The sequence below is a fragment of the Podarcis erhardii genome (genome assembly GCF_964252035.2).
Source record: "Podarcis erhardii genome assembly, chromosome: Z".
Lineage (NCBI taxonomy): Eukaryota > Metazoa > Chordata > Lepidosauria > Squamata > Lacertidae > Podarcis > Podarcis erhardii.
In genome coordinates, this window is record NC_138504.1 from 203,339 (window position 1) to 343,295 (window position 139,957).

The window sequence follows — 139,957 nt, forward strand, 5'->3', positions numbered from 1 at the left end:
TCGGTAAGTTCTGGAACAGAAATAACATTCTCGGGAGAACGTTCATCTTAATTAAAGCTATCCTACCCCAGAATGACAATCTCAGCTTCCCCCACCTCTCCAAGTCCTTTTTTATCTCTTTCCATACCTGCTCATAGTTATTCTTAAATAGGTCTATATTTTTCAGGGTTATCCATATTCCTAGATATTTTACCTTTTTGGCCACTTCTATTTCTGTTTGTTGTTGTAATTCCTCGATTGCCTTCGAATCTAAATTCTTCACCATTATTTTAGTCTTCCTTTTGTTTAACTTAAAACCAGCCACCTTACCAAATTGTTCCAGTTCTTCCAGTATCTCTTTTATTGAGTTCAGCGGGTCTTCTGTTGTTATTACTAAATCGTCTGCGAATGCTTTAACTTTATATTCATTTTGACCGATTCTAATCCCTTTTATTTTCTTATTTTGTCTTATTGAGTTCAGGAGTACTTCCAGTACTATTATAAATAGCAACGGGGAGAGTGGGCAGCCTTGTCTTGTACCCTTCTCTACCGTTATTTCTTCTGACACCACGTTGCTTATAATTAATTTGGCCTTTTGCTCCGTATAGATTGCCTTTATTCCGTTGAAGAAGTTCATACCAACCTCCATATATTCTAGCTGTTTTAGTAAAAAGTCCCAAACTATATTATCGAATGCTTTCTCTGCATCCACGAACATCATTATGGCTTGCTTATCATACCTGGCAGACAAGTATTCTATGGAATTTATTATATTTCTAATATTATCTCTCATTTGCCTGCCAGGCAGAAAGCCCGCCTGGTCTCCATGGATATATTCTGACCATATGTTTTTAACTCTACTTGCCAGTATTCCTGCGAAAATTTTATAATCAACGTTTAACAGCGAGATCGGCCTGTAGTTCTTAACTTGCGACAGATCTGAGTCTTGTTTTGGGATTAAAGTAATGAAGGCATCCTTCCAAGTATCTGGTATTTTTTTTTCTTTCAAAATATTATTATTATTTTTTTTTTTTTTATTAAGGATTTTCTTGTTTTACAGAAGGGTAGTGCCTCGTATTTTTTTTTTTTCTTCTTCTTCTTCCATGTAACGTTTTTACAAATCCGTTTCATTTGTTGAGGCATTAGGGGGAGAAGAAAACAGAAATAAAAAAGAAAGGGGGGTGGGGAGAGGGGGGGATGGATGGGGGTGGGGTCGGGTGGCGGTGTTTCTATTATGTTTAATGTATGTAGAGTTTGGTGTCAGCGTTGCTTGTGTTGTTCACTTGTGTTCCTTTGGTGGTGAGAGAGGTTGGGGTTGGCTTAGGGTGTGATTGTTTGCTTGTGATTGGCTGTGGTGATCTTTGTTTTCGTGTGTGAGTGAGGTGGGTGGGTGTTTTGGATCAGGTTAGCCATATTGATTTGTATGCTGTTGGTGGATTATTGTCATTGTCCTGTTGGGCTGTGTATGTGATAAAGGGGAGCCATACCGGGGTGAAGGCGTCTTCTTCTGTTTGTCCCCGTGTCAGTTTCAGTTTATTAGTTAATTTTTCTAGTAGGGCTGTTTCCCATACTATTTGGTACCATTGGTCCATGCTTACTCCTGACAGGTCTCTCCAGTGTCTGGTTATGATGCTTCTGGCTGCTGAGAGCAGGTGGGTTATGAGTTCTTTGTGGTGTAAATGGGCATTGTTGTCTTGGAAGATGTTTAGTAGGGCCAATTCTGGGGTGATGTCTATTACTTGCTTAGTTATTTTACATATTTCTCGTATGGCTGTTGTCCAGAATAGTTGAATTTTGGGACACTCCCACCACATGTGGAGGTATGTGCCTGAGGAGGTGCACCCTCTCCAGCATTTTGGTGAGGTTCCTGGGTGTATTAGCGCTAGTTTCCTTGGTGTTAGGTACCACCTGTAGGTGAGTTTCAGTGTGAGTTCTTTTCTTTTTGTTGATATGGATTTAAAGGGGGGTTTAGACCACATTCTGGTCCATTGAGTGGGGTTAATCTCATAGCCTATGTCATTCTCCCATTGTTTTTTGATTGTGTCTAGGGGATTTGCGGGATTTTGGAGTAGTATTTTGTATATTGCGGATACCGTCCCTTTACCGTTTCCCTTTGTTGTTAGGAGGAGGTTTTCGAAGGCTGTCAGGGGCCTAGTTGCTGCTGATTTTACTGTTGGGTTGTTTAAGAAGGCATGTAGTTGGTGTTGTGTTAACCAGGTCATTTGGGTGTCTTCTAGTTTGTCTTGTATTTCTTGTGTTGACAAGGGTTTGTTATTTTTATAAAAGTCTATTAGGCGATATAAGCCTTTGGTTCGCCAGGTTTTTATCTGGAGGTTTTGTGCTGCATGGTGGAATAATGGGTGGTACGCCAGGGGGATTAGTGGGGATGGGGTTGGGGAGAGTTTGCCTATTTGTGTTTTCCATGCTTTGAGCATGGTCTGTGTGTACCTGTTAAGTGTTGTGGGAATTTTCTTTAGTTTGTTTGGGAGGAGTGGGTATGTTGTGGTGCAGGTGTTTTCAATTGTGTCCCTCTCTAGGTGTACCCATTGTTTTGTCTCATCTTCTAGTATATATGGGATTATATGGCGTATTTGGTTGGCATTGTAATATGCTTCTATGTTGGGGATTCCCCATCCTCCTTCTGAGGTGGGGAGGTGCAGGTATTTGGGGCTTATTCTTGGTTTTTTATGTGAGAAGATGAAGGAGTGTAGTTTTCTCTGCCAACTGCGAAGTTGTGTTGAGGGGATCCAGATTGGGAGGGTTTGGAATAGGTAAGTTAGTTTTGGGAGTGTGATCATTTTGATCATGGCTATTTTGTCTGAGAGAGTGAAATTCGTGTTATTCCATCTCTTTAGGTCTTTGTTAATTTGTCGCCACAGGGGCTTGTAGTTGTGGAGGTACAGTTTATTGAGGTTTCTGGTTATTTGTACCCCTAGGTATCTGAACTTGGTGTGGCAAAGTTTTATTTTGGTGACCTTCGTGAGTTCTTTTTGGGTGTGAGGAGGGGTGTTGAAGCACATAGCTTCTGACTTTGTAAAATTTACCTGTAGGCCCGACACCATTGCAAATGTGTTGAGTTCTCTGATTAGGGAGGTTGCTGTGCTTATGGGGTCTGGTGTTGTGACCATTAGGTCATCTGCAAAGAGCCCTAATTTATAGGTTCTGCCTTTTATTTCCACTCCCTTGATGTCTGTGGCTGCTCGGATGCGGATTGCTAAGGGTTCCAGAGCCAGGATAAATAAGAAGGGAGACAGTGGGCATCCTTGTTTTGTGCCTCTTTGGATAGCTATAGTATTAGAATCCATATTGTTAGTTCTGCATTTTGCTGAGGCTTGGGAGTATATTTGTTTGAGGATTTGTAGGAAGTTGGGGCCAAATTTCATGTTAGTTAGTACTGCTAATATGTATTTCCACTCCAAGCAATCAAAGGCTTTGAGGATGTCTAGGGACATGATTGTCAATGGGAGTTTCGTTGCCTTGCTGTGTTCGATCAGGTTCAGTAGTTTCCTGATGGGGTCTGTTATATTGCGGCCAGGGACAAAGCCAGTCTGGTCTGGGGCTATTAACTTGTGTAGGAAGATTTTTAGGCGGTTGGCCAAGATTGATGTGAATATCTTGTAGTCTTGGTTTATTAATGAGATTGGGCGGTATGATTCTACTTTGAGGCTGTCTTTTAGTGGTTTTGGGATGGAGACTATTTTGGAGTGGGTCCAGGTTTTGGGGATGGGGGCCCCTTTTATGATGTCGTTGAATAGGCGGGTCATGTAGGGCATCAAGGGTTCTTTGAATTTCCTATAGAATTCTGCTGTGAAGCCATCTGGGCCTGGGGCTTTGTGTGGTTTCAGGTTTTTGAGGACCGCATCTATTTCCTCTGGGGTGATAGGGCTGTCCATGAATTCCTGTTCCTCATCAGTTAGGGTAGGCATGGTCAGTCCTGCTAGAAATGTTCTGATTTCCTTCTCTGGTGGGTTATGGGAGGTGTATAGGTTGGCGTAGAATTCTGCAAATTCTGAGGTTATTTCTTCGGGGGAGAATGTTATGTTGCCGTCTTTTTTGGTGATGCAGTGTATTCTTGTTTTGAGTGCTTTTTTCCTACATCTATTTGCTAGTAATCTGGAGTTTTTCCCTCCATATTCGTAGAAACGTTGTTTAGAGTATAGAATGTTGATCATTGTTTTGTTAATTTCTAGGGAGTCTAGTTCTCTCCTTTTTTGTTCTATAAGTTTGAGGAGTTTTTTAGATCCTGTTTGTTTGTAGCGTGATGAGAGGGCTGTGATGTCTTGTTCTATTTTGCAAATTTTTGAGGAGGTTTGTTTTTTAAGGAATGTTTTCTCTTTTATGCAAGCTCCTCTGGTGACCGCTTTCATTGCGTCCCATAGGAGGGGGGTTGTTATATTGTTTACATCATTTTCCTTGAAGTAGTTTTGGAGGGTTTTTGTGAGACTCTCTCTAATTTGTTTGTTTGTAGTTAGGATGGGACTGAAGGACCATGATGGGGTGGTTTGTGTTCCTTCTCCTATTTTAACGATGACTTCTACTGGGGCGTGATCTGTGATTTTAATGTTACCTATGTTTGTTGATTCCACTGAGGGGATCAGACCCTGTGTGAGTAAAATGCTGTCCAGTCTGGACACTGTATCATGGCGTCCTGATTGGAATGTATGGCTGATGTCTCCCGGGTTTTGCTCACCCCAAATGTCGTAGAGACCCCTGTTTTTTAGCATTTTTAGTAACTTGTAAGAGTTCCTAGTTGTTGGGGGTTTCCTTCGGAGGAAGGTTGCCCATGGGGTTGTGGGGTGGATATCTTTCAGGGATAAACCTTTCATATTTAGATTGAGGTCCCCTCCTAGGATTGCTTCCCCTTCAGAGAAGGAGAGGAATTTGTTTAGTGTCTTCTGGAAGAATTCTAATTGTTTGGTGTTTGGGGCATATATGGAGCCGATTGTCAGTTTGATTTTGCCATCTAGTGTCCCTTTAGCGAAAATGAATCTGCCTTTTTTGTCCTTGAGGACTGTTGTGGCAGTGAAGTTCAGGTCTCTACTGAGTATTATGGCTACACCACGAGCTTTCCCTGAGCCTTGTGCGACCCACTGTTGACTGAAGCGGGGGTCGCTCAGGAGTTTGCTGCCTTTGGGTGGGTTGTGTATTTCTTGTAGGAAGGTGATGTGTGGTTTCATGGTGTTTATGTATGAGGTGATGCGTTTTCTTTTGATGGGGTTTCCCAGCCCCCTCACATTTAATGTAATTGCTTTTAGGTTAGCCATCTTGCTTATCTTTTATGTGGGGCGATTCCCTGCCAACCCGTTCGGGTTGTCTTGTGTCTCTCTCTTCGTGTTGTTTAAAGAACCAGTGGGGTTGCGCTGACCTAGGGTGTGGTGGGTGGGGGGCTAGTGGGAGTAGAGTGAGATTTGGGTTAAAGTTTCAAAATATTATTCATTACTTCTCTCAGTGGTGCCAGTACAGTATTTTCCATTTCTTTATAGTAACTTGCCGTGAAGCCATCTGGGCCCGGGGCTTTCCCTCTTTTTAAATCTTTAATTGCTGATTTTATTTCTTCTGTCTCTATTGGGGTGTTTAATTGCTCTTTTTTCTCTATTGGAATCTTCTGAACCTGCTTATCTTTCAAGAATCTTTCTATTTTTCTCTGGTTAAATCTCTCTCTATTTTTGTATAATCCTCTATAATAATCCAGAAAACCTTTCCTTATTTCCTTGGGGTTAGTTATTTCTTCTCCGTTCGCTACAGTTTTATTTATTGTGCTTTGTTCCTTTCTTTTCTTGGTTTGCCATGCCAAAAGCTTCCCTGACTTGTTCGCAAACTCAAACGTTCTTTGTCTTAGTTTTTTTATGTTCCATTCTACTTCCCTATTTATTATTGTTGCATACTGGGCTTGCAGTACTTTAATATTTTCTTTTATTCTCTTATTATTAGGTTTTTTAACTAATTTCCCCTCCAGGTCCGTTATCTGTCTCAGAATATCCTTTTTCCCTTTATCTCTTCCTTTATTTTTAATGGCATTCTGCTGAATAAAAAAGCCCCGCATCACTGCCTTACCCGCATCCCACACCACCTTAGTTTTGGTGCCTTTATTCATATTATCCTTAAAGAATTCTTTCATCCTTTTCTGCGCTTTTTCAACTATATCTTGGTCATCTAAGAGATAATCCTTCAGTCTCCATCTAAAAGTACCTTCTTCCAGACCTTTCAGTTCCATCTTTATTGGGTTGTGATCAGATATTGTTTTGGCCTGAATCTCTACCCGTATAATTCTTGGTGTTAATTCGTTCGAGACCCAGATCTGATCTATTCGGGACAGTGATTGGTTAGGCTCAGAGTGGTACGTAAATTGCTTTTCCAGCGGATGTCTAAGTCTCCAGGCATCTATTAGGTTACAGTTTTTAACCAATGAGAAAAAGGTTCTGGGCAGCTTCCCTTCCTTACCCCCCCCCCATCTCTGAGTCTGTCCATTTCTAGTGAGACCACCCCATTCATATCCCCGAGTATAATCATTTTTTGATCTACATATTCAGCTAGCTTTTCTTCCAAGGTTTTATAAAACTCAGATTTATTATCGTTTGGAGCGTATAGTCCTACTATAATTAAGTTTTGTCCATGCCATTTAATTTGTACCATCATTATCCTTCCGTTTTCATCTTTAAAGATTTGCTGGGCCTCAATTTGTTTTTTAACATAAATAACCACACCTCTTTTTTTGACTTTATCAGATGATATGAACTCATTTCCCAGTGTTTTATTTATCAGAATTCTTTTATGTCTTCTTGCTATATGGGTCTCCTGTAAGCAAATAATGTCTACACTTTCTTTTTTTCAAGATTTGTTGGATTTTGTTCCTTTTTTTCCTCTCGTTTATCCCATTAATGTTCCAACTCCAAATCTTTAATACCATGGTGATTGAACCTACCTATATTACTTCTTTTCTTATGTTTCAGCTAATTCTTCTTCCTCCTGTTCTTCTTCTTCTCTTCTTGACCCTTCTGCTACCTCCTCTATCTCTTCCTCAGCACCCCCTGCTGCCTCTCCTATTTTGTCTTCTTCTTTTTCTAGTCTCAGTTCTTTATATTTTCTTAGGAATTTGCTAGTTTCTTCTGGTTTAACCAATCTATGCCTCTTGTTTCTATACATGAATGAGATGCCCTCCGGATACTCCCATTTAAATTCTATATTATTTTTCTTCAACGTCTGTGCCAATGCTTTATACGGCTCTCTACGTTTCAGAATTCTAATTGGTAAATCTTTGAAAATTATTATATAATTCCCATTAATGCACAGTCTTTTTTCTCTATTTCTTTGCAAAATCATATTTCTCATTTCCTTTTCTTTAAATATAATCAGGCAATCTCCTACAATTTTTTTAGCTCTGGTTGTTTTTATTTTTAATCTGAATGCCGTTTGGACTGATTTTGCCATCTCTTCTATTGGTATTTCCATCCATTGGGCTAATTCTACAATCAAATTCTCTTTTTTTAAAAAAATAATTTTTATTAATTTTCACAAACAAAAACACACACAAAAAAAACATACACAAACAACACATGACTTCCCCATACCTCCCCTTCACTGCACACTTGTTTCCAATTTTTTAGCAATCCTTCATTCCATTTTTATATTTAACTTCCCTCAGGTTTTCTTAACTTAAACATTTACAGCTGTAATTCTCTGTTTCTTATCCCTTGACATTTTATCAGTCTGAAATTTTACAACAGTTCTTAAGATATATTTTGAATTTTTCCCAGTCCTCTTCCACTGTCTCTCTCCTCTGATCACGGATTCTGCCGGTCATCTCTGCCAGTCCCATAAATTCAGTCACCTTCGTCTGCCATTCTTCCAGAGTAGGTAATTCTTGCATCTTCCAATACTTTGCCAAAAGGATTCTTGCTGCTGTAGTTGCATACATAAAAAATGTCCTATCTTTCTTTGGTACCAATTGGCCGACCATGCCCAAGAGAAAAGCCTCCGGTTTCTTTGCAAATGTCCACTTAAGGATTTTCTTAATTTCATTATAGATCATTTCCCAGTAGGCCTTAATCTTTGGGCAGGTCCACCAAAGGTGGTAGAAGGTTCCTTCACATTCGTTACATTTCCAGCATTTATTATTGGGCAAATGGTATATCTTTGCAAGCTTGACTGGGGTCATGTACCACCTATAGATCATTTTCATTATGTTTTCTTTCAAGGCACTACATGCCGTAAATTTAAGGCCTGTGGTCCATAACTGTTCCCAGTCAGCGAACATAATATCATGACCTAAGTCTTGTGCCCATTTGATCATAGCTGATTTAACCGTTTCATCCTGTGTATTCCATTTCAGCAACAAGTTATACATTTTAGACAGATTCTTAGTATTGGTCTCTAACAATTCTGTTTCCAATTTTGACCTCTCCTTCTGAAATCCTAGTTTCCTATCCTGCTTAAAAGTCTCATTTATCTGATAATAATGTAACCAGTCTCGAACCTTGGATTTTAGTTTCTCAAAGCTCTGTAATTTAACCTTTTCACCATCATATTCTATAATTTCACAATATTTTGGCCAATTAGAGTCCATGTTAAGTTTTTCCATTGGTGACAACCATCTGGGTGTTTTACTTTCCAACAAATCCTTATATCGATTCCAAACATTATACAAAGCTTTCCTGACAATATGATTTTTAAAGCCTTTATAAACCTTTGCCTTGTCATACCATAAATATGCATGCCAGCCAAAATTATTATCATACCCTTCCAGGTCTAGAATGTCTGTATCCTCAAGAAGTAGCCATTGCTTCAACCAGCAGAAAGCTGCTGCTTCATAGTAAAGTCTTAAGTCCGGCAGAGCAAAACCCCCCCTATCTTTTGCATCAGTCAAAATCTTAAATTTTATTCTGGGCTTTTTGCCCTGCCAGACAAATTTGGATATATCTTTCTGCCACTTCTTGAAACAGTCCATCCTATCCAGAATTTGTAATGTCTGAAATAAAAACAACAATCTCGGCAATACATTCATCTTGATAACAGCAATTCGGCCTAACAAGGAGAGTCTCAACCTAGACCATATGTCAAGATCTTTCTTAACTTCCAACCAACATTTCTCATAATTATCTTTAAATAAATTCACATTCTTAGATGTTAAATTCACCCCCAGATATTTCACTTTTTTTGTTATTTCCAAACCAGTTTCCCTTTGGAAACTATCTTTTTCCCCCATCGTTAAGTTTTTTTCCAGCACCTTTGTCTTCTGTTTATTTAATTTAAAACCTGCCACTTGACCAAATATTTCAATTATTTCTAAAACTCTTTTTGTACTGGCTTCTGGCCTTTGCAGAGTCAAAACCAGGTCATCTGCAAATGCTCTTAACTTATAATGTTTAGCTCCGAGCTGTATTCCTTCAACCAGCTGGTCCCTTCTAATCATATTCAATAACACCTCCAGGACCGATATAAACAATAGAGGGGATAATGGGCATCCCTGTCGTGTCCCTTTTTCTATTGGGATCTCATCCATAACTACACCATTCACGATTAATTTAGCTTTTTGCTCAGAGTATATTGCACCTATACCGTTTTCAAAGTTTTGGCCTACCCCCATCCCTTGGAGATTCCTCTTCATAAAGCTCCAAGAAATATTGTCAAAGGCTTTCTCCGCATCCACAAAAATCAAAACTGCTTTTCTATTTATGTCAGTCTCCAATAGTTCCAAAATGTCTATAATGTTCCTCACATTGTCTGACATATGTCTCCCTGGGAGAAAGCCTGTTTGGTCCTTATGAATCTCCTCTAGCAACACTTTTTAAAATCTTTTTGCTAAAATGTCTGCAAAAATTTTATAATCCACATTTAAGAGTGATATAGGGTGGTAGTTCTTAACGTGATGTTTCTCAGTTTCTGTCTTCGGTATAAGTGAGATGAATGCTTCTTTCCACGATTCGGGAGCCTTTTTCCCCTCCAAGATTTGGTTACAAACTTCTTTCAATGGTTGTATTAGCCATTCCTTCATTGCTTTATAGTATCTCGCAGTCAGCCCGTCTGGTCCTGGTGATTTTCCCAATTGCATATCCTGGATGGCACCCTCTATTTCCTGGTTCGTGATTTTCTCATTTAAAATCCTTTTGTTTTTTCCCGAAATCTTTGACAGTCCATATTTTTTAATAAATTCTTCTATCTCTTGTTCATTTTTTGGCCCTTGTGCATACAGTTTCTTAAAAAAACTTTGAAAGCAATTACTAATTTCATTTGGTTTATTAATAGATTTTCCATCTACCTCGAGAGATGTCACAGTATTCAACTTTTGTCTCTTTTTCAATTGCCATGACAGCAGTTTCCCACATTTATCTGCTGATTCAAAAGTCTTTTGCCTCATTTGTTTTATTTTCCATTCTATTTCTTGGTTCATCAGTTCCATATATTGGGTCTGATAATACTTTATTTCTCTTAAAATCTCCTGAGATTTAGGTTTTGATCTCAGTTTCTTCTCTCCTTCTTTCATTTGTTTCCAAATTTTTTCCTTCTTCTCATTCTGTTGTTTCCTCTTTATAGAATTCTGCTGGATTAGAAAACCACGCATCACGGCCTTGCTTGCATCCCATATTATTCTTCTTTCCACATCTGTTCTTAGGTTTATCTCGAAGTAGTCTTTCAGTGTCTTTTGGGCCTTTTTATAAATTGCTTCATCTCTAAATAGGGTGTCATTCATTCTCCATCTGAAGGTTCCAGCTGTTGTCAATTTCATTTCCATCTTTACTGCATTGTGGTCAGAGCAAGTTTTTGGGCAGATTTCTGTTTTTTTAACCATTGGTGCCAGATTGCTAGAAATCCATATTTGGTCAATCCTGGTCCATGTCATTTTTGCTTCAGAGAAAAAGGTCCCCTCTCTTTCCAGAGGGTTCCTTGTTCTCCAAATGTCAATCAAGTCCATAGTGTCAGTCAGTTCGAAAAAAGTCTTTGGTAGTCTCCCATCCTTGGAAATTACTTGTCTTTGCGCTTTATCCATGTTTGTGGAGACAACTCCGTTCATGTCACCCATCATTATGATTTTAAAGTCCATAAAGTCCATTAAGGTCTCATGCAACTTCTTGAAGAACTCAGCCTTCCCCTCATTAGGTGCATAAATTCCTACAATCAAAATTTTTTCTCCTTGGGCTTGAATTTCCACTGCCAGAAATCTTCCTTGTTTATCCTTAAAAATCATTTTTGGTTCCAATTTTTCCTTAACATAAATCACCACCCCTCTTTTCTTAACTTTATCTGAAGAAATAAATTCCAGTCCTAATCTCTTATTTGTCAGAAGTTTTCTATGTATCCTGGCAATATGAGTTTCTTGCAAACATATTATGTCTAAATATTCTTTCTTTAATATATGAAACACTTGAGCCCTTTTTCGGGGATGGTTAAGACCATTGCAGTTCCAACTCAGAAGTTGCAGAGACATTTTTGTTACTGGGTATCTTTTCCACCGACTGCTCCAAGTTCTTGTTCCTGATCGGTCGGTGCTGGATTCAATCCAAATGATAAGTTTGCAATATCCGGTATTTCCCTCTCACTCACAGTTCCTTTCTGAAAGTCCTCAAAGTTTCTCTCCAAAAAGTGTTCTTTATCTTGAATTGTTTTTATTTTGATTTTCTTCCCTTTAAAATTAAAGGACAACCCTTGTGGGAACTCCCACCTGAATGGAGTGTTGTTTTGTTTCAATATATCCACTAAATCTTTGAATTGGGTCCTCACCTCCAAAAAATATTTAGGAATATCTTTAAAAATCTGTATTTGGGAGTTTTTAATAATCAAAGCCTTCTGGAAATGTAGGTTCAATATTTTGTCTCTTTCTTCCTTGGATCTCAATGTGATTAAACAATCCCTCGGTTTCTTGCCTTGCTTCCTGCCAATCCGGAAAGCTGTAGTTATTACAAATTCATCTTCTTCTCCTTCTAGCTCATCAGTCCAAAATTCTTGAAACTTGTCTGTGAGAAATTCCCCAAGATTGTCCTCTTCCTCCTCTGGTACCAATCTCAGTTTCAGATTCTTACCTTTCCTCTCCAATTCCATAAGGGCCAAAGTTGCATCATGTTCGTGTACCTTCTTTGCAATAGGCGCAAATTTTCCCTTAGTTTCCTCGGCAGTGCTCTTGGCGATCTCAGCTATTTTCCTTGTTTCCGTACTTTCTTGAATTAAACGATTTATAGAATCTGTATTAGATGATATTGTCGTTGTGTTCAAGTCCAGTCTTGTTGTCAATTCTGTCAGTTTCTTAGAGTTCTCTGTAGATTGCTTAGTAAGTGCTTCTAAAGATTGATTTATTCTGAGCAGTGCCTGTGTCATAGAATCCATTGATGCTGTTGTTACTTTTTCCTGTGCAGCTGCTGCTCCTGATATGGAGCTTCTTTTTTGAGCCTGCTTTTGAGCCTGTTTTGTTTTGCTTCTTGTTGATATTTCATCCAGTGGAGTGCTCATAACTCAAGGTCGTTCACACAGGAAGATTGCAAGTGGAAAATCCCACTTTCTTTACCTCAATGCAACTGTCTCTCTTTTAGTCCTCTAGAGGGAGAAATTGTATCCAGGCAGGAGTAACAAAGAAGCAGGGAAGCAAATAGCGATACAAAGTCCCAAAAAACTAAAGTCCAACCCAAAGCCCTACTTTGTTGCAATTTGAAGTATTGCAGATTCTGTCCACTAAAGTCCCGTTATTATATTTCAAATAAAGTCTTACTTTGTATCCACAGTCCCTTTTTTTTTTTTGACAGTTCACTTCCAGGCGCTCACCGCTCAGGCAGCCTGGCCAGAGGTATCGGCAGCGGAGAGTTTCCCGTTCACAACTTTCTTCTTCTAGCGGGTTAAATTAAGTCAATTTTCTTCCCCCCTTCTCCCGCTCAGTGGGGGGAGGTCCCTTTCAATGTCAGGTTTAACAGAATTTAAGAAGCGTTGCTTTAAATACAGCTTGCTCTTTTCATTGCTCAGTCAATCGTGCAGTTCCGGGAGGCTGACTTCCTTAATTTTTGCCTTTCCCGTTTTCAGCCAAATCTTCTTAATTTAAAAGTCCCGTTCACTTTATTTTGCAGTTCTTACTCACGGGTATTGTTGCCAATCGGTAGTTTCAGGAAGGAATCGACGCTCTCCGTCAATGGCGACGCGGCTTCACTCCGTGAGCTGGGTTGCGATCCTCAGCACCGCGCTCACACCCGATGCCGCTCCAGAGCCTTTAAAAAGGCTCTTTCGCGATACCGGGGGGCGCAAAGGTGCCCACCGAATCTCCTTGTTCACAGGCTTCAGCGCCTGTGATTTTAGGGGTCCCCCGCTCGCCGTAGCGGGTCAGACCCGAACTCACGGAGCAGTCCTGCTTCGGAGCTCGAAGCAAGGACCGCCATTAAACGCTGGCGCCGACCGGAAGTCCCTACAATCAAATTCTCTTTAATGTTTTCTTCTTGTCTTTCTGGCACTGCTCTAAGTCTTAAGTTAGTCTCCCTTAATCTTAATTCATTCAAGGCAATTATGTCTTTCAAGTCTTCTTGCGCTTTACTTAGTTCTAATAGCTCTACTTTGGTCCTCTTCTCCTCACGTCTTACCTCCTTCAATTCTATTCTCATCTTTTTCAACCCCTCTTCTGTTGCCTGAGTTCTCCTAAATACTTCCTTTATTTGACCTTTTAATTCATTGACTGTTTCGTCCATCTTTTGATCCATTTTCCCTAACTTATTGTCTACTTGTTCTAGTTTTACTTCTAAATTTTTTCACTTTGTTTGATTTCCGCAAACATTCTTAGTATGTCTGCTTTGAAGTCTTGTTCTTGCTTCGATCCCTTTCTTTCAGAAGACGTCCCCCCCTCCCCCCTCTTTGCTGTGTTCGACATTCTCACCAGGGTACAATTACAAAATCCACGCACTGCACACTATCCAATATCCTGACAGGAAACACACACCCTAAATTTACACCGACCCCAAATAATAACACTATAACCAATATAGTCCACTAATATTTCCAGTAGGTCAGCAGCCTTCTTGCACCTCTTCTTGCCTCTATTCAGGCTATTCCAGGTATTAGTTCAGTCTTCTTCCTCCTCCCAATCCAGAAAGGAGAAAAAAAGACTTAAAGTAGTCATAAAAAACACTGGTATCAAGGTAAAGTCTGTCTGTTAAATATTAGGTGTGATCCTGTTAGTTGAACATCATATGAGGGTGCAGGTGGATCACCATAGCCTCAAAAGTCACAAAAATAGATAAGGTCTGTAAAGGGGAAGGAAAGAGGAACAAAAGGTGAAACCAGTTGCAGTGTTGTATTCACTCCACTAGATGTCGTCTGTTCTAATAACCCCATCTCGAGTCTAAAATCTCCGTGGCTTCGTTAAGTGGCACCGCCCTCTGGGACCCCCCCCCCTTGTTGGCGATTTGCTGGGTGGGTCTGGTGCATTCCCTGGCGCCTGAAACCTGTGGGGTTCCTTGTAGGGTGTGAGCACTGATCTATGAAAGACCGGGTGCATTCTGGATCCCTCCGGGAGTGTCAACCTGAAGGCCACTGGATTTATCTGTGCCTCGACTTGGTAAGGCCCTAGCTGCTTGTGTCCGAGCTTTTTCTTAGCTAACGATCTGGCCAGCAATGCCTGGGCTGCTAACCAGACCCAGTCCCCCACCTGTATGTCTTCCCCAATTCTCCTGTGTCTGTCTGCCTGAATTTTGTATGCGTGTTTTGCTAGCTCCAATTGCCTTTGGAGTTGTTCGTGGACCTCCTGTAACTCCACTGCCAAGGCCTCTGCTCCCTGTGGCTCCCCCTCCCCCACTCTCTCTAATCCCAGGAAGGTTCTGGGATGCCGCCCATTGTTGGCGAAGAACGGTGTCACCCCCGTGGACACGTGCTTCGTGTTGTTGTAGGCAAACTCGGCCAGTGGTAGGTAGTCCACCCAGGTCGAGGGCTGTTGATTCGCGTAGCATCTCAGGTACTGCTGCATGATGGCGTTGACCCTCTCCGCTTGTCCGTTGGTCTGTGGGTGTCTTGCCGACGCTAGGTTGATCTTGACGTTCAGGATGCCCATCAGCTTCTGCCAGAAGCTCGAGATGAACTGGTGCCCCCGGTCGGACAGGATAGACCGCGGTAGGCCGTGCACCTTGAACACGTGGTCTATGAACAGTTTGGCGGTCTGTTCCGCTGTGGCCACCTTCGCGCAAGGAATGAAGTGCGCCATCTTGGTGAACATGTCTACGACCACGAGTACTGCTGTTTTGCCCCGCGAGCTGGGCAGATCTGTGACAAAGTCCAGGGCCACCCTCTCCCACGGTTCGAGCGGTGTCTGTAGCGGTTCCAGCAGTCCCGCCGGCAGTCTGTGTACTGGCTTGGCCCTTTGGCATGTGTCGCACTTAGTGACGTAATCCACGACTTCTCCCCTCATCTTGGGCCACCAAAAGTCTCTGGCTACTAATTCCACCGTCTTGTCTTTGCCGAAGTGCCCGGCGCTGGGCGCGTCGTGTAACTGTTGCAGTACTTTCGCGCGGAGGTCGTCTCCCGGCACGTAGAGGGCCCCTTTGCGGATGAGCAGTCCGTCGCCTATCTGGAACTCGTCGTCCTTCGCTGTGCCGCTTCGCACCTCCTCCATCTTGGATCGTGCGAAGGAATCTGTCTGCAGTGCGCGACGTACCGCGTCCAGGTCCACGGTGGCTGAAGCGCATGCCCATGCTTTCGGTGCGAAAATGTGTTTGGCCGCCACCGGTGCCGCTTCCCCGAGATACTGCGGCTTCCTTGATAGCGCATCCGCCATGATGTTGTTGTCTCCTGGGATGTATTCTATCCTGAAGTCGAAATCCGCAAAGAACTCCGCCCAGCGGATGTGTCTCTGGTTCAGGAACCGCGCCGTGCGCCAGTACTCCAGGTTCTTATGGTCCGTGCGAACCTGCACTGTGTGTTTGGCTCCGATGAGGAAGTGCCGCCACGCCTTGAAGGCTGCATGGATGGCCAGCAACTCCCTGTCCCAGATGGTGTAGTTCTGCTCCGACTTGCTGAGTTTCCTGGAGTAGAAGGCACACGGCCTCCAGTCCCCTTGCGGGTCTTGCTGCAACAGGACCGCCCCCACGGCTCGGTCCGAGGCATCTGTTTCAACCCTCATTGGTCGGCTGGGGTTGACGCGCAGCAGCTGTTCTTCGGACATGAAGAGACGCTTGAGTCTCTGAAAAGACCGCTCCGCCTGCTCCGTCCAGATGAACTTCTTTTTCTTGGAGCTGAGGGTGTCTGTGATGGCCGCCGTCTCCATCGCGAATCCCCTGATGAACTTGCGATAGAAGTTGGCGAAACCGACGAACTTCTGGACCTCCTTCCTATTGCGTGGGCTCTTCCAGTCCAACACCGAGCGGACCTTGGCGCTGTCCATGGCGAGTCCCTTGTCAGACAGCTTGTAGCCCAGGAAATCCACCTCCGTCATGTCAAACTGGCACTTCTCCAGCTTGGCGTAAAGTCTGTGCTCCTGTAGTCTCTGCAGAACTTCCTTGACGTCCCTCTCGTGAGCCTCCTGCGATTCTGAGAAGATCAGGATGTCGTCCAGGAAGCAGACGCACTTCTTGTAGAGGAGTCCCGCTAACACGTGATGCATGAAGGCTTGGAAACAGTGTGAGCCATTTTGTAAGCCAAACGGCATAACTCTATATTCATAGGTGCCTAGGGGCGTAAACATGGTCGTCTTCCACTCGTCGCCCTCCCGCATGCGTATAAGGTTGTACGCCCCTCGTAGATCCAACTTGGTGAAGATGCGTCCCTTCCTCACCATCGCGAGCAGGTCGTCGATCTTGGGCATGGGGAATGCCGTGGGCTTGGTCCTCGAATTTATGACCCTGTAATCCACTACAAGCCTCTTTTGGGGCGTGTCTTTTTTCTTCACGAAAAACACAGGACTGCCCCCCACTGCTTTTGATTCTTGGATGAATCCTCGCTTCAAGTTGTGATCTATGAACTCCCTGAGCTCTTGCAGTTTATCCTCAGACATGGAATACAGTTTCCCCGTCGGCAGCGTCGCCCCCGGCAGGAGGTCAATCTTGCAGTCGTAGGGCCTGTGGGGAGGTAGCTTGTCCGCTTCCTTCTCGCAGAAGACCTCCAAAAACGCCTTGTACTTGTTGGGTACTGCTTGCAGCATGCCCAAGTGTAGCTGTGGTTCATCCTCTTGCCCCTCACCGTCCTGGTTAGGCAGGATGCAGTGTTCTGTGCAGTAGGAGGAGCAGAAGGTCAATTGACGCTGGTACCATGCTAATGCCGGGCTGTGCCTGTGCAGCCAACTCATGCCCAAAACTATGGGCGTGTCCGACAGGTGGGTGACGTTGAAGCTGATGACTTCGTGGTGATTTCCGATTTGCATCACCATTGGCGGTGTTTGCTGCACCACTTTTTTTTTTAATAAATATTTATTAAAGTTTTTAAATATAAATGCACAAATAATAAACAATCTTACTTCTGTCACAAACATAGTTTCATCACTTCTTTGGACTCCCTCGCGTCTCCCGCTCCCATTTACATCGTTAAAAGTTTTTTCCAAACAAATTATCAACTTGTTTACAATCTCATATCCACTCATTCAAATATAATCTAGCAATTCTTCCAAAAATTTTTATATTTTCTCTAATCTCACTTATCATCAAATTTAAATCTAATTTAGTGGTGGCCAATTTTTTGTAATCTAGCATCCTTCTTAACATTCAACCAAATTACAATGTTTTTGTAGATTCATCTTAAATTTCTTCCAGTCTTCCTCCATCTTCTCTTCTCCCAGGTCTCGGATTCTGCCAGTCATCTCGGCCAGTTTGCTGCACCACTTGTCCTCCCAACAGCTCTCTGCCGTCTACCGTGACGACGTTCAGGGGCATTGTGGCTGGTAGGAGCGCTATGCGATGTTGCTTGATAAAGTCCACTACTACAAAGTCTGCATTACTGCCACAGTCAATGGTAATAGGGACTTCCATGGTGAGCCCATTGGGTAGCTGGAGAGATGCGGTGAGCTGCACCACTGGTTTGGGCGGGAGGGGGTCTGTGGGCTGTAAGATCCCTGGGGACTGCTTCACTGACTCGTCTGGCTGGGCCCCAGTGCCTCTGTCTCCAGCCAGACTCCGTCGTTTCCCTGCAGTTGTTCCCCCTGCTGAACCGCTTCCTTTACTGTTACTGAGGCTGCAGTGTGCTTGTGGATCCTCTGGGGACACTCTTTCGCCATGTGCTGAGCACTGTCGCAGATGTAACACTTCCTGTTCCCTCTAGGAGCCTTCGTCTTGACTGCTCCTGGTGTTTGGGCTCTGGTTGCTGTCTGAGCCCTGGCACCACCTATCTCCATCGGCTCTTCTCACCCCCCCAGTGGGGGCGTGGACTGGGCGCACGCTGTTTCTCTGGGAAAGAAAGGAGGTGATCTAGCTGGCGTGCGTCCCCAACGTCCTTCATCCTTGCTCCAAGGACGTTCTTCCAGACGCACCCCTATCGCCAGCGCTCTCTGGACGACTTCCTTAGTGTTCTGGGGTCTCTCCCCCCTTGCAATTTCATCTTTCACAGCCCCATTCAGCCCCTCCCAGAACAGGTCCCGGACGGCAGCTGAGTTCTTTTCCCATCCCAGCGCATTAACCAACGCAAAAAAGCGGGAGTGATATTGTCGCACAGTGGCTTTGCCCTGTTTCAGTCCATGAGATGATGACGTTTCTTTGTCCTGATTTATGATTAATAAATCCATAGTTGTAGTATGCTTCCACAAGCCTCACACCTATTCTGTGTGCACAGTTCACTCGGCTGATATAGTGTGCCCTGGCTTTGAAGCCTGGGTCGCTGATTTACATTGGAGCAGAGGCAGATGGGTCTTCGCAGCAGGATGGCTGGAAGGAGACGACCCAGCTGGGGCTACCCAGCTGGCCTTGCGACCCTCTGCATGCCAACAACTACAACTAACTTAAAGGAATGCTATTTCTCTTTCTTCTTTCTGAAGCACTTTCCAAAGATGGTGGGTGAGTGGGTGAGTATATATTGGGAAGGGACCCCAAGGGTCATCTAGTCCAACCTGCTACTGAAGGAGGTGAGGATAGGTGACCCCACCTAGGCCCGAAGTCACCCCAGGCCTCAAGACTTCACACCAGGCCTCAAAACCAAATTTTCCCTTTCTCTCTTCTAAAAATCCACAGCTTCAGCTTTTCTCTGCTCTTCTCTGCTTTCCCACAAGATGCTGCTGCATAGGCAAAATGTTATTTTTATCAGTACGAGAGAGCTTCAAGAAGCTAATGAATAGACTCTATCAATGCCAAGAATAAGCAGGCCTGGGAACTGAGTCTTATCTCATCCAGTCGCAACACATCTTGGACATGCTGAAACGCAAGGCTCCTCAACCCCCTTGGCTTCTCATTCCCCTTTCCTGGGAAGGGCGCCAAGAGTCCCAAGAGTCCCAAGACAGGAGCTTTCTGTCCATGCTCAGGGAAACTCATGAGGCAAGACTCCTGAGGAGGGGGAGAAGGGGGAGGGAACTGGAGGGGAATCTTTGCTCTGTGCAAATAGCTGTGAACTTGTGCTAAGCTTGTGAGTTATTACGCTTGCTCCTTCTACCAAGGAGTAATAAAGGTAGTAATAAAGCTGTTTCTCTGTGTTGTGTATTGAGTCAAAGGATTTTATATCTGCATTAGTATTTGCATTAGGGTAAAGTAACTGCCTTTTGGTTCCAGAGGGTACAGCTACTATTGAGACTGTGATTGCCTGATATTGTTCCCTCCAAAATGTATCCTTTCTAGTTTGTTCCCTGTCCCTATAAATGTAGCTCTCCCCTCCTCAGTCTTCAGTCTTGTTGCTTTAATAAAGAAGTGTTACTAGAGAACTGTCTCCAGCATATTATGTCAAAAGAGCTGAAATCACAAACCCCACGTCACTACAACTGGCGACGAAGGTGGGATCCGGAATGCTGAGGAGCGGTTAAACGCAGCCCTGCCTCAGAGTCCGGATTGTAGCTAAGAACAAGACTCACTGGCCAGCTGAGAAGACGACCCTGCCCACAGGACAATGGAGAGTCCAAGGGTATTGGAGCCCTTCCAGCCATCAGAGCCCCACACGTGGGAAGACTACGTCGAACGCTTCGAGTTCTTCGCAGTGGCTCAAGGGATCACCGATGCCAGCAAAAGAAGGGCCACATTCCTGAGCTACTGTGGGCCTGAGACCTTCAAGCTGGCCAAGGCATTGCTTGCCCCAGCGAAGCTAAGTGAGACATCTCTCAAAGATATTCTTGCCTGCCTAACAAGCCATTTAGCGCCTACTGAGACCAAGATGGCACGGCGGATGGACTTTCATAAGAGGCAGCAGCGTGCTGGGGAGTCTGTATCTGCATTTCTAGCTGAACTGCGGAAGCTCGCTCAGCACTGCGACTTCCAAGATCTGGAAGAGACTCTCCTGGATCGGTTTGTCGGTGGTCTGAGCAGCAAGAAAGCCAGAAGACGCATCGTGGCTAAAGAAGAGGTTACCCTTGCTTCAGCCTTGAAGGAGGCCACCGCCACGGAGAATTATGAAAGAGAGGAGCTTGATGCCAGTCGCAGGGTCCCTAAGCCACAGATAGAGGTTGCGCATGCCATGGACGAGCTAGAGGCTACTCCGAGCCAGAGCCCAGTCCGTGGGGTCGAGTCAGTGCGTCAGGCCTGCACAGTGCACAAAGATCACCGAGGCAGGTGCCCTGGTTGTGGCGGAAACCATGAGCGGAAGAGTTGTCGTTTCCGGGATGCTATGTGCCGGACGTGCGGAAAGACAGGTCACATCGCCAGGGTCTGTAGATCGGCGGCGTTGGGAGCGACAGGAGCACCTAGACTGGAGCATCGCAGATCGGCCACAGCGAACCATGTTCTAAAGGACTGCCACTACGTAACAGAGATCAACGGGAGGGTCGTGCAGTTTCCAGCGCAAGGCAAGGCACACGTCAAGGTGAAGATTGAGGGTCAGCTGTGCGACATGGAGGTGGACTCCGGATCAGGATTCACTATCGTGTCGGACCAGACCGCGAGGACATTCTTCCCCAGGGGTAAGTTGCCCCCTCTGGAGCCCTTCCCGGCAACTTTGCAGTCATACTCAGCAGGCCGCATCCATGTCATGGGAATGTGTGCCGTGAGAGTACAGTTCCGGGACAAACAGGCGGTACTCAAACTGGTGATGGTGAAGGGCAGTCGCCCCAGTCTCCTGGGCACTGACTGGTTTCCCGCCCTGGGACTGAGTATATCAGGGCTTAATTCAATCCAAACCTGCCCTGAGATGAGCGAAGCATTATGCAAAGAATTTGCTGGTCTCTTTAATGGAAAACTGGGTTGTTATAAAGGGCCCCCAGTTGACTTCGAATTGGACCCTGGGGTGGCCCCAATCCGACTCAAACCAAGGCGAGTGCCATTTGCACTGCAACCCAAGATCGAAGCAGAGCTGGATAAATTGGTCAAGCAGGGAGTTCTCTCACCCGTGGACTCCGCTAAGTGGGAGACTCCAATCGTCACGCCCCTTAAAGCAAATGGGGAAGTCAGGATCTGTGCTGATTACAAATGTACTATCAATAAGGCACTCAGGGGAAACTCATACCCCATTCCTGTCGTATCACATCTGTTGGCTAAACTGGCTGGGGGCAAGGTGTTCGCCAAACTTGACCTGGCACAAGCTTACCAACAGCTGCCAGTAACCCCACAATCAGCGGAAGCACAGACTATTGTCACACATAAAGGGGCATTCAGAGTTAACAGATTACAATTTGGAGTTTGTGTGGCCCCAGGGATTTTTCAAGGGCTCATGGGACGCCTGTTAAGAGGTCTGCTGGGGGTCTTGCCATTTTTTGATGACGTTTTGATTGCTGGAAAAGACCCACAGGAACTGGTTGCGCGTGTCCGTGCAGTGTTGCTCAAGTTCAAGGAGGTGGGGTTGCAACTAAAAAAGGAAAAATGCAGTTTTGGGGTGCCAACTGTGGAATTCTTGGGGTTTAAAATTGATGCATCAGGCATCCACCCCACAGATGCTAAGGTTAAGGCCATCATCGAGGCACCACGACCACAGAACAAGACGGAGTTGCAGTCATTCCTGGGACTTATTAACTTTTATCATTCGTTCTTACCCCAGAAAGCTTCGGTAGCTGAACCATTACATAGACTGTTGCAGAAAAAGAATGTGTGGCGATGGGGGCAGGAGCAGCAGAAGGCTTTTGACTCCTTGCGAGGAATGCTGAGTAGCAAGAGCGTCCTTGCTCATTATGATGAATCGAAGCCGCTGGTCCTGGCATGTGATGCCTCTCAATACGACCTGGGGGCGGTGCTGAGTCATAGGGAACCGGATGGGTCGGAAAAGCCCATCTCTTTCTATTCCCGTACGTTGTCGTCCACGGAGCGCAACTATGCTCAAATTGACAAAGAGGCGCTTGCAATTGTGGCAGGAATCAAAAAGTTCCATGATTATGTGTACGGTCGTGATTTCTCCACTGAAACGGACCACAAACCACTGTTGGGGTTGTTCAACCCGAACAAACAAACGCCACAAATTCTCTCCCCCAGAATGTTGCGTTGGTCTATATTCCTGAACGGGTTCCAATACACCTTGACCCATGTGCCGGGGAAGCGGCTGTGCCACGCTGATGCGCTGAGTCGATTGCCCCTTCCGGGATAGCGCGAACGGGTAATGGCGGACTCCCTCTGAGCTCCGGAGGGAGTCGGCTCCGCTAAGGACGGGTCTTGCCGTGCCGGCGACACGGGGACCCTTAGAAACCGCAGGCGCGGAAGCCTGCGGACATGGTGACTCGGTGGGCACCTTAAGCGCCCTCCCTGACCCGCGAAGAGCCTTTTTAAAGGCTACGGAGTGGACCGGAGAGTGGCGTGGTGCTGAGAGTCGATCGCTGCCTTGGCGGAGCGAAGCCGCGAGCCATGACCGGAGAGCGCTGTCTTTCTTCTTAAAATTTGGACTGAAAATGTAACCCGTGAGTAAAAGGAAATTTCGGCACTAAAAGTTTCTTATTTACGAATTCGAGTATGATCGGGGGGACGTGTTAAAAAGGAAGTCCGCACTCCCCCTCCCCACCAAAAGATTTAAAGCAAAGAGATAGCACCAGGTCGGAAAGACTTTGGTGCTTAAACGGAGAACTTTCACAAACTGAATTAAGAAGTAATTTGAGCAGGAGTGGAAGAAAGAGGAATTCCGGGGGTTTTGCTTTTTAAGTTGACCCCCCCAGACCCGGGTAGCGCCCAGTGTGGGAGCCCGAGAAACAGAATAAGGAGTTTGACAGCTGTCAAAAAGAGCTGTCAAACGACTAGCCGAAACGTGGAACTGTGTTATAACTGCTTTTCTGGATTAAATGCTACATTGAAACTGAATTGATTGAACTGATTGGAAACAAAATAATTCTTAACAACAAAGTAACTGACTGTTGGGTGAGATTCATGATGGAGATCCCTCTGGAGGGAACTGATGACATTGCAATGGCTGCTGAAGGAAAATTACTGGCAGAGATACAAAAAATGTTTTGTCTGGTGGGAACCTTGCAAAAACAGAACACAATTATGACTGAACAGTTGATGACCTTCAGTTTTAAACTTAACGACTCTGTCAATGGAACTAAACAAGTGGAAAAAAAATTTGCAGCTGCAGAAGGAGAGATAATCCTATGGGGGGAAGGAGAAAAAGAAAGAGTTCAACAAGAATGCAAACAGAAACCTGTAACTTTTGGGAATCAAAGAAACAAGGAGGATGACTATGGGATTGCAGATCTGCAGGGCCAGAGGAAGAGAGAAGCCCCTGGAATAATCAGAATATTGAATCAACAAAGAATGAACAAGTTCAATGGGGACTTCTTTCTGGGGCTGGACTTTGGGAGATTTGTTGTCTTTGGTCAAAAACTGTCTTTGTTTGATTTGGAAGAAAGAAAATATGAGGAGCTGCTGACAGAACTTCATGGAGAAGGGAAGACCAACAAAGAGGACTATAAACAAAATCGGCGGAGAGAGGCTAACTGGGGCCTGAAGGCCTCGGATGTCAGAAATCCAGGCTAAAACTGTTGTTTATCTATTTGGGTAGGGGCAAAGCGGGGGCAGGGGGGAGGGGAATTTGGGGTGGTAAAAACCTGGGATTTGGAACTGAAATATTATGATTTTAGATTTAATATTAAAAAAAAAAAAGAAAAAAAAAAAAAGGATGAATTTGTGGGAGAGAAATTACGCCGACCTTGGAGAATAGATCCAATATGGGAAAGGGAACATGTAAAATTATGATAAGTTAAAAAGGGGGAAAAGATAAATTGGAAGGAAAGAATTGAATAATTTTTAAGAGACCTAATAAATAATTTGCTGAGCTATGTAGTGAAAATGGAAGGTGGGCAGGGGAGTGCGGGGAAGTCATTGAAAGAAGGAGATGAAAATTTGGTTGTGTTTTGTTTTGTTTTGTGTTTGTTTTACTTTTGTTTTGATTTTTTTTTATGTAAGTTTGTTTTGTCTTTAAAATTGAAAATTGAATAAAAATTATTTTAAAAAAAAAAAAAAGAGAAACAGGGTTCTTGAGACACTTCACATGGGACACCCGGGAATGGTCAGGATGAAGTCGCTAGCCCGATGTTATGTGTGGTGGCCTGGAATGGACCAGAACATAGAACAATGGGTACGAACATGCAAGGCATGCCAAGAGGTGCGGCCAGAAGTGACCAGAGCACCAGTTCACTGGTGGGAGCAGTCCAGATCTCCCTGGAGCCGGCGGCACTTAGATTTTGCTGGGCCATTCCAGGGGAAGGTCTTTTTGGTTATCGTCGATGCATATTCCAAATGGTTAGAAGTGGCGATGGTCCCTAGCATGGCATCAGCTGCCGTAATCAAGGTGTTGAGGCAGCTGTTTGCAACCCACGGGTTACCTGAGACCATTGTATCAGATAATGGGGCAGCTTTTGTATCCCAAGAATTCAGGGCATTGTTGGCTGATAACTTCATAAGAGGGGTCACATCCGCGCCCTTTCACCCATCCTCCAATGGGCAGGCGGAGCGCATGGTAAGAACAGCCAAAGAATCCATTGCGCGCTTAATGGAGGGTAACTGGTCAGCTCGCATCGCGCGAATGTTATTTTTGCAGCATGCGACGCCGTGTACTGCGACGGGCAAGTCGCCAGCTGAGCTGCTCTTGGGTAGAAGATTGGTAACGGTGTTGGATTATGTCCACCCGGATAAAATGCCAAACCGTAATTCAAGAGCAAACCCCCAGGCTGAGACTGACACAACAAGGTATTTCGCCCCTGAAGATCTGGTCTGGGTGAGGAACTATTCACGAGGTTCGCGGTGGGTGGCTGGTGTGGTCACCCGGGCTAGTGGACCTGTGTCCTATTATGTGACCTTGGAAAATGGGCAAGTTTGGAAGAGACATATAGATCAGCTGAGGCGCCGGGCGCTCAGCAGGGAAGAGTCTGATCATTCATCCCTGGCTAACGACGCAGAGCTGCAAGACCAGAGTGAAAATGGCCCAGAGGTGCAATCACCAGGGGCTTCAGCAAATGAACCAGGGTCTGCTAGTCCTCAGGATGACGAGGTACAGGTAGGGGACCCTGAGATGTCTGGGACTCCTTCTGTTCCTGACGAAACCCCTATAGCAGCCCCCCTACCACAGGTGACACCCAATCCAGAACTGGCAACACCTGTTGTCAGGAGATCAAGTAGAAGTTGTAGGACCCCACAGTACCTGAGAGATTACGTCTGCTGTGCTCACTAGGGGGGGAGGGGTGTTGTGTATTGAGTCAAAGGATTTTATATCTGCATTATTATTGTCTGTATTTGCATTAGGGTAAAGTAACTGCCTTTTGGTTCCAGAGGGTACAGCTACTATTGGTTCATTTAAGCTGCTGTATTTGGATCCTCTGTCTTATTGGTTGCCTTCAAAAGGCAGGACTGTGATTGCCTGATATTGTTCCCTCCAAAATGTATCCTTTCTAGTTTGTTCCCTGTCCCTATAAATGTAGCTCTCCCCTCCTCAGTCTTCAGTCTTGTTGCTTTAATAAAGAAGTGTTACTAGAGAACTGTCTCCAGCATATTATGTCAAAAGAGCTGAAATCACAAACCCCACGTCACTACACTCTGGATCAACCCTTGAGTGTCTGCTTGACTCCCACTTCCCTGTCCCGGGCGCAATGTTCTTCCCACCCAAAGGCAAAGCCTGAAAAGGCTACACTACAAGGCAGGAATTTGCAGGTGTCCCTTACGGGGATCAACCCCACAACCTTTGTGTCTACAGCACAGCTAGATGCTGCACTCTTAAATGGCACTTTGAAGGCTATTTAGGTATGGCTGAGGGATCCACACTTCTCCTGCAGCTGCAAGTTAAGTTATGCTATGAAGCACCCCTTGCCATCCCCTTTTGCTGACTGAGAGCAGAGGAAGTGCTGCCTGAAGTTCTCAGGGTGACTGCACAAATGCTAACAACATTTATACCTCCAGGCAAAGGAAAAAACATGAGCCTACTCTGAAGGCTCATAAATGTAGAAAGTGCTTTTCTTTAGAGCACCTCTCTTAACATTGCAAGCTGCTGCAAGTGTCCAAAACTGGTGAGAAGTTGCTGGTTTGTACATATTAATTATTCCTAAACAATTAGGGAGCAATCTCATCATAGGGGGAGAAAGGAAAAAGAAAAAGGGGGAGGGAATCAAACTGATTCTGAGCCAAAGGCCAGGCGGAACAACTCTGTCTTACAGGCCCTGCGGAAAGAAATCAGATCCTGCAGGGCCCTGGTCTCATGAGGCAGAGCTTTCCACCAAGCCGGAGCCAGAGTTGAAAAGGCCCTGGCTCTGACTGAAGCCAATCTAACTTCCTTAGGGCCCGGGACCACTAGGGTGTTGCTATTTATGGACCTTAAGGTCCTCCGTGGGACATACAGTACCGGGAGAGGCGGTCCCGTAGGTACGAGGGTCCTAGGCCGTGAAGGGCTTTAAAGGTCAAAAGCAGCACCTTAAATCTGACCCTGTACTCCACCGGGAGCCAGTGCAGCTGGAAAAGCACTGGGTGAATATGCTCCTATGGCAGAGACCCCGTGAGGAGCCTCGCTGCAGCATTCTGCACCCGCTGGCAGAATTTTAGTGCAGTCCACTACAGCAGGGGCTGATCCCCATTGATTCTTGTGGTGTTCAATTCAGAGTATCTGTTAAAAAAATCAAACAGAAAGTAATGGAGGGTTGCCATTAAGGCTGGGAGGAGGGGGCAAACTGATTCTTGTAGACCCAAACTGGATTTTTGGATGCTCCATTAGACAAATCAGCCAGCTCACTGCCTATCTAATTCACCGGGCATTCAATTATTTGTTTGCAAATTAATTATCTTTTTAAATTTATGCCTTTTCCAAAACATTTATCTTAAGATGTAACCACTTTTGGATGCTAATTAATCTCTGCTTGGATTATGTGGATAAATCGATAGGTGAAAGAATCGGTGTCTTAATTACCTGGTTAAAGCAACGGTTCAGCTGAAGAAATTAAGTTTTCAGCACATTGCTTTGTCACCTTTAGATAGCCTAACAAGAAAAAGAAAAAGGAGACAAACCTCATTAACGGGGGGTGCCAACTTGGGGCGCATCGGGGTAATCACCAACCGCGAGAGGCACCCCGGTTCCTTTGACGTGGTCCACGTCAAGGACACCAATGGCAACAGCTTCGCCACCAGACTCTCCAACATCTTCGTCATTGGCAAGGTGGGCATTGGCCATATTATTTCCATTTTTGAAATTATTTTAATTCATTCTCTCCTCTGCATTTTTTTATTAAAAAATTATATTTCCATTTTAAAATATTCTTACTTTTATTATTCTCCTGTTGTTTTTATTTTTCAAGGATTTGTTTCCACAGCTATTCCAAATAAATCACCACCCAATTGATTCAGTTCAGTGCCATATCTGTTCTTGCATGTAATTCTTTTTTGTTTGTTTTTTAGCAAGTATACTGTAATTCAAGGATATTTGTGAGGCATGACCTGATATTAAGGGGAGGAATGTGATGCGACACAAAGGAGAACCAACTTCATCAAACTAAAAAAAACCCTTCCAGTAGCACCTTAGAGACCAACTAAGTTACTTTTTTTAATTTTGTTTTGAATATGGCAGACCAACACGGCTACCTACCTGTAACTACGATTTCATCAAGTTCGGGGTTCTCCTGAGCACGTTAAGAGTGCACTGAGCTGGAGTCCCTTTGGGGCGTGAAATTTGGATTTGGTTTAAATTGCACTCAGTTTGTTTCAATGAGAGTGCAGGTTGAAAAAGATTGGGCTAATCAATCTAATAATAATAATAATAAGTGCCTCTTATCGCTCTTTCCACGGCAACAAGCCGTGGATCTCGCTGCCTCGCGGGAAAGGCATCCGCCTCACTATCGCCGAAGAGCAAGACAAGCGGCTGGCGGCCAAACAGAGCAGCGGATGAAGACGTGTGCGGAGGAAAGCAGAATTATTTTTCGCCAATAAAAGCATCTTGCAATGTGGCTCTGGGGCTCCTCTTCTCTTGAGTGGCTTTATTCTTATTTCCGCCTGGAAACATTTTGGGCCGGTTCCTACTTGGCCCTTGGAAAAATAATTTCAATTATTATTACAATAACGGTTACAGTTATTACAATAACGGTGGCAGGTATTATTACAAAAATAATTGCATACAATAATGATTGTCATTATTAGCGCAATAATGATCGCCGTTAGTACTACAATGATGGTTGCCATTATTGCAATAATTTCAGTTATTATTACAATAACTATTGCAGTTATTGCAACAACGAATGCAGTTATTATTGCAATAATGATTGCAGCTATTATTCGCAAATAACGGTTGCAGTTTTTACAGTAACAAATGTAATTATTTGTTGTTGTTTAGTCATGTCCGACTCTTTGTGACCCCATGGACTAGAGCACGGCAGGCACTCCTGTCTTCCACTGCCTCCCGCAGTTTGGTCAAAATGCAGTTATTAGCAGCCAACAAAAAGGCCTTTTGAGTCACAGGGAAGGGTGCTGAATATCAAGTGACAGCTCCGGGGGTGGCCCTTAAAGAGAGAGGAATATCAAGTGACAGCCGCCGATGCCTTTTGGAGGGACTCCTTGCTCTGATCTAAATCCGAACCCGAGACCGAAATATAAGTGGCAGGCTAAATATAAGTGGCATTTCCAGGGCATTTCTCCTGACTAGCTGACTCTGCCTATTCTATGCTGCAGTTCCTGCATTTCAGTGGGTTGGGATAGATGAACCTTGGGTCCTATCTCTGCCATCATGGTGGGTTATTGCTTTCTTACTGTTAAGAAGGAAGGAATAAGAAAGCCGTACAATACTAAGAAGAAGAAAGGAGCAGTAAGAAGAAAGCATTATTATTATTATTATTGCTTTTTTCTTAATAATAATAAAAGGAATAATAATAATGCTTTCTTATTGCTCCTTCTCAGTGTTGTTGTTGTTGTTGTTGTTTAGTCGTGTCCGACTCTTCGTGACCCCATGGACCAGAGCACGCCAGGCACTCCTGTCTTCCACTGCCTCCCGCAGTTTGGTCAGACTCATGTTTGTAGCTTCGAGAACAGTGTCCAACCATCTCGTCCTCTGTCGTCCCCTTCTCCTTGTGCCCTCCATCTTTCCCAACATCAGGGTCTTTTCCAGGGAGTCTTCTCTTCTCATGAGGTAGCCAAAGTATTGGAGCCTCAGCTTCACGATCTGTCCTTCCAGTGAGCACTCAGGGCTGATTTCCTTAAGAATGGATACGTTTGATCTTCTTGCAGTCCATGGGACTCTCAAGAGTCTCCTCCAGCACCATAATTCAAAAGCATCAATTCTTCGGCGATCAGCCTTCTTGATGGTCCAGCTCTCACTTCCATACATCACTACTGGGAAAACCATGGCTTTAACTATACGGACCTTCTTAGTACTGCTTTCTTATTGCTTCCTTCTTAACAATAAGAAAGCAATAATAAGAAAAAAGCAGTAATAATAAAGCAATAAGTGTTATTGCTTATTAAGAAAGCAATAATAGGAAGAAAATGTGAAGGGCTCTTAAAGCCCTCCATGGCCTAGGACCCTCGTACCTACGGGACCGCCTCTCCTGGTATGCCCCACGGAGGACCTTAAGGTCCATATATAGCAACACCCTAGAGGTCCTGGGCCCTAAGGAAGTCAGATTAGCCTCAACCAGAGCCAGGGCCTTCTCAACACTGGCTCCAGCCTGGTGGAATGCTCTGTCTCTTGAGAGCAGGGCCCTGCGGGATCTGATCTCTTTCCACAGGGCCTGTAAGACAGAGTTGTTCCGCCTGGCCTTTGGCTCAGAATCAGTTTGATTCCCTCCCCCTTTTTCTTTTTCCTTTCTCCCCCTATGATGAGATTGCTCCCTAATTGTTTTAATAAATTGTATTTTCATCAACTTGTTTTTATTATTGGTTGTTAGCCTCCCTGAACCCGGTCTTGGCTGGGGAGGGTGGGGTATAAATAAAAATTTATTAGTAGTAGTAGTATCAGTAAGAAGGAAAGAATAAAAAGAAAACAAAGCAGCAAAAAGAAAATTGCTTATTAAGAAGAAAGCAATACTAATAATAAATCAACTTAAGAAATAATAAAAAGAGGAAGAAAGCGTTATTATGATTGTTTTCTTATAATTATTAGGAAGAAAGCAATAATAACAAATAAAAACTAGTAAGAAAACACGAAGGAGTAGACGCAGTTCCTTCTCTGCCCGCAAGGGGGAACGCTTTTCCCAAAACGCTCCAGGCCAAACCGCTCAGTATAATAGGAGCTATCCGGAGACGCCGGGTGCAGGTCCTGGCAGGGCGCTAGTCCACACTCCGATGACCTTTGCGAGGCGGGGCGGAGGTGAGGATTCGGCGCAGAAGCCCCGCTTCTTCTGGTGGAGCGGCTCCCGGGGATCAGTCTGAGCCCCGCTTTTTTTTTTTTTTGGTAAGGGTTTCGGTCTCTTGGGGTACCGCGCTGCCAGGGTCGGCAAGAGGCGGTTTAACCCCTTTTCTGCCGGGCAGCGTCGTATAGAGCGGGTGGATCGGGAGTTCGGTGTCTGCAGAGGAGGGGTTAAGTAGGAGGGGCCAGGAGAGGTTGGTTACGTTGGCGCACCAGCTGGGCTCCAGAGCAGCTCGAGAGTCATGCGGAGCAGGAGCAATTCTGGGGTCCGCTTGGACGGCTATGCCCGCCTCGTTCAGAAAACGATCCTCGGGCACCAGGTCAGGCAGGCGGAGGTTCAACGGATGGAGCGGAGCGTAGGGTTTGGGGTGTAGGCGGGCAGGTGGGAGTTCAACAGGTGGTGCAGCGAACAGAGCTTTTTTGCATTGAATGCAGGCGTGGAAATGTTCGGCCTGAAAGCCAGCGGAAGTTCAACAGGTGGGTGGGTTTCTTGCAGGGAGGCAGGCGGGAATTCAATAGGCGGAGCAGTGGTTGGCTTTTTTGCAGGCAAGAAGGAGTTCAACAGGTAGAGCAGCGGACGGATCTTTTTTGTATGGCGGGCAGGCATAGAAATAGGCAGGCGTAAGTTCAACAGGTGGGTGGGGCTTTGGGGCAAGTGGGAGTTAAACAGGCGGTGCGGCGAACGGGGCTTTTTTTGCATTGAATGCAGGCATGGAAATGTTCGTGGTGCAGGCCGGAAGTTCAGCAGGTGGGTGGGTTTTTTGCAGGCAGGCGGGAGCCCAACAGATGAAGCGGTGGGTGGGGGTTGGAATGGAAATGTCCAGAACGCAGGCAGGCTGAAGTTCAACAGGTGGACCTATGGGTGAGGTTTTTTGCAGTGCATGAAGCCATGGAAATGTTCTGCATGGAGGCAGGCAGAAATTCAACAGGCGGAGCAGCAGATGGGGCATTTTCTAGGACAAGTAGGCAGGCGGGAGTTACAGGTAGAGCAGCGGATGAGGGATTTTTCAGGGTGTGCAGGCAGGTGGGAGTTCAACAGGTGCAGCAACAGATGAGGCTTTTTCAAGTATGGGCAGGCATGGGAATGTTCAGCACACAGGCAGGCAGAAGTTCAAGAGCTGGAGCGGCAGATGGGGCATTTTCTAGGGTGAGTAGGCAGACGGGAGTTAAACAGGTTTAGCAGTGGATGGGTTTTTTTGCTGGGCGTAAATATATAGAAATGTTCAGCACATATGCAGGTGGAAGTTTAACAGGTGAAGTGGCATATGAGGGCTTTTTCAGGGTCTGCACACAGACGGGAGTTCAACAGGTGGAGTGGCAGACAGGGCTTTTTGCATTGTGTGAGGTCATCCGGTGGAGCAGCGGATGGGGCCTTTTTGCAGGGTGGGAAGACTTTGGAAATGTTCAGCATGCAGGCAGGCGGATGTTCAACAGGCAGAGCAGTGGGTGACAGGTATGGAAATGTTCAGCGTGCAGGCAGATGGGAGTTTGACAGGTGGAGCAGCAGTCTAGGGCTTTTTGCAGTGCATGAAGCCATGGAAATGTTCAGCAGTCAGACAGAAGTTCAGCGGGTGGAGCTGCGGATGAGGCATTTTCAAGGATGAGTAAGCAGGCAGGATTTACAAGTGGAGAGGTGGATGAGGGAAATTTCAGGTTGTGCAGGCAGATGGGAGTTCAACAGGTGGAGCGACAGATGAGGCTTTTTGCAGGGCTTACAGGCATGGAAATGTTCGGCACGTTCAACAGGCGGAGTGGCAAGGACGGGCTTTTTGCAGGATGGGAAGGCATGGGAATGTTCAGCACCTAGGCAGGCAAAAGTTTAACAGGTGGAGCACCGAACAGCCTTTTGCATTGTGTGAAGGCATGGAAATGTTCAGCAGGCAGGCAGGCAGGAGTTCAAGACAGTGGCTTTTTGTACGACGGGCAGGCATGGAAATGTCCGGCACCCAAGCAGTTGAAGTTCAACAGGCGGAGCAGTAGGGTTTTTTTTTAAGGGTTTGAAGGCATGGAAATGTCTGGTAGGCAGGCAGATATTCAACAGGTGGAGCGCCTGAGGGGGCTTTTTACAGGGTGTGCAAGCAGGCAGGTGTTCAACAGGCCCATCTCTCTGCAGAACCCCGTGACAGGCCTGCTGCCAGCCAGCGCTGACCACCCGGATGCCTGGGTCCGCGACAATGTCTACAGCGTCCTGGCAGTTTGGGCGCTGGGATTGGCTTACCGCAAGAATGCTGACCGCGATGAGGACAAGGCCAAGGCGTATGAGCTGGAGCAGGTAACTAGGGCAAAGTTGGAAAATAATATAAAATAAAATAGGGAGGGAAAGGCTTTAAAAGAAAAGAAAAATACAATACAATAAGATAGAACACAATAACAAAGTGAAAATGAAAATGAAATGAAATTAAAATAATATTATCCAAGGCGCTGAGCATATTGCTAGGCTGCCACCCCTCTGGCCTGAAGGCTTCCTGGCGGGTAAAGAACTCGCACCCACAACCCAAAAACCCATTCCCCAAAAGACTGGCTTTTCCCTCCCCCCCATCCGACCCTGGGGTGGGGAAGCACCCTTCTTGGGATTCCTCTTTTGGGTCCTCCTTGCTGGCAATACATCTCCCTATCTCGCGCTGTAACCTGAGAGCCGCAGCGCCTCTCAGCCGGGGCAGCTGTTTTCTGCCTGTCCTGACATGACCCCGGGGCGGGGGTGGGGGCGAGATCGAAACCCGATTCCTAGGCCGAATGCCTGAAATGCCAAGTCGAAAAGCAGAGCGGAAAAAACTGAAATACAGACAAACAAACTCTATTGGCTGCGGATCTCCAGGTCGGCAATTCGAACCCCTGGCTTCGGGCCTGGGTTGGAGGAGCTTTGGGGTTGTCCGTCTCGAGTTCGAGTTTTGAGTTTACAGCGGCGTTTTTCTTCTCCCCGCAGAGCGTGGTCAAGCTGATGCGAGGCCTGCTGCAGTGCATGATGAGACAGGTAGGGGGTCAGGCTTGATGACCGCTAGGTGTACCTTCCCATGTTTTTGCAACATTTCCCGGATCTGATATTCGGGGTCCGGCTAAATGACCACTGGGGTATCCCATCCCTCAATTCCCTGCCATTTTATGGACCACACAGGGAGGTTTTTCCAGCATTTCCCAGAGCTGATATTTGGGGTCAGGTTAGATGTCCCATTTTTCTTCCAGGTGGACAAAGTGGAGGCCTTTAAATATACCCAGAGCCCCCGCGATGCTCTGCACGCCAAATTCGCACCCGGAACCTGCGCCACCGTCGTCGGTGATGACCAGTGGGGTCACTTGCAACTGGACGCCACCTCCTTGTACCTCCTAATGCTGGCCCAGATGACGGCATCAGGTGAGATATTTTATTTTATTTTATTTTATTGTTTTATTTTATTTAATTTATTTATTTATTTATTTAATTCTTTTATTCTTTTATTTTATTCTGTTATTATTATTCTGTTATTATTATTCTGTTGTTGTTATTAATGTATTATTATTATTGTTTTGTTTATATTTTATGTTATTCTATTATTATTTTTTATTATTCTGTTTTTATTATTGTTTTTTATTATGTTATATATATTTATATATATATAGTATACTATATGGGTGTGTGTGTGTGTGTGTATATATATATATATATATATATATATATATATGTCAGAGCCACCCGAGGTCCCAGCTCACAAGAGACCAAAGTCCAGTCCAAGTTATGTACAAAAGGATTTATTGAAGATCATTGTAGCCATTACATCCCAACTCCGTGGCTCCGCATCTGTTATCCTTAGATGTTAGAAGTCCCCTCTGAGTCCGTCCCTCCCCTGCACCAATTTAAGAGGCTTGTACTGCTCCACCTTTTCCTCTCTTTCCTTTTCCGCAGGGTCTTCCTGCCCCCCTGTCTTCCCTCTTTCCGGGACTCCCCAGAGGCTGAGTCTTCTCCCGCCTGCTCCCCCCTCCTTCGTGCTTTGGCACCAGGCTCCTCCTCAGAGCTCTCCTCATTTCCGCGCGCCTCTATATTTGAACTTGGCGCGCGTACGTTGCCTCTGACCTTCCTTTCTACAGTTACGCTACTCTCGGTACTACACTCCTCCCTTTCAGGCAGGACGTCTTGCTCCGAACTCCTCCCCCTTCCTCCTTCCTGTTCTGCTCTTTCTGACACACTGGTAACTCCCCCTCTATTGCCCCTTGGCCTGACCAGGGGGGCTCCCTTCTGGGAATCCTCTGATTCGCTAGACGGACTTTGGGACAACCTCGGGTCGTTGTCGTCCTCTTCCTCGTCGCCCTCGCTCTCTGTCTCCTCTCTCCCTAAAACCCTGACATCCATCCCCCCCTCGAAGCCCCCCCTTCCCCCCTCCCGCTCATCGGGTGCAGGTTGTGGAAGCTGCAGCTCTTCGGAGGCGGACGCAGGATACAGATTCTGCACCTCCATCTCCTCTGTTTGCAGTTCGTTGTACGAGTGTTCGAATTCGGGTTCTTGACCCAAGGTGTTCTCTTCTCCCTCCTCCATTGGTACCTGGTCCGGTGCTGCCTGCCAAGGTCCCGTCAGCCATTTCCTGCGCCAGTCCTCCTCTGGTTGCTCGTCCCACCAATAAGAGGGTTCTGTGTCCACCCCCGAACACGATCCCCTGGGCGAGTTGGAGTCCGGCGCCCTTTCTTCGGCTGAAGAAAAGCCGTGGAAAGTGCTGCCTGAACATGTGGGCGTAAAGAGCCAGTCATCAAAGTACTCGGCTGGCATGGGTCTATGAGGGAAAAGGGCATGGAACTCGTCTTTTAAAAGAGGTTCGTCTAAGGCGTAGCCCGGCACCCAACCATTGGCACTGACTGGGGCACCCTCTCTGACTAGAAAATATTCTACTCCCTCTTGCCCCCATCTCGAGTCCAGGATCTCTGTGACCTCGTTGAGTGGTTCGGCCCTAGGCGCCCTCTCCCTCTCCTGTGACTTAGTGTGTTGTTGCGGGACTGTGTCAGACTCCTGAAACCTGTGCGGTGCCTTGTAGGGAGTGAGCACCGATCTATGAAAGACCGGGTGCACTCTGGAACCTTCGGGGAGGGCTAGTCGAAAGGCTACAGGGTTGATTTTAGCCTCCACCTGGTACGGCCCTAACTGCCTGTGCCCTAGCTTCTTCTTGGCCAACGACTTGGCTGGCATCGCTTGGGCCGCTAACCACACCCAGTCCCCCACCTGGATCTCCTCTCCCTCTCTCCTGTTTTTGTCAGCCTGCACCTTATATGCTTGCTTGGCCAGCTCCAAATGTCTCCGCAACTCTTCGTGCACCTCCTGCAGCTCCGCTGCAAACTGGTCGGCTCCTTGCGGCACCCCCTCTTCCGGTGCCACGAACCCCGGGAAGGTTCTGGGATGACGACCGTTGTTCGCGAAGAAAGGCGTCACCCCCGTGGACGCGTGCTTCGTGTTGTTATAGGCAAACTCTGCCATCGGCAGGTAGTCCACCCAAGCTGCTGGTCGCTGGTTGGCGTAACATCTCAGGTACTGCTGCATGATCGCGTTGACCCTCTCAGCTTGGCCGTTGGTTTGTGGGTGTCTCGCCGACGTAAGGTTGATCTTGACGTTCAGGATACCTAAAAGCTTCTGCCAAAAATTGGAAACAAACTGGCGCCCCCTGTCGGACAGGATGGACTGCGGCAGCCCATGCACCTTGAACACGTGATCGATGAAGAGTTTGGCAGTCTGTTCCGCCGTCGCCACCTTTGCGCATGGAATGAAGTGCGCCATCTTGCTGAACAGGTCCACAACCACCAGTACCGCCGTCTTCCCCCTGGAGCTGGGCAGGTCAGTAACGAAGTCCAGAGCTACCCTCTCCCACGGTTGCTGTGGCGTTTCCAGCGGTTCCAACAGCCCCGCTGGCTTCTGGTGTACTGGCTTGAACCTCTGACAAGTGTCACACCTGGCGACGTAATCCGCTACCTCTCCACGCATCCGGGGCCACCAAAAGTCTCTTGCCACCAGTTCTATTGTCTTCTCCTTACCGAAGTGGCCCGCACTGGGGGCGTCGTGCAACTGCTGCAGAACCTTTGCGCGAAGCTCGTCGCTTGGCACGTAGAGGGCACCTTTGCGAGTTAGCAGCCCGTCGCGTAGTTGGAACTCTTCGCCACTCTGCACACCTCTGCGCAATTCCTCCATCTTGGACTGTGCGAACTGATCCACTTGCAACGCGCGTCGCACCGCGTCCAGATCTACTGTGGCGGCAGCGCACGACCACGCCTGCGGTGTGAAAATGTGCTTGGCTGCTACAGGCGCCGCTTCATCGAGATATTGCGGTTTCCTGGATAGCGCATCGGCTATAACGTTGGAATCTCCTGGGATGTACTCTATCCGAAAGTCGAAATCCGCGAAGAATTCCGCCCAGCGCATGTGCCTCTGGCTTTGGAGCTTCGCCGTGCGCCAATACTCTAGGTTCTTATGATCCGTGCGGACCTGTACTGTGTGCTTGGCTCCTATGAGGAAGTGTCGCCACGCTTTGAAAGCTGCGTGAATGGCTAACAGCTCCCTGTCCCATATGGTGTAGTTTTGCTCCGCTTTGCTGAGCTTTCTGGAGTAAAAGGCACCGGGTCTCCAGTTGCCATGTGGATCTTCTTGCAGGAGTACGGCTCCAACCGCTCTGTCTGACGCGTCGGTCTCTACTCGCATGGGCTTGCCTGGATTCACGTGCAGCAGCTGCTCCTCGGAGGCGAAAAGGCTTTTAAGCTTCCGAAAAGAGCGCTCTGCCTGTTCCGTCCACACGAACCTCTTCTTCTTGGAACTCAGAGTGTCCGTGATCGCTGCCGTCTCCTTTGCAAAACCTCTGATGAATTTGCGGTAGAAGTTGGCGAAGCCGATGAATCTCTGGACTTCCTTCCGATTGCGGGGGCTCTTCCAGTCCAACACCGCGCGGACCTTGGCGCTGTCCATGGCCAGCCCCTTGTCAGACAGCTTGTAGCCTAGGAAATCCACCTCCGTCACATCAAACTGCCACTTCTCTAACTTGGCGTAGAGCCTGTTCTCCCGTAGTCTTTGCAGGACTTCCTTTACGTCCTTCTCATGGGCCTCCTCCGTTTCCGAAAAGATCAGGATGTCGTCGAGGAAACACACGCATTTCTTGTAGAGAAGTCCCGCTAGCACGTGATGCATAAAGGCTTGGAAGACGTGGGATCCATTTTGGAGACCAAATGGCATAACTCTGTATTCATACGTGCCCAGAGGCGTGAACATGGCAGGTCTTCCACTCATCGCCCTCCCGGATGCGTATGAGGTTATACGCTCCACGCAGATCCAATTTGGTGAAGATCTTCCCCTTCCTTACGGTTGCCAGGAGATCATCTATCTTGGGCATAGGGAAGGCCTTGGGCTTGGTCATACTGTTTATGAATCTATAGTCCACAATAAGTCTTTTTTGGGGCGTGTCCTTCTTCTTTACAAAGAAAACAGGACTGCCCCCCACTGCTTTCGATTCCCGGATGAATCCGCGCTGCAAATTGTGCTCTATGAACTCCCTGAGCTCTTGCATCTCGTCCTCAGACATGGAATACAGCTTTGCAGTCGGCAACTGCGCCCCTGGCACCAGGTCGATGGCACAATCATAGGGTCTGTGGGGCGGCAACTGGTCAGCTTCCTTCTCGCAGAAAACCTCCAGGAACCCTTCGTACTTGCTAGGTACTGCCTGCACCATGCCCAGTCGCAGCTGCTGCTCAGCCCCCTCCTCCTGGCACGACTGGATGCAGTTTTGAGCACAGTACGATGAGCAAAAGGTGATCTGGCGTTGGTACCACGCTACAGCAGGACTGTGTCTCTCCAGCCAACTCATGCCCAATACTATAGGCGTGTCAGACAGGTGGGTGACATTGAAGCTAATGACTTCCCGGTGATCTCCAATCCGCATCACCATGGGAGGCGTCTGTTGCACCACTTGCCCTCCAAGCAATTTCCTGCCATCCACCGTGACTACGTTCAGAGGAGTTGTGGCTGGCAGAAGCGCTATGCGATGCTGCTTGACAAATTGCATCCCCACAAAATCGGCGTTGCTCCCGGAATCGATCGTGAGGGGCACTTCTATGGTGGTCCCATTTGGCAACTGCAGTGTTGCGGTGAGCTGCACTGCTGGCTTGGGTGGTAAAGGGTCTGTAGGTTGCAAAAATGCTGAGGACTGTTCTACAGATCTGCCTGGCTGAGCCCCAGCATTTGTGCTTCCAGCCAGGCATTGCCGTTTCCCTGAGGCTCCTCTTCTTGGGTCACTTCTGCTGCTACCGTTGCTAAAGCTGCAGTGTGCTTCTGGAGCCTCTGGGGACACTCTTTCGCCATGTGCAGTGCACTGTCGCAGATGTAACACTTCCTGGTCCCTCTAGGAGGCTTCGCCTTTACTGCACCGGAAGCCGGGGCTCTGGCTGTCGCTTGAGCCTTAGCACCACCAAGTTCCATCGGCTCCTCCCCCTGCTTGCCCAGCGGCGCGGGATGTGACTGACTGAACTCCCTGGGGATGAAAGAAGGCGTCCTCGCTGGTGGACGTACCTGCCGTTCTTCCTCATTGTGCCAAAGACGTCCCTCGTGCCTTATCCCAATCGATAAAGCCCTCTGCACAAGTTCCTCCAGGGTCTGAGGTCTGTCTCCCCTGGCAAGTTCATCCTTAATGGGACCGCTGAGACCCTCCCAGAACAAATCCCTCACAGGTGTGCAGCCTTTCTCCCAGCGTAGCGCAGTCAGTAAAGCAAAAAATCTGGAATGGTACTGACGCACAGTGGCTTTGCCTTGCCGCAATCCAAAAATCTCCCTGCGTGCAAGATCCAAATCTACAGTTGACTGGAAGCAGGCATCCATCGCCTTAATGAATTCATCCGCATCGCGGCGGGCAGAGCCATCTTCACGCCACAAATTGCGCAACCAGTCTCTGGCCGGCCCATGCAAGTGAGAAACAATAAACCCCACTTTCTCCTCCTCATCTTTAAAGTCATGACGAAGCAAGTGCAATGCATACAAAACGTCTGCTCTGAAACTGGGATAATGCTTCAGGTTCCCATCGAAGTGGGTGACTAGGCTGCCCCCCCTCCTTCCAAGTCCAATTCCCTCTGATCTGGACCCTGGGAGCCCTTCCCTGCTTGCACGCTCCCACCTTGTTTGCAGGTCTTGGCAGTGCTTCTCCATTTCGTCATGCTTCTTCTGAGACGCAAGGACTGCAGCTGTGAGTTCGGACACTGTATTCCGCAGCGCTGTCAGCTGATCCTCCGCACTCATGGCCGTTACCGTTTGTGAGCTTTGCAAAAAAAAAAATTTGCGTTCTGTGGAGGGGACTTACTGTCAGAGCCACCCGAGGTCCCAGCTCACAAGAGACCAAAGTCCAGTCCAAGTTATGTACAAAAGGATTTATTGAAGATCATTGTAGCCATTACATCCCAACTCCGTGGCTCCGCATCTGTTATCCTTAGATGTTAGAAGTCCCCTCTGAGTCCGTCCCTCCCCTGCACCAATTTAAGAGGCTTGTACTGCTCCACCTTTTCCTCTCTTTCCTTTTCCGCAGGGTCTTCCTGCCCCCCTGTCTTCCCTCTTTCCGGGACTCCCCAGAGGCTGAGTCTTCTCCCGCCTGCTCCCCCCTCCTTCGTGCTTTGGCACCAGGCTCCTCCTCAGAGCTCTCCTCATTTCCGCGCGCCTCTATATTTGAACTTGGCGCGCGTACGTTGCCTCTGACCTTCCTTTCTACAGTTACGCTACTCTCGGTACTACACTCCTCCCTTTCAGGCAGGACGTCTTGCTCCGAACTCCTCCCCCTTCCTCCTTCCTGTTCTGCTCTTTCTGACACACTGGTAACTCCCCCTCTATTGCCCCTTGGCCTGACCAGGGGGGCTCCCTTCTGGGAATCCTCTGATTCGCTAGACGGACTTTGGGACAACCTCGGGTCGTTGTCGTCCTCTTCCTCGTCGCCCTCGCTCTCTGTCTCCTCTCTCCCTAAAACCCTGACAATATATATATATATATATTCATTCTTTTTTTTTATTCTATTATTACCTTTCTTTTTGCAGGGCTGCATATCGTCCACAGCCTGGATGAAGTCAACTTCGTGCAAAACCTGGTTTTCTACATAGAAGCAGCGTATAAAACGGCGGTGGGTTGGGGTGGGTGGCACCAAGTGCAGCCCCTGAGAAAAATAATCACAATAAAAATAGAAACTGATAAGAACCCATTATGATAAGAACCGTTCAGAATAACAAACCCATAATAGGAATCTGTAAAAATAACAACCCCTAATACTAACCCATAAAAAACATAACAACCATGATAATATTAAGCTGTAAAAATAATCCTTAATAAAAATAATAATCCATAAAAATAACCCATAATAACAACCCATAATAAAAATTATAAATAATAATTACCCATTAGAATAAAAGCCCCTAAGAACAACCTATTAGCATAATAAACCATAGTAGGAATCCATGAAAGTAATAACCTTTAATACTAACACATAATAATAATAATCAGCCATAAGAACGACCCATAAAAATAAATCATAATAAAAATAATAGACCCTTAATCTGAGCCCGTGATCATAATAACTCCTAATAATAGCAAGAAAAATAACCCCTAATAAAAATTGTAACCCCTAATAAGAATAATATAAGAATAATACCTCATAAGAATAATAACCCATATTAGTAATCCATAAAAATAATAACCCCTAGTACTAATCCATAATAAAGATAACCCATAATAACCCATGATAATAATAAGCCATAAGAATAACCCATAAAATAACCAATAAAATAATAAAAATAACCCATAAAATAATAACCCCTAATAATAGCAATAATAATTGCCCCTAATAAGAATAATAACCCCACAGAATAAGAAACCCCAAAGAATCACACCTAAGAAGAAGAACCCCTAATAAAAATAATAAAAGCTTGATCCGAACCCATGATTGTAATAAGTCCCTAATAATAGCAATAATAATATCCCCTAAGAAAAACAGTCACTCCTAATAAACCACAATAATAATAACCCCTATGAGTAACACACCTAAGAAGAATAAACCCACTAAAAAATAAAAAATTATAGGAACCCATGATCGTAATACAGTGGTACCTCAGGTTAAGAACTTAATTCGTTCTGGAGGTCCGTTCTTAACCTGAAACTGTTCTTAACCTGAAGCACCACTTTAGCTAATGGGGCCTCCCGCTGCCGCCACTGTGCGATTTCTGTTCTCATCCTGAAGCAAAATTCTTAACCTGAGGTACTATTTCTGGGTTAGCGGAGTCTGTAACCTGAAGCGTCTGTAACCCGAGGTACCACTGTAACTCCTAATAATATCAATAATAATAACCCCTAATAAAAATAGTCAACCAAATAAGAATAACAAACCCCTAAGAATAACAAACACCCCTCAGAAGAATTCCTCATAAAAATAATAAGCCCATAATCCGAACTCAGGATCATAATAGCTGCTAGTAATAGCAATAATAAAAACAGTAGCCCCTAATACCCCCAATAATAATAATAACCCATGTTTTTTGTGGGGCAGGATTTCGGGATCTGGGAACGTGGCGACAAGACTAACCGGGGCATCACGGAGCTCAACGCCAGCTCAGTCGGCATGGCCAAGGTGAGGGGCACGGGGCGAGGCGGGATCAGGTGCCCACTCAGGGGTGCCTAAGCATGGGTGCTCATCCATGGGTGCTCTTTCTCCCTCTGCAGGCGGCCCTCGAGGCCTTGGACGAGCTGGACCTCTTTGGGGCCAACGGAAGCCCCCAATCAGTGATCCATGTGTTGTCGGACGAGGTGCAGCACTGCCTGGTACAGACCTGGGTTCGGCAGGGGGTCGAGTTACCGAAATACTTTAATTTCTGAAAATTTTGAAAATTTACAATTTAGAAAATTCCCAAAATTAAAATCCAGAGGGTTCTAGGTAGCCTCATCCTCAGGATGTTTGTTTTGAACGCAGAGTTTGGAGGGCCACCTGTCCCGGATGCCCGAGACTTTAAAAATTGAAAATTGAAATTGAATAGAAATGGAATTTTTTTTTTTTAAATAATATTTATTAAGGGTTTTTTAATTACAACACAAAAAACAAAGCATACAAAAATATCACATTTTATAACATATTTTCTTATCCTCTTTGGACTTCCTCACATCTCCCGCTCCTACATTCCAAAATTATAAAAAACATTAGTCCAGCAATTTATCACCTTGTCCCCACCTTAGAATCTAGTTTTCCAATGTTATATCTTAAATTTTAGATATATTCATTTCACTCTTTAAAACATTTAGCTTAGCCTAATCATTATCTAAAAAATTGATTTTTCCATGAATTTAACTTATCTTCATAATTCACTTCATCTAATTCGATGGTGCCTAATTGTTTTTGATCAAGCATCCTCCTTAACATTCATACAGTTTACAATATTTTTGCAAATAGTCCTTAAATTTCTTCCAGTCTTCTTCCACCGTCTCCTCTCCCAGGTCTCGGATTCTGCCAGTCATCTCGGCCAGTTCCATGTAGTCTATCAGTTGCATCTGCCATTCTTCCAGGGTGGGTAGATCTTGGGTTTTCCAGTGCTTGGCAACGAGTATCCTTGCTGCTGCTGTTGCATACATAAAAAATGTTTGATCCTTCTTTAACACCCCTTGGCCAACAATACCCAAAAGGAAGGCCTCTGGTTTCTTAAGGAAGGTATACTTAAATACCTTTTTCAGTTCATTATATATCATTTCCCAGAAAGCCTTCACCTTGGGGCAAGTCCACCAAAGGTGAAAGAACGTTCCTTCATTTTCCTTACACTTCCAACACTTATTATCAGACAAGTGGTATATTTTTGCAAGTTTGACTGGGGTCATGTACCATCTATATATCATTTTCATTACATTTTCTTTCAGAGCATTGCATGCAGTGAAATTCAGCCCAGTAGTCCACAACTTTTCCCAGTCCTCAAACATGATATTATACCCAATGTCCTGTGCCCACTTTATCATAGCCGATTTAACCGTTTCATCTTGTGTGTTCCATTTTAACAGCAAGTTATACATTCTTGAAAGTACCTTCGTCTTAGGCTCTAACAGTTTGGTTTCTAGCTTCGATTTTTCCACCTGGAATCCTAACTTTCTATCAAGTTTAAAAACTTCTTTAATCTGAGCATAGTGTAACCAATCCCGCACTTTGTATTTCATCTTCTCCTGACTCTGCAATTTCCAGTTATCTCCATCTTTTTGAAGCTGCTTTTAGACTTAATTTATTTATTGGATTTACCTTCTACTTGGACTGTGTTAATCTTCTTCTTTGGGAACTACAAATTGTGACCGAGAAGCCCAGGTACTTGGGCTGCCTGAACAGCAGAACTGTCAGTTTGCAGATTTGGCTATTGTGTATTTGGACTTGCAACATTCAGAGCATTTTTAGACTTGCTACTTTGAAATACCAGTTGACACTTGTCAGAAACAATGTTATGCTGTTAACACCAACTCTGCTAAATACTAGCTACTGAAGGTCTTTGGACATTATATTTGACTTTATTGATCTTATTTGATTTGACTTCTTCTCTCAAGTCATTCCAAGCTCCCTCTAGAGGATTTTGGACTTACAGCAGTGACACTACTTTACTTTCTCTTTCCTTTCCTCCTATTTGACTGTTTGCTCTTGGGCTGCTGTATTCTCATGGGAACTACCCAGCTTGACCTTGACTCCTAGATAAAATTGGAATGAGCGGCACAAGAAAAAGGGGAGCAAGAACTAGACAAACAACTTTAACCTCAGCCTTACAGACACGTAGATCATCTGTACCTACCCTGCCGGCAGCAGGGGAGGAAGAAATTGTGTCTACTCTGCCGTTGGCAGGGGAAGAAGAAACTGAGCAGTTACAGTCGGAAGATATGGCCTCAGGAGCAACTGCTTCAACTTTAGAGAAAATCTATGAAAAATTGGAGTCTTTGGATAAAAGAGTAGAATCTTTGGACAAGAAAGCGGATGAACAAACAGCCAAAATTGATCAAAATACAGCTTGTCTAAACAAAATAACTGGACAGGTGACACAGAACGTACAAGCAATTGGGCAGTTAACTGAGGCCACTGAAGAGAATCGTAAATTGGCCGAGGCTACTAGCCAAAAAGTTGAAAATTTAGAACAAGAGGTAAAACCATTTTGTAAACAAGTTGGAGAGCAACAGATGTATTTGTCTGTGATAGAACTGCGGAACCGGGAAAACAATTTAAGGTTAAGGTCAATACCAGAAGCTGAAGAAGGAAATTTAGTTGAGTTCCTGACCAAAGAATTTTCCAAGTTCTGGCCTATACAGGAAGAAAAGGACTTTAAAATTGTATCGGCTTTCAGACTTGGAAGATTTGCAAAGAAAGATAAGCCCAGAGACTGTTTGATAACTTTGAGATGGAAGGAGGAAAGGGACAAGATTTTGGGTTTACACTACGGAAAGTCACTGGACATTTTGGACAGAAGAGCTGAAATTTACAAAGATATCCCGAAACAACTGCTGGACCTTAGATCCGCCTATCTTGAATTGGTCAGATTGTTAAGGAGCAACTGAATCATTTTCAGGTGGGAATTTCCTCAGGGATTATCCTTCACCTTCAGAGGGAAGAAAGTCAAGATTAAAACACTTGAAGACAGAGATAAATTTCTGATTGCCTACGGAGAGGACCTTCAGAAAGGAATCGAAACACCTTTGGGGCCTGGAGCATCGGCTGTACCTTCTTCCTTGGAACCTGAAGATCTAGAGAAAAAGATACCACCCCTTGAGAAATAACAGATTTGTTCAGGATGTCTCTGCAACTGCTGAGCTGGAATATTAATGGGTGCAATTCTCCGGAAAAAAGGAGGAAGCTATTTTATATATTGAAAAAAGAACAATTGGACATTATTTGTTTGCAAGAAACACATGTGACAAGGCTCCATAAAAAAGTGCTAATAAATAAAAGATTAGGCCAAGAATTTATTTCTTCGGACCGAGTGAAGAAAAGAGGAGTGGTGATCTATGCAAAGGAGAGCCTATCACCTAAATTTTTATTCAAAGATGAGCAAGGAAGAATTTTGGCAATTGAGATACAATACCAAGGAGAGAAATTTTTGATATTAGGAATCTACGCACCAAATGAAGGGAAATCGGAATTTTATAAGAAGTTGCATGAGAGTGTCCTGGACTATCTGGACTATGACAACATCATTATGATGGGAGATATGAATGGTGTGGTATCTACCAACATGGATAAGTCACAAAATCAAAATCTTACAAAAGATGGCAGACTACCAAAGACTTTTTTTGAACTGACTGACAATATGGACTTGATTGACATTTGGAGGACAAAGAACCCCTTGGGAAGAGAAGGAACATTCTTTTCTGAAGCCCAACTGACATGGACGAGAATCGACCAAATATGGATATCTAGAGGTCTGGCACCTAAGATTGGAAAGGTGGAAATCTGCCCAAAGACCTGCTCCGACCATAATGCCGTAAAGATGAATATGACACTACTACCAACCGGCTCCTTTAGATGGAAGATGAATGACAATTTGTTTAGAGATCAGGAGATTACCAAGAAAGCCCAAAAAGCTCTGAAGGATTATTTTGAGATAAATTTGAATACTACAGTGGAAAAAAGAATCATCTGGGATGCAAGTAAGGCAGTGATGAGGGGGTTCTTGATACAACAGAATGCTGTAAAGAAAAGGACACAAAATGAGAAAAAAGATAAGATTTTGGAGAAAATTAAAGAATTTGAGAAGAAGTTAAGATCTAATCCGAAGTCACAGCCGATTCTGAGAGAAATTAAACTCTATCAAGCACAATATTCTAAATTGATAAGCCAGGAAATAGAGTGGAAAGTTAAACTAATGAAACAAAGAACATTTGAATCGGCGAATAAATGTGGGAAACTGCTAGCATGGCAGTTGAAGAAGAGACAAAAACTAAATACAGTTACAAACTTAGAGATTGAAGGAAGAAACATTCAGAACCCTGTGGATATTAGAAAGTGCTTCCAGAGATATTTCAAAAAACTATATACTCAAGGGCCGCAAGATGAGGCTGAGATAAAACAATTTTTGAAAAAGAATGGACTATCAAAATTGTCACAAGAAAATAGAGTAATCCTGAACTCTAAAATAACACGACAAGAGATTGAACAAGCCATTCAGAACATGCAATTGGGCAAATCTCCAGGGCCAGATGGGCTCACCTCCAAGTACTATAAGATATTGAAAGACTATTTGATACAACCATTGTTGGAAGTTAGCAATGAAATTTTGGAGGGGAAGAAGGCGCCGGAATCGTGGAAAGAAGCTTTTATCACATTGATACCAAAATCGGAAACTGAAAAGACTCAACTTAAGAACTACCGCCCCATCTCTCTTCTAAATGTGGATTACAAAATATTTGCAGATATTTTAGCAAGTAGATTTAAAAAAGTTTTGAATCAGGTAATTCATAAAGATCAGGCAGGCTTTCTCCCAGGCAGACATTTGTTTGCTAATACAAGGAACATAATTGATATTTTGGAACTTTTGCAAACAAATATCAATACAAAAGCAGTCTTAATTTTTATAGATGCGGAGAAGGCCTTTGATAATATTTCTTGGAAATTTATGAAGGGAAATTTGGAAGGGATGGGGGTGGGACGGAGTTTTGGGAATGGGATTGATGCAATTTATTCAGAACAAAAGGCTAAACTGATAGTCAACAATGTGATTACAGAAGAGTTCAAAATTGAAAAAGGAACACGACAAGGCTGCCCGATTTCCCCATTGTTAGTTATTTCTGTCCTGGAGGTGCTCTTGAACATGATCAGAGGGGACCGGTTGGTGGAAGGTATTCAGGTCGGAGCGAAGCAATATAAACTTAAAGCGTTTGCAGATGACCTAGTTCTGACCCTACAGGAGCCAGAATCTAGTATGAAAAAAGGATTACAACTGATTCAGGAGTTTGGTCGGGTAGCGGGATTTAAGTTAAACAAGCAGAAAACCAAGGTATTGGGGAAAAATTTGACAGTTACAGAGTTAGAAATGGAAATTTTAAATGGACATTGAAACTTTACAATTTTAAATTAACAAGGAAAATGGAACAATTAACAAAAAAATGACATCAAACAAAATTATTAACATTAAAATTTTAAATTAACATTTAAAACTTAAAATTAACATTTAAAATTTAAAATAAAGAAAAAGTAAATTAAAATTTAAAATTAACATTAAAAAATTTAAATTTAAAACTAACATGGGAACTTTGAAATTGAAAACATTAAAAATTTTAAATTAACATTAAAAGTTAAAAATTTTAAACTCACTTTCACAATTTGAAATTAGCCTTGAAATTTGGTGGCCCTCGGGTCTCTTCCGGCTCTATGATTGCATCCTGCTTTCCTGGTCTCCCTTTTCTTGAGGGGGTTAGACCAGATGACCCTTCTAGGATGGTGCTCTATGATTCGTCTGCCTCTCCCCGCAGTCCATCCTCCATTCAATGCTGCCGAGGGCGTCGGCTTCCAAGGAGATTGACGCCAGCCTCCTGTCCATCATCTCGTACCCAGCCTTTGCTGTCGAGGACGCTGAGGTGGTGGAGAAAACCAAGCGGGAAATCATCGACAAGCTGCAGGCAAAAAAATTTTCTTTAAAAATTAATCATTTTCTCATTTCTTTTTTAAAAAGTCACATTGGGAAAAATCAGTAAAAATTATTTGTAAAGCAGTTTCCCCTTCCTCCTCTTCCAAAGGGTCGCTACGGTTGTTGCCGGTTCCTCCGCGATGGCTACCGGACTCCCAAAGAGGTGAGTTTTGTTCTGTTCTGTTCTGTTTTGTTATTTTATATGTTTTTCAATTTCAATTTTGCTTGTTTGTTTTTAGTTTTTTTTTATTTGTTCATTTCATTTTTATATTTATTTATTTTAACTTATTTATTTTCTTATTTTCCCAGGACCCCCAACGCCTCTACTACGAACCCTCCGAGCTGAAGCTTTTCGAGAGTATCGAGTGCGAGTGGCCACTCTTTTGGACCTACCTGCTGATTGACGGAATCTTTCGCGGCAATGACGAGCAGGTTGGGGGGGGCTTTGATGACCCAGGTTGGGTTCAGGGTTCAAATTCTGATTCCCTGATTGATGCATGTCTGTCCAAAGGTCCGGGAGTACCGGGAAGCCCTGGAAGGCATCCTCATCAAGGGGAAGGACGGGATCCGCTTGATCCCAGAACTCTACAGCGTCCCATCGGACAAGGTGAGTGGTTTTATTTGGGGGGAGGGGTCTGCCGTCTGGGTTCCCATTTCTAGAACCCGCAACCTTCTCTCCCTGCAGGTCGACGAGGAATGCCAAAACCCTCACACAGTGGACCGGGTTCCGATGGGGAAGCTGCCGTTGATGTGGGGCCAGTCCTTGTACATCTTGGGGTGCCTCCTTTCCGAGGTGAGCACCCTTGGGTGCCCAGGGTCCCAGGTTCAGGGTCCTGCTCCGGAATCAAACCCGTTTCCCCCCTCCTTAGGGCTTCCTGGCACCGGGCGAAATTGATCCTCTCAACCGGCGCTTCTCGACTGTCCCCAAGCCAGACGTGGTGGTCCAAGGTAAGCCCATTCTGGGGGGGGGGGTTTAAAAATAAAATAAATTTATTTAATAATTTTTTTGATACAAACATCAACCACAAAAGACACATACAACAAAAACCATAATAACAATAATAACACAGTTTGACAATTCAGATTTGGATACATTGATATACCTATGACCACCTTTTTAACAATATTTTCCCACCTCTCCTCCCCCTACTTCCCACCACTATCCACCTTACCGCTTTAATATTCCTTCCCGATTTATCCATTCTTAATTTGCGCCGACATGCAATTCGTTCGTATGTAGCTAGTCTGTCCATATTATCAATCCATGTGCTCAATGGAATCTTTTTGCGGCTCATCCAATTCATCAAAACAAGTTGTTTTGCTTCTAATATAGCACGGTACATCCATTTTTTTTGACCCCTTGAAATCTCCCACATTTCTGGAATATAATTTAGAATTAAATTCAGTTCCCCTAAATAACAATTTCTTTTTATTACTCTTGCTATAAATATCCTCACCTCGCACCAAAATGATCTTATCATTGGGCAATTAATCAACATATGTACTAAGTTCGCATTTTTACTCCCACATCTCCAGCAGTTGTCTGCACTTGTTATTTTCTTCTGGTATAGTTTTGCGGGAGTCCAGTGGACTCTGAATATTACTATTTTCTGCTGAATAAGTCTTAGTCTTAGATCCATGGAGACTATTTCTGTTGACTTGACTCCCATATATCATTTGTTATCTGTACCCCCAACTCTTCACTCCATTTTTGTATATCGTATTCTAAATCATATTTCTTCCTATTGAGTAGGGTTTTATATAGTGCAAGTGTAGAGCTTTTTGTTTTTGTTGCACAAATTGAATCTTGTAGCAGCATGGGTGTTTCTGATGCTGCTATAGCCAAACTGCCTTTCCAACATATGTTTCAATTGGATGTATTGCCATGGTGTTTCACTGGTTAATCCATACTTTACTTGCAGTCTTATATTCCACAAATCTGTAATTTTCATCAATTACCGTATCTTTCACCCTATAGGACGCACCCTATAGGACGCACTCCAAAAATGAAGGGGAAATCTGGGTGCGTCCTATGGGGTGAATGCAGGCTTTGTCTAAAGCTTGGAGAGCGAGAGGGGTCGGTGCGCACTGAACCCTCTCACTCTCCAGGCTTCAGGAAGACATCCGCAGCCTAGGCAGCCCTGCGGGAGTTCCCCGCAGGGCTCCCCACGCTGCGGATAGCACCCTGAAGCAGAGCGCCCCTCGCACCGGGCAGACATCCGCAGTGTGGGGAGCCCTGCAGGAGTTCCCCGTGGGCTCCCCACGCTGCGGATAGCAGCCTGCCGCCCGGCGTGAGCGGCGCCCTGAGGCAGAGCACCCCTCGCGCCAGGCAGACATCCGCACCGTGGGGAGCCCTGCAGGAGTTCCCCACAGGGCTCCCCACACTGCGGATAGCAGCCTGCTGCCCGGCGGGCAAGGCGCACTGAAGCAGAGCGCCCCACGTGCCGGGCAGGCATCGGCCAGCCCCACAAGCTCGGGGGACAGCAGGGAGGCGCAGCGCTGCCATCCTGCTGTTCCTCGACCTGGTTCGGTTTCCCCGACCTGGTTTTGGGGGGGGGGAAATAAAGGGAATTTTTCCCCCTTTATTTCCCCCTCCCAAAAAAAAACTAGGTGCGTCCTATGGGACGAAAAATACGGTAATTGATTCAATGTCAAAATACCTTTTTTCATCCAATTTTGCCAAATTATTACTTGATTTCCAATTTTTAATTTTGGGCTGGCACATATTGTTAATTTCTCATGTTGATAGGGGTCATCCTTATTATTTTTATTTATATTCATCCAAATTTTTATTGGTGCTTTAATAGTCTCCAGGATAATAGGATATTTCATAAAATTGGAGCCGAGTTTAGTCCGGGAGGCTTTGACGACCCATGTTGGGCCAGACTTGGGTTTGGGGTTTGAATTCTGATTCCTTGATTGATGCCTGTTTCGGGGTTTTCTGGGACCGGAGCGGCTCCAGATTAACTCCGGTTTCCCCGCAGTTTGCATCTTGGCCGAGACGGAGGGGATCCAATCGGCTTTGAGGAAGGAGGGGATTGAGGCGGAGACGGTTTCCAGCGTCTGTCCGATCCGGGTGCAACCGGCGAGGATCCTCAGCCATATCTACGCCCGATTAGGTGATGTGGAAAGGGAGCCCAGGTCATTTAGTCTGACCCCAAAAAATTACAAATTGGAGGAACAGTGGAGAAAAGGCATTTGAGTGGGATTATGGGAAATAAAATAAAAATAAAATGAGCAAGATAGAATTGGAAGAGGAGAAAGGGACCCTTGGGTCATTTAGTCTGACCCCAAAACATGTGCAATAATTGATTCCGTTTAGAAATAAAGGGGAGGAATGGCAGAGAAAAGGTATTCGAGTGGGATTATGGAAAATAAACATAAAATGAGCAGGATAGAATCAGAAGAGATGTGGGACACCTTTAAGGCAACATCTAAGGTGTGGGTTCGAAACCCGATAACATTTCCTGGAATGACATTTTAGGGAAGTTTTAAACAACTGATGCTTTGTTGTTGTTTAGTTGTTTAGTCATGTCCGACTCTTCGTGACCCCATGGACCAGAGCACGCCATGCACTCCTGTCTTCCACTGCCTTCCGCTGATGTTTTAATGTATTTCTATTTTCTTTTGTTGGAGTGGCTAGGGAAACCCAGCCAGATGGGCAGGGAGTAAATAATATAATATTATTATTATTATTATTATTATTATTATTATTATTATTATTATTTCTCCACAGGCCGTAACCAGCACATGACCCTCAGTGGGCGCCCCTTCCGCCACATGGGCGTTCTGGGCACCTCCAAGTTCTATGATATCCGGAGCACCATCTTTGCCTTCACGCCACAGGTGGGAAGTTCCCTGGCTGTCATCCAGTCCAACCCCCTTCAGATTTCTCCCCCCCCCCCGCCCCACAAATTTGGTGAATCAGGAGAATGCCACCAATTAGTTTATCCTCTTGACAAAACATCCCCAATTTGATCATAGCTGTTATTTCCCCCTCTGGGGGGAAAGCACCGTTTTCCATTCTCCTCTTTCATGGATACAACGATCAAAAAAATGTTTCAATATATCCCCCCTTCCCCTCCCCCCCTTGTTTACCCACCTCTCCCTCCCTCCTCACAGTTCCTCGACCAGCAGCAATTCTTCCTGGCGCTCGATAACAAAATGATCGTCGAAATGCTCCGGACGGATCTCTCTTACCTGTGCAGCCGCTGGAGGATGACAGGGCGTCCCACCATCACCTTCCCCGTCTCGCACATGATGCTTGGTGTGTCCGATGTGTTTTAAATTTAAAATAAATTTGTAAAAAAATAAATAAATTGAAATTTCAGAAATTTCAATTGAATTTCAGAAATTAAATTTTGGAATTTTCAACTAAATTTCAATTAAATTTCTGACATTTAAAACCCTTTTGAAATTTCAGAAAGTTCAATTAAATTGCCTGAATTTTAACAAATCATCTTTTGTGCACGTTTCCCTTTTAACAATTTTTAACAACTTTGCTTCAACTTTCATACATATTGCCCTTAACAGCTCAAATTGGATCTTTATTAAAAGTCAGAAGTTTTGGCTTCCTGTTTCCGGCGGTGGGAAATGGCAGATTCCCACACGATTGGACTCCAGCCGTTCCGATAATTCAGGGCTGATATGGGGGTAATTAGCCATGGCAGCCTCCCCAGGGCAAGGGAGGACTGTCTCGATGACCCGCGGTTTGCCCCACGGCAGGGGCATTGGGCCACGGAGCAAGAGACGGACTGACACTCCTGTGATGCCACCCCATAGCCGGAGGCATCTGTTTGGGAAAATAAAAAGATTTGAAAACCAAACAGACACGCTCTGAAATGATGAAGCTGTAAAAAGCCTGCAGTATGTACAGTCTCTGGTGTAAAAGATTGAAGTTCAAAGAGATCCTCATGATGTTTGGGATCTGGAGGGGCTTGGTATGTTTTTTCTTCTTCTTCTAACATTAACAATTTGTTTTGCATGCCAAGCCTCATTAAGAACCTAAATCGCTCTTCAAAAAGTGAGTACAGATGGACTTTTATATGTAATTGGGACCTATTCGCAGCCACTTTTCTTTTAAGATTTGAAATGCCCGTTAAAGACGAAAACAAAGAACAAAATGGCGTCTACCCACTACGCACTTATGGAATATCTGAAATACCTCCCTGATTAAGAGAAACAGGAGCTAACTGATAGTTGGTCATAAAGACTGGAAACAATATTATATATACAACTGTTTGCAAAAAGAAGTTTTTTATTATGAGCAAGAGAAAGGGCTAAATGGATGTCTGGCAGCCCCCCTCTAGGGCCAGGAGGGGGGATTGGGTGGATTCCAAAGGCCAATTGTTAACTGTCTGATATATGGCTACATTGCAAACAGTCTGCTTAAGAATAAATCAACAAGGAGTTTTAGAAGGAGGTTTCTCTCTGTTTCTTTGATAACACCTGGACAGGAAAGATTAACAATTTGGGAGCTGCCAAAATAACAATTCTCAAAGAGTCTGGAATGGATGCAATTAAATGAAGCAGTGCGATGAAAAACAAAAACAGCTGAAAGAGTATAATATACGGACAAATCTGCACTCCATAGAAAAAAAAGTGTCTGTTTTCTGACATGAATGAGGATCACAGAGCCAGAGACAAAACGTGGAGGATAAAATCGCGATATGGAATTATGAAAACCACTGATGATGATGAGAGGCAGGACTATGATGTGGAAAACGCTTCAGAATTCAGACCGTGAGAAGCCAAAACAAAAAATTATTACAATTTGGAAGACAATTGGAAAATTTTTCTTTTAGTTTTTTTGGTTTTTGGGATTTGATTTGATATGTTAATTGGATGCTCTTATTGGAAAATTAATAAACGCTTAAAAAAAAAAGTTAGAAGTTTTAAGAAATTCACTTCAACTTTGATACGTATTTCCCTTAACAGCTTGACTTTAATTCATATTACATTTCAGAAATTTTAACAAATCAACGCATCTTTCCCTTAATCTTTTGACTTCCATATTTTTTGAAATTTCAATTTCAGGAATTTATTAAATGTTATAAATCTTAACAAATTCAACTTTAGTCCGCATTTCCCTTAACAGTTTGTCTTGAATTTTTATGACATTTCAGAAATGTTAACAAATCAATGCGCATTTCTCTTAACTTTTGGACCTACTTTTTTTTAACGTTTCAGGAATTGAAATTTCAAAAATTTATTAAATATCATACTTTTTAACAAATTAACTTGAACTTTCCTTCAACTTTCTCTCAACCTGTTGACTTCCTTTAAAAAATATAATTCAGAAATTCCACTGAATTTCAGGGATTGATTTGACTTGAATTTTCATGGCTGCCCTTTTACGGTGCTTATTTCAATCTCGTTCTTCTCTCTTCTATTCTGATGGCTGCCTTTTCCCATCCTAACTTCTCTCTCCTTCCCTTTCTTCCCTTTTCATTCCTTTCTTCCGCCTGGCCAGATGACAGTGGTGATGGCATCCACCCGGCCGTTTTGGCCATGCTGCGGAAATTGCAGGATGGATATTTCGGAGGAGCGAGGTGAGGATTGCAGGAATCGTTTAATGCTGTCAGATGGGAGGCATCAAAATAGTTAAATTATCATTGTCATTATCATTATCATTATCAGCCCAACAGAAGAATCTGGCTCTGGGTTGATTTATCTATGGGAAGCTTTTGCCAGGATTTCATTCTTAGGATGGTCGATTTCGGAGGGATCCCTCGGGGGTCACCTATAATTCTCTGATCCTTGCAGGATCCAGACCGGTCGCCTGTTGGACTTCCTCACCACCTCGTGCCACTCCCACCTGAGTTTCATGGATGCTGGGCCGGATGGTAAGCCCTTGGTGTGTTCCCATGCCGCAGCTTTTTTGAAGCCATCCTGGCTTGTGATTCGAACCCGGAACGATCAGAGGGTATTGGTGGCTTGAATCCGGAACATACCCTCCGGACGTCCCTCTTCGCAATCGCTCGCTCGGACTGGAGACGAACCTTATCGTTCTGATCACAGCCTTAAAAGCATCCCAGTCGGAGTGCTGTCCCATGTCATCGGAGAAAAGCCAGAGGGGATAGAATAGGACAGTGTTTCCCAACCTTTTTTGGGCAAAGGCACACTTGTTTCATGAAAAAAATCTCGAGGCACACCACCATTAGAAAATGTTTAAAAAATTAACTCTGTGCCTATATTGACTATATATAAAGTAACTCTCTTTAATAGGAATCAAATAAACACAAAGAAAGTATTTTATAATTACTTTATTATGAAATAGTAAGTACCGTATTTTTCGTCCCATAGGACGCTCCGTCCCATAGGACGCACCTACTTTTTTGAGGGGGGAAATAAAGGAAAAAAATTTTTCCTTTATTTCCCCCCAAAAAAACCAGGTCGGGGAACAGTGGGATGGCGGTGCTGCGCCTCCCCGCTGTCCCCCGAGCTTGTGGGGCTGGCCCATGTCTGCCTGGCGTGAGGGGCGCTCTGCTTCAGGGCGCCCCGCGCGTCCGGCGGCAGGCTACAGTCCGCAGCATGGGAAACCCTCTGTTTCAGGGGGCCCCATGCGCCCCCCGGGTGCGCAAGGCTTGCCAACACGAGCGCGGAGCACGGGGCGTCCTCCGAAGGGCGCCCCGTGCTCCGCGCTGCCAGCTGCCGCCCGCAAGCCTTGCGCTCCCGGGGGGAGATCCCCCGGGTGCGCAAGGCTGGCCAACACCAGCGCGGAGCACGGGGCGTCCTCTGGAGGGCGCCCCGTGCTCCGCGCTGCAGGCTGCTGCCCGCAAGCCTTGCGCTCCCGGGGGGAGATCCCCCGGTGCGCAAGACTTGCCAACACCAGCGCGGAGCACGGGGTGGCCTCCGAAGGGTGCCCTGTGCTCTGCGCTGCCAGCTGACGCCCGCAAGCCTTGCGCTCCCGGGGGGAGATCCCCCGGGTGCGCAAGGATTGCGGACACCTGCGTGGAGCACGGGGCGTCCTCTGGAGGGCGCCCCGTGCTCCGCGCTGCAGGCTGCTGCCCGCAAGCCTTGCGCTCCTGGGGGGAGATCCCCCGGGTGCGCAAGGCTGGCCGACACCAGCGCGGAGCACGGGGCGTCCTCCGAAGGGCGCCCCGTGCTCCGCGCTGCCAGCTGACGCCCGCAAGCCTTGCGCTCTCGGGGGGAGGTCCCCCGGGTGCGCAGGGCTGGCCTACAACAGCGCGGAGCACGGGGCGATGGGATGTGGGAGGGAGCTTGCTCCCCGCCCCGCGTGTGCTCGCCGCCGCCGCCCCGCCTCTCGCCGCCCGACTCGCCCGCCTCCCTCCCACGGCACACCAGGCAACGTCTCGCGGCACACTAGTGTGCCGTGGAACACCGGTTGGGAAACACTGGAATAGGACATCCCCATTTTTGGCAAAGGGTTCAAATCCAGACCTTCTGGGCTACACAGAAGCTGCCTTAAAGGTGTCCCAGATCCCATTGCAGAGATGTCAGAAGGGATGGTAGGACGTCCCCTCTTTTCACAGAGAAACATCACCCCTCTCTTCCAGCGGACATCTGCGACGAGGTGGCCCAATACCTGGACCATCTCCTCCACCAGGCGGCTCCCAAGGCCCACCTCCCGCCCGTGGCTCAGAAAGCCGGCTTGCACCGCTTCCGGGCGGCGGTGCGCACCACCCAGGACTTGGTGTCTCTGCGGTCGAAGGCGAAAGAGCTCCACGTGGAGAGTAAGTATGGCCTCCCAGAAGCGGGTCAGACTGGATGACCTCTGGGTTCCAGCCCAACCGTTCCACCTTCTCCTTGCAGACGTCGACATGTACATCCCTTCCAGCCTCTTCCAGGAGTCACGCCACTCAGTCCACCTTCTGGGGTCGCCGCCAGATGGCAAGGTGAGTAGCCAGTTCTGATTGGGTTTGGGGGCGGGAAAAGCCATGCAAGAGGGAGAGCTTTTCAATTCTGCAGAAAACACTCATTTCTCAAAGCCAACCCGTAGAAGGTAAAAACCCCTTTTCCCCTCTCTTTCTTTAAAGCCACATAAGAGGGAGGGCTTTCCCCTCCTGCCCGAACCTCCCATTTCTTGAAGCCCATTGGGAGCGAGGCTTTTCCCTCTCAATGCCAAACTCCCATTTCTCAAAGCCAAGCCAGAGGGAAGGTTTCTTTCTTTCCCTTTTTTTAAAGCTACATAAGAGGGAGGGCATTTTCCCATTCCATTTTGAGACCCCTCGTAGTGGGTTTTGCTGGGTGACATTTGGGGTGCCTCCTCACTCAACCAGCCTCCCTCTCTGCCCCCAGACGTCTTTTCCCGCCGAGGTGGACCTCCCAAAAGATGCCGATGGGAACGTGGACTGCCGGTCATTGGTGGATCAGCTCCGGGCTTGCGCCACCCTGCAGGATCAGGCCAACTGCCTATCCATATTGTACAGCCTCAAGTAGGAACTAAAGTTTTCTTCCATTGGCGTTTCCTTCATGAGAACTTCGGGCCTCGGTGAATTGATTAAATCTGTATATCGCCCTGCATTGCGGGGAGTTAGACTGGATGACCCCGGGTCCTTTCCCTGGGATTTAAGAGCACTTGCACAGGATCCCTTCTCTCTTCCCTCCTTCCTTATTTTATGTTATTGTTTTCCATAATCTTTCCCATAATCCCACTCAAATGCTATTTCTCTGCCATTATTGGCTTTTAAGATGGTGTTGGACTGGATGACCTTCTGGGGTCCCCTTCCGACTTGGACACTTCCTTTTAGGGGTCCTGATTGGGAGACGGAGCTATATGGTGAGGCGGGAGCCACCGTGGGTGACCTCCTCATGGAGCTGTATTCGAAAGCTGGCACCGCTCGGCAGTGGGGCTTGATCCGCTACATTTCCGGTGTCCTGAGAAAGAAGGCGGAAGCTTTGGATGAGGTTGGGATATTTTGAAAAAATATTAAAATTTTGAAGAAAAAATAGGGTTCTGGGCAGCCTCCTTTTGGGAAGAGTTCAAGGGGGTCAATGTAGATGAGAAGGTACCCTTCTCTCTCCCCAGGCCTGTACCAGCCTCCTGTCACACCAGAAGCACCTCACCGTGGGTCTCCCCCCGGAGCCTCGCGAACGGACCATCTCGGCGTGAGTTTTTGGGGTCGCCACTCGATTCTGGCACTGGGCCATCCCAACGGGGAAGGCAATCGGGGGGCAATACCAACCGGGGAGATAATCGGGGGCAAAATGAGGGTATCTGGACCTCCAGAAGGGGTCAAACCCATGTCTCTTGCACCAGGGGCACGTTGGCCTTAGTCCCAGTATCCTTACTGGAAGCTGGAGGATGGGCTCAGTTTTAATCTAGTTAATCAATCAATCAATTAATTAATTTGATTTTCTTGCATTCTCGTTGTACAAAAGTCATCTCTGCTTTCAGAGACTTAATTTAATTTAATTTAATTTAACTTAAAGCTTTTTAATTTGCTGGTACAGGCCAACTGAAAATGGGCCATGACAGGTAGAATACTAAAGGTATGAATTTATTGTTATTACTGATTGAATTTTTCAGTTTAATATTAATTTTAAATTATAAATTATTGTCAGTTTTTTCATTTTCATTTTAATTGATTTAAATTTAATGCTAATTTTGTTTTAAAATTTAAAATTATTTTTAGACTTAAATTACTAATAAAATTTCTAAATTTAAGTACAATCCAAATTCAATTTGCTTAAAATTTTGAAATTTTAATAATAATAATAATAATAATAATAATAATAATAATAATAATAATAATTTTTATTTATACCCCGCCCTCCCCAGCCAAGGCCGGGCTCAGAGCGGCTTACAAGCAATAATAAAAACAAGTTGAATGATTACAACTTAAAAACAAAATGATTATTATTGAATGTTTACATTTACATTTAACTTGAATTTAAATTCTAAATTTAAATTTTCAAATTAAAGTGGTTAGGTATTAAATATTTAAATTCAATTTCAGATTTAAATTAAATGTAAGCTTAAATTTTTTGACTTACCATAATGCCTTATTTTTAAAATTTAAATATTTACTTTCCATAAATTTAAATCATTTAAATTAAATTAATTTTTTTAGATTCGCCAATTTAAGTTCAGATTTAAATTAAATGTAAGCTTAAAATTTTTAACTTAGTATTATCACTTTTTTAAATTATTCTTAATTTCCGTAAATCTAAATTATTTAAATTAAAATTATAATCCTTATAAATTTGTCATCGAAATGTTGTGTAAAAATACAAAACGGTAGAGCTGGCGACTCTCGATCCCAGTGTCCTGGATTCAATTTTCATGTCTGGTGAGACATTATTGCCTTCATCGGGGTCAGACTAGATGACTCTCGGCTTCCCAACTCAGCTGTTTTTCCCTGCCAGCCCCCTTCCGTATGAGGAGCTTACGCGCCTGATTGAGGATGCCAGTGAAGGGAACCTTAGCGTCTGCATCTTGACCCAGGTGAGTGCTGGGTGCTGGGGAGAACAGTGGCGGGGACCCCGTTTTCCAGGAACTCTGGGCACCCGGCTTTCCCGGGAACAGTGGTTTGTTCCCTGGAAATTTGCTCCCTGGGAACCATAGTCCTCCAGGAGTCGTAGTTCATTCCCTGGAGATTTACTCTCCAGGAACCGTAATCCTCTGGGAGTCGTAGTTTCTCCCTCTCTTCTGGTTCCAGGAAATTATGGTTTACCTGGCCATGTACATCCGGACACAGCCAGCCCTCTTTACCGAAATGTTCCGCCTCCGCATTGGGCTCATCATCCAGGTGATGGCGACCGAGCTGGCGCAGTCGCTGTCGTGCTCAGGTAGGCAGGAGCCTAATCACAAGGCCACCAATTCCATAAAATAGGCGAAATTGTCCCATATAATAGGAGAAATACGGTATTTTTCTCATATAATGGATATACGGCATTGTGCCGTATAATAGGAGAAATACAGTATACCCCTCCCTCACATAATAGCAGATATAGGGGATTGCTCCATATAATAGGAGAAATACTGTATTTTCCCCATATAATAGCAGATATATGGCATTGTCTTTCTCTTTCTTTCTCTGCTTCTTTCTCTTCTTCCTCCCTTTCCTTCTTTTTCTTTCTTTCTCTTTTTTCTTTCTTTATATTCATTCCTTCTTTCTGCTTTCTCTTCTTCCTTTCTCTTTCTGCTCTTTCTGCCTTTCCATTTTCCTTCTTCCTCTGCTTTGTCTTCTTCCTTCCTTCCTCTCCTCTCATTCCTTCCTTTCCCTTCTTTCCTTCCTTCCTCTACTTTCTCTTCTTTCTCTTCTTTATCTCTTTCTTTCTCTTTTTTCTCTTTTTTATGTTTTTTCTTTCTCTGCATTCTCCTTTCTTCCTTTCTCATTCTTCCTTTCTCTGCTTTTTATTTATTCCTCTCTTCTTTCATTCTTCTTTCTCTTCCTTCTTCCTTTCTCTTCATTCTTCATTCTTTGTTCTTTCTTCTTCCTACCTTTCTCTGCATTTTCTTGCTGCTTTCTCTTCTTTCTTTCTCTTCTTCCTTTCTCTGCTTTCTCTTCTTTATTTTCTTTCATTCTCTGCTTCTTCTGCCTTCCTTTCCCTCTTCCCTTCTTTCTTCCTTTCCTCTCTCCCTCCCTATCTCCCAGCCGACGAAGCCACGCAGACCTTGTTGAACCTCAGCCCATCAGACGTCAAAAGCCTCCTGCACCACATTCTGAGCGGAAAGGAATTTGGCGTTGAGCGCAGCGGTCAGTCCTTGCAGGGTCAGACTAGATTCCTCTGGGGGCTCCCTTCCACCCCGATCCAGCACTGAGAACCCTGCTGTCTCCCTGCAGTGCGTACCGCTGACTCGGCACCAGGTGTCTCCATCCGCGAAATGGCTGGCGCCACCAAAACAGAGCGTGCCGGAATTGCCCAGCTCCGGAGCGAAATCCAGCAGGGGGGTGATTGGCGGCCCACCAAGGAGGCGCGTCAAGGCGGGTGGCGACGGCGACGGCGTCTCGACGGCGCCCTCAACCGGGTGCCAGTGGGCTTCTATCCGAAGGTGTGGAAGGTCCTGCAGAAGGTGAGTGCCAAATCTGGTGTGACTCCAGAACAGGATTGAATCTCCCAGATTTAAGTTTTATGCGGCCAAATATGGAGTGAATGTGAATCTCCTGCGTTTGGATCTGAAGTGTGCAAGGTCGAATCTGGTGTGTGTGCAAATCTGAGCATGACTCCGGAGCAGGCACACATCTGAGTATGAATCCAAAGTGTGCCAGGCCGAATCTGGAGTGAATGCGGATCTCCTGAATTTGGATCCTAAGTGCATGAGGCTGAATCTGGTGCATGCGCTAGTCTCTTTGAGTCTGAATCTAGAGCAAGCACAAATCTGAGTGTGACTCTGGAGCAGGTCCTGGGTGCAAATTTGTCAAGAGGGTGACTCCATTTCCACTCTTTTCTTCCTAGTGCCACGGTCTATCCATCGGTGGCTTTGTCCTCCCGTCTTCTGCCACCCAAGAGGTAATGGCAACTCGGTTTCCCTACTGGCACATAATAATAATACTAATGATGATGATGATGATAGAAAGATGGAAACAGGGAGAGGCAGAGAAATTGAAAGACAGATAAAGAGAGAGAGGGAGAGAATGAGGGAAAGATGGAGACATAGAGATGGAGAGATTGAAAGAGAGAGAAAGAAAGATGGAAAGATTGAGAGAGGTTGAAAGAGAGTGAGAAAGAAAGAAAGAAAGAAAGAAAGAAAGAGAGAGAGAGATAAGAGATAAGAGGGAGAGAAAGAGGGAGACAGATGGTGATGTAGAGAGAGAGAGACATCAAGAGAGAGATGGAGAGATTGAAACAGTTTAAAAAAGAGGGATCAAAACAGAGATGAAAAGAGCAAGAACGAGAGAGAGGAGAGTCTCCCCTGGTTTCTTTACCGTTTCCCGCTGGACACGGGTTCAAATCCTGATGCCCATTTTCCATTTTTGACAGATGACACCGGGTGAGATCAAGTTTGCCGTTGGCGTCGAGTCGGCGCTGAACAAGATCCCGCAGCCAGAATACCGGCAGCTCTGCGTGGAAACCATCTGGGTGTTGACCCTGTTGGCTGAGGTTGACTTTGATGGAGCCAGGAGGCTTGTCAGCATCGATGACATCATCAAGATGGCAGATGAAGCGTTCCGCCAGGAGCAGGTGAGGGTGGGCACCCTTGGGTGGGGCAGTTGATTGATCACCCAAGCCCCACAGCACCATTCCCAGGGAAACAGAGCAGCGTTGCTTGCAAAATTGGTGTTAGTAGTGGGATCGCGGTGCCAAACGGCAACATCTCACCCGTATTTTTGGCCGATTGTCTTTATTGATATTTTGCACCTGTTTGGGATGATTTATTGATCGATCACCCAGTCCCACAGCATAGTTCCTGGGGAAATGGAGCAGCTAAGCTGGTGACATTGGTGTCAAAAATGAAATAATGGTTTTCTGCTCTGTGGCCTTGACTCTTGTCTTCTCTTTCCTTTTTTTCACCAAATGCAGAAAGTCCTGGGTGCGGATGACGCCATGCTGGAGAGGGACCCCGCCACAGGCATCTGCACCTTGCTCTATGACAGCGCCCCCAGCGGGCGCTTTGGCACCATGACTTACCTGTCCAAAGTGGCCATCACCTACCTGCAGGAGTTCCTTCCCGAAGCCGGCTGCAGCATGCAGTAGCCAAGAACGAACAAATCTCTCAATAGTCTTTCTATCTTGCCTTTGCCTTGCAAATTATATGCAAATTAGGTTTCCCAACACAATTAAAGGGACTTTTTTATTCAGGGAGGGAAGATTTTTCAAGGCTGTGTGGCGTTGGAAGGCTTGAAATTATGAAAAGTATGGTTTTAATTGTTGAATTTTAAAAATCATTTACCCGGTAATCATTTCAATGATTTTTAAATTTAACAATCATTTAATCATTTCAGTTATCAATTTAAAAATGATATAATCATTTCAGTGTTTGTTAAATTTAAAAATTATGTAATCATTTCTATAATTTTAAAAATTAAAGATTATTTAATAATTTTAATAATTTTAATAAATGCATGGATTTTTCATTTTTTTAATTATATCAATCCTTTAATTATTCAAAATATTTAATCATTTTAATAATTCTTAAACATAATAATTTAAATAATTATTAAAAATCAAAAATACCATGCGCCAAGGAAGATGATGGAAGGCCCCAAATAAAATGTATTCCTTTCCTTTTGGTTTTGAAATGATTTTAATAACTTCTATAAAATGTCCTTTTTATGTTGGAAATAATGATTTTGTAGATTGAAAGTCTCCAATAAATGCCTTAATTCCGTTTTCCGATCTGAAATTATTTTGGTTTTGAAACAATTTTGGCAATCAAAAGTTTCCCAACAAATGCCTTAATTTTGTTTTCTGATTTGAAATGATTTTGGTTTTGAAATGATTTTGGCGATCAAAAGTCTCCAATAAAATGCCTTAATTTCGTTTTTCGATTTGAAATGATTTTGCTTTCAAAACGATTTGGGGGAATGAAATCCTACTATGAAATGCTACTAAATTTGTTGCCTATTTAGATATCTTGTAGCCATTTCCTGTCCACATCTCCGAGTTTGAATCCTCTCCACAGCCTCTTCGTTTCTCTGCTCTTCAATGGAAAGTTTATTCACTTATTCGTAATTTAATAATAATAATAATAATAATTTATTATTTATACCCCGCCCATCTGGCTGGGTTTCCCCAGCCACTCTGGGCGGCTTCCAAAAGAATATTTAAATACTATAATACATCAAACATAAAAAGCTTCCCGAAACAGGCCTGGTAGTTGTTGTTCTCTTTAATATCTGGTGGGAGGGTGTTCCACAGGGAAGGCGCCACTACCGAGAAGGCCCTCTGCCTGGTTCCCTGTAACTTGGCTTCTCGCAGTGAGGAACCGCCAGAAGGCCCTCAGTGCTGGACCTCAGTGTCCGGGTAGAACGATGGGGGTGGAGACGCTCCTTAATGATATTGCCCAATAGTGCCCAAAATTTCCTGCTTGGCAGGGGGTTGGACTCGATGGCCCTTGTGGTCTCTTCCAACTCTATGATTCTATGATTCTATGATTCTCATACAAATCACAATTTTCTCCCCCCCACCCAAAAAACCCCACACACTTCCCCTCCTGTTTTCATTTTAGAAGTGAAAAAGTTTGTTGCTTGGAGCTGATTGTAAATATGGGTAGATAGAAAGATGCAAATCAATATAAATTATATAGCTCATTTAGAGATACATTATGATATATTATACATATGATATAAAAGTATACACACACACACACACACACACACACACACACACACACACACACATACTTGGTGGTCTCAGGGCGGTTCATGGAAAATAATTATAAATAATTATAAATATAAATGGTAAGTAAAAATAATATATATAGAAATATTAGATAATGATATATACATCTATATTTCTCTGCATAGTGGTTGCATTTCTTCTGCCAATATATATATATATATATATATATATATAACCATAAACAAGATAAATATATGATATATTACGCAACACATCATTATATTATTTATATATATCTAATAATATATTGAATATAAATATATATATCAATAATATAAGGATATATCAGTAATATGTCTAAGCATGTGTGTATATCATATAAATATAAATGAGATCTAATTAATATCTATATATTATAGATGATGTTTTATTATAATAAAACATAGCCCCGCAGCCCCATTTTTGAAAGGAAAGAAACGGACACCGGTTGTTGTTTTTCTTCCAAGGCCGTATATTTAAAGTGAAATTCTCCCGATTTTATAAGGGAAAAAAAAAGACGAGAAAGATTCCCAACCGACGGATATCGAACAGTTTCCAAAATGTGTTTTTTTAAGGTTCATGTACATTGCTTAGGAGGGGGAAAGGAACTCTGCACACGCTCAGGAGCACTTTCCCCAAATCCCTCCCAGAACAACAAGGGGGGAAAACCCAAAATGTGAGAACGGAGAGATCCCATTGGTTGGTCGGTCGCTAGGTAGAAAACTGTAAACTCGGTTCAAGTCGGTTCCGGAAAAGTCCGTCCACCGGAACCTGTAATGGCAGAAGCAACGGAAGGGAAGTGGCCGGTGGGAAGGAAGCCCAGCCGGTCCAAGGAGGAGGAGGAAGAGAAAGTACTGGAAGTTGGGAGGCGTGGCTTGTTCCTCGTTTCCCGTTACTCGAAACGGTGGGTTCTCCATGGCTGGTTTGGGGACAGGAAGTGGCTGCAAGGGGACAGGAAGTGGGGAGGGAAGGAGAGGGGAAGGGACAGAAAGGCGCTGTGAGGGAACAGGAAGGAACTTTTAAGAGAACAGGAAGGGACTGAGAGAGAATAAGCAGGGACTGTGAGAGAACAGGAAGTCCCTGAGGGAACAGGAAGTGGCTGTGAGGGAGAAATGAAAGGGACTTTAAGGGAACAGGAAGGGACTCAGAGAGAATAAGAAGGGACTGGGAGAGAACAGGAAGGGACTGTGAAGGAGATGAAAGGGACTATGAGGAAACAGGAAGTCCCTGAGAGGGAACAGAAGTGGCTGTGAGAGAACAGGAAGGTACTCTGAGGGAGAGTAAAGGGGACTGTGGGGGAACTGGAAGTGCCTGAGAGCAAAGAGGAAGTGAATTGAAGGGAACAGGAAGGGACAGGGGTAAAACCGGAAGGGGCTGTTCGAAAACAGGAAGGGGTGGTGAGAGAACAGGAGGGGCCTGTAAGGGAACAGGAAGTGCCTGAGAGTGTACAGGAAGTGACTCTTAAGGGAAAAGAAAGGGACTGTGAGGGGACAGAACAAATGGGAAGCGGAGACAAGGCAAGGCTGGGGTAGGAGTGGGGGCAGAACCTGAACCCGGCGCCTGGAGCTCTCCCTGTTGGACGTCAGTTGACATAGTACAACCAGTAGAGAAGGTTGAAGAAGCCGAAGGTGATGGGGAATAGAACCCGGGACCACTTGTCAATGGTGCTGACGTCGGCCAGGTCGGGGATCTTCAGCTTCAGCTTGGAGGACCTCCGGCGCAGGCGGCAGTTGGCCCGGGCGGTGCGGCAGGCGGGTGCCTTCCGGGAGTGTAGGGCGGTGCCTGAAGATTCGAACCCGCGCAGGCCACAGGGGCGCGGGTCTGGCGAGGGCGACGTGGAGAAGAGTGGGCAGTTGCTGTCGGAGACGCCGGCTAGGAGGAGGTTGCCGTATGGGTCGGGCTGGAAGGAGAGAAGGGAGCTCAGGGTCATCTATCCCAACCCACGGGGATCTCGGCCTCAAATACAGGACCCTGAGGTTCACCCATCCCCACCCACTTTTTAGGCAGGAATCTCGCACCTGAGTCCGGGGCTCCAGGCGCCGGGCGCGTCTCTTCTGCTGGCGAGGCCCTCGCCCAAAGAAAATGTAGTTCACCAGGGCATATTCCAGCAGTGCAAGGAAGACAAAGACGAAGCAGCCCATCAGGTAGACATCAATCGCCTTGACGTATGGGATCTTGGGCAGCGTCTCCCGGAGGTGGGTGTTGATGGTCGTCATGGTGAGGACGGTCGTCACCCCTGGGTGCCGCGGCGGGTGGGAGAAGAAACAGGGTTAGTTGGGTGGCCGAGAATTATAGCGCAGGGAAGGCACCATAATTCAAACCTCCATCACGATCAACAATCGAAATATTTTTGTAATATCCAAAGATAGGACTGATATATTGAAATCAAACGTTTTCATACTCTGTAATCAATCGATGTCATGATTGAAGACGGATATATAGAAACGCCTAATGAAATCAAACCTTTTAATACTGGAAGTCAAGCGATATCGTGACTGAAGATGAATATATAAAAACATCCATGGAAATCCAATGATTTCATATTGAATCTGGATTCCATATGACCTTAATGGGTTGGAGAACTGGGCACCACTTCACCAAATGGGATCAAGGTCAGGTCCTGCCTTTAAGGAAAATCAGATGGACCAATAGAAGGATGGTGGACCCAATATGTGGATGGTGGAGTCCAACCCAATATGTTTCAAGAGAGACAAAGGTCAGGTTCTGCCTTTAGGGAGAATCGCATGGACCCTTGGTAGCAGGACCCCGGAGCAAGATCTCAGGATCTCCTCACCTAGGGCCACCCGGGCGGCTGAAGCATCGTAGTTGATCCAGAAGGAGACCCAGGAGAGGATGGTGATGAGGATGGAGGGCATATAGGTCTGCAGGATGAAGTAGCCGATGTTCCTCTTGATGCGGAAGCTGAGCGACAGGCGGAGGTAGGAGCCTGTTGGAGAGAGAGGAGATGGTCAAGCCGGACGGGACCCCAGGATCCAGATGAATCGGTGAGGACATCTCTAGTATCTTCAGCAAAGGGTGGACTGGAGGACCGTGGTCTCCCACCCTGTGTCTGACAACCCCAGGATTTCAGGCAGGGGGTTAGACTAGATGACCCGACAGGGCAACCCACCAGTGGTGAAGACCACCTCACGGGTGACCAGCTTCTGCTCGATGATGGTGAACTGGGGCAATTCCAAGACCTCCATCCCCGTCACGGCCGAAGAGTTTCCTTGCCAGAAGAAGACAATGTCGTCAACAGTGTAGCCATCTGGGAGGAAAGAAAATAAGAAATAATGAGAATGATTCCTGGTTGAAAACTATTCCTGCCTTAAAATTAATCCTGGGTTAAAATTAATTCCCAGATTAGAATTATTCCTGTTTTAAAGTTATTCCCATTTTAAAATTATTCCCGTCTTAAAATTAATCCTGGGTTAAAATTAATCCTGGTGGGAAAGTATTCCTGTTTTAACATTATTCCTGGATTAACATTATTCCCCAATTAAAATCCTCCTGGTTTAAAATTAACCCTGGTTTAAAATTATTCCTGGATAATACTTTTCTTTGATGAATAAGGAATAATTTTATTTTATTCCTGCCTTAAAATTATTCCTGGTTTAAAATAAACCTGGTTTAAAATTATTCCTGCTTTAAAGTTAAATTCATTTTAATTATCCCTTGATTAACAAGGAATTATTTTATTTTAATTTATTTTATACTTATTCCTGTTTCAAATTAATCCTGGCTTAAAATTATTCCTGGATAATACTTTTCTTTGATGAACAAGGAATAATTTTATTTTATTCCTGCCTTAAAATTATTCCTGGTTTAAAATAAACCTGGTTTAAAATTATTCCTGCTTTAAAGTTAAATTCATTTTAATTATCCCTTGATTAACAAGGAATTATTTTATTTTAATTTATTTTATACTTATTCCTGTTTCAAATTAATCCTGGCTTAAAATTATTCCTGCCTTAAAATTATTCCTTGATTTTTCCTGGATAATACTTTTAATTATTCCTTGATTAACAAGCAATAATTGAATTTAATTGAATGGAATGATACGCACAGCTCTCAATTTCCAGGGTGCAATTCTGCTGATCCAGGGGGTATCTCCGGAGATCCATCATACAGGCGGCGGTTGTCGTGATCCTGCAGAAAGAGAGAGAGAGAGGATTCCCAGGATCCATTATGGGGATCCCTGATTGACGGATGCGGGGAATGCTATATATTGATTTTGGGGGGATTTTCCAACCCCTTTTTGGATGATATTCCTGGTCCAATGTCTGAACTCGCAAATATTTCTCTAATTTTGCCTACTGATAAGTATTAATTGATAAGTATTAATTGGATGGTTAATTTTATGGACTATTAATGTGTATTAATTGATAAGTATAAATAGGTAAGTATTTATCGGATGGCTAATTTTTATGGACTATCAAAATGTATTGAAATTGATAATATTTAACCGTGATCACTATGCAAGGATGAAAGCCGTCATTAATCATGATCCATCCAGTAATCATGACCTGTCCATTAATAATGGACAGTAATCATGATCCGTCCATTAATAATGACCCGTCCATTAATCGCCCCGCCCTGTTATGATCAACACGCACAATAAAAAACTGATTAGCACCCAGTTTGCGGTGATCACTAGGCGAGAACGAAACCACCCATTAATTGACCGTATTTGCAATAACGAACTGGCAGGAGCGAATCAGTTCTTGATTATTGGTGATTAATATCATTAATATCTGCCCACCTCAGGCCGTAGAGGACAGTGCCATCTGGGTGCAAGCGGATCATGCGGTTCTTGACGGTGACCCCATGCAGGAAGGACTTTTTGTCATTAAGAAAGTAGGTGTCTGGGAGCCAGAGTTGGTCGGCGACTCGGTTGTCGAGTGTCAGGTTGAACGGCAGATCGCCGTAGGCAAGCCGCTTGTCCCGCCAGCTCTGCTGGAAGTACATGGTTATGGTATAGTCCTGGCAGAGGAGAAAAGAAAGAGAGAGATGGGGGAAATTGGAGGAGAGGAGGATAGGAGGAAAGAAGGAAGAAAGGAGGATAGGATAGCAGGAAAGAAGGATAGAAGAGGAAAAAGAAAGAAGGGTAGAAGGAAAGAAGGACAGAAGGAAATCCATCTTTTCCAGCAGGATTCGAATCTGGATCCAGTGGAAGTTCGTCCAACTTACCATGTTGACTTCAGAAATCTGGTCAATGCTCGAGATGTGGATGCTCATCCCCACCACCACAGGATTCCCTGAAATAGTAACAATAACAATAACAAAACAACACCAAAGCAACAGATATATTATGTTATATTATTATATTATATCATATTATATTATATTACAATAATAGATTATTATATTAAAATGAAGTAATAAAATTATTAATTGCTAATGAAACTCATAATTGGTTAATTTATTGACTTGTGATAAAATGTTAAAGATGATCACATGATGAAACCATAAAATCAAATCCTCAATGGGAAGATGAGATAATAAAAGGAAATAATAAAATAGTCATAAAAAATAACCCCATAAAATTAAGAAATTACATTATAAACAATAAATCATAACTTTAGATAATAAATAATAAATAAAGGCTAAAAGTCAATAAGGAATAACAGCAAATCGAACAATAGATTATAAGAAAATGATAAAAGAGATAATAAAAGGGGATAAGAAATAATCATTTATTAATTTATGCCCTAACTTATTATTTATGATTAATTATCTAATTTATTATCGATTAGATTTATGCTCTTTTAGGCGGCGTTGCCTTACCTCCAAAATAAAACTGAACCATAGATTAATAATAAAATAATAAAAGTGGATAATAGGTAATCATTTATTTATTTATGACCCAGCGTATTATTGATTACCTGATTTATTATCGATTGGATTCATGCTCTAACCTTTAGGCCACGCTGCCTTACCTCCAAAATCGGGCCGCAGGCGGACATCATAGCCTTTGAGGAGCTTGTCCACAATGTCCTTGACCACCGATATGTTGCCAGTGGAGGGGCTGCAAAACAGGAGAAGACCATGGTTGGTCCTCAAAGCAGTTGAGATAAAATATTGGGGGGTCCCCATTGAGCCCCACCCCATATGGCACCCTATACATTTGTGGGTCCTTTGTATATTGGGGTGCCCAGCTGGTTTAAAACATGGAGGGTCCCACATGGCATCATTTAAACCTGCCCCCGAATCTATTATATTGGGGTTCCCAGCTGGAATGAAATTTTGGGAGAAGATAATGGGAGCCCCAATAAACTTGGCGGGGCCCATAATATATTCTATTGGGGTGTCTAGCTGGAATAAAATATTGTGGGGTTCATATAGATTTGGGGCGTTTGAGATATTGGGCATCATGCTTCATGCACTCACGGCCTCCTTTAAACTTGCCCCCCTGAATTCCAGCTGGGAACCCCAATATAATATATTATATGAATTTCATGTAAATTGGGGGGGTTGAAATATGGGGGCATCATGCTTTTTGTGGCAATTGGAGGGGTCTCTCCCCTATTCTGTGGGGGGGCAGCTAGGGGAGCCCAGAACCCCCCCCCACAAGTGAGCCCCTTGCAGGTTAGCCTACCTTTGCACCCCGTAAAAAAACCCAGGTGACCCCCCACAGGTTAACCTACCTGTGTGCCCACTAAAACCCCCACAAGTGAACCCCTGATACCTTGTCGGTCACCCCCAAACCCCAGGGGAGTCCCCCAAAGTTAACCTACCTGTGCCCCCTTAAAACCCCACAGGTGAGCCCCCACTACCTGTCTGCCCCCCAAATCCCTAGGGAAACTCCCGCTACCTGTCCACCCCCCAAAAACCCCAGGGGGGCCCTGCTGCCTGTCCACCCCCTAAAAAAACCTACAGGTGAGTCCTCCGCTACCCAACAGCCCCCCACGCCCCCCAGGGGAGCCCCCCACTCCCTGTCCACCGCCCCCAAACCCCAAGGGAGAACCCTGCTACGTTTCCGCCCTCCAAAACCCCCAGGTGAGCCCCCCAACCTACCTGTGCGCCCAGCAGCAGCAGCAGAGGAGGAGACACAGCGCAACCCATGCGCCGTCGTGCAGTCCCCGCATTTCCGAGGGGTGGGAGGTCGGGGTGGGGTGGGGGGCAGCACCCCCAAAATGGGGGCAGCGGTGGGGCCGGCCGGTTCACCTGAAGCGAATGGAAATCCGAATCGAAGAGTGGCGCTCAGCAGGCGCTGGAAAAGGCTCCTCCCGGCAGCCTCGCCATGGCGCAAAACGGACAGGAGAAGAAATGCGCTCCAGTTGCGCGCAGGGTGGCGGCGGAGAGGAACCAACGGAGTCTCCGGCGAGCGGGCGCACGTGGAAAAGGCGCTTTGGGAGACGGCGGCGGGACGCGGAAGTTGCGCTCCAGAGGATCCAATCGGAGACGCTGCGCCCAATATGGGGAATGCGCTTTGGGAGGCGCAGGCGAGAATCGGCCAACGGGATTGATGCGCTCTTGAGCGTGGAGACGAGGAAAGGCTGCGCGCCAACGGAGGGAGATGCGCTTTGGGGGTCGCAGGTGAGGAGACTGTCTGAACAGACGATGAAAGGCTAAGCCCAAATGCAGAAAATGCGCTTTTGGGAGACGGTCAGAAGGAAAATGCGCCGTTGGGCGCGCAGGCGAGGATGGGCGCGCGCGCAGACCAACGGGAAGGACTGATGCGAGGAAAGGCTGCGCAAAGGCGGGAAATGCGCTGTCTGGGCCGCAGGCCGCGAATGGAGACGCTCCGGCCCACGGGAAGGATGCGCTGGGGGGAAAGGCGCCCAAAGGTGGGAAATGCGCAGGCAAGGACGGCGGGATCAGGGACGGATCCGAGGAGGAGAAGCTGCGCGCCAACGTGGAAATGCGCCCAGGAGAAGCCGCCCGAAGGTCCTGCTTTTGGAGGAGGACAGACCCCCAATGGAATCTGAGCGCAACGTGGGAAATGCGCCTTCGGGGGGTGCAGGCGAGGATGGCAGGACCGGGGCCGGATCCGAGGAGGAGAAGCTGCGCGCCGACGTGGAAATGCGCCAAGGAGAGGATCCTGCCTTTGGAGAGGAGATGCGCCTTTGCAGGAGGAGAGTCTGCGCGTAGCGTGGGAAAATGCGCTTTCAGGGTGGGGGGGGGGTACAGGCGAGATTGGCAGGCCCACGGACGGATCCGACAAAGTGGAAGTTGCGCTCCCGAAGGCTGTAGAGTGGGAAATGCGCCGACCTCCGGGAAAAGGTGGAATCCGGTCTCGGGGGGAGGAGTGGAGGAGGACGAGGCCGGATCCTTGGATCCCTCCGGCGGCGAAATGCGGTCTCGGGGGGCGCAGCCAGGCCGCGAAATCCTCACTCGGGCCCAATCCGCAGGGGGGTCCCGATGCCTTTTGGGAGGGGGCACAAATACCCGCGCTTGGGGGGCGCCGGTGAACGATGTGCTCCTGGAGGGTGGCGTAGGGCGGGGGTCGCCGCCGGATCCGTCTGGATGCGTAAAAATGCGTGTTTTCGGGGGGAAGGGCGCGCAGGCCTCGAAATCCGCGCTCGGGGGGCGCCGGGGAGGGGGTGGGATCCGCTCCTGGGGGGGGGGCGCAGGGAGGCCCTCGCCTCTGTTTGGCCCGGTGGCCGCTGCAGAGGATGCTCCGCGCTCCGCCTTTCCGAGAGGAAGGAGGGAGGGAGGGAGAAGGAATCACGTGATAGGAAGAGCAGTTTTGGGGGGGAGGACCCCAAAAATAAAGGAAATGAGAATCCGGAAGAAAAAAGCAAATTTTTCTCCAAAATAAAGGGAAATCGCCCTCAAAGCGCAGAAAGGGGGGGCGGGGGAGACAGAAATAGGGGGGAAGAGAGAGAGGAAGACGAGAAAGAAAGAGGAGAATGAGAGGGAGAAATGAGGGAGAAGAGAGGGATGGGGAAAGAGGGAAGGAGAAAGAAAGAGAGGAGAACAAGAGAGGAGGGGAAGAGAGAAAAAATAGAGAGGAGAAAGAAAGAAAGAAAGAAAGAAAGAAAGAAAGAAAGAAAGAAAGAAAGAAAGAAAAGAGAGGGGGGAAGAAAGAAAAGGAAGGAGAAAAAGAAAAAGAGAGAGAGAGAGAAGAGAGGGATGGGGAAAGAGACAGATGAATGGAGACGAGAGAAAGAGGGGGAAAGAGAGAGAGAGTACAGAGAGAGGAGAAAGAAAGAGAGAGAGAGAGAGAGAGAGGAGAAAGGGTCGATGGGGTCATCTAGTCTGACCCGCTTCCGCCTCCGCCATTCTAGGGTTATTTCGGGGGTATAGGGTGGTATATTATTATTATTATTATTATTATTATTATTAATCTCTCATGAGGTTCATGCCTTGCTCGGGGTCTGACTGGATGACCCCTGGGATCCCCTTCCAGCCTGGCCCTTCTAGGATTTTCTCTTCGCTTCTCCAATTCCCCTATGTTCCTCCAGACGGGGGAAAAAGAGCATCCTCTGCTGCATCGGTGGTCAGTTGCTAAGCAACCCCGCATTCCAGGGATTCTCCCACAATGCTTTGCTCCATTCTGGCGAGGCCCGAAACCTCCCATTTCCACCCGCCGCCCCCCCCCCAAAATGTATAGGGAAAAAATCTGACAGCCGGACTAGATCCGGTTTCATCTAGTTTGACACCCCCCCCCAGCAAGGCAGGAATCTCATCATCATCTTCTTCTTATTATTATTATTAGAATCTATATACAACGGGGGGGGGGTCAGACTGGATGACTTTTGAGGCTCCCTTCTGGGTCCCCCATTCTAGATCCCTGCATTACAGGAGGGTCAGACTGGATGACTTTTGGGGCTCCTTCCGGCTCCCCATTCTAGATCCCTACATTGCAGGGGGGTCAGACTGGATTACTTTTAGGGCTCCCTTCTAGCTCCCCCATTCTAGGATCCTGCGCTCCGTTTCCCGCCTCGCGGGGGGGGTCAGTCTGGATGACTTTTGGGACGCCCCTCCCCTCTTCGCTTCCCCCCTCCCTTCCCGTGTACTGCAGTGACGACGAGCGCCGCGAGTGCGCAGGCGCGGCCGGAGCTGCCCCACCACCACCGTCTTCCCGGCCCGATTTCGGGGGGCCGCAGGGAGTCCCGGTAAGGCCCGTGACCCCCATAAAAAAACACAACTGGGGAGGGGGTCTGCTTGCGCCCGAGGTATGAGCCCTCCCCTTCTGGTTTTGGGGTTCCCGACGGAGCAGGTCGAGGGGCCCCCAAGTTCTCCTAATGCCCCCCAAAACGGCTCCCTCCCTCTTCCTGTCCCTCTTTTCTCGAAAGATGGGCGGCCCCGTAGCCCAAAGCATGCGCTTGGGGGGCTACGAAGGGGGCAGTTTGGAGGGTATGTGTCCCCCCCCCCCAGGCGGGCAAATCCCTTTGGTTCCCCACCCCGCTTTCACAAAGGGGGATGCAACGGCCCCGGCGCCCCATCTCGCCTCGTGCTTTTGGGGGGCTACGGATGGCGACGGTTGTGGGGCGAATGTGGGGCGTGGGGGACCCCCATTGGGACAGATGGGGGACAGGATTCCCCCCCAAAGTCCTCCTTACACACACACCAAGCGGGTAAGTCCATTTCGATCCTTTCCCCGGCACCAGTGATTGCCTGGCGAATGGAAGGTTCGGATGGGAAGGTACCTGAGGGTCATCCAGTCTGACCCGCTGCTCATAGCACGTGTGAAAAGGACCTCGGGGTTTGGGGGAACCACGAATGTCACCTCACTGGATTCCAGGCTTCTCTCTTGAGATTCCTGCCGCCGCGAATGGTCCGTTTCCAAGAATCTCCATCCAACCGCCCGACCTCCGAGGAAGGTATCAAAGGAGAGAACGACGAAATGAGAGGAGAGGAGAGAAGGGGCGAAGGAGACAAGAGGAGAATAATAATAGGGCGGGAGAATAATAATAGGGCGGGAAGGGACCGCCAAGGCTACTTTGGATGGAGTTACAAGCTTGGCGGGTCAGAGGAACGCCTATTATTATTACTGTATTATTATTACTATTATTAGGATGTCAAAAACAGGTCATGCCGATGCCGGATGAATCTCAGGCCTCCTCTTTCTCACCTTCCCCGTCTCTCTCCTCTCTTTCTTTCTTTCTCTCCTTCTTTCTCTCCCTCTCCATTCCTCTCTCAAATCTCCCTTTATCTCCCCCCCCCTTTTTCTCTTTCCCTCCCTCCCTGGACTCCTTCTTTCTCTTCCCCATCCCCCCCCCTTCTCCTCTCTTTCTTTCTCCCTCCAGTGTCACATCTCTCTCCCCCCCTTCCTTCCTCTCTTCCCTATCTCCCCTTACCCTTTCTCTCCATCTCTCCTCTCTCTCTCTCTCTCTCTCTCTCTCTCTCTCTCTCTCTCTCTTTCTTTGTCTGCCTCTCCATTCCTCTCTCAAATCTCCCTTCCTCTCTCCCTCTCTTCTCTCTCTCCCCCCTCTCTCTTTTCCTATCCCTTTCTCAGGGACCAGGCCAGCAGCCAATTCCTTTCATATTCTTGATCTGCTGAATTCTTCCCTCCCTCCATCCCTCTTTCTGAGGGGAGAAAAGGAGGAGAAAAGGAGGAGGTGACATGGCCAGAGGGCATCTCTCCCAGCCACAGTGAGTAGGGTTCTCCTCCTCTGAGACAGGATCAGGCCCGGCTGCTGCTGGATTTTCCTGGATCTGAATGCCAACTGCAAACAGCAGCTGAAATGCGATGAATTATAATTTAAAAAAGCAATATTTTGAGCTCTATTGTGAATGTTAAAAGAGGTGGTGCCTTAACTGGACATTTACGTTTGCATTATTTGTGGGGCCTTTTTGTGGAAAAGCTGTGTCCCAACGAATAAATAAAATGGTTCTGGTTTAAAAATAAAATAAGAAATGCAATCAGTTATTGAATTGCAGTTGATTACAAAGGAAAGCCATAATGCCGGACTTGGTTGGCGAAAATGCAGTGTGCAAATCGATGCCACCTTTGCAGTTGATGAAGGCTGAAATGCAAGGAAGAGATAAGGGTTAGGGGTTGAGGATAGGGATAGGGGTTCGGGGTTAGGCATGAGGTTGGGGCTTAGGGGTGGGGTTAGGGTTAGGGGCAGGGCCATCTTAAGCATATCAAGCGCCGTGGTGCAAAGCTCCCTCCGGTGCCCCCCCCCCCCCGTTTCCCAGAGTTGTCCACCTTTTTTTAGGGAGGACAGCGCTGCCTGTGGGGCTGGAGGAGGCAGGCAAGGGTGACGAGCTGATGCTGGGAGGCGCTGCATTCAGCCTCCACCTCTTCCCTGATGCCCCATGCCACTAGTCTCTATAGGTAAGACGCCCCTGGTTAGGGATTAGGGATAGGGGTTAGGGATAGGGGTTAGAGATAGGAGTTAGGGATACGGATAGGGATAGGGTTAGGGATAAGGTTTACTTTTTTGGAATAATAAAATCCCTATTTTACAGAAAGGTTCAACCTTGCTGGCATCCCAGATTCTTAGGATAGAGACCGAGGATAGGATTCTTCCCTCCCTGTGTCCTGGAATCCTGTCTTCTCCCGCCGCTGGAGATGCAATGCCAGAGGAAAGCTGGGATGCTATGGAATGGGGACCGCCGCCTTCCGAGGCCTTCCGACAGGTGACGATCCGGCGCCACCCGGACAGAGGGTTTGGCTTTGTGGCCGGTGGCGAGAGGCCCGTGGTGGTGCGTTCAGTAGTGGCAGGTGAGGATTCCGGGGATAAATCTCAGCATCGGATCATCGAGTTGGAAGGGGGTTGGACTAGATGACGCTGAGGGTCTCTCTCCCCCCGACAGACACCAGGTGCCCCTTCCTTTGGCAGGCGGACCCTCGGAGGACAAACTCTTTCCCGGGGACCAGATCTGGGCCATCGGTGACGAAGACGTGAGTGATGTTGCCCGGGAGAGATTCATCGAAATTGTGAGGTGAGGAAGGAGGAAGCGGGTTCAAGACACGCTGGTCGGACTGGATGACCCTTCTGAAATTTAAGAGCTGCAGTTCCTGCCTCCTCTACAAATCCATAGATTCTTTCTGGAGGAATTTCAACGCAGGGGAGCTGGGACCCCCGAGGGTCATCCAGTCCAACTCCCTGGAGAGGCAGAAATCTCAAGGAAACCCTAAATGTCTCCTTTGTTCCTTTCCTGCCACAGAAGCGCCAAGGAGTCCGCTGTCTTCACCGTGCTGCAAACCCATCAGGTGAGATCCACGGGGGTCATCCATCTCAACCCCCACCCCCTGGCAAGTGGGGAATCTGCTTTTCCGGCTGAGATTTTGGAAGGCGGCCAACCTCTCCCACAAGGCCCGTCTTTTCCTTCTCCCCTTCCAGTCACCCAAGTCGGCCTTCATCAGTGCTGCAAAGAAGGCCAAGCTGAGGTCCAACCCTGCCAAAGTGCGCTTCTCGGAGCCGGAGCCGGTGAGTTCTGGAAAGTTCTGGAAGGATGGGGATGTGGTCGTCTCCTTTCTTCATGTCTCCGTTGCCTCTTTGGGCTTGTTAAAGATAGCTAATGTGCTGCACAGAGTGACTGGGGAGGCCCGGGCAGGTGGGCGAGGTATAAGTAATAAATAATAATAATAGTAATAATAATAATAATAATAATAATTATTATTATTATTATTATTATTATTTATATTTATATTTATACCTGGCCCATCCAGCTGGGTGATTAAAAACAGATTAAAAACAGAATAAAACATCAAACCTTAAAACTTGCCTAAACAGGGCTACCTTCAGATGTCTTCTAAAAGTCAGGTAGTTGTTTTATTATATTATTGTTGTTGTTGTTGTTGTTGTTGTTGTTGTTGTTGTTCCGCCAGCCTCTGCTTTTCCGCCCGCAGGAGATGCTGAAGAAGGAAGCCCTCCTCCTCATCCCCAACGTCCTGAAGGTTTTCCTCGAAAACGGGCAGGTCAAATCCTTCACCTTCGACAGCCGCACCACCGTCAAGGTAGAAAGGGAAGCAGTGTCTAGTGATTAGAGCAAGGGGCTGGGAAGCAGCGCCTAGTGGTTAGTGACTTGTAAAATGCTTTCAGAGGAAAAATATTTCTAGAGATTTTCTATTATGTTACATTCTAGTCCAAAGGAATGTATTGAAGTTATATTCTATTTTATTTATTTAATTCTATTTAAGTTACATTCTTAATTCTTGATACATTGTAATTCTTAATACATCAGGAAAGAAGGATTTATTTTAAGTTTTTAATGTGTGCTAAAACAGTCCTTTTTATCAACATCAGTTAACAAACATGGATACATATGCTATCATGTTATTGTTTGAGTTAAATAATTGTTATTAAGGAAATGATTCTTCTTCTCCTTCCAGTAAAGTAGAGCAAAATACTTGTCCAAATAAAAAGTTAACTTATTAAACCTCAACATCATTTTATAATTATCGGTCTGTGTATTTCTAATAGTAGAACCAAATCAGTCATTTTTGATAGAACTGTAAAAATTGATTATTCCAAAAAGGAAACCTCCCTCTGATTGTCACTATTAAGGGGGTGCCAGCAAGGCTGAACCTTACTGTAAAAAAAAAGATTTATTTTTCTTATTCTTCCAAAAATGCTTTTCCCTCGACCCTCCCAGGATGTGATGGCAACCCTCCAGGATCGCCTTTCCCTGCGGCGGATTGAGCATTTTTCCCTCGTCTTGGAATACCGCAGCCCCGAGCGGAGCCACCAGTTTCTCCTCCTACAGGAGAAGCAGCCTTTGGCCCACGTGAGTCAGGAGGGAGCCGGGGGTCATCTAGTCCAACCCCCCCCACCAGAGCTTTGAAATCCTCCCTCCCTCCCTCCCATCCATCCTTCCTACCTTCTTTCCTCACTCCCCTTCTCTGTCCTTCCTTCCTTCTTTCCTTCCTTCTTTCCTACCTTCTTTCCTACCTTCGTCCCTCTCTCTCTTTCCTTCCTTCCTTCTTTCTTTCTTTCTTTCTTTCCTTCTTTCCTTCTTTCCTTCTTTTCCTCCCTCCCTCCTTCCTTCGTCCCTCCCTCCCTTCCTCCCAAATCCCACAAGGATGGACAGGGGAAAGGGACCCCAGGGTCATCTAGCCCACCCCCTTGCCAGAGCTCTCCTTCCTCCCCCCAGGTCGTTCAACGGACCCACTACCAAGGCATGCGGTGCCTTTTTCGGGTCAGCTTTTACCCCAAAGACCCTGCTGAACTGTTGCGGCGAGACGCCGCCGCCTTCGAATACCTCTACATCCAGGTCAGCGGGGTGTGTGTGAATGTGTGGTTAGAGGGTCCCAATCCTTCCTTCTAGCCGGCTGCTCCACCTAGTGGTCCTCACTGCTCCTCAAATGGGCGGGCTACAAATTTATTATTATTATTATTTTGCTGGGGGTAAGCACTAGTTCCAGCTCACTAGTCTTCCTGGTCCCTCGATCTAACCACTAGGGGCTGCTTACAACTCACAAACCACTAGGTGCTGCTTTCTAGTCAATAACCACTAGTCACTGCTTCCCAGTCCCTCGCGGTAACCACTAGGCGGTGCTTATAATTCCCTCTCCAGAGCCGCAACGATGTCATCAGGGAGCGGTTTGGTGCCGACCCCGATCCGGAGTCGCTCCTGGTCCTGACGGCGCTCCACATCTATATCACTGTCTCAGCCACCCGTCCCAGCCACAAGGTGGCACTCAGAAACGTCGAGTGAGTGAGTTCCGGGGGGAACCCTGAGGGTCATCCTGACCAACCCTTGTTCCCACACCTGGGACAGCCAACCGTCCTTCCTTCCTTCGTCCCTCACTCCCTTTCTCTGTCCTTCCTTCCTTCCTTCCTTCCTTCCTTCCTTCCTTCCTTCCTTTTTTCCTCCCTCCCTTTCTCTGTTCTTCCTTCTTTGTTTCCTTCCTTAGGAAGGAAGGAAGGAAGGAGAAAGGAAGGAAGGGGGAAGGAAAAACAAAAAGGGAGGGAGGGACAGCAGAAAGAAGGGAGGGAGGGAGGACAGAGAAAGGAAGGAGGGAAACAAGTAAGAAAGAACAAAGAAAGGGAGGGAAGGAGGATAGAGAAAGGGAAGGAGGAATGAAGAAATGAACAAAGGAAGGAATCAGGGAAGGAAGAGCAAAGGGAGGGAGGGAGGGAGGGAGAAAGGAAGGAAGGAAGAAAGGAAGGAAGGAAGGACAGAGAAAGGGAGTTAGGGAGGGGGGAGAAAGGAAGGAAGGAAGGAAGAACGAACAGAGAAAGGTAGGCAGGAAGGAAGTACGGTAAATTGGAGTGTGTGCGTTTCCTTTTTCTCCCCAGGAAGGAGTGGGGTCTGGAGCCCTTCTTGCCTCCCTCTCTGTTGCCGGCTACCAAGGACAAGCTCCTGCGCCGGTCGCTCTCACAACAGCTGAAGGCGCACCAGCGGCGCAGCGCCCAGGTGGGACCCTAACCCCTGGGATGGGTCCCTAACCCCCGCCTTGAGCCTGGGGTCAGACTGGATGACCCCAAGGGCCCCCCCGATTCTCTCCTCGCAGGTCTCCCCTACCCGGGCCAAGCTCCAGTACCTACGCCTCCTCGACCGGCTGCCCACCTTCTCCAGTGTCATCTTCCAGACCGTCGGGATGGTAGGGTTTCCGGGTTCTGGTTTGGTTTCTGTTTCAGGTTCTGGGCTCAGATTCTGGTGCCAAGTTCTGTTTTCTGGTTCCCAGTTCCGGGCTCCGGGTTCCGGGCTTGTATTCTGGGTTCCACTTTCTGGTTTGGTTTCCAGTTCCTGGTTCTGGTTTCCAGTTCAGTTTGGTTAGGGTTCCGGGCTTGGATTCTGGTTCCAGGTTCCGGTTTGATTCCCAGCTTTGATTCCAGTTGTGGTTCCTGGTTCAGTTCCAGTTCCTGGATTCTGGTTCCAGGTTCCGGTTTGGTTCCGGGTCCTTATTCTGGGTTCCAGGTCTTAGTTTGACTACTCTGACTCTCTCGTAGGACGGCCAGGACACGGCCCCCACCCTCCTGGTGGGCCCCCGCCATGGTGTGAGTCACGTCATCGACCTCCGCACCAACCTGACCACTGTCCTGTGCGAATTCAGCCAGATCAGCAGAGTCCAACTCTTCCGGGAGAACCCGGGTGTGGCAAGGGTGGAGACCGGCATTGTGGATGCAAAGGTGGGCAGGCTGGAGGGCCGCCTGCGGGCCATCCCGTCACTCGGATTTTCTTTGGGGTTTTTTTCTATCAGATTTTCAAAATTTTAAATCTGAATTTAAAAAATTTAAATCAAATTTTTAAATTTTAAATTTGGTTTTGGATTGAAATAAAAAAATTTATTCAAAGAATCAGATTTTTTTATTTAGATCAGATTTTAATTTAAAGCACATTTTTTTAAAAAATCTGATTATTTCAATTTATATCGGATTCTTTTGATTCAATTTATATTCTGATTTAAATTAGATTTTTATTACTTAAATCAGATTTTTCATTTAAATAATATTCAGGCTTTATTATGATGAGAACAATAAGAATACAGTGGTACCTCTGGATGCAAATGGGATCTGTTCCTGTAGCGTTCCCAAAGCAAAGGAAGGATTAGACTCTGATTAATAACACACAGAGGCTTCAACCAGCAAGACTCTGGGAGGAGTGCGTATAATAATAATTCCTGTCCACCCTTCGGCCCAGGTCGTTTTATTCACAAAAGAACTTTTTACCCAGTGTTCGTACGAACCAATCAGATTTCCTCTGAGCATTTCAAAAAACCCCACATGGGGACAAAGTTACACTACAAAACTAATTTAAGCATGCATACTTCTGGGGTAAATAAAACAGAACTAAAAAGGAAGAATGCATTCAGCAAACTTGGAGGTCATAAATAGCAATAAAGGAAGGAAGGACAGGTAGTATTTACCATCTCTTTGTGAACACTCTTAAGATCTATGTAAAGATTTAAAAACTATGTCAAAGAAGCTACCTACTATCTTTTATGGCTCAGGATGCCTGATGAAGCAACTGGCCTGTGTATTTAGAATGCTGATACGTGCCTGTGAGGCTTAGAAAATGAACAGTAGAGAAAATGGCCAGAAATGCAGAGGCTTGTGGGATTTGATCAGAAATTATTGTCAATGAATCTAACCCAGTCAATGCCATGCTTTCATAGCGGACACAATGGTTTGATGCATATTTTATAATTCCTCATATAAATCCCATCTGATCCCCACACTCTGGAAATGTGCACTCCTACAGTTCCAGAGCCCCATTCGCATCCTGAAGCGAATGCAACCCGTGTCTGCACGTGTCGCGATTTGCCATTTCTGTGCATGCGCATGACGTCATTTTGAGCATCTGCACATGCGCGAGTGGCGAAACCCGGAAGCGCGTGCTCTATTACTTCCGGGTTGCCGCGGAGCACAACCTGAAAATATTCATCCCGAAGCTACTTCAACCTGAGGTATGACTGTATAGTAATAGACTAGAATATTGTATGGTCCTATTATTCCAATAATAATAATAAAGATCAATATTTTATGATTTTATGATTCCAATACTACTTCTCTCCCCAGCCGCTGGTGCTTCTGATGGAGTGGCCAGAAGCCACCAATTTTGCTGGCCTCATTTCTGGCTACTGCCACCTACTGGCCGACTCCAGAAGGACGCTTTTCCCGGTTGCACCGCCTCCCATGACCAAGGCAGGTACGTTTCCAAGCAAGGGAAATTCTAAGCAGCTGAAAGTCAGATTTTTCTGGAGGGGATGAAATCCCAGAATCCCAGATTGAAGGAAGCCAGCCTGGGCCCCTATTATTATTATTATTATTATTATTATTATTATTAAATTTACTTTTACATTTCTCCAACAAAAAGGGATAATTTTAATAATAATAATAATAATAATAATAATAATAATAATAATAGTCTTACATTTCTCCTATGAAAATAGGCATATGCTAAATAACAACAACAAAACAACAATAATGCTTTTACATTTCTCTGTTGAGACGACAACAACAATTTTACATTTCTCCTATGAAAATGTTGTTGTTGTTTAGTCGTTTAGTCGTGTCCGACTCTTCGTGACCCCCTGGACCAGAGCATGCCAGGCACTCCTGTCTTCCACTGCCTCCCGCAGTTTGTTCAGACTCATGTTTGTAGCTTCAAGAACACTGTCCAACCATCTTGTCCTCTGTCGTCCCCTTCTCCTTGTGCCCTCCATCTTTCCCAACATCAGGGTCTTTTCCAGGGACTCTTCTCTTCTCATGAGGTAGCCAAAGTATTGGAGCCTCAGCTTCACGATCAGTCCTTCCAGTGAGCACTCAGGGCTGATTTCCTTAAGAATGGATAGGTTTGATCTTCTTGCAGTCCATGGGACTCTCAAGAGTCTCCTCCAGCACCACCTATGAAAATAGGGACATCCTAAATAACAGCAACAATAACAGCAACAGCATCAAAACAACAACAATCATGCTTTTACATTTTTCTGCTGAGAATAGAGATGTCAATAATAATAATAGAATTATTAATTGAATTTATATACCGCTCAATTCCTGGGTCCCCCTGTTGTTGTTGTTATATGTTATGTTATGTTATGTTATGTTATGTTATGTTGTGTTGTGTTGTGTTGTGTTGTGTTGTGTTGTGTTGTGTTGTGTTGTGTTGTGTTGTGTTGTGTTGTGTTTTATGTTATGTTATGTTATGTTATGTTATGTTATGTTATGTTATGTTATGTTATGTTATGCCATGCCATGCCATGCTATGCTATTATTTTTTATTCTTTTCTTTTCTTTTTAATTAATTGAATGTATCTACCGGCCTACATCCTGGAGTTCCCAGATATATAATTTACTATATATAGTATTCAAATATTAATATGAATATTAATACTTATATTATTATTATTAGAATGAGAATGAGAATTTATATACCAGCTCCCATGACCAAGACAGGTACATTTCCAAGCTCAGAAAATTCCAACCAGCTGAGATGTCTGATTTTTCCAAAGGGAAGAAAATCCCAGATTGAGGGAAGCCAGCCTGGGTCCCTGTTAACAACAACAACAACAATTGATTTATATCCTGCCCATTCGTCCACTCTTATATTTCTCCAACGAGAAAAGGGACAATCATCATTATCTTACATTTCTCCAATGAAAATAAGCATATCCTAAATAACAACAACAAGAAAAGAACAATAATGCTTTTACGTTTCCCCGCTGAGAATAGAGACATCAATAATAATGACCACAATAATTTTACATTTTTCCTATGAAAATATGGATGTCATTAACAACAACAACAATTTTACTCTTTCGTTTCTCCAACGATAATAGGGACAATCTTAATAATAATAATAATAATTTTACATTTCTCCTATGAAAATAGGGACATCTGAAATAACAGCAACAATAACAGCAACAGCAACAAAACAACAACAATCATGCATTTATATTTCTCTACTGAGAATAGAGACATCAATAATAATAATAGTAATAGTAATACATTTAGGTGCAGAAAATATGAATGCCCTACGGACACGCAGGAGGTTCCAGGTTTGAATCAGGCCAATCACGGGTCAAGAGGGTTGGACTATACAACCCCGGAGCACCTTCCCTGGCAACCATCCTCACCCTCCGGTCTCTCCTTTTCCAGGCAGAGAGAAGGAGGCTGGGAACCGTAGTGCCTGCAGCAACCGCCGTGCTATGCCACCGGAGCTGCCACGCCGCCGCCGCCCCGACCTCAACCAGAACCGGATCTTCGGAGATGGGGAAACGCGGCCCAGGACCAAGTCGGATCCAGTGCTGAAACTCCCGGGTGCCGAGGGTGAGGGCTGCGGTGCCAGGCGTGCCCGAGCCCGCTCGGTGGATGGTCCCGGACGGAGCCTGGGCCGTGCTGGCCTGGATCTGATGGCGCTGCCGCCGCCAGGCAGCGAGGGTGATGAGGATGACCCCACCACCGCCCTGGCCATCACGGCACCGCCACCTGGCTTCGGGGACAATAGCTCTGATGAGGACGACACCTGGCGCCAGCGGGCGGCACCAAGCGAGGATGCCGGGTGCCAGCTACCGGTGACCTTCGTCGAGGCGGTGGTGCCGGGGTCCCAGACGGTCCGGGAACGAGCCCAGGATCTCGACGAGGCGCTGGTGTCAACCCTGCAGGCCCTGGAAGCCCTGGCGGAGGCGGAGGATGGACCACCAGCGCCAGCCACGGGTATTGAAGATGGCGTCGAGCCCACCCCCTGAAATAGGGATTAGGAATAGGGTTATTAGTAGTAGTAGTAGTAGTAGTAGTAGTAATATTAGTATTGAAGAGGGTGTCAAGTCCACCCCAAGACATAGGGATAGATTATTATTATTATTATTATTAACATCATCATCGATATCATTAGTAGTAGTAGTAGTAGTATTGAAGAGGGTGTCGAGTGAGGTGTTCTCAAAGTAAAGGAAGAATTGAACTCTGATCAATAAGAATACACACAGATGCTTGAACCAGCAAGACTCTGGGAAGGGTGCGTATAATAATCTGTCTCTCCACCCTCCGGCCCAGGTCGTTTTATTCACAAAAGAACTTTTTACAGAGTGTTCGTAAGAACCAATCAGATTTCTTCTGAGCATTTCAACAAACCCCATGTGGGGACAAAGTTAAACTACTAAAACTAATTAAGCACACATATTTCTGGGGTAAACAAAACAGAACTACAAAGGAGTGCATCTGGCAACCCCGGGAGGTGATAAACAAGCAATATACATAGGATGGCCAGGAAGACAGCGATCATTATCACTTTTTTTTTTTTCCTTTTCCTTCTCCTCTTGCGATGAGGCTACATTTTAATATTTTAATGTTCCATTATTTTAATGTTGTATTCTATTTTTGTTTTTAAGTTGTAATCATTCATCTTGTTTTTATTATTGCTTGTAAGCCGCTCTGAGCCCGGCCTTGGCTGGGGAGGGTGGGGTATAAATAAAAAATTATTATTATTATTATCTGTTTCCAGGCCCTAAGATCAACATCCTGAGATTAACATTTCAGAAAAGCTACATCAAAGAAACTTGCCCACTATCTTTATGGCCCAGGATGCATGCCTGGCAAAGCAACTGGGCTGTGTACGTGACTTGTCAAGAAAGAGAAATGGGCAGTAGAGGAAATGGCCAGAGATGCAGAGGCTTGTGGGATTTGGTCAGAAATTATTGTCAATGAATTAAACCCAGTCAACACAATGCATTCATCGTGGACACAATGGCTTGATGCATATTTTATAATTCCTCATGGTAATCCCATCTGATCACTACAGTTGAATCCATCCCTTGGGATAGGGAGTAGGGATAGGATCATCATCATCATCAACATTATTATTATCATTGTTGTTGATTATTATGATTATGATTATGATTATCATCATCATCGTTATTGTTGTGTTTTGGGAGCTGCCCAGAGTGGCTGGGGAAACCCAGCCAGATGGGCAGAGTAGAAATAATAAGATAATAATAATAATAATAATTAGGGTTAGGGATAGGGGTTCAAGATAGGGATAGGAGTTAGGGATAGGGATTAGGGATAGGGTAATAACCCTAGTATTATGATTATTATTCAACATCCTAATGCTCCCGGCCCTTGTGGTTTCTCCAGGTCTCATCGTCCTGGCCACCCTCGACCCCGACTCCGGCCATGACACAGACGCTTCCCCAAACGCCACCTACTTCCTCGCGCAACGGGTCGACCCGGATGGCTTCCTGGTCCAGAAGGACCTACCTTTCCGCTTGAGAGGCTGTGGGGCGCCCACTTGGCAGGCGAAGACTGGGAAGTCCTCACCAGCATGGCTCGCCGAGGCCAAACCAAGTCCCAGCGCTCAGCCTTGCCCCTCGAACCCTGAACCGGAGTGTCCCCAGAAGGAGACAGAGAGCTGCCAGATGCCGGCGGATAGGATCCGGAGAGATACTATGGTTCCCCCACCCCAGGAAGTGTCTGATCTCGAACCCAAGGTGCCACATGGAGAGGATCTGGAGGTCCCGGCACAGCCGCGGGTGCCCCGGCCGGCATTCCGCTTCCGGAAGCTCTTCTCAGCGACATTCCCAGCACGGCTCAAACGGGAAACGGATGAGCGCCGGGCACAACTCCGGAAAGTGAAGCAGTTTGAACTGGAGTTCCTGGAGCAACTCCTGAAGGGTCCGGTGCCGGGGGGCTGTGGTTGCCCACCTGGCACCAGCCCTGTGCCAACAGCGCCCAGCGTGTCGCGGTGCGACTGCCGAGGGAGAGAGAGTTGCCCGCAGCGGGTGGCACAAGGATTCCAGAGTCGACGGGTGCGCTCGGCCAGCCCAGAGCCGAGAGATGTGGAAAAGAGCGCCTCCTGCCTGGGGACCGAGTGCGTGGTGGCAGCAGCGCCACGCTACGAGAAGCTGCAGCGCTGCGCCAGCGGGGAAGGGGCCGTTCCAGAAGAGGGTGATCCAGCGCCACGTTTCCCGGATGGCGTGTGCCCACGGCAACTGGGGCTGGGTGGAGAGGGCTGCTGCTCAGTGCGCTCCTGCTTCTCAGCACGGGGAGGTGATGACGAGGCCGATGAGCTGTGCTACTCGGTGCCGCCAATGCCGGATGCAGCAGCCCGGACACAGGAGATTGACCTGCGGGCAGCATCGGGCCTCGACCGCATCCGGGAGCTGTGCGGCCGGGAGTACGCCTTCCCCGGTGGGTTCTCAGCAGTGAGGCTTGATGCTGAACGGCTGCTGGGTGCCCTGCGGCAATGTGCAGCAGCGGCAGGGAATGGGGCGTCGGTGCCAGATGAGGGCCGGCGGGAGCTGGCACTGGCCTTCCGGGAGCTGAGGGCCGCCTGCCGGCGGGTGGCAGGCGCCGAGAAGAGCCCGGCACGGCTGCTGCCGGCCGTCGCCGGGAGCTTCCGGGTGCTGGCGCGGTTGGCGGAGACGGCAGCGGTGGTGGGCAAAGAGGCACGGCGGCGGGCACTGCTGGCTCAGGTGGAGGAGGTGGCGAGGAACTACACCGCCCTGGCAAGGGCGGCGGAGGAGTCAGCAGCCAGGCAGGCGGGCGAGGAGCCAGTGTGCCCATTGACGGCACTGGCGGCAAAGTGAGGCTTGCTGAGAGGACGTTCAGGGAAGTGTGACGAGGCGGTTGTTTTGCGGGGAAGGCGGAGGGCGGCAATTTTCTCTCAGAGGGCTGAAGTGCCCTGGGCTCCATTGGTGGGAGCCCGGTCATGTAGTCCAACACCTTGGCTCTGAAAGCTGGGATGCGGTCGGGTGACCCCACCCACTGCAAGAATTGGCACAGGACCGTCCAGTGGAGAGAGGGAGGAAAGAAGGAAGGAAGGACAGAGGAAGGGAGGAAGGAAATGGGGTAGGAAGAATGGAGAAAGGGAGGGAGGGATGAAGGAAGGAAGGACGGAAAGGAAGGACAGAAAAGGAGGCGGGACGAAGGAAGGAAGGAAGGAAGGGAGGGAGGGAGGGAGGGAGGATAGAGAAAGGGAGGAAGGGAGGAAGGAATAAGGGAGAAAAGGAGGGAGGGAGGGACAAAGGAAGGAAGGAAGGACAAAGAAAGGGAGGGAGAGAGGGAGGACGGAGACAAGGAAGGAGGGACGAAGGAAAGAAGGCAGGACAGAGAAAGGGAGAGAGAGACAAAGGAAAGAAGGAAGGAAGGAAGGACAGAGAAAAGGAAGGAGGGAGAAAGGAAGGAACACAGGAAGGAAACAGGGAAGGAAGAACGGAAGAACAGAAAGGGAGGGGGCAAAGGAAAGAAGGTAGGAAGGACAGAGAAAGGAAAGAAGGAAGGAAGGAAGGAAGGAAGGAAGGAAGGAAGGAAGGAAGGAAGGACAGAGAAAAGGAAGTAGGGACAAAGGAAGGAAGAATGGAAAGATGGAGGGACGAAGGAAAAGAAGGAAGCTGGGAGATGGTTGGATGACTCTGGCAACCACAATGGTTGGTACCACAATGATTGGCACTGAGGTGGCCTTGCCTGGGGTTGGGCTGGATGACCTTTGTGGTTCCCTCTGGACACAGAAAACCCCCCTTTTTTACATGCCTGTATATATTATACATAATAAAGACTATATATGTATAGATATATGGAAATTATATCTGTGTAAATTTGACCTGAGATTGTCTATATAGAAAGATGTGAAACTTATATGCAAATTTATGCCAATACACGAATCTTCATATTGATCATGTGTTTGTGACATCTCTCCCCCCCTAAAAAAATTGATAATAATATTTATTTTAAAATATGGACTATTCCTAAACAATGATATTAATTAATATTAATCCAGAAAAATGTTGGTTAAAATTAATATATAATGATATTAATGTGGACTATTAAATAACTAATCAAATCAAGTAATAATATTAAGTAATATTAAGTAGCAAATAATATTAATAATTGATATTAATAATAATAATGTTCATTTTGAAAAACGGACATAATTCGAGTCCTTTCTTGACTCTTATTTCTTTATGAAATTTGGGGAAAATAAATAATAATATAAACATAAAAATGTAACAACAACAATATGCACCAATACCCAGTATCCATTTTATTGTTTGTACTAGCCCATCTGAGAGGATTACCTGAAAATAATCATGAAAATTCTTCCTTGATTTATTTCTTTATGAAATAGGTGGGATATAAATAATACAGATCTGGAACGCCATGGAATTTGGACATTTTGGCTCCTGAATGTAACAACAACAACAAAAATTATTATTTGTCCTGTGTTGCCCCAAAACCATCATATTTTTTCCTTGATTTATTTTTTATTTCTTTATGAAATGGGTGGGATAGAAATAACAGCAATAATCATATAATCATATAATACAAATACTGATAATAATAAAAATGCTAATAATCACTAATAATGATGAGATACAATGAAACAATAACATTAAATTAAAAAATAAAGGAAATCACCCAAGATTAGAGAAGGAAGGCCTGGGAAAAAAACTTTTTTCCCCGTTTCCCCCCAAAACTGTCCCCCCAGGGGAATTGGAAAAAAACAGTTTGACATAGTTTGAATATCCCCCTCCCCATTTATAGAAAAAACAGCTTTCCAAAAAAAGGGGGAAAACCTGGTTTCCTGCAGGCCTTCCCATCCCTACCCAAGATCTCTGGGCGGTTTGGGAAAGCTTCCGAGAATTGCAGCCAGGAGTTCTGCAGGCTCAGGTTTAGAGATGGGAAGGCCTGGGGGGAAAACGGGGAAATTGGGTGGGAGGGGACAGGTTATGGTGGGGTTTTTTAAGCCTTTGCCCCCTGGAAAAAATGTGGGGGGAACCCAGCCCGATGGGCGTTGTATAACTAATAGCATTATTATTATTATTATTATTATTATTATTAGGGATAGGAGTTAGGGATAGGGATTGGATAGGGTTATTTTTTATTATTATTATTATTATTATTATTATTATTATTATTAATATTCTATTGGGAGCCGCCCAGATGGGCAGTGTATACATACACAAATTATATGTCTGTGTGTGTGTGTGTGTGTGTGTGTGTGTGTGTGTATAAACGATATCAATCCATTTATTTTGAACAAAGGAAACCATAATTATAATCATTGTTGCTGGAAATGTAATCGGAAGGGAGGTTTTATGTTTTATCATGTTTTAGATATTCTCTTGGGAGCCGCCCAGAGTGGCTGGGGAAACCTGGCCAGAAGGGCGGGGATATAAGTAATAAATAAATAAATAAAATATTGATACCTGCTCATCTGGCCATGTTTCCCCAGCTACTCTGGGAGGCTCCGAACAGAATAATAATAATAATAATAATAATAACCCTATCCCTAATAAGAATAACAACAACCCTATCCCTAACTCCTATCCCTATCTCTAACCCTTATCCCTATCCCTAATAATAACCTCAAGTTACAGATAGGTAGCCGTGTTGGTCTGCCATAGTCAAAACAAAATAAAAAAAATCCTTCCAGTAGCACCTTAAAGACCAACTAAGTTAGTTCTTGGTATGAGCTTTCGTGTATCTGAAGAAGTGTGCATGCACACGAAAGCTCATACCAAGAACTAACTTAGTTGGTCTTTAAGGTGCTACTGGAAGGATTTTTTTTATTTTGTTTTGAATAATCTCAAGTTTAGAGATGGGAAGGCCTGGAAAAAGCCTGGTTGTTGTTGTTGTTATTATTATTATTTAATAATAACAACCCTATCTCTAATTCCTATCCCTAATTCCTATCTCTAACCCTCATGCCTAACCCTAACAATTATTATTATTATTAATAATAATAATAATAACAACAACTCAATTGGTTACAAAATGACAAGGCTCTATCCGATATTGCAAGTTCCTTTCGCTTCTTCTCACTTTCACTGGCGCTGCGCAGGGGTCCTGCAGAAGAACTAAGGAATGTCAAGGGATCGCTATAGATTATTATTATAAATGAATGAATGAATAAATAAATAAATAAATAAATAAAAGGTTGGGAATTAAGGCGCTGGTGAGGTTTATTCCTCCGTTATTTTCCCGGAAAATAACTTTCCCATCCAGGAAAGTCTCCCCAAGAAATGGAAGCTGAGCGCTTTGCAACTGACCGGTTGGATTGCTGCCTGCCTCGTTTACAGAGTCCGCACGTGCGCACACGGGCCCCTCGAAGCCGCGCAGGGCGGCAGCTTCCGCCCTTCGACTCTCGTCGACCAATCACGCGCCTCCTCCGGCAGCGCAAGCGCAAACTTGCACTGGATACTCCTGCACATGCTCTGCACAGGCGTCCGTCGCCGGTGGGGGCGTGTCTCGCTCGCTGAAGAGGCGCGCGTTGCCTGGCGACCCATTGAGGAGACTCCGTTTCAAGGAGCCGTGTGCGCAGACGTGCATTTTTAGCGGAGGGGCGTGTTTTGCCCTCTGCGCACGCGCCTCCCGACCCTTTTCACCGCCTCTTTTCACCCTCGCGAAAGCGGGCCCGTCTCTGCTTCTGCGCAGGCGTGCCTCTCCAAAGTGGGCCTGTCTCAGCATTCACGCGAGCGCCCCTCGCTCGAGTGGGTGTGCCTTTGGCGAGCCGCGCCTGCGCGCGCCGCCCGAGGTGATATAAAGGCCCGCTCCCAAGATGGCGGCGCAGTGCGGCTCCGTCGTCTGAGGCGGCGGGCGCGGCCTGCGCTCCGGGACGCGTTCCTCGGCCTGCTGGAGCGGCGCGAGGCGGCCGAGGGCGAGCGGCGAGCCGCCCGCGGCGGGCCTGTCCCCGGGGTGGAGGTGGGCGAGGCCTCGACGTCGCGCTCGGGCACGTCGTTCTCGCCGGCGGCTTCGCTGGCCAGCAGGATGCCCAACATCAAGCTCTTCAGCGGCTCCTCGCACCAGGACCTGTCGCAGAGGATCGCCGACCGGCTGGGCCTGGAGCTGGGCAAGGTGGTCACCAAGAAGTTCTCCAACCAGGAGACGTGGTAGGTTGTGCGCATGCTTGGTCGCCGCGGGGCAACCTGGGAAGGGTAGTTCCATGCTGCGTGCGAGGGACGTGATGTGTTTGGCGCATGCGCGGCCGCGGGGCAGGCTGGGAAGGGTAGATCTCCGAGACGAGCGAGCCAATGAGTCTGAGGGGAGCGCTCGGGGAATGATGGGAGGTGTGGTTCCCGCAAGGGACGTGGTAGGTTGGGCGTATGCGTGGTCGCGGAACAGCCTGGGAAGGGTAGTTTTCCGAGGCCACGGAGCCATTGGGTCTGAGGGGAGTGCGCGGGGCAGGCTGGGAGCTGTAGTTCCTCCAGGCTGGATGTAATGCTGCGTCTCTAGACTGGGGGCATGTCCGCAACTGTAGTTCTCCAAGCAGGAGATGGGGGCAGCACTCTGGGAGCTGTAGTTTTCCATGACAGAGATGGGCATCACTGTGGGAACTGTAGTTTTCTGCAGGGTGGATTTGATTTAAAACAAATCGATTTAAATCAGTAAGACTTGAACAGAGGCTGTCTCTGAGCGATATGGTCTTTGAAGAGTACAAAACCCACACAGAGACGCCAGTTTTTAATCTGCTTGTGAGAATCATCAGAGATCGCAAAGAAAGGAATATATGATAATGTCAGGGGCTCAGGAGCAGAGACACAGGGGAGAGAGGAAACGGAGAGCGAAGGGGAGGAATCTGAGGGCAGCGTAGGGGAGAATGACAGTGGCCCGAGAGATTCCATGAGCTTCTCCAGCGATTCAGAAGATTCCCAGAGGGGGGCGCCGATGGCCAGGGCAAGGGGGGTCCCAGGGGGGACACACCAGAAGCAAGGGGCCAGCGGGGACTCCCAAAGCAGCAGCGGGAGATCAGGACCAGCTCCCCCACCAGAGCGTAGTGGGGGGGAAGAGTCCCATGTGTCAGGACCAGCGTCTCCTCCAGTAGGGGGAGGAGATGAGTCCGGGCTGACCACGCCTCTGTTGGAGAGTGAGGGAACGGAGGGGAAGTCAGGTCCAGCTAGCCCCCCCCCCCCGAGGGGGGAAGCAGTGACAGGAGCAGTGAAACGGTCAGGAGGAAGGTCACTGGGTGGGCGCGCGCGCCAAGTTCGAATGTACAGGCGCGCGGGACAGCAGAAAACCTGGATTGGGAACCAGGTCCTAAAGCCCACCGGAGGCAGGGGGAAGACTCAGGGGACTCAGCATCAGAAGAGAAGGAAAGAGCAGAGGAAGAGGTGGAGCAGGGCTAGAGTCTTAAACTGGTGTCTGGGGGGAGGAGATTCAGACGGAGCTTCAGCGGTCTAGAGTTCAAGATGTAGGGCTGCGCGCCGCGGCTTTCAAATGGAAACTGAACTTCAATAAAGACTTTTGTATATAACAAGAACTGGCGTTGGTCCTTTGTGAGCTGGGACCTCGGGCAGCTCTGACAGATAACAACAAGATGAGAAAGAAAGTAATAAAGGATTATCCCAATTGAACTGGATAGAACTGTCTAATTAAAGCACTAAAATAAGTGATGTCTGGAATTATCCGGAATTTTGGATTCGTGCGGAGCTTGATGTATGGGTACCCTCAACAAAATTTAAAATTTGGCTGTATAATTTGGAACTAATGTGATTTGAATAATGTGATGTGATTGGCCTGTTAATAAAAAATATTTTTTTAAAAAAATCAGTAAGACTTGATTTAAATCATTTTTTAACAGAAAGACTCATTCTTGCTTTTATAATTTTCCTGTTGACAACCAGATGAAGTTTTCCATTTAGGAATGATACATTTTCAGAGTCGTTTTTACAGTTATATAAAAAATGACTGATTTGGTTCTACTCTTAGAAATAAACTGACAGATAATTATGAAATTCTGGTGAGTTATATTAAGTTAACGGTTTCTATTTGGACAACTTGATTGATTGGAAGGAGAAAAAGAATTGTTTCCTTAAAAACAATCTAAACCATTTATTTCACTAAAACAATAACATGATAGTATATGGATCCATGTTTGTTAACTGATGTGATTTAACATTTTTTTTTAAAAAAAGACTGTGCTTTAGCACACATGATAAACTTATTTCCTGATATTATATTATATTATATTATTATTATTCCTAATCCCTAGCCCTAAGTCCTATTGTTACTTCTAACCCTTATCCTTAACCACCACAACAATTATAGGCTACAACTGAACCGGTTCCAAAATAACAGTCAAAATAATAAATCCTAATTTCCTGCTGAATAGCCTTTGGACTGGAATGTACTTTAAAAAGAAAATATTTAGAAAGCATTTTTTTAAAAAAAGCCAATTTAAATCAAAATCATCCAATTTGAATTGAAAATATCCCTTTTAAATGGAAAATATCCAATTTAAATCGGAAAAAAAATATTTAAATCGGGGGGGAAATGCAATCTCCGCAGCGTGGAGATCGGCGAGAGCGTGCGCGGCGAGGACGTCTACATTGTCCAGAGCGGGTGCGGCGAGATCAACGACCACCTGATGGAGCTGCTGATCATGATCAACGCCTGCAAGATCGCTTCGGCCAGCCGAGTGACAGCCGTCATTCCCTGCTTTCCCTACGCCCGGCAGGACAAGAAGGACAAGGTTTCCGGGGGGACGGGATTAATGGCACACTTGGGAGAGGGCGAAGTTGCTGGGTTGACTGGACTGAGGGCGGCGATGTCCCGGTCTTGCTAGTTAGGCTGGGTTATAGGTGGAATGAATTGGTGACCTACCTGCTAGGCATTCTGGGAAGTGGAGTCTTTCGAGCTAGGCATGCTGGGAGTTGGAGTCTGGCTAGCTAGGCCAGATTGCAGTTGTGATTCTAGCTGCTGGGCAGGATGGGAGTTGGAGTCTTGCTAGCTACGCTGGGTTATGGGTGGGAACCTGCCTGCAAAGCACGATGGGATTTGTAGCACAGCACCCGATTCAGCGGCCCCCTTTCCATTGCAGAGCCGGGCGCCCATCTCTGCCAAGCTCGTCGCCAACATGCTCTCGGTGGCCGGCGCTGACCACATCATCACCATGGACCTGCATGCCTCTCAGATCCAGGTGGGGCCCCCAGGGCTGATCCTTTCCAGCCTGCATGGCCATGTGTGAACTTTCTGAATATTTTGACTATTTAACACTTACGTTAATAATGTTGTTTTAAATTTTAATATGTTGTGAAATATTTGAGCGCTTTTTTGGAGGGAAAAAGCGAGGCTTACCGTATTTTTTGGCCCATAGGACGCACCGGCCCATAGGACGCACCAAGTTTTTTGGGGGGGAAATAAAGAAAAAAAAACTTTATTTCCCCCCCCCCAGGCTCTTGTGGGGCCGGCAGCGGGGAGAAGCGCTCTTCTCCCCGCCGCCCGCCTGCAGACCAGGTCCGGGGACAGCGGGAGGATGCACTGCGCCTCCCAACTGTCCCCGGAGCTTGCAGGGCAGGCAGCGGGGAGAAGCGCTCTTCTCCCCGCCGCCCGCCTGCAGACCAGGTCCGGGGACAGCGGGAGGACGCACTGCGCCTCCCAACTGTCCCCGGAGCTTGCAGGGCAGGCAGCGGGGAGAAGCGCTCTTCTCCCCGCCGCCCGCCTGCAGACCAGGTCCGGGGACAGCGGGAGGACGCACTGCACCTCCCAACTGTCCCCGGAGCTTGCAGGGCAGGCAGCGGGGAGAAGCGCTCTTCTCCCTGCCGCCCGCCTGCAGACCAGGTCCGGGGACAGCGGGAGGACGCACTGCGCCTACCAGCTGTCCCTGGAGCTTGCGGGGCAGGCAGCGGGGAGAAGCGCTCTTCTCCCCGCCGCCCGCCTGCAGATCAGGTCCGGGGACAGCGGGAGGACGCGCTGCGCCTCCCAGCTGTCCCCGGAGCTTGTGGGGCTGGCGGCCGGGAGAAGCACGCATCTCCCCACTGTCAGCCTCCAAACCACATTGGGAGACAGCGGGATGGCGGCGTTCCGCCTCCCCGCTGTCCCCCGACCTTGTGGGACTGGTGCTGCGGCTCTCCTGAAGCCTGGAGAGCGAGAGGGGTCGGTGCGCACCGACCCCTCTCGCTCTCCAGGCTTCAGTGAAAGCCTGCATTCGCCCCATAGGACGCACACGCATTTCCCCTTCGTTTTTGGAGGGGAAAAAGTGTGTCCTATAGAGCGAAAAATACGGTATATTCAGGTCAATATGGTACCATATTGGCCTGAATATAAGCCACCCTTTAACTTTTCACGGTCGGAATTTGGGGGGTGAGTCTTATATTCAGGCCACTACAGTATTATTACGTTGACCATGTTATTATGGTCTGCTTTTTATGCCATTTTCCAACTGCTTTTATCAGATTAATAATAATGATGATGATTGGGAACCACCCAGAGTTGCTGGGGAAACCCAGCCAGACGGATGGGGTTATAAATATATGTTTCTGCTTCTTCTTCCTGGCCCAGGGTTTCTTTGACATCCCCGTCGACAACCTGTATGCCGAGCCGGCTGTTCTGAAGTGGATCAAGGAGAACATCGCCGAGTGGAAGAACTGCACTATCGTCTCGCCAGACGCCGGGGGGGCCAAAAGGTGACCCCAGAATTTCCAAAAATTTCTCACAGGTCCCTTCCAGCTCTACCATTCGGGGATTCTGCGTTGAGATTCCTGCCTTACCGGGGGCTGGACTGGATGTCACCCCCCCCCCGGGGACCCTCCCAGCTGCTCCATCCTTTTAATCTCCCATTCTACTACTACTACTACTAGTAGTAGTAGTAGTAGTAATAACAACAACAACAACAACAACAACAATTTATTACTTATACCCTGCTCTTCCTCTGCTCATCAATATTTGTAGGATGCCAGCAAGGTTGAACCTATCTGTAAAAAAGGGATTTTATTATTCCAAAAAGGAAACCTCCTTCTGCTTGTCCATATTAAGAGGATGCCTACAAGGCTGAACCTTTTCATAAAAAGGGATTTTAATAATAATAAAAAGGATTTTAAATCAAGACATCTCAACCTAGAACCTCCTTCTCCCAGGGTGACATCAATCGCTGACCGCCTAAACGTCGACTTTGCCCTCATCCACAAGGAGCGCAAGAAGGCCAGCGAGGTCGACCGCATGGTCCTGGTGGGCGACGTCAAAGACCGGGCAGCCATCTTGGTGGATGACATGGCCGACACCTGCGGGACAATCTGCCACGCCGCGGACAAGTGAGTCTGATTTAAGTGGGGGGAAGTCCAATTAAATCTTTTTTAAATCCAATTTAAATTTTAACAATCTGATTTAAATTTTAAAAATCCGATTTAAATTTTAGCAATCTGATTTAAATGTTTAAAAAATCTGATTAAAATGTTTGACAACAATCACATTTAAATTTTAAAAATCAGATTATTATTGTTGTTATTATTATTTCAAAAAAATCATTGATTTTTACCCACCCTGCTTGGAAGGCAACCCCTGTGGTCATCCAGCCCAACCCGCTTTCCCCCGCAGGCTCCTCTCGGCGGGTGCCACCCGGGTCTACGCCATCCTGACGCACGGCATCTTCTCCGGCCCGGCCATCTCCCGGATTAACGGTGCAGGGTTTGAGGCCGTCGTTGTCACCAACACCATCCCGCAGGAGGAGAAGATGAAGCACTGCCCCAAAATCCAGGTAGGGGGGATTATTATTGTTATTGTTATTTTCTCTCTGGCACGTTTCTGATCATTCTCATACCTTCCATCAACATCCTAAGTTGTTGTTGTTATTATTGTTGTTATTATCATCATCATCATCATCATCATCTCTGGCAACTTTCTGATCATTCTCACACCTTTCATTGTATTCATTTATTATTAGTATTATTATTGTTATTATCTCTGTGACACATTTCTGATTGTTCTCACACCTTCCATCGTCATCTATTATTAATAATATTAATATTATTATTATCATTTTATTATCATCTCTCTGGCACATTTCTGATCATTCTCACACCTTCCACTGTCATTTATTATTATTATTATTATTATTATTATTATTATTATCTCAATGGCCTGTCCCAGATTATTTGGCCCCTTCCTCGCTCCACCTCGCCGCATCACATTGTTGTTTTATTGTGATGGCAGAGTGCTGGCACAAATCAAGATTCAGTCATTCACAGCTTGACTGGCAGGTGAAGATTGATTGATTGATTGATCCATTCATTCATTCATTCATTCATTCATTCAAAGCTTGACTGGCAGGTGAAGATTTATTCATTCATTCGTCTTGTTTTATTGCTATAGCCAAGGGCTGAGGCAAATACTAATTCATTCATATAACTCCTGGTGCCCAGTTAACCCTGCCTCTCCCTCTCTTTCCCCCCTAGGTGATTGACATCTCCATGATCCTGGCTGAAGCTATCCGCCGCACCCACAACGGCGAGTCCGTCTCCTACTTGTTCAGCCACGTCCCGCTATAGTTCCCGACCCTGGCGCACTAATTCCCTTTGGGGAAAAACAGTTCTCTGTGCATGTACAGAGTGCTGAGTTGGCTTTATCCCACGATTCCCCCTTTTTCAGTTTGGGGCACTGGTGGGTGGGAATTCTAGCGCAGGTCTAATTTGGGGCTCATTCTATCCACTCGTTTCTCTGGTCCTTTCACTTCCCAAAATCCTTTCAATTGGGGGTGCCTGGCCGCCGGAATTTAAAACACAATTTAAAATAGGGTATTTATTGTTCATATCCGATGGGGCAATCCAGTTACTTGGTGTCAGCGCTACAATTCCCTGCCCCTTGATTTGGGGTTTTAAAGCTATCACTCCCAGCCCCAAATCCCATTCGTTCCCCTCTTTTCTTGTACCCCATGCTAGTTTCCTTCCCCAGAAAAAAACAACTTTTTGGAGGAATCGGGGCGCCTGGTGTTGGTGCTAGAATTCCCCCAGGCGCCCAGTGGTGCCACAACTCTCCTAAACCCCATTCATTTCGTTCTGTCTCCTATCGCCCCCCCCCCAATACACTTAATTTTGAGCTCGGATGCAGGTGCCCGGCGGCACTACAACTCCCCTAAACCCCATTCAAAAATACACTTAATTTTGAGCTTGGATTCCCTGTCTTCGCATCTATTCATTTCATCCGATCTCAACTTTCGATTCCCATTATTCCCCTCCCCCCCAAAAAAATAACCCCAATTTTTTCGGATTCTGGTCTCAGATCCCGGGTGGCAGTATGGGAATTCTAGCGTGCTTTAAATGAAAAAAATATTAACCTGTGGGTTAATATAGGATGTATCCTGTTCATTTCAGAGGGGGGAATTGCCGCTATAGTTCTCCCCACTCAGAAAAAATCCTGTTTATTTCAACCCTTCGCCCTCGGGCGCCCTGTTGGGAATTATAGACTCCTGAAGCTCCTGTTCCCCACCTCCAGTTCCAGGTTCAACTCCTGATGATGGACAAATGAATAATAAACTCTTATTTAAAAGCCCAAAATCTCCTCTATTGCTTCATTTTCAGGGGGTGGGGGTGGATCGCAGCTTGGCATGCTGCGAGTTGTAGTTTCTTCCTCTTCTACGATTTACTTGAGATAGGGAAGCTCTTTATATTTGATGAGTTATTGTATTCATGAGACCTTCAGGTATAGGGCAGTATAGAAATAATTATTATATTATATTATATTATATTATATTATATTATATTATATTATAATAATACAATAAAATATAAAAAATATAAAAGTATTTTGCTGGAAGCCAGATAGAGTCGGAAGGGGCTCCAGTGCCATTTTCCATAATGATGATGATGATGATGATGATAATAATTTTATTTCTGTTCTGTTGAAAGCTGCCCAGACTACTACTATCACTACTACTACTATTATTATTATTATTATTAGGCATAGGACTGTTATTATTATTACTATTATTATTATTATTTTATTGGAAGTGGCTGGACTGCATGACACTCAAGGGGCCCTAAAAATGTCATGGGGCAGATTGAGCTGTCTCTATTTCCACCATAGAAAAGAAGGGTGGGGGCCAATTCTCTAAAAATTATTAATAATAATTTTATTTCTGTTCTGTTGAAAGCCGCCCAGAGTGGCTGGGGAAACCCAGCCAGATGGGTGGTGTATAAAGAATAAAAGTTGTTATCATTATCATCATCATCATCATCATCCCTGTTGTTGGAAATGTACCGGTAATTGGAATGAAGGTTGATTTCATGAGGAATATTTTAAAACACACAGAGAGAAACAGAGACAGACACAGATGGATCATAATACATATATAAAAATATAAATATGGATATACACCGTATTTTTCGCTCCCTTTAAAAAGCTCCACGTGGCTCTTTAAAGGGAGCACGGCTCTTGTGGGTTTTTCCGGGAGGTGGGGGAAGGGACTGAGGGGCTAAGCCAGAAGCTACAACAGCAAGAGGGAGCGCTGCGCAGCGCTCCCTTTCGCTGTTCTGGCTTCTGGGGTAGCCGCGCAGCCTGCATTCGCTCCATAAGACACACACACATTTCCCCTTACTTTTTAGGAGGGAAAAAGTGTGTCTTATAGAGCAAAAAATATGGTATATCAGTATGATTTTCCTCCCTTTATTTCGAACCAAGGAAAGCAGAATTGTAATATCCTTGTTGCCGGAAATGTAATCATTGCATTTTCTTTGTTGCGTTTGACAGATTGTTGGATCGGTACCGTATTGGCCTCAATATAAGCCACGCTTTTAACTTTTGGGGGAAAAGGGAGGCTTTTATTTAAGGCAATATGATAGTTTCGTCCCATTTCCCCACTGAAACAAAGTGAAGTATTAAAAAACCGACAAGCTCTTCTCGTGAAATTCACCCTTCGTTTTTATTTCAATATTATCCTTCGTTATTTGCCCTTCGTTATTTATTTTCGACATTATCCTTTGTTATCTCAGCTTTCCGCACGCCGTGTTAAGAACAGTCAGTTTTCACATTATATATATATATATATATATATATATACGTGTATGTTTTTATTAGCCTCTTACAAAAAAATGGTGTCATCCCATTGAATGATTTCCCGCTGTTTGGAGCATAAAACTGCAATTATTTTTTTCCAAAAAAAGGACTTTCTTTTGGGGATCTTCAAGGGGCTGGAGTGATTTTTCCTCCGAAAAGCAGGACTAACAGGTTGGAGGACCTCCTCTCTCTCGCTCCGACATCGGTTTCCTGCGCCGACGAAATCCCCGGACTGGGAATAATCCCATTTTTGGGTCCGGCTGGGTCGAGTGAGATCATAGAATCATGGTTGCTTTTGAAAAGGGACCCCGGGGTCATCTAGTCCAACCCCGGCAAATGGGGATGAGCTGATTGGCTGGCGGGTAGTTAGAGCAGGAGGTCGGCAGCCGCCTGGTTAGAGCCTCGCGGTTAGAAGACCAGTCCAGGGTGCAAATAATACCGATTGTTATTATTATTATGAAGAGGAAGAGAGGGAGTCTCTCGGCCCGGGCGGGTGCCAGGTTAGAATTTTGTTCCCCGGCCCATCAGCCTCAGGACGGCGAAGTTGTAGGTGGCCGCAATGATGAACGTGACCTACGAAGGAAGGGGAACAGAAGCAGAATTGCTAAAACCCATTCCTCCTGGTTCCCCTGATATCTCAGCAGTTTTGAAGACCATCAACCATGGTCTGCTGCCCATTCCTCCTGGTTTCCCTGACAGCTCGGCAGGTCTCCTCCCAGGACCATCGGAAGGAGTCAACAGCTGAGTCCTGCTGATTTTCCAGGGTTCTGCTGGAGACCTCCATCCCATCCTTTGCCCCACGTGTGGTTCAAACCCTCCACCCAGAGATGAAGAGTTGTGGGAAGCTGTCCTTACCAGAGCCACCAAGGTGATTGCCGCTCCCACGAAGGCCGCGATGAACAGGTGGAACGTCATCTGGAACTGTAGGATGAGGAGAAGAGGGAGGACGAGGAGGAGGAGAATGGGTCACCCATTGAAGGAACTCAACGTAGAAACAATGGTAGAAAGGAACATGAAAGATCTCTAGTCTTGACCACTGAGAACTCACCTCGGATGTCTTGCAGATGGAGAGAAGGCTCTGGCCACACACTCTTCCCGGGGAGGCATTCCATGGCAGGACACCTATGGTGGGGCACCAAAACAAAGAACAGTTCAGAGCTGAAGGGCCACCTCACCCCACCTCCTTGGCCCCTCTTGAAATGTGAAGATGGAGGCCCACCAAGACCCTGAGAACATCCTCCCAGATCCTGATAACAAGTTGGAGTTCTACAAAGACCCTGAGCCCACCATCAGGGTCCATAGGATTCTCCCTAAAGGCAGGACCTGACCTTTTCCCCCCCTTGAAAATCCCTTGGGTTGACTCATGTGACGTTGGAGGACCACCAAGCCTCCTGAGTTCCTTCTCCAAGGTCCTGATGGCAAGCTGCTGGTCTTCCAAGACTCCAAGATCCTTCCTGACCTTCATCCCTCTGGAAATTCATTGGGTGAGACTTGTGGGAAGATGGGGCTCCCCCAGGACCTTGAGATTCTCTCAGGTCCTGCTACCAAGAACCTCAAGAACCACCTCCATGTCCTATTCCACCAGGACCTTGAGAACCTTCCTGGGAGACCCCTCATGAAATTCTTCCTCCCCAAGGTAGCCCAAGAAACTAGGTTCTTCCTCACCATACATCCGGGCGTCTGTGCAGAGGTTCCCGATGCCGGCGGCCGTCTTGGTGGGGTTGGCGATGGAATTACAGGTGGTCCAGGCTGTGAAGTAGACATAGACGGGGACGGCCGAGCAGGCCAGGACCAGGAGCCAGAGGACGGTCAGGACATAGGTGATGCCCACGAACTGAAAGGAGGGAGAAGGAACGAGAGTCAGTGATTCGCCAGGAGCTTCCGGAGGACGGGGCATGAGACTGGAGACCTTTGGGACCTGAGGAACTCCCAGCCACTTGGACCTTTCCTCCAGATATTCCCACAAGGGGTGGGCAGATGATCCATTAAAATCCTATTTTCAGGGGTGGCTTATATTTGGGTAATTCTCAGGTGAAGATGGAGACCTCCTATTCCATCTCCTAAAATGGAAATAGAGACCTCCTATTCTATCCCCTAAAATGAAAACAGAAACCTCTTCCATCCCACAAATATTTATCTGATTAAAACAGGGATCTCCTATTCCATCACCCAAATATTTTATCTAATGAAATAGGGATCTTCTATTCCATCCTACAAATTCCCACAAATCCATCCATCTATTCCATCCCACAAGTATTAATCTGATTAAAATACAGACCGCCTATTCTGTCCCATAAAATGAAAATAGCGACCTCTTCTTCCACCCCTCTTAAGTCAAATCTGGGACTGGGAAAGCAGGAATACTCGGACGGCCCGGGATTGGGGGGGGGGCCCTCCATAGGCACAGCAGGTGGTTTTCTGATGGCACCATGTGTCACAAGTGCGAGTCCCTTGGTGCCAGGAGCGTCCTTCCGGGATGGAGGCCCAAAGGCAGGAAAGAGTTAAAAGTGCCCTGCTGGATTCCTCTTTTTTGGCCAAGGACCATGGAACTAGTAAGTAAAGCCATTCCCAATTACTGCACCTAGAATCAAGCGGAGGAAGGTTTCCATTTTGGAAGGATAAAATCCTTTCTTTACAGAAAGGATCAGCCTTGCTGCCTCCTCTTAATATGGACAACCAGAGGAAGGAAGGACAAGACTTATGCAATATATCCTGGTCATACTCTCCTTAACGCCCCCCACCGTCAGCAGTCTCATGCCCCGGGTTCGAATGGCAGCAGCGCTGGGTGCGAAAGAGGAGAAGATCACCTTATCAGGATGGCCCAGCCATTTTCCCACACAGTGACACACCAGCTCCCAGGAGCGGCCGGGCCGGTGTCCTCGGGGCCCCCTCCCCTTGTGGCCTACCGTGGCGCCCAGGCCCTTGCCGCAGACGGTGGCCCGGTAGTCGCCGAAGACCTGCCGGACAGCGCCAGTGGTGTAGAAGCCTTCAGCCAGCAGGAGGGCACCAAAGAGGAAGAAGAAGCCGGCCACCCCATAGATGGCGTACTGGAAATCATGGATCCTGTGGGGGAGAAAAGAGAGGGGGGCCGTCGGTACAGTGGGGGCACACCGAGGGTCATCCAGTCTGACCCCCCACCAGAGCTAGGAGGGATATACGGTTGAAAAAGGACTGCAGAATATTATTCTGATAGAAGATGGATTGTGTGGTCGCGGTTTAACTTGATGTGGATATGCAGTGAAAAAACGGATTGCAGAATATGAATGGGAGAATGTATCGGTAAACGAACAGGGGAACGGACGAGGGAACGAAGGCGAAGAAAAGGAACGTCGGGAGGTGCTTACACATCGACTAGGTACTCGTAATCCTGGTAGTTTTTGGAGAAGTAGGTCTCGATCAGGTGCTCGGTGCCGGTCAGGGCTTCGTGGCCACAGCCGCAGAAGAGCGCCACCCCCAGGAAGCACAGGGCCGTGGCCACCAGCGAGGCGAAGGGCGCCCCCACCAGGCAGCGGGCACAGCACTCTAACAGACCTGTAAGGGGGCAGGAAGAAGGAAGGAGAGAAGGATAGAAACCTATTGAGGAAGAGTTGCCTAACCCCTATCCCTATCGCTATCATCCAGTCCAGCTTGGCAGGAATCTCAGCGTCGAATTACCGGTGGCGCCAGTGCCAGATTTATGTCTAAGCTCAACAAGCCGTAGCTTGGCGCCCCCCCCTCTCTTGCAGGTCCTCCAAAAAAATCAAAGGGGGGGGGAAACCTGGATATACATTTCCAAAAGAGAAGATAAAAAACAAATAAAACCGACATACAGCAACCGTGTTTTGTGTTGTGTAGGCTCCTATGATGTAAGTCATAGGCCCCGCCTGCTCCCCTGCTCCCCTGCTCCTCAAACTATCACTGCTTTGCTCATTTCTATATATAGGGTGCCGACATTCTGCATGGACTGGTTGTCTGGCAACATGTGCAAATGGCTTGAGATACCTATGAATTCCATCAATTACCATATAGCATTTATTCAACACAAAAAAACAGTAGCAATTTGTTGTGGACAAAGGACAGCTGGACATATAAAGGGCCCTGTTACCTTCAGGAGCTGAGGGCCGCATCAAACCTCAATCCCCTGAAACGCATTCGCCGGACCTTGGAATCGGTAAGGAAAGTCTTTTCGACTTGCTTCGCAGCAGGGTGGATTTGTTTTGAAATCAAATCAATTTCAGTCACGATTTAAATCACAATTTAAATCTCTAGTCAGTAAGACTTGATTGAAATCCATTTTTTACAGGAAGGGTTCAGCCTTTCTGGCATCCTCTGAATATTGACCACCAGAGGAAGGTTTCCTTTTGGGAATCATAGATTCGTTTTTACACGTCCGTCAAAAATGACTGATTTGGTTCTATTATTAGAAATACATAGACCAATAATGATGAAATTCTGGTGAGGTTTAAGAAATTCTATTGGGACCACTTTTCTGCTGCATTTGATTGGAAGGAGAAAAACCATCATAACAATTTAAACCATTTATTTCACTAAAACAATAACATGATAGCATATGTATCCACATTAACTGATGTGGTTAAACGATATTATTATTATTATTATTATTCAGTCCCACCCCTGAAGGGCGGGAATCTCAACGTGGCCTCGCATCGGAGGGCAACCCAGCCCTGCTAGGCAGGCTCTGGGTTTCTCAGGCTTCAGATGGCTACCTGGAGAACCGGCTCGGGGAACTGGATCCGGGTTCGAGTTCTGCGGAGCCGTGGTTGGTTGGGGTTCAGGCCCGCCGCTAACATTATCTACATTGCGAAAAATACAAGGGTCAGCAGGACGGGCAGGCCTCCCTGCGGCTCCTTCCTCTCCCATAATAATAATAATAATAATAATAATAATAATAATAATAATTTGTTATTTATACCCCACCCATCTGGCTGGGTTTCCTGGAATGCTGAGACCCCGCCGCCCCGAGGGTCGTTGAATTGCCAGGAATTTCAAAATAGGAGCAGAAATCTGGATTTGACCCCGAGGGTCAATTGGTCCAATGTTCTGCTTTATCTCTGCTGGGAACAAGCAGCTCTGAGATGCCAGAAACAGTGTCAGGTTGGGATTCGAACTCTCAGCTCATCCTCAATTGTCCATTGTCCTTGGGACAATGGAGCCTTGATCTCTCCGTCCCACATTGCCCCCCATCCCACCCCAGGGATGGTGAGGAATGGTTCAGTTAGAGTCCTGGGAAGAGGGTCCCGGGTTCAAATCCCCGAGACCTACCTGGCCGGGTGAAAATAGGGACCTCCCCAATTCTATCCCCCCAATCTTTCGCTGGTGAAAAGACAGACCTCCCGTTCTATCCTCTAAAATGAAAATAGAGAACTATTCCATCCCCTAAAATGGAAATAGAGACATCCTATTCCATCCCCTAAAATCAATATTTTTTTAAATGATTTATTGGTTTTAAAACTGTATAAGAGAAATAATCAAGAAATGTAAAAGACAAGATACGATTTTTAAAAAAATCCTACATTTCTGAATGGATACTTGTTTTGTACATTAATTAACGTGACCTTCGATCTTCCCATTATGTTTCCGAATTAGGTTCTTTAAAAATGCACAACTTTATTTCCTCTCCTTTTATTTCACCTTATATCAAACCTTATTTGATAAGGTTCTCCTTTTTACAAACAGCTCAGTCGAAACCTGATATTTTGAACATGTTCTTTTACGCATTCCCATTCTCTGGTAAATTTTTTGTCTGTCACCTTGCTGATAGTCTCGCTAGTTCAACATCCTCTCTTAATTTATTTATATTTATTTATTTAGTTAGTTAGTTAGTTAGTTAGTTAGTTTAATTGATTTTGCTAGCCTGATTTGATTGTGATATCCTCTCCCTTCCCACCTTTTGCGATTAAACTCTTGGCAGTAACTCTCCATAAAAACTCTCTTAAACTTTTTTAAATTTCTGCCAGGAATTATGGGAAACAAAATTCCCTAAAATGAAAATATGGAACAAGAGGTCTCTATTTTCATTTTAGGGGATTCTCACCAGAGAAATATTCGGGGGATAGAATTGGGGGTCTTTATTTTCATCCTGCCAGGAAGGTTTTGAGGATTCAAACCAGAGCCCTCTTCCCGGGACTCTAACTGGACCATTCCTCGCCTCTTCATCTGGGGGGTGGGGGGTGGGATGGATGGAGGGGATGTGGGAGGAAGCAGAGCACAGAGATAAAAAGGCTCCTATTGTCCCGAAGACAATGGACAATGAGGGATGGGCTGTGAGTTTGAAACAATGCTCTCCTTCATGCTGCCTCCCAGAGAGTGGTCCCGGCTGGTACAGAAAACACCAGAACTGAAAGGGATCCTAGTGGTCATCCAGTCTGACCTGGGAATCTCAGGGCAGTTTTGTGAAAAGAAACATGGGTTGTTGGGATTTTCAGGGGCCCATTAATGGACAGCTTTATTTCACAGGAGCATTGTTTTTTACTCTGTATATATGGCACAGATTAGTCATATATGGCACAGATGCCTGGGATAAAACCAGGAAAATTGGAAATAAAAACCAGTTTGATAGTTTTAATATTCCACCCTCTTTTTTCCCTTCAGTTTTTCAGGGGGGAAGTGGCTTTGGGGAGAAAAGGGGGAAAAACAGGTTCCCCCCAATTTTCCGGTTTTTCCCTAGGCCTGGGTGAATCTTAGAGTCTCCTGGGTCCTATTCCCTCTGGCTGGCTACAGCTCCAACTCTCTGGCTGTGTAGCAGTTGGTGTCCTGGGTTCGAACCCCTCGCTTCTCAGCTGAGAGACCTACCTGGCCAGGTCGCTGTGAAAGGGAGGTGAGGAGCTGGAGGGATCTAGCCCACCTACCCAATATTTCTCTTGTGAGAATACAGACCTCCAATTCTACCCCCTAAAATGAAATTTTATTTTCTATACCCCAAATATTCCCCTTATTCTATCCCCCAAATATTTCTCTGGTGAAAACGGGGGGGGGGGGGGTCCTTTTCTTCCATCCCTCCAGCATTTCTCTTGTGAAAATGCGGACCTGCTATTCTATCCCCTAAAATGAAAATAGAGACCCCCAATTCTGTCCCCCAAATATTTCTCCAGTGAAAATACAGATCTCCTATTCCATCTCCTAAAATGAAAATACAGATCTCCTCTTCTATCCCCTAAAATGAAGATACAGACCCCCTTCTTCCAGCTCCCCAATATGTCTCTGGTGAAAATAGGGAGGTCCTCTTTCCCACCCCAGAAACACATCACTTTTCAGAGGTCTCAGGACAAGTGGGACAGTCCGGGGTGAGATCAGAACCCGGGACGGCTTCCCAAATCCCTGAGATCCGCCATGGCCAAATTAATGGGTGATGGAGATACTGATAAATTTCCCCCTGGTCAACTCACCCATCGCCTTGGGGTTCAGGTGGAGTGCAACTGGTCTCTTCTTCAGCTAGGACAACCCGGTCGTCTTCTCCTCCTCCTCACTTCGCTGGATTTCTCTCTGCCCCCTCAGATCCTCCAAAGAAAAAGGGATCTGTTGTGTAGAGCCATGCCCCTTAAAGGAGAAGCCGGCCCTGTCTCCTCCTGCTCCTTCTCCTCCCTGTTAACTCTGAGATGGACAAGATCTGCTTGATGGAAAGTCCTAAGATCTGTGGGAGCTTCCAGCTTTGGTGGAAAGTTCTGAGCTCAGGCTAGAGGACCCGTGGCTCACATTCTCTGTGGACCACCAACTTTTGCTAGCAGGGCAAAGGAGAAGGATCTCAGGGTCTTGGTAGACCCCTCCCCCCATCTTCACCTGAGTCCAACCCAAAGGATTTCAAAAGGAACAAAGGTCAGGTTCTGCCTTTATGGAGAATTAGGTGGACCAATAGAAGAATGGTGGACCTCGGGGTCTTGGTGGACCACCAGGTGGCCACCAGGATATGGGAGAAGGTTCTCAGGGGCTTGGTGGAGCTCCGTCTTCACATGAGTACAACTCAATGGATTTTAAGAGGGACAAAGGCCAGGTCCTGCATTTAGGGAGGATCACATGGATTCTGAGGGTGGACTCAGGGTCTCGGTGGACCACCAACTTGCTAGCAGGGCAAAGAGGAAGGTTCTCAGGGTCTTGGTGGTCCTCCATCTTCACCTGAGTCCAACCCAATGGGTTTCAAGAGGGACTAAGGTCAGGTTCTGCCTTTATGGAGAATCAAGTGGAGCAACAGAAGGGTGGTTGACATCTGGGCCTGGGTCTTGGTGGACTGCCAGCCTCACATCAGTCTCACCAATTGAATTTCAAGAAGGAGGAAGGTGAGGGTCTGCACTGAGGTAGGAGTTACCAGATCTAAGATAGGGGACACCTGGTTTTCTAGAAAAACAGTGAAGAATCTGCCCTGCTCGCCACAATTTCATTGTGATCGGTCGATGTCTTCCTAAGAGCAGAAGTAAATAAGTTACTATTCCAGAAATGAATTTCCCAGATTGGTCAATAGGAAGGTGATGCCAGCATGGCCGAGTCTTTGCGTAATGAAAAAAAGGATTTGTCAATAGGAAGGTGATTGGAAACTGGGATGGCTTCTTTAAATCAGAGACTTCTCCAGGAAATATGGATACCTGAAGGGATCTCGCTTATCTCAGAAGAAAATAGGGCTTCTATCCGGGCCAATTCTTCTATTGGAGAACCGCCTTGACCAAAGGAGTCATGGGCTTTGAAGACACTTGAACTCAGGACGTGAGGGAGAAACTGGCGAAGAGGAAGGAACCTTCACTGGGAAACTCCATTGTGGAAGGAGGTGCGGATCCAGAATTGGCCTCCACAGTCCCTTACGGAATCACCATTAAAGGGAGGAGGAGGAGGAGGAGGAGGAGATTCTATTCTTCTATATCCTATCCTTCCACCCTCCCCAGTTTGGCCCAGTTCCCCCAGCAGGTGCCGCGAGGGATGCCTTTGGCCCTCTATGGCCTCCTTCAGGATTCGGGGGCCGCCTGGCAGGGCCAGCACGGAGAGGAGCTGGCTGGCGGAGCTGCCCAGGGGGAAAAACAAGACCCTCTTTGTCTATTCCCAACAATGGAGAATGGAGAACATCCGAACAATGAGGACCATAGATCCTCCAGCAGAAGGGCAGAGAGGTCTTTGTCCCTCGGCAAAGAAGGAGAGGCATTGTGGGGAGAAGGAAGGGATGCCTGAGGGTAATCCAGACCAACCCCACTTCCAATGTTGCAAGGCGACGGTTCCTTCCCCCTCAGCCTCACTGGAATCCCTTATTTTAGAATGTATTCTTCTTTTTACGTGTTTTATTATGTGTTGTGACGTGGGGTTTGTGATTTCAGCTCTCTTGACATAATATGCTGGAGACACTTCTCTAGTAACACTTCTTTATTAACGCAACAAGACTGAAACTTGAGGAGGGGAGAGCTACATTTATAGGGACAGGGAACTAGCTAGAAAGGATACATTTTGGAGGGAACAATATCAGGCAATCACAGTCCTGCCTTTTGGAGGCAACCAATAAGACAGAGGATCCAAATACAGCAGCTTAAATGAACCAATAGTAGCCCTCTGGAACCAAAACCCTCTGGAACCAAAAGGCAGTTACTTTACCCTAATGCAAATACAGACAATAATAATACAGATATAAAATCCTTTGACTCAATACACAATACCCCTCCCCCCCTAGTGAGCACAGCAGACGTAATCTCTCAGGTACTGTGGGGTCCTACAACTTCTACTTGATCTCCTGACAGGTGTTGCCGGTTCTGGATTGGGTGTCACCTGTGGTAGGAGGGCTGCTATAGGGGTTTCGTCAGGAACAGATGGAGTCCCAGACATCTCAGGGTCCCCTACCTGTACCTCGTCATCCTGAGGACTAGCAGACCCTGGTTCATTTGCTGAAGCCCCTGGTGATTGCACCTCTGGGCCATTTTCACTCTGGTCTTGCAGCTCTGCGTCGTTAGCCAGGGATGAATTATCAGACTCCTCCCTGCTGAGCGTCCGGCGCCTCAGCTGATCTATATGTCTCTTCCAAACTTGCCCATTTTCCAAGGTCACATAATAGGACACAGGTCCACTAGCCCGGGTGACCACACCAGCCACCCACCGCGAACCTCATGAATAGTTCCTCACCCAGACCAGATCTTCAGGGGCGAAATACCTTGTTGTGTCAGTCTCAGCCTGGGGGTTTGCTCTTGAATTACGGTTTGGCATTTTATCCGGGTGGACATAATCCAGCACCGTTACCAATCTTCTACCCAAGAGCAGCTCAGCTGGCGACTTGCCCGTCGCAGTACATGGCGTCGCATGCTGCAAAAATAACATTCGCGCGATGCGAGCTGACCAGTTACCCTCCATTAAGCGCGCAATGGATTCTTTGGCTGTTCTTACCATGCGCTCCGCCTGCCCATTGGAGGATGGGTGAAAGGGCGCGGATGTGACCCCTCTTATGAAGTTATCAGCCAACAATGCCCTGAATTCTTGGGATACAAAAGCTGCCCCATTATCTGATACAATGGTCTCAGGTAACCCGTGGGTTGCAAACAGCTGCCTCAACACCTTGATTACGGCAGCTGATGCCATGCTAGGGACCATCGCCACTTCTAACCATTTGGAATATGCATCAACGATAACCAAAAAGACCTTCCCCTGGAATGGCCCAGCAAAATCTAAGTGCAGCCGGCTCCAGGGAGATCTGGACTGCTCCCACCAGTGAACTGGTGCTCTGGCCACTTCTGGCCGCACCTCTTGGCATGCCTTGCATGTTCGTACCCATTGCTCTATGTTCTGGTCCATTCCAGGCCACCACACATAACATCGGGCTAGCGACTTCATCCTGACCATTCCCGGGTGTCCCATGTGATGCGTCTCAAGAACCCTGTTTCTCAGTGGTGCTGGGATGATCACCCTATCTCCCCACAGGAGACAACCCTTATGCATGGATAACTCGTGCTGCCTTGTTGCATAAGGCCTGAATTTGTCTTCATGCGGACCACCTGGCCACCCCCTCCCCACCCAAGTGAGCACACGGGAGAGAACAGCATCTTTCCTCGTTTTCTCAGCAATATCAGTAGCCGTTACAGGAGCCCCCGGAAGTGTTTCCAGCATCATTATGTGCTCCGCTGGAGCAGGATCCTCATTGCTCCTGCCAGGAAGGGGCAATCGACTCAGCGCATCAGCGTGGCACAGCCGCTTCCCCGGCACATGGGTCAAGGTGTATTGGAACCCGTTCAGGAATATAGACCAACGCAACATTCTGGGGGAGAGAATTTGTGGCGTTTGTTCGGGTTGAACAACCCCAACAGTGGTTTGTGGTCTGTTTCAATGGAGAAATCACGACCGTACACATAATCATGGAACTTTTTTATTCCTGCCACAATTGCAAGCGCCTCTTTGTCAATTTGAGCATAGTTGCGCTCCGTGGGCGACAACGTACGGGAATAGAAAGAGATGGGCTTTTCCGACCCATCCGGTTCCCTATGACTCAGCACCGCCCCCAGGCCGTATTGAGAGGCATCACATGCCAGGACCAGCAGCTTCGATTCATCATAATGAGCAAGGACACTCTTGCTACTCAGCATTCCTCGCAAGGAGTCAAAAGCCTTCTGCTGCTCCTGCCCCCATCGCCACACATTCTTTTTCTGCAACAGTCTATGTAATGGTTCAGCTACCGAAGCTTTCTGGGGTAAGAACGAATGATAAAAGTTAATAAGTCCCAGGAATGACTGCAACTCCGTCTTGTTCTGTGGTCATGGTGCCTCGATGATGGCCTTAACCTTAGCATCTGTGGGGTGGATGCCTGATGCATCAATTTTAAACCCCAAGAATTCCACAGTTGGCACCCCAAAACTGCATTTTTCCTTTTTTAGTTGCAACCCCACCTCCTTGAACTTGAGCAACACTGCACGGACACGCGCAACCAGTTCCTGTGGGTCTTTTCCAGCAATCAAAACGTCATCAAAAAATGGCAAGACCCCTGGCAGACCTCTTAACAGGCGTTCCATGAGCCCTTGAAAAATCCCTGGGGCCACACAAACTCCAAATTGTAATCTGTTAACTCTGAATGCCCCTTTATGTGTGACAATAGTCTGTGCTTCCGCTGATTGTGGGGTTACTGGCAGCTGTTGGTAAGCTTGTGCCAGGTCAAGTTTGGCAAACACCTTGCCCCCAGCCAGTTTAGCCAACAGATGTGATACGACAGGAATGGGGTATGAATTTCCCCTGAGTGCCTTATTGATAGTACATTTGTAATCAGCATAGATCCTGACTTCCCCATTTGCTTGAAGGGGCGTGACGATTGGAGTCTCCCACTTAGCGGAGTCCACGGGTGAGAGAACTCCCTGCTTGACCAATTTCTCCAGCTCTGCTTCAATCTTGGGTTGCAGTGCAAATGGCACTCGCCTTGGTTTGAATCGGATTGGGGCCACCCCAGGGTCCAATTCGAAGTCAACTGGGGGCCCTTTATAACAACCCAGTTTTCCATTAAAGAGACCAGCAAATTCTTTGCATAATGCCTTGCTCATCTCAGGGCTGGTTTGGATTGAATTAAGTCCTGATATACTCAGTCCCAGGGCGGGGAACCAGTCAGTGCCCAGGAGACTGGGGCGACTGCCCTTCGCAATCACCAGTTTCAGTACCGCCTGTTTGTCCTGGAACTGTACTCTCACAGCACACATTCCCATGACATGGATGCGGCCCGCTGAGTATGACTGCAAAGTTGCAGGGAAGGGCTCCAGAGGGGGCAACTTACCCCTGGGGAAGAATGTCCTCGCGGTCTGGTCCGACACGACAGTGAATCCTGATCCGGAGTCCACCTCCATGTCGCACAACTGACCCTCAATCTTCACCTTGACGTGTGCCTTGCCTTGCGCTGGAAACTGCACGACCCTCCCGTTGATCTCCGTTACGTAGTTGCAGTCCTTTAGAACATGGTTTGCTGTGGCTGATCTGCGATGCTCCAGTCTAGGTGCTCCTGTCGCTCCCAACGATGGCGATGTGACCTGTCTTTCCGCACGTCCGGCACATAGCATCCCGGAAACGACAACTCTTCCGCTCATGGTTTCCGCCACAACCAGGGCACCTGCCTCGGTGATCTTTGTGCACTGTGCAGGCCTGACGCACTGACTCGACCCCACGAACTGGGCTGTGGCTCGGAGTAGCCTCTAGCTCGTCCACGGCATGCGCAACTTCTATCTGTGGCTTAGGGGCCCTGCGACTGGCATCAAGCTCCTCTCTTTCATAATTCTCCGTGGCGGTGGCCTCCTTCAAGGCTGAAGCAAGGGTAACCTCTTCTTTAGCCACGATGCGTCCTCTGGCTTTCTTGCTGCTCAGACCACCGACAAACCGATCCAGGAGAGTCTCTTCCAGATCTTGGAAGTCGCAGTGCTGAGCGAGCTTCCGCAGTTCAGCTAGAAATGCAGATACAGACTCCCCAGCACGCTGCTGCCTCTTATGAAAGTCCATCCGCCGGGCCATCTTGGTCTCAGTAGGCGCTAAATGGCTTGTTAGGCAGGCAAGAATATCTTTGAGAGATGTCTCACTTAGCTTCGCTGGGGCAAGCAATGCCTTGGCCAGCTTGAAGGTCTCAGGCCCACAGTAGCTCAGGAATGTGGCCCTTCTTTTGCTGGCATCGGTGATCCCTTGAGCCACTGCGAAGAACTCGAAGCGTTCGACGTAGTCTTCCCACGTGTGGGGCTCTGATGGCTGGAAGGGCTCCAATACCCTTGGACTCTCCATTGTCCTGTGGGCAGGGTCGTCTTCTCAGCTGGCCAGTGAGTCTTGTTCTTAGCTACAATCCGGACTCTGAGGCAGGGCTGCGTTTAACCACTCCTCAGCATTCCGGATCCCATCCTCGTCGCCAGTTGTTGTGACGTGGGGTTTGTGATTTCAGCTCTCTTGACATAATATGCTGGAGACACTTCTCTAGTAACACTTCTTTATTAACGCAACAAGACTGAAACTTGAGGAGGGGAGAGCTACATTTATAGGGACAGGGAACTAGCTAGAAAGGATACATTTTGGAGGGAACAATATCAGGCAATCACAGTCCTGCCTTTTGGAGGCAACCAATAAGACAGAGGATCCAAATACAGCAGCTTAAATGAACCAATAGTAGCTGTACCCTCTGGAACCAAAAGGCAGTTACTTTACCCTAATGCAAATACAGACAATAATAATACAGATATAAAATCCTTTGACTCAATACACAACATTATGTATTTTTTATTTTTTATATATTTCATTTTATTTTTTGTGTATTTTATCATGCATTTATTTGATTACATGTTTGAGAATGTATTATCATTTTTATGTCTTTTATTGACTGACACCAGGACATGAACCCGGGGCAGGAATCTCAGCACATAAGCATGGAGCTGGAAGTTACACCCAGGGTCATCCAGACCAACCCCCCTTCCGACACTGATTTCTTCCCCCTTTTACACACAAAGGTTCAGCCTTGCTGGTATCCCCTTCATCTTGACAAACCTGGAAGACATAAACTGATAATGATGAAATGAGGGTGAGCAAGACAGGTTTGATTTAAACCCCATTGATTTAAATCCCCCTCTTTTTTGCAGAAGGATTCAGCCTTGCAATAATAATCATCATTAGAATTTATATACCCGGAGGTCTCAGGGCAGCTCACAAATCAATGCTTCATTTGTGACCTTCTCATCAGCTGAATTTTAAATGAATTTCATATTTTTGTTGGGGGGGGGGGAATCAAAAGCAAGAATGCCTCCGCATTGTATGCAGTCTGGACCTGTTGGGACCCCCAAGGGTCATCCAGTCTGACCCCCTGCAAGGCATTTTTTAAAAAAATATATATATTTTATAGATAGAATTGGGTGTGGCCATCTTTCAGCAGGAGTTCTATGATTCTCAAGTAGAAATACTAAAAATAAAAAAATAGGTTGTTACATGCCAACCCTTAAAAAATAAAATTAAAAAATGTTAAAATATATATTAAAAAATAAATTAAGAAATTATGAGCATATGAGGTTTAGCATCTTTAAAAAAACTTACTTTAAACATAGTGCATTGTGAATACAGGAATAAAATGGGGTTTGCGTCTGCTACCCTAATGCTTTACTGGGAGTGGGGGGGGGACACTATTTTGTTGCAGAAAATGACAACAGATTTTAAATGTAAACGACCTAAATTTTTCTCCTAGGGGAAAAACACTATTTTGTTTAAAAGAGCGCTTTTGCCCTCGTCAAACATGGCGGCGCCGCCTTCACTCCCCCCTTTTCGCAATCTCTTCTGTCCTCTTTTCCTTTCGTTGCCCCCGCGCTTTAATGGACCTCCGCCTGCCCTCGTCGAAGATGGCCGGGCCGGCTTCGCCCATCCGCTACTACGACTCCTTTTGCCCTCACTTCCTCCCTCGCCTGCCAGAGTCTTTTTACCAGAGATGATAGGAGGTGAGGCCCACCATGAGCATGTGCAGAAGGCCCTGCCCAGGGGAAGCCCCTTCAGCCACTTACCCCAAAGTCCTTCTGCACCCCGCCCTTCTTCCCTCCAAAGGTCCTCCTTTTGGGGGCAGGAGCCTCCATGGCCCAGCGCAGTCGACCTTGGGACCGGCGCTCTGCACGCGCCAGAGGCTTCCCATGGGTCAGTTATGCTTAGGATAGCATTTTATCCTCTTGTCAATTGTGCCGTTTTCAATGGAAGAAGAAGAAGAGGAAGATTTTTTTTCTGGGGGGATGCATACCCCCAAACATTTTGCGAATCTCAGTTTGGCCTCATGGAGTGGCAGTACAGTATTTCAATAGGAGTAGGAAAAGGAGAGTAGCCCTAAATGTTTTTCTTTTTTTTTAAGAGAAAGAAAAAAAGCACAAATAATAATAGTTCAACCCGCTGCACCGCACTATCCACGGACCGTCTGCCACTGATTTTTCTCGGCTTCTAGGATAAATGTCTCGCCTGCCCCTCGGGGTTCTTTCCAACTCTCCCATTCTAACCTCTCCTTCCTTGGAGATTTGCGAGGAGAGCTTCGAGGGTCGTCGTCGTCGTCATCATCATCATTATTTCTTTATTTCTTTATTTCTTTATACCCCGCCTATCTGGGGTATCTCGAACTCTACTTCGGGGACTTCAGGGCGACCTCCCCGGCGCACCCAACCCTGCCGAGAGGCCACCACGACGACCAAGTCCTGGTGGCTCCCCCGCTGGTGGCGCTGGTGGCTCCCCCGGGTCCGCCCCTTGGGCCGCCTCTCCCAGCGAGCAGGGGGCAGCGCCACCGTCTAGAGATCTGGCTGGATGCCACGGAGGGACAGCTGTTGGGCAGCTCGGGCGAAGGCTTGCTGGTGGCATTTCGGCCGGGTTGGGGGGTGTGCCAAGGAGGAGGTAGCTCCCGAATCACGGAGACAGCGGGTTGGCTGGTTGGAGGGGCGTGGGAAGCGGGCACACCTCGGAGATCTCGGCAGAGTTGGCCGCGCCCAGGAGATCATTGGGTTCTTCTGCCTCAGAGGAGACCTCTCCTGCTCAGGAGCAGCTGCTGGACTGCTTGGACAAGCGGAAGAGCTTGGTGGTGGACATCTCGGCAGGGTTGGTGGTGGCCAGGTCTTCAGGAACCCTCCGAGATATACTGTTTGGCTCCTTGCGGCCCGGCGCGCTTAGCTGGGAGCAGCGGGACCAGTTCTCCTGGACCACTGCTATCTCCACTGGTGGTTCCTCACCAGTTCCCCACCTCTCCTGAGTCCTGCCCAGCGCCATGTCGACCTCCTCCGAGGAGGAGTGGAGCCTGGACCCCTTGGCCAGCCCCGAGGACAGCCCGCGGCGGGGCTACCAGCGCGGCCCCAGGGGCAACCTCACCATGACCACCACCAACCAAGCCTTGGTGCAGCTGGTCTGCCAGAAAAACGTCCACCAGCCCGCCGACACGACCCTCCTCTCCATCCTGCTGTTCTTCCGCAGGTGGGTGCTGTTAGGGAGGCGGGGGGGGGAGGCGTTAGGTGCCACCCCAGACCAGGGCCACCTGTCCTCCTGGGTGCTGAAGCTGAGAGACGTGGCTTGGGGCTGGATGACCACCACTGATCCATCTTCTCGGTTCTGCGTCCTCAGCTGTAGCTGGGCGGGCGCTTCCCCAGAACAACAGGAAGCATGCGAGCCGACACGTGTCGTGTAAGCGTGTCTGGGCGTGTCTCCGCACGTCGGGGGCCCAGAAGCAGCTGGAAGATCCCCCGAGGAATGGGAATGTAGATTCAGAGGTTCCGGGGGTCATCTAGTCCAACCCCAAACAAAGCATCATGAAATCATAGAACAGTCGGGTTCGAGGGAGGCGGGGAACCCAGCCAGATAGGCGGGTTGTTGTTATTGTTGTTGTTGTTGTTGTTATTCAGTCATGATTCCAGAAATGAATTCGCCAGGTGATGCCTGCAAGGCTGAGTCTTTGCATAAAACCGGGGAAGAAATCATAGGGTTGCCGCGTCGGAAGCAGATTAGACTGGATGACCCTGGGTGTCCCCCCTAGAAAAGACATCAAAATAAAAATACATAATTAAATACATAAAAATAAAAATGCACAATTGCATGGCAGGGGGTTGGGCTAGATGACTCTGGGTGCCCCTTCCAGCTTCATGCTTCAATGTTGACATTCCTGAGATTCCCGCCCCGGGTTCGTGTCCTGGCGTGCCGGCCAGCAGGGAACTGGGAGTCCTGCCAGGACCAGTATCCGCCCAGCAGCTGGAACTGGGTGCCTGCCAAGCAGGGAGAAATACAAATAGAAATAGAAATTTGGATCAGGAGAGGCTGGGAAGAGAACGGCGTGTTCCTCTTCCCAGGAAAGAAGGAGGAGGTGGCGGGTTCGAGGTCCGTGCTCCAGCGTTATCTGATGTTCTGGTGCATTGGGTGTGTGTGTGAGGTGGATTAGGTTTTTCTATACTGAGATGCCTGCTTTTGGGGGGTTAGTTGGGATAACCCTGGGTGTCCCTTTTGTATGGAGATTCCTGCATTGCAGGAGTTTGGGCTAGATGCCACTGGGTGTCCCTTCTATTGCATAAGAAAATACATAAAAATAAATATATATAATAAAATACATAATAGTAAAATAAAACATCTAAAAATAAAAAAATACGTAAAAATATGTAAAGATAAAAATACATTTAAAAATTATATAATAAAAATGCATAAAAATAAAAACACATGACAATATACATAAAAATAGAAAGGCATTAAAAATACATAAAAAATAAAAATACATAATGCAATACATCATAAGAAAATAATGAAATACATATTTAAATGAAATACATAAAAATAAAAATGTACAATTGCATTGCCGGGGGGTTGGGCTAGATGACCCTGGGTGTGCCTTCTCTTGGGGGATTCCTGCTTTTTTGGGGTTGGGCTGGGAGAGGATGCTAGAAGGGAGGTTTTTGGCATGGTCTGAGCCACAACATATTTTGCTCCCTCCTTATGTAATCTTGACACGCCCACGAGGTTTTGGCATCTCTCGAACCCTCTTCCTGTTTTTCTAGTCCTATGTCTGCTGGCAACCAAGCCTGATCTCTTGCCAGGGAGTGAGAAACAGGCATGTAGCGATCCAAGAATGATGGACAAGGGAAGGGGGCCCTCAGGGTCATCTAGCCCAACCCCATGCAACAAGGGACCCCCTGGAATGCAGGAATCCCCCAAGAGAAGAGATACCTGGGTCATCTAGCCCAATCCACTGCAATGCAGATACGATGTTGACAGTTCGGGCCAAGCGTGCGGAGCTTGTGCTTGGGTGGGCGTGGCCTCCCCCAGGTTAGAACATCGGGTTAGAGCCCCACTTAGTGGCATAGCTGTCAACTTACAGATTTGAAAATAAGGGACCAGCAGCCTTGAAAATAAGGGACCTGCAGCCTCACCTGTTCCAGGCACTCCAGTCTTCCTGTCCTCCTGCAGTCTGGTCAAATTCATGCTGGTAGCTTCGAGAACACTGTCGAACCAACTTTGTAACCAGAGGTTCAACTGAATAGAATCTGAATCACTTGCACCACAAGCCCTATGCAGCCTCAACTTAAGATGGCTCCCTGGCCTGGCTTTGCACTGCAAAGTTTGCAGCAGCACGTGCAACAAAATGGCGTCCAGCATTCAAAAACCTCCTCAGCTTGCATTAACTAGCCACACACAAGGCATGCAAGCTCCACCCCCCAGTCGTTCTTAGACTTCTTATTGGGTGAGCAACACAGTCAAGCAACATATTTGGAGCCTACCTCCTCCCTGGCCGGCAGGGAGGGAGAAAGAGGAGCTGCTTCCTTTGAAATTTAAGGGACATAATTTAAGGGACATCCATCAATAAGGGACAAAAGCGGGACATGGCGCTGGAATAAGGGACTATCCCTTCAAATAAGGGACACTTGACAGCTATGCTTAGTGGCCATTTTTTCCAGCTCTCAAAATTCCCCCTCGATCCAGGTGGGAGACAGGTGCGCCTCGGAAAAGGAGCCGATCTGGGTCTCACTCCACTTTCCCTTCTTCTTTCCCCACTCTTGCTGCAGTGATCCGGATTCGAGAGCCATCGGCGACAAGATCGAGCAGGCCCTGGTGAGTGTCGCCTTGAGGGGGCCAGCGCCTGCCCACCCCGCCCCCATCCCTGCCGCCCGCCCCGCCCCCATTACGGTTGAGATTCCTGTCCTCGACTCAACCCCAATCTCTCCCTGGCAGGACCTGGTGAAGACCCATCTGGTGTACGCCGTGCGAGAGGAGGTGGACCTCCTGAAGGACCAGATCCAGGAGCTTCTGGAGAAGAATGGGCGTCTGCAGCGGGAGAACCACCTGCTCAAGAACTTGGCCAGCCCAGAGCAACTCCAGAACCTCGAGTCCCGTCAGCCCCTGCAGGTCCGGCCACCCTGTCCTGAGGACCCAAGAGCCCGGAAGGTGAAGGTCCACCAAGACCTTGAGATCCTTCTCCCAGGTCCTTCTAGAAAACCAAACTCCCATCTTAGATCTGGTTCCTCCTCCCTCAATGCCGAACCTGGCATTCCTCCCACTTGAAATAAACTTGGGGAGATTCAGGTGAAGTTGGTGGTCCAAGAAGACCTCAAGAACCTCCTCCCAGGTCCTGCTAACAAGCTTGGTGGCCCATCATGACCTTAAGATCCCCACCCCCAACCGATGAACTCCAACTTGGGGACTCCTTCCCTCTCTCTCAGTCTCAGTTACAGATAGGTAGCCGTGTTGGTCTGCCATAGTCAAAACAAAAAAATTCCTTCCAGTAGCACCTAACAGACATCTCTCAGTCTGTTAGAGATCGGACTGGACTCGAACTCAGGACCGTCCTGGGACGAGAGGACCTAGTGTGGGACATCATGATGAAGACCTGGGTTTCTCCACTGACGTCTTCTGGGGAGGGAGATATCAGCTAGCTGGATCAGGGGAATGCTCTGGATGTAATTTATATTGTAATTTATCAAAGCTTCTCTCTTTGAAATTGGAAGTTTGGCATTTACATGGGTAGAGTTTCTATAATCTATCTATCATCTATCTATCTATCTATCTATCTATCTAGTGTTCTTGCTAAAAGTTTATAAATAATAATAGGGGTTTTTTGGGGTGCTGGGTGGGGAAAGAGGGCTGATTGTTTTTCTTCCATTAATGATTTTTGCATATTCTGTATTTGCATATTCTGCGTTTTGCGTATTGTGATTTTTATACCTGCAGGGATTGGGTGGCCTAGCAATAAATAGAAATGGAATCTTTTTCTGTATCCTGCTCTGTTGGGTGAGGGCAAACCGGAGCATGTGCAGAGGGCAGCCAATCAGGAAGCCATCCTTAGCTCCTCCCTTTTTCCGGGGGAGCCTCCATGGGGTGGCTCTGGGCAATGGCACTCTGCACGCAGCCAAAGGTGCCTTTGCCACTGCCAGGAGAGTGGCAGTTCAAAGGGGTCTATTGTGGGATCATAGAATTGGCAGGGTGTAATTAACAAATTTAAGAATGAATCATAATGAGGTGAATATAATCTTCATAAAATTTCATAAAAATAATGATTTTAACATAATTGTTGCAAAATTTAATAGCAAATCATAATGATGTGAATATAATAATAAGATTGAATAAAAACAAGAATATTAATATAATTGTTGCAAAATTTAATAATAACAAGGTGAATATAATCTTCGTAGTTTAATAAAAATAATAAATTTACTACAATCGTTGAGAAATTTAATAATAAATAATATGTGAATATAATCTTCGTAAAATTTACCAAAGTAATAATGTCAATATCATCATTGCAAAATGTAATAATAAATAGTAATAATTTTAATAGACTATCATAGAACCGTTGTAAAATTTAATGATAAATAATAATAATAATGTGAATATACTATAAAAAAGTCATCATAAGATTTAATGATAAATAATAAGTTTTAATATACTATGATATAATAATCATAATCATTTTATATTACTGTAATTAAATATGTACAAATACATAATCATAAACAAGCAGCATGGGACGCATGGGTTAAACCACAGAGCCTAGGACTTGCCGATCAGAAGGTTGGTGGTTTGAATCCCTGCGATGGGGTGAGCTCCCGTTGCTTGGTCCCTGCTCCTGCCAACCTAGCAGTTCAAAAGCACATCAAAGTGCAAGAAGATAAATAGGTACTGCTCCGGCGGGAAGGTAAACGGGGTTTCCCTTCGCTGCTCTGGTTCGCCAGAAGCGGCTTAGTCATGCTGGCCACATGACCCGGAAGCTGTCTGCGGACAAACGCCGGCTCCCTCAGCCCATAGAGCGAGATTAGCGCCGCAACCCCAGAGTCATCCACAACTGGACTTAACGGTCCGGGGTCCCTTTACCTTTAAACAAGCAGCAGCAGACCTGAGTAGAGGGGCACAGGGAGAGATGTAATAAATAATAAGGGTATAAATAATAAAACCATTATTATTATTGTTATTATTATTATTACCTACTCCTATTGAACTGCTGCCCCTCCATGAGGCCAAACTTAGATTCAGAAAATATTTAGGGGTATGCGTCCCCCCCAGAAAAAAGCACTGATGATGATGTTGAAGGTAATAGCAGGGGAAGCTGGCGGTGCCATATTGGAAAAGGGAAGGCACCCTTTGGGCAGCAGGCAAAGGAAGTGAGGGCAGAAGCTAAGGCTTTCAAGAGCTGAAGGCACACCCGCCATCTTTGACAAGGGCACTGGGGCCATTTTTGAAGCTGAAGCAAAGGCGCCATTATGATTAGCAGCAAGCGATGAGGGAATTTTCAGAAGTGGGCAGAGGCACCGTCGCCATTTTGGAACAGGGCGGTTCCTACGTGGAGAGAGGAGGCACGGGCGCCATTTTGGAAAAGGACAAAGGCACCATATGAGCGGGAATTGCCACGTGAAGTGGGCAGAGGAGGCACGGGTGCCATTTTGGAAGAGGGCAAAGGCGCCATAATATGAGCAGAGAATGAGCAGAGGAGGCAAGGGCGCCATTTTGGAAGAGGGCAAAGGCACCATATTATGAATATGGATGAAAAGAGAAAGCGGTCAAGATCTATTTCCAGTTTATTTCCTTTATTCCTTCCCGGAATCTCACTTCCAAAATCTAAATTCAATTAAGTCTCTTCTTCTTCAAGTGAAATCAAAATCTCTGCCAAATTTCCATAGTGCAATTTTGTAGAAAAAGAAAGAAAGAAAGAAAACATGATTATCATTTGATTGATCTGGATTTTCTGTAAGAAAAACAAGAGGAATCTTGGCTAGAGGTTCATGTGGGAGACGGCAATTGCACCTGGTTCCCGAATCCGCTTTCAATTGAAAAGGATGGAATCTGGATCCTGATTAGCCAGTTGTGCGATGTGTTTCAAAACATCCTTTTTGGTGATGATTCCCAGGAGTTTCCTAGAAAAGAAAAGAACAGTAAATTTGGAAGAGAATGGTGGTGTAATTCTCAAACTCAAGTCTTCACCGAGGTCCCTATTCTGGGGTCAGGGTGGGTGAAAACTAATTTTAATAAACTTGATTTAAATCCAATCCACCCTGGTCTGAAAAATCTTCCTCTGCTTGTCCATATTGCATCCAGCACCCAGCACCCCTCACATCCAGCATTCACATGTCCTGCACCTGGCACCTCTCACACTCAGCACCCGCATCTTTTGCACCCAGCACCCATGTGTCTCGCACCCGGCATCCCTCACATCCAGCACCGATGTATCTCGAACCCAGCACCCCTCACACCCGACACCTGTGTGTGTCACACCCATCATCTCTCACACCCGGCACCTGTCTTGCATCTGACACCTCTCGTACCCACTGCACACCCGTCTTGCACCTGGTGCCTCACCCATTGTGCGTCACCAGGCACTGTCGGAGGCCCAGCTTCCGGAAGATGTCCACCACGATTTCCATGGGTGTGTGGTCAGTGATGGTGAAGGGGCTGAGGTCGAGGATAGGGCGGAGATTCAGGATGGGCGGCGAGTTCGGGGGCAGCGGGGGCGAGTGGTCGGAGAAGGAGACCATTGAGGAGGTCACGATCCCCTCTTGGGTCTGGCGGGCGTTTTCTGGAGGTGGGGGAAAGAGAGAGGAGGATTGGTCCGGGTGCAAAACTCAGCCAACTGAAATTCCCCCCTTTTATGGAAACGCCTTGCTGGCGTTTCAATCAATTCCAATGGGGATTCGAACCTGGACCTTGACCAGAAACTGAGAGGAAGAGGATAATGCCAGCGAGGCTTAACCTTTCTCGAACCCCTCACCAATGGAGATGAGCAGGTCCCTCCGTAGCACGAAGCCCACCAGGCGCTGTGACTCCCGGGAGAGCACCACCGGGTACCCGCTGTAGCCAGTGGAGCCCAGCACCCCCTCTACGTCTCCCAGGGTCATGGCATCCTGCGGAAGGGCAGTCAGCGGCGGGTCGGCGGGTCGGCGGGGGCGCATCGCGTCGGCGGCCAGGGTCTTGTGTGTGAATTCCTCCTTGGCCTCAAGGAAGGGGTAGCCGTTGAGGCGGATGTGGGAGTCGTAGATGCCCTGGCGCCCGGCTGCCGCGTCGGCCACCCACTTGCTGGTCACGGCGGCAGCCATGAGGGGGACAATGTACTCTAGGCCGCCGGTCAGCTCGAACATGATGACCACCAGGGAGACGGTCATGCGGGTGACGCCGCCTGGAAGGGGGGAGATGAACTGGCAATTATTTAAAATCAATATTATTATGAAACCAAATTTTTAAAATTAAAATTAAAAATGAAATCAAAATTTTAAAATTTGAATTCTGTTTTAAATTGGACTTTTAAAACAGATTCTTAAATATTTAAATTAGATTTCTTTTGGGGTTTTGTGGGTTTAAATGGTTTTTTAAAATTAAAATTGGGTTTTTTAACATTTAAATTGGATTTTTTTGCTCGATTTAAATGGGATTTTGTTGATTTGCTGTATTTTTTGCAGCATAACATTCACTTTTTTCCTCCTAGAAAGTAAGGGGAAATGTCTGTGCGTGTTATGGAGGGAATGCCTACGGGTGACGGGGGGGAGGGAGAGATCTGCTGCAGTCGTGAGCAGAGGATCCATGGTTCCCCTTCCTTCCCTCCTCCGTGGCTCGCTTTGAAACAGCAAAGCGGGAGAAGAGCCGCTGAGTGAGGAGGAGAGAGGCCAGAGAGCCTGCTTTGCTTTAAAGGAGCAAAGCGGGAGAGGAGAGGAGCCGCTTACACGAGTCCTGTCTGGTTGGTTCCTCCCCTTATACCCCTCTTTTTCATTATTAGCAGCATCCCTCTCCACCCACCCCACGTGTGCTCCTTGTCCCTTGAGTGCTTTTCCTCCCCTCCCCACTTAAAACGTGGTTACAAAGCACGGATCCACATGGATCCTCAGGATTTTTGCACTGGGTCACCCCAAATTCACCAGCAGATCACATAGCATGTCCATGGCTACATCTTGCATCAGAAAATTCACGCACCCACTGTTGCCTGGGGCCGCAGTGGTGCAAAAACGTGGTTACAAAGCATGGATCCACAGGATTTTTGCATTGGGATACTTCAAACTCACTGTCAGATCACATGTCTGTGGCCATAGCATGAACCACAAAAATCATACATCCACTGTTTCGTTTAGAATATTTTTTTTCTTGTTTTCCTCCTCTAAAAACTACGTGCGTGTTATGGTCAGGTGCGTTTTATAGAGCGAAAAATATGGGTAAGTTGGATTTCTTTTATTTAAATGGGATTTTTTTAAATTTAAATGGATTTTTAAAAAATTTTGATGGGATTTTTTTGATATAAATCGGCCTTTTGATTCAAATCTGATATTTCTAATTAAGTCTGGATTTTTCAATTTAAATCAATTTTTTCAATTTTGGTTTTTTTATTCAAATCAGTTTTTTTATTTAACACATTTTTTAAAATTTAAATCAGATTTTTAAAAATTTAAATTGTATAAGTTTTTTATTTAAATCCAATTTAACCTCTAGCTGCTTGCCAAAAGAAAGAATGTGCCAACAAGACTGAATCTTTCTGTAAGAAAGGATTTAAATCAAGCCTGACTGATTCAAATCACAACTGAAATGAATTTTATTTAACTAAAAAAAGACCGAAAATTTACAATTCCAAAAAGGAAACCTTAATTGTCAAAATGAAGAGGATGCCAGCAAGGCATAACTCCCGCCACCACTCACCCAAGCAGGCAGCCGCACCCACCATGGCATAGAGGCCCGGGGTGATGCAGTCGGCGCCTGGTTGGCACCAGCCTTTGAAGAGCACCCAGTCGGGGTGGTGGAGGGCAAGCTGCTCCATGCCAACGCCCAGCAGGCGCCCCACGATGGCGCCCACCGCCATGCTGGGGATGAAGAGCCCCGAGGGCACCTAAGGGAGAAAGCGAGAGGGTTCAGTGGCCTGGGAAATGTAGTGCCCAGCTGTACCCACCACCAGCCCACCACCAGAATCGGGGTTTGGGGGAAGGCAATGTTCATGGCACCCCCCAGGCATGTGCAGCAGTACGTTTGCCCTTCATGGCATCAGCGCAATATGAGCACGATCAGCACAATCCCAGTGCAATCTCGGCGCCACACCTGCCCGGCCGGCTCTCACCTTCATCCCGAAGGTGAAGACAGTGATGACACCCTTGAGGGCCAGCGCCAGCGCCAGCTGCCACATGGCGCTTTGCACCTCGGGGCCGGCTAGGCGGTCGGGCCCCCCACCCTCCCCGGGGGTGCCATTGCGGACGTAGTCACAGAGCTGCGAGGAGTCGAGGCGCCCGCAGTCATTGAAGAGCTCCGAAATGAGTTCGCTGGTGCTCATGCGCGTGTACTGGTTAGGGAAGGCCAGGACGGCCGTGGCTGCCGTCACCACCAGGACCTCAGCCACTGGGTAGCGGCCTAGCCGGGTGGTCTTACGCCGCCTGCAGGGGGAAAATCCAGGAAAAGTAAATTAATTTTCCGGAATTTTAAATGGAATTTTCAATTAAATTTCCCAGAAATATACATTGCATGTTCACTCAAGAAGAGACATGCAATGGCATGTAGAAGAAATATGACATTATTATTATTAAAATTTATATTATCTCAGGGCGCAATCTGAATGCGTGTGCATGTCCCACGCACCTGCACCAGGCGATGTTGGCGCGGATGAAGGCAGCCCCCCAGAGCCCGCCAAAGACGCCCAGCAGGACAAAGGGCGCGAGTTCGAGGAGGTGCCAGGGGGCGTGGAACTCGACATAGAAGAGGACCAGGCGGCTGTTGCCAAAGGGATTGATGGAGCGCAAGGTGAAGGCGGCCACCAGAGCAGCGAAGAAGGAGCGCCAAAGCGTCTTCAGGGGGAAGTAGTAGCTGACCTGGGATCATAGAGTCGTGTAAATGAGAATAGTATGTAATTATAATTTAATTTGTCCTTGGTTGTTGTAAACAATGATTATTTTATATAATTATTAATATATTAATATATTAATATATAATATCATCATGCCATTGAATAATGAATCATCATAATTTTAACATAATCATATATAAAATATAACTTTAATATAATTATCATGCCATTTGATAGAAAAGAATGTAAATGTAAATGTAAATATTATCATCATACAATTTAATAATTAATAATAATAGGAATATAATTATCGTAAAATTTAATAATAAATATTATGATAATGATAATGTCAATATAATTATCATAACATTTAATAATGAAGAATAATAATGTTAATATAATCATCATACAATTTTAAGAAGAAGAAGAAGAAGAAGTTGTTGGACACTGCTCAGGGTTGCTGGGGCAGCCCAGTCAGATGGGCAGAGAAAATTTTAGTGAGTAACATTTTTAGATTAAATGAAATTTTCCATAAATTTAAATCAGGTTTTACCGTAACAACCTGATTGATTGATTGATTGATTGATTACCTCTTCCAGGCTGAAAAGGACACCTCCTATGGGAGCTCCGAACGCCACGGAGACCCCAGCAGCTGCAGCGGCTGATAGGACCTAAATCAGGAAAGTTGAGAAAGTTAAAAGAGGTCAATCTTCAAAGATATAAAAATGGATCAAAAATTGGTCTTTTGGATTGTATTATAATTAGGAATATTTTTCATGGGGTTATTATTTGACGGTTAAAATGGAAAATTTAATACTTTTTTTAAAATAAAAAAGGGCACATTTTCTTTCCAGGTATATAAGATTGTTTTGCGTACTGACAAGCAGGAATTGATCAGGTTGGATAATAGGGATGGACGGGTGGATTTGATTGGAATCCAATTGACTGAAATCAATCTGTCAGACTGGATTCAAGTCCTTTCTTTACGGAAAGCTTTCTTTATGGAATATCAACAACCAGGGGAAGCCTTTGGAATCATAATTTTTCAGACTTTTAAAATATTTAAATCATGATTGAAATCATCATTAAATCACTAGTTTGCCTTGCTGGCATCACCACTGAATCAGATCAGTGTATATAATATCATTGTTTTATTGCTATGGGCGATGGCTGACGCAAATAAAGATTCATTCATTCACTTAATGGATCCAAATGGTTTCCAGAGAGTGGTAGCGGATGTTTTATCCCATGTTGATGGCCTTTCAGGTGATTCCCTGGTGGGCCGCTGGAATGTGGAGTTAACCAGGGCTATCACCTGTTTGGCGCCGAAGCGCCCCCTCCGATTGCATGGAGCCCGGACAGCCCCGTGGTTTTCCACGGATCTGAGGGCAATGAAACAATCACTGAGACGGGTAGAGCGCCGCCGGCAGATAACTCATTCTGAATCTGACCGGAGACGGGTTAGAGCTCAGTGTTGAGCCTACCAAGTGGCAATAGCGACGGCAAAGAGGACTTTTTTCACCGCCTCTATTGCATCTGCAGAAAACAGCAGCAGGAGACTCGGTGGTTCACAATTTCACAGAACCACCATTGCCACCGGGGCCTGGGAAAGACCCCAATATCTCCTGCAACGATTTTGCAAAGTTTTTTGCAGATAAAGTTGTTCAGATTCAGGAAGAGGTAGACTCCACAGTGGGAGCAGGGCCGGGGTGGGAGAGTGCTAGAGTCCTGTCTAGTCAAGTTGCGTGGGATGAGTTCCAATCTGTTACCTCCAAGGATGTGGACAGGCTGCTTGGATGAGTGAAACCAACCACCTGTCTCCTTGATCCTTGCCCATCCTGGCTTATAAAAGCTAGCCAGGAAGGGCTGGGCGATGGGCTTCATGGGGTGATGAATGCTTCTCTCTGTGAGGGAGCCTTCCCAGACCCACTGAAAGAGGCGGTTATCAAACTGCTTCTTAAAAAACCATCTTTAGATGCGGCCAATATGGCCAACTATCGCCCAGTCTCAAATCTTCCATTCTTGGGCAAGGTGATTGAGCTGAACAACTCCAGGCACGCCTTGAAGAAGCGGACCATTTGGATCCCTTCCAATTGGGATTCAGGCCTCATCATGGGACTGAAACTGCCTTGGTCGCACTGGTCGATGATCTCCAGCGGGCTAGGAACAAAAGTGAGAGCTGTTTCCTAGTTCTGCTAGATCTCTCAGCAGCTTTTGACACTATCGACCATAACATCCATCTGGACTGTCTTGAGGGGCTGGGAGCTGGGGGCACTGTCATACAGTGGTTCCGCTCCTTCCTCCTGGGCCGTGTCCAGAAAGTGGTATTGGTGGATGAGTGTTCAGACCCCTGGGCTCTCACTTGTGGGGTGCCTCAGGGTTCTGTCCTCTCCCCCATGCTTTTTAACATCTACATGCAGCCGCTGAGAGAGATCATCAGGGGGTTTGGGCTGGGTGTTCATCAGTATGCGGATGATACCCAGCTCTACCTCTCTTTTAAATCAGAACCAGTGAAGGTGGTGAAGGTCCTGTGTGAGTGTCTGGAGGCGGTTGGAGGATGGATGGCGGCTAATGGATTGAGGCTGAATCCTGACAAGACAGAAGTGCTGTTTTTGGGGGACAGGAGGCGGGCTGGTGTGAAGGACTCCCTGGTCCTGAATGGGGTAACTGTGCCCCTGAAGGACCAGGTGCACAGCCTGGGAGTCATATTGGACTCACAGCTTTCCAAGGAGGCGTTTTATTCTGTGTCCAGGGCAGCTGTCTACCAGCTCCACCTGGTACGCAGGCTGAGACCCTCCTTGCCCACAAACTGTCTCCCCAGAGTGGTGCATGCTCTAGATTTCCCCCGCTTGGACTACTGCAATGCGATCTATGCGAAACTGCCTTGGTCGCACTGGTCGATGATCTCCAGCGGGCTAGGAACAAAAGTGAGAGCTGTTTCCTAGTTCTGCTGGATCTCTCAGCGGCTTTTGACACTATCGACCATAACATCCTTCTGGACTGTCTTGAGGGGCTGGGAGCTGGGGGCACTGTTGAAGATGACCCGGAAACTACAACTAACCCAGAATGCGGCAGCTAGCCTGGTAACTGGGAGCGGCTGCCGAGACCATATAACACCGGTCTTGAAAGAGCTACACTGGCTCCCAGTACGTTTCTGAGCACAATTCAAAGTGTTGGTGCTGACCTTTAAAGCCCTAAATGGCCTCAGTTCAGTTTATCTGAAGGAGCGTCTCCATCCCCATCGTTCAGCCCAGACACTAAGGTCCAGCTCCGAGGGCCTTCTGGCGGTTCCCTCGCTGTGAGAAGCCAAGTTACTTGGTAATGGCACCCGCCCTGTGGAACGCCCTCCCACCAGATGTCAAAGAGAAAAACAACTCCCAGACTTTTAGAAGACATCTGAAGGCAGCCCTGTTTAGGGAAGCTTTTAATGTTTGATGCATTATTGTATTTTAATATTTTGTTGGAAGCCACCCAGAAGCCCAGCCAGATGGGTGGGGTATAAATAATAATAATCATCATCATCATCATCATCATCATCATCATTCATGCAAAGCTTGACTGCCATGTGAAGCTTCATTCCTTTATTCAAATACTGAGTGGAAGGTGAAGCTTCATTCATTCATCCATCCATCCATTCATCACCACTGAAATAATAATAATAATAATAATAATAATAATAATAATAATAATAATAATTTATTATTTGTACCCCTTCCATCTGGCTGGGTTTCCCCAGCCACTCTGGGCAGCTTCCACAAAGACCAAAAATACACTAAGATGTCACACATTGAAAACTTCCCTGAACAGGGCTGCCTTCAGATGTCTTCTAAATGTCAAGGTAGTTGTTTATCGCTTTGACAACTGGTGAGAGGGCGTTCCACAGGGCAGGCGCCACTACTGAGAAGGCCCTATGCCTGGTTCCCTGTAGCTTTGCTTCTCGCAATGAGGGAACTGCCAGAAGGCCTTCGGTGCTGGACCTCAGCGTCTGGGCAGAATGATGTGGGTGGAGATGCTCCTTCAGGTATACTGGGCCGAGGCCGTTTAGGGCTTTAAAGGTCAACACCAGCACTTTGAATTGTGCTCGGAAACGTACTGGGAGCCAATGTAGGTCTTTCAAGACCGGTGTTATGTGGTCTCGGCGGCCGCCCCCAGTCACCAGTCTAGCTGCCGCATTCTGGATTAGTTGTAGTTTCCAGGTCACCTTCAAAGGTAGCCCCACGTAGAGTGCATTGCAGTAGTCCAAGTGGGAGATAACTAGAGCATGCACCACTCTGGCGAGACAGTCCGCGGGCAGGTAGGGTCTCAGCCTGCGTACCAGGTGGAGTTGGTAGACAGCTGCCCTGGATACAGAATTGACCTGCCCCTCCATGGACAGCTGTGAGTCCAAAATGACTCCCAGGCTGCGCACCTGGTCCTTCAGGGGCACAGTTACCCCATTCAGGACCAGGGAGTCCTCCACAGCAGCCTGCCCTCTGTCCCCCAAAAACAGTACTTCTGTCTTGTCAGGATTCAACTTCAATCCATTAGCCGCCATCCATCCTCCAACTGCCTCCAGGCACTCACACAGGACCTTCACTGCCTTCACTGGTTCTGATTTAAAAGAGAGGTAGAGCTGGGTATCATTTGCATATTGATGGACACCCAGTCCAAACCCCCTGATGATCTCTCCCAGCAGCTTCATATAGATGTTTAAAAGCATGGGGGAGAGGACGGAACCCTGAGGCACCCCACAAGTGAGGGCCCAGGGGTCTGAACACTCATCCCCCCCCCACCACTTTCTGAACACGGCCCAGGAGGAAGGAGCGAAACCACTGTATAACAGTGCCCCCAGCTCCCAGCCCCTCTAGACGGTCCAGAAGGATGTTATGGTCAATTGTATCAAAAGCCGCTGAGAGATCCAGCAGAACTAGGAAACAACTCTCACCTTTGTCCCTAGCTTGCCGGAGATCATCAACCAGCGCGACCAAGGCAGTTTCAGTCCCATGATGAGGCCTGAATCCCGATTGGATTCAGGAATCCAATCCATTATTTACGCAAAGGTTCGGCCCTGCTGGCATCCTGTGAATATTGACAACCAGAGGATTTCTGCACGTGCCCCAGGGGTCCCTCACCTCTCTCCGCTTGGCTTCGTTCTTCCGGTACTTGGTAAAGAGGTGGCAGAGGATGTTCCCGCAGCAGCAGGCCACGTGGACCAGGGGCCCCTCCTTGCCCAGGCTGAGCCCCGAGGCCACGGCCAGAACCAGGGTGACCGTCTTGACCAGCAGAGTCCACTTCCCCAGGTAGCCGCGGATGATGAAGCCACTCAGGATGGTCTTGATCTGGAAAAGGGAGGGGGAGAAATGTCAGTTTGGGGATTTGCACTCGGGGCCTGGAGGAAGGGAGGGGCGTTGGCGGCATGGCCAGAGGGATGGGGTGCAAAGAATAAAAGGATTACTGTTTATATTTTTAGGATGATGATTCTTTATGCTATTTATATTTTTTTTATTCATCCTTTTTGTTAAGTTGTGGGCGAACATATCAGACGACACAGTGATTCTTCCAAAGCAGCTCTTTATTTGTAAGCTGTAACTGAACTGAGCTGAGAAGCTCAGTCAGCCTGCTTATATAGAGCTCCAGAACAATGTAACTGTTGCCATTTTCTAAAACTATCCAATCACTGAACGTCGCTTTCGATTCTTCATTTGCATAACTATCTACAGTATGCCCCTGCTGGCCCAGGGTGAGAACTTCAGTACATAACACTTTTTTATAATTTATCTTTTTAATTATAATTTATACTTATTATTTTTTATTTATCATTTTATTATCATTTGCACTCTCTCATTTTTTATCATCATTTCAATTCTTTCATTATTTTTTATTTATCATTTTATTATAATTTATCATTATTTTTATTTATCATGTTATCATTTATGCCAGGCATAGGCAAACTCCGGCCCTCCAGATGTTTGGGACTGCAATTCCCATCATCACTAAATGTTTGTCTAGAATGTCCCTTCAGAAAAATCCAGAATGTGTTTTCATAGGTGAAGAAGTTCTTGCAAAGTCTCCAACATTACCATAATGGGTCAACTGCCAAATACTAAATATCAAAGTATGAACTAAATAAAACATCCAAACAGATGTTTGATGAGGGGACATTGATGAGGGGAATTGCAGTCCCAAACATCTGGAGGGCCAGAGTTTGCTATGCCTGATTTATGCTCTATCATTATTTTCCAATTTATTATGGTTTGTAATTACAGTATAAAGAATATAAGTATAAATAAATAAAATTAATATTGATTATTATTCATTTTATTTATATTAATTAATATTTATCTTCTTCATCGAGGTTGTTATTACTTATTTTATTTATATAATAACTTGTACTATGCATAATTATTTATTTCTTATCTTCTCATTATTGAAGTCATGTTGCTTATAGTAATTATTATTATTATAAGCAACATGACTTCAATAATGAGAAGTCATGAACCCCAGCCACATTTCTAGTTGAAAAGATCCCGGCGATTTAAATCCCCAATCAGATTTTGAGAGCAGGAGGGAAGGGAATCCCTGCAGCTAGAAATCTAGGGATCCATATTTCTTGTATATTTCAAGTATAATAGTATTATTCATTTTATTTATATTAATATTCATAATAATTTGTACTTATTTAATTTATATAATTATTTATACTATGCATTATGAGTTATTATTACTTATTAAGTTCATACTGTTGATAGTCATGTTATTTACAACAATTATTCAGTTTTTGGGAGCACGAGGGGATGAAATCCCTGCAGCCAGAAATCTAGCATGTGGGAAGTTGCACCAAAATTGACTTGATAATCAATTAGCTGGCCTTACCTCGGGGATCCCCGACCCACAGGCGTAGGGTGCAAAACCGCGAACGAGAAGCACGGCCAGCAGTGAGAAGAGCAGCGCCCAGGCGGTGTAGATGAAGTAGTTGAGGCTGTAGGCAAGGGCGCCCTAAAATTGGGGGGGATAAAAATAAACGATTTTCTTAAAAAATAAAAATAAAATCAGATGCCAGCAAGGTTGAACATTTCATTAAAGAGATAATCTCAATCAAGTCTGACTGACGGTGGATTTCAATGGATTGGATTGGAATAAATTTTAATATTTATAATTAATATTTATAATATTATAAAATGAATAATATATAATATAATAATAAAATATGTAATATTATAAAATAAATATTATAGACTAAAATCAAATATTATATAGTAAACAAAACATAATATAATAATAAAATAAAATACATATTATAATATAATTAAATTAAATAAAACAAAATAAAATCCATCCTGCTCTGAAAACGATACAGTCTGTATTAAGAGGATAACAGCAAGGCTGAATCTTCCTATAAAGAAAGGATGGAAATCCAGTCTGACGGACAAGTGATTTCCATTGAGATTGAAATCACGATAGAAATTGCAACTGAAATAGGATTTAAATCTTTAAAACATGAATGGTGTTATGTACTGAAGTTCTCCCCCTGGCCACCAGGAGTATCGTGTATATAGTTTTCACTCAGGTCCACGTCAGTTAATTTAGGCGGGAAACCCTGGGCTGTTGTTGTTACAGTGTTGACAGCCGACTGCCTATAAAAGCAGGCCGGCTGAGCTGTTTGCAGTTCAGTTCAGTTCCAGCTTACTATAAAGAATCACTTGGAGAAATCTCTGTGTCATCTGCTATGTCCACCCACTACTTAATACTGGCGACGAAAGTAGGATTGGATGGACATCAGAGCACAGCCAGATTCGGACGCTCACTGAGTGGAATCACTGAGCTGAAACACTGAGCGGCATCACTGAACAGAACCCAATTCAGAGCTGACCGTTCTGGCTAGAGCACTGTGTCCCATCCGTCACTGGAACCATGGCTTCACTCGTGCCTCAGTTCACCTGCTTCCTCCAAGCAAACGAGCTGACAAATGGTCAGAGGAGCATAAGTGGGGCCTATTCCTCAGCCTTTGTGGGCCCGAGGTGTTTGAGACGGCCTGAGTTTTGGTCTCGCCACTAGCAGTCCAGGCAGCACCGTGGGACGTGCTAAAAGAGAAGCTAAAAAACCACTACGCTCCAAAGCTGTCCAAAATTGCTGTCCACCATGCGTTCTACCACCGGACCAGGCAGAGGGGGAGTCGATCAACAACTATATTGCCGCCCTCCGAAAAGCTGCGCTGCACTGTGAGTTCCAAGACTTAGACGATGCCCTGATGGATCAAATTTTCTGCGGTGTTCAAAACAACCATCTGCAACGGCGTCTTCTCGCCAAGCCTGACCTCACACCGCAGAAGACCATCGAGGAGGCTGCGGCCTCAGAAGCTACTGAACTCTCTGCCCAGGAGATTTGCAAGGGCAGCAGCCTGCATCCTGCTAAGAAGCCAATCCCAGTGCACCATGAGGAGGCCAGCAGTAACAAGGCGTCACCCAGCGAAGACGATGCCGTGTACCAGACAAAGCGGGAGCGTGGGAAGTTCAAACAGTGATACAAGGACAAATTAGAATGTGCTGGGTGTGGAGGCAATCATTCCCGTGTCGTGTCGATTCAGAGACGCCATCTGTCAGTGATGCTCCAGAAGAGGCCACATTGCTAAGGTCTGCTGAGCTCCATCCGACACGCCACCTTCACTGTCTCGCAAGTCCAGGTCTTCACCCTGGTCCGCCAACGGAAGCTGTTTCGCCCTCACCAACTGCCACTGCTCGTCCGGATTCACGATTGGCCAAACCAACTTGCCTACGTGTCACCGTGCTCATCGAAGGAGCTCTATGTGACATGCAGATTGACTGTTTGCCTTGTCTGTCGTATCCTGGAGCACCATCAAAAGACTTGTGCCCAAGTTGTCCAAGAGGCAACTCAACTCACACCACATACATTTGAGAGACTACCAGGGAAACAACATTCCTGTGGTAGACGTCGGCCGGTTCCAGGTTGCTTTCAAGAATTTTTCGGGCCTGCTCTGACTGGTGGTGGTTGAAGGCCTGCGGCCTAGCCTCCTAGGGCTAGACTAGTTTGATGCCCTCGGCCTGAAAGTCACTGGCATCAACTGCATCTCTGACGTGGAGGTTGATGGCCTAATCAAAGAGTGTTGAGGTTTTCAATGGCACTTTAGGCCAATATACAGGAACGCCCATCACCTTTAGCCTTGATCCTCAAGTCGCCCCCATCAAGCTAAAGCCACGCCGGGTCCCATTTACTCTCAGAGCCGATTGACCACACCAAGCGGGAAACCCCCATTGTCACGCCTGTTAAGCCGGAAGGGTCGGTGAGAATATGTGCAGACTACAAGTGCACGATCAACAAGGCGTTTCAGTCACCTGCTGCATTCCCTGGGTGATGGCAAGGACTTTGCTAAACTGGACTTTGCCCAAGCCTATCAACAACTGCCTGTCGACGATGCCACCGCTGAAGCTCAGACAATCGTCACCCACTGAGGGGCATTCTGGTGCCGCTGGCTACAGTTCAGGGTGAGTGTCGCTCCTGGCATCTTTCAAAGCCTCATGGAGCGTCTCCTGCAGGGGCTTCCGGGCGCGGTGCCATATTTTGATGACGTCTTGGTATCCGCAGACTCAAATCAGCAACAGTTCAAGCACATCCGCACCATGCTGACCAGGTTCTAGGAGGCTGGGCTCAAAATGAAAAAAGAAAAGTGCCAGATCGCCGTTCTACAGGTGAAGTTCCTGGGCTACCTTATTGACGCCTCCGGTCTTCACCTGACGGCATCCAAGATCCGGGCCATTCAGCAGGCCCCGATTCCAAAAAGCATGTCAGAGTTGCAGGTGTTCCTGGGGCTGCTGAACTTGTACAACATGTTTCTGCCCCACAAAGCAACACTAACCGAGCCTCTACACCGCCTCCTCAGCACAAAGGTACTGTCGTCCTGGGGTCATCGGGAAATGGCGGCTTTCTTTTTTTTTTTTCTCATATAAATAAATTTATTAGTTTTCATCCAGTTATACATTTTATATCGAATACAACATATTATACCTGTTTTGAACTTCCTTCAGCGCCTCTGAAATCATTCGTATTTATACCTTTAGTACACATTCCCTTTTTCCATATTGCCATTATTCCTCCTTATTCCCATTTTTTTAAAAATAAACAATACTTAATTGTATTTTTACAGTGCCTCTTGAAATCCCACTAACGTTGTGTTTATACCACAAATGTTTTTCAGATAATCCACCAATTTTCCCCAGTCCTCGATGAACTTTTGGTCTTTAGTAAATCTAATTTTCCCAGTTAATTTGTCCAGTTCGGCATAGTCTATCAATTTTGATCTCCATTCTTCTATCGTCGGTATCTCCTCTTGTTTCCACTTTTGGGCCAACAGGATTCTGGCTGCCGTTGCTGCGTATTGGAAAAGCTTATAGTCCTTTCTTCTTATGTCCTTTCCTACAATACCTAAGAGAAAAGCTTCTGGTTTTTTCACAAAGGTGTATCTTAATATTTTTTTCATCTCATTATAAATCATTTCCCAAAAGCTTTTAACTTTCTTACACTCCCACCACTGATGAAAGAACGTCCCTTCTTTATCTTTACATTTCCAGCATTTGTTATCAACCTTATACATCTTCGCTAATTTTACAGGAGTCATGTACCATCTATAAAACATTTTCATTAAATTCTCTTTCAATAACATACATGCCGTAAATTTCATATTCTCTTTCCACAGTTTTTCCCATTCATCAAATTGAATATTATACCCAAAATCCTTTGCCCATTGTATCATATCCGATTTAACCTCTTCGTCCTTAGTATGCCATTCCAGCAATATCCTATACATTTTTGACAGAGTTTTATACTCATTATTTTTATATCTTTTTGGAAAATCGATTCCTTTTCCACATAGCCTTTTTCCTTCAGGTCTTTTTTAAATATTTCATTTACCTGACGGTAACGCAGCCAGTCATACATAAGCTCTTTAACTTGTTCATATGGCTTCAATTTCCATTTCCCTCCTTCGTTAATCACCAATTCACCATACGTACCCCATTTTTTCCTCATGTTAGTTTTTTTAACACACATTACCTCTAACGGAGACAACCAGTGCGGAACTTTGGGTTCCAATATATTTTTGTATCTTTCCCATACCTCTATTAAAGAACCCCTGAAGATGTGATTCCCAAATCCTTTGTGAACTCTCTTTTTATCACACCAAAGATACGCGTGCCATCCAAATCTGTTATCAAAACCTTCTAGATCAAGTAATTCATTGTTTTCTAATTTTATCCATTCTTTTATCCAGCATAAACATGCTGCCTCATAGTACAATTTCATATCTGGCAGGGCGAAACCTCCTCTTTCTTTAGCATCTGTCAATAGCTTAAATTTTATTCTAGGCTTCTTTCCCTGCCAGATGTACCTTGAGATCACTTTTTGCCATTCTTTAAAGATTCCTATACCCTTTAATATGGGTATAGTCTGAAACAAAAATAACATCTTTGGTAGCACCATCATTTTTATCGTAGATATTCTTCCCCAAAATGATAATTTCATTCTGGCCCACACCTCCAGTTCTTTCTTTATTCCCTTCCAAACCGGGGTATAGTTATTTTGATACAAATCTATATTCTTAGGTGTTAACCAGATTCCCAAATATTTAACTTTTTTCACCGCCTCTATCTCAGTTTGTTGCTGCATTAGTTCAATCATATTCTGTTCCATATTTTTT

At 46.5% G+C, this 139,957-nt stretch overlaps 7 protein-coding genes across 18 annotated transcripts in view; 4 read left to right on the forward strand and 3 right to left on the reverse strand.

The window, feature by feature from the left end:
• The first annotated feature begins 30,964 nt into the window (after nt 1-30,964).
• On the forward strand, nt 30,965-63,576 carry PHKA1 (phosphorylase kinase regulatory subunit alpha 1). 2 transcript variants are annotated; one of them, XM_081847351.1, is made up of 30 exons: nt 30,965-31,082; nt 32,876-33,034; nt 33,686-33,733; nt 33,943-34,111; nt 40,762-40,844; nt 42,261-42,341; nt 42,434-42,532; nt 48,182-48,328; nt 48,446-48,499; nt 48,646-48,768; nt 48,848-48,943; nt 49,022-49,129; nt 49,206-49,284; nt 51,321-51,455; nt 52,073-52,182; nt 52,459-52,603; nt 54,809-54,887; nt 55,102-55,181; nt 56,856-57,032; nt 57,112-57,194; nt 57,598-57,734; nt 58,050-58,206; nt 58,328-58,407; nt 59,668-59,746; nt 59,961-60,090; nt 60,900-61,001; nt 61,089-61,318; nt 61,702-61,755; nt 62,227-62,427; nt 62,767-63,576. In XM_081847351.1, exons 1-30 carry the CDS (start codon nt 31,005-31,007, stop codon nt 62,938-62,940), a joined length of 3,477 nt encoding a protein of 1,158 aa, XP_081703477.1. In that variant the 5' UTR covers nt 30,965-31,004; the 3' UTR covers nt 62,941-63,576. The 2 variants fall into 2 exon arrangements, with proteins under 2 accessions (XP_081703477.1, XP_081703478.1); XM_081847352.1 differs by lacking the exon at nt 30,965-31,082 and adding an exon at nt 31,108-31,239.
• Nucleotides 63,577-65,014: 1,438 nt separating this feature from the next.
• LOC309334196 (gamma-aminobutyric acid receptor subunit beta-4-like) lies at nt 65,015-74,092 on the reverse strand (the record flags this gene model as incomplete). 2 transcript variants are annotated; one of them, XM_081848367.1, is made up of 9 exons in its annotated part: nt 65,015-66,466; nt 66,585-66,802; nt 67,361-67,513; nt 67,697-67,834; nt 68,633-68,715; nt 69,329-69,549; nt 69,757-69,824; nt 70,506-70,594; nt 73,878-74,092. In XM_081848367.1, the coding sequence occupies 9 exons, from the start codon at nt 74,090-74,092 to the stop codon at nt 66,149-66,151; spliced, it is 1,503 nt and encodes a 500-aa protein (XP_081704493.1). In that variant the 3' UTR covers nt 65,015-66,148. The 2 variants fall into 2 exon arrangements, with proteins under 2 accessions (XP_081704493.1, XP_081704494.1); XM_081848368.1 differs by lacking the exon at nt 73,878-74,092 and adding an exon at nt 71,584-71,722.
• Nucleotides 74,093-74,477: 385 nt separating this feature from the next.
• Nucleotides 74,478-89,521, forward strand: LOC309334195 (FERM and PDZ domain-containing protein 3-like; the record flags this gene model as incomplete). Of its 2 annotated transcripts, XM_081848365.1 has the most annotated exons (16): nt 74,478-74,630; nt 76,933-77,188; nt 77,307-77,409; nt 77,635-77,680; nt 77,811-77,897; nt 78,299-78,427; nt 79,066-79,197; nt 79,564-79,683; nt 79,987-80,123; nt 80,712-80,829; nt 80,927-81,016; nt 81,366-81,545; nt 82,935-83,064; nt 85,014-85,571; nt 86,988-88,700; nt 88,860-89,521. In XM_081848365.1, 15 exons carry the CDS (start codon nt 74,478-74,480, stop codon nt 88,436-88,438), a joined length of 3,690 nt encoding a protein of 1,229 aa, XP_081704491.1. In that variant the 3' UTR covers nt 88,439-88,700; nt 88,860-89,521. The 2 variants fall into 2 exon arrangements, with proteins under 2 accessions (XP_081704491.1, XP_081704492.1); XM_081848366.1 differs by lacking the exon at nt 74,478-74,630 and having other exon boundaries at nt 76,565-77,188; nt 77,281-77,409.
• A 2,944-nt stretch (nt 89,522-92,465) lies between these two features.
• LOC309334197 (ribose-phosphate pyrophosphokinase 1) lies at nt 92,466-100,114 on the forward strand. Of its 2 annotated transcripts, none has more exons than XR_014152941.1 (7): nt 92,466-92,740; nt 95,136-95,319; nt 95,668-95,766; nt 97,128-97,252; nt 97,703-97,876; nt 98,117-98,319; nt 99,017-100,114. XR_014152941.1 is itself a non-coding variant. In XM_081848369.1 (7 exons), the coding sequence occupies exons 1-7, from the start codon at nt 92,619-92,621 to the stop codon at nt 99,107-99,109; spliced, it is 957 nt and encodes a 318-aa protein (XP_081704495.1). In that variant the 5' UTR covers nt 92,477-92,618; the 3' UTR covers nt 99,110-100,114. The 2 variants fall into 2 exon arrangements, 1 of the variants encoding a protein (XP_081704495.1); XM_081848369.1 differs by having other exon boundaries at nt 92,477-92,740; nt 98,160-98,319.
• A 1,339-nt stretch (nt 100,115-101,453) lies between these two features.
• LOC309333388 (myelin proteolipid protein-like) lies at nt 101,454-117,162 on the reverse strand. 4 transcript variants are annotated; one of them, XM_081846839.1, is made up of 9 exons: nt 117,047-117,162; nt 108,998-109,109; nt 106,319-106,405; nt 104,957-105,143; nt 104,420-104,675; nt 103,278-103,446; nt 102,661-102,734; nt 102,468-102,533; nt 101,454-102,185 (listed from the first exon to the last, which is right to left on the reverse strand). In XM_081846839.1, the coding sequence occupies exons 2-9, from the start codon at nt 108,999-109,001 to the stop codon at nt 102,114-102,116; spliced, it is 915 nt and encodes a 304-aa protein (XP_081702965.1). In that variant the 5' UTR covers nt 109,002-109,109; nt 117,047-117,162; the 3' UTR covers nt 101,454-102,113. The 4 variants fall into 4 exon arrangements, with proteins under 4 accessions (XP_081702965.1, XP_081702967.1, XP_081702964.1 ...); XM_081846841.1 differs by lacking the exon at nt 117,047-117,162 and having other exon boundaries at nt 104,519-104,675; nt 108,998-110,493; XM_081846838.1 differs by lacking the exon at nt 117,047-117,162 and having other exon boundaries at nt 108,998-110,477.
• Nucleotides 117,163-117,814: 652 nt separating this feature from the next.
• Nucleotides 117,815-121,690, forward strand: LOC309333395 (protein bunched, class 2/F/G isoform-like). Of its 2 annotated transcripts, none has more exons than XM_081846853.1 (3): nt 117,815-118,478; nt 121,046-121,091; nt 121,212-121,690. In XM_081846853.1, the coding sequence occupies exons 1-3, from the start codon at nt 118,276-118,278 to the stop codon at nt 121,539-121,541; spliced, it is 579 nt and encodes a 192-aa protein (XP_081702979.1). In that variant the 5' UTR covers nt 117,815-118,275; the 3' UTR covers nt 121,542-121,690. The 2 variants fall into 2 exon arrangements, with proteins under 2 accessions (XP_081702979.1, XP_081702978.1); XM_081846852.1 differs by lacking the exon at nt 117,815-118,478 and adding an exon at nt 119,001-119,411.
• Nucleotides 121,691-122,103: 413 nt separating this feature from the next.
• LOC309333359 (H(+)/Cl(-) exchange transporter 5-like) overlaps nt 122,104-139,957 on the reverse strand; it is a 33,473-nt gene continuing 15,619 nt past the window's right edge. For 2 of the 4 annotated variants that reach the window (XM_081846751.1, XM_081846749.1), the window contains exons 6-14: nt 135,124-135,246; nt 133,383-133,589; nt 128,862-128,942; nt 128,067-128,296; nt 127,555-127,864; nt 127,143-127,329; nt 125,236-125,640; nt 124,827-125,043; nt 124,041-124,384 (exon numbers count right to left, since the gene is read on the reverse strand). In XM_081846751.1, the coding sequence (XP_081702877.1) occupies nt 124,294-124,384; nt 124,827-125,043; nt 125,236-125,640; nt 127,143-127,329; nt 127,555-127,864; nt 128,067-128,296; nt 128,862-128,942; nt 133,383-133,589; nt 135,124-135,246 (1,851 nt within the window). In that variant the 3' untranslated portion in view covers nt 124,041-124,293. Of the gene's footprint in view, nt 123,370-124,040; nt 124,385-124,826; nt 125,044-125,235; nt 125,641-127,142; nt 127,330-127,554; nt 127,865-128,066; nt 128,297-128,861; nt 128,943-133,382; nt 133,590-135,123; nt 135,247-139,957 lie in introns of those variants that run through there. The other 2 variants (XM_081846750.1, XM_081846752.1) reach the window with 2 other exon arrangements.

Excerpts from the sequence above, each read along its gene's own strand:
- PHKA1 (XM_081847351.1), top strand. The coding sequence starts at position 31,005 with ATGCGGAGCAGGAGCAATTCTGGGGTCCGCTTGGACGGCTATGCCCGC. Across the intron at positions 40,845-42,260 it reads AAGCAGCGTATAAAACGGCG|GATTTCGGGATCTGGGAACG; the intron begins GTGGGTTGGGGT and ends TTTGTGGGGCAG. Across the intron at positions 48,944-49,021 it reads ACAGCGTCCCATCGGACAAG|GTCGACGAGGAATGCCAAAA; the intron begins GTGAGTGGTTTT and ends CTCTCCCTGCAG.
- LOC309334197 (XM_081848369.1), top strand. The coding sequence starts at position 92,619 with ATGCCCAACATCAAGCTCTTCAGCGGCTCCTCGCACCAGGACCTGTCG. Across the intron at positions 95,320-95,667 it reads GGCAGGACAAGAAGGACAAG|AGCCGGGCGCCCATCTCTGC; the intron begins GTTTCCGGGGGG and ends TTTCCATTGCAG. Across the intron at positions 97,253-97,702 it reads GACGCCGGGGGGGCCAAAAG|GGTGACATCAATCGCTGACC; the intron begins GTGACCCCAGAA and ends TCCTTCTCCCAG.
- LOC309333388 (XM_081846839.1), bottom strand. Across the intron at positions 104,676-104,956 it reads TACGAGTACCTAGTCGATGT|GATCCATGATTTCCAGTACG; the intron begins GTAAGCACCTCC and ends TCTCCCCCACAG. Across the intron at positions 102,534-102,660 it reads CCATCTGCAAGACATCCGAG|TTCCAGATGACGTTCCACCT; the intron begins GTGAGTTCTCAG and ends CTCATCCTACAG.
- LOC309333395 (XM_081846852.1), top strand. The coding sequence starts at position 119,149 with ATGTTGACATTCCTGAGATTCCCGCCCCGGGTTCGTGTCCTGGCGTGC. Across the intron at positions 119,412-121,045 it reads CTGATGTTCTGGTGCATTGG|TGATCCGGATTCGAGAGCCA; the intron begins GTGTGTGTGTGA and ends CTCTTGCTGCAG. Across the intron at positions 121,092-121,211 it reads ACAAGATCGAGCAGGCCCTG|GACCTGGTGAAGACCCATCT; the intron begins GTGAGTGTCGCC and ends TCTCCCTGGCAG.